Here is a 132009-nt window from a genome sequence, read left to right as displayed (position 1 = left end):
ATTCACTTTCTTCCATTTTTACTTAAATTTGGGGCTTTGCTTCTGACCTCTTTGGTTGACCGAAAACTAGAAGTCATCATGAACAAAAGTTTCCAACGGTAAAACCTTATCTTAGCCCTTGAAAACCAACTTGGTCCCCAAGATATGTTTAAGACCGTGGATTTACAGCAGAGAAGAACAAACAACATCTTTCCCATGTATCTCAGAATGGATAGGCAGAACGTTGAAGATGAAGAGAAGAAGATCTGATGCATGTAAAAAGAAAATAGGTTACCTTTAATCTTTTCTTAAGCTTGATTTGGTTTGAACTTGCTGATTTCACATTTGCCTTTCAAGCTTAATCTCTCTCTTTCTTGCTTCTTTGGTGATTAGCTTAGGGGAGAAGCTCTCTCTCTCACTTTTTCTGATTTTTGACCAAGGCACAAAAGTGAACGTTGCTTTTGGTAAGGCAAATGAAAGGGGTATGCTTGCTGAAATCAAATCGGGCTTGGATCGGGTTATGATTTGCTTGGCCCGTTTTGATTTCTCAGCTTTGTTTCCTTTTGAGCTTCGTTTGAGTTATCAACCCATCAGCCTTGTTTTATTTTCCATTCTATTTGGGCTGTTAAATTGAATTTTGGCCTGCAACATTTAATAAGTAATTAGCAATATACAATTATTAATAATCAACACTAATTATTTATTTGGCCCAAAAATAATGTTTGTCATCATTAATTAATTTAGTTAATTTCTTAACTCAACAATCTCTCCCTTGATGACAAACATAATTAAGCAATAACCAAAAGGAATTGAATTTTAGTAAAGTTAGAAAACTTCCCTTTGATTGATGTTTCTTGTTTTAGTGTTGCTCCCCCTTTCTTTTTCAAGAGTAGCTCCCTCTAGATTTATGCTCTCCTCTTTTGTTCCTGTTTTACATTGTACTTGTAGAGAACACAGTAAAGAGCTACACTCATTTATCTTGACTAAGGAAGCTTAGGCAAACAACACCACAATATAAGCCCAACATATCATGTCAACAGTAAAAACAAAGTGTCAAGATTAATCAAGGGTAAACTAATATCATATGAAAGCATGTTTCAATAGGCATGTCACTACATTTTCTGCAGCAGCTCAGTAGCAATGTATGTTCAAAACCATCAGCCGCATCAATAAAAAATTCACAATTAAGATTCAAAAATCAACATTTAGCATTCAAAAAATCAACATTCAGTAAGCCGCGATTACTCCGCCTTTTGTCATCAAGGGCGGATAATAAGCAAGATCAATAAAAACATCACCTTAAACCCTGCAAGAAAGAGTTAGTGCACAGTCTAAAATATGAAGTAAACTGAACTTAAGTGCAGTAGTATTTAGAGTATTACAGTCATCCAAAACAGCAAAAACTAGTTCAAAAGTAGCAAAATAAATAGAATTCATGAGACAAAATGACAGCAGCAGCTTCATGTGGCAATCCTAGGCAACTGAACCAGTTCCTTCCGAATCAGCTCCTTCTTCAACATCAGTGGCAGGATCTTCATCTTGGTTAAGATTATCAATGAATTTCATAAACACAGCCACTCGATCCCTTGACTTTCGGAGGAAGTTCTCATGTTTGCTGGCTAGCTTTCTTTGCTCTTTGCTCATAGCAATCATGTGATTAGATTGGGAGACAAACTCCTGAACAACATCCTTGATAACATTCAGCAGAGCAGATTTTTGGCCAGTAGAGATGGAAGTCCCCTCGATGGATGGAGGAGGAGATTAATCGGGAATGAACTCTTCATCATCATCATCTAGAACCACTCTCTCAGATCGAGTAGGTCCTTTTTGCTGTTTCACTGCACCACCTCCCTTTAGATATGAATGTCTATTTTCATAATCCCCATTGGTCAAGTCAACACCAAAATGCTCAAATATGCAAGTTAGAAACATGCCATAAGGAAGTGCTTTGTCTTTTTCACTCCTAACAAAGTCAAACATGTATCTAACCATCAAATATGCAAATAAAATTTCTGTTTTGGTGAGAAGGGCATATAAAACAAGAGTGTCAGTGTAGGAAACCCTTTGATATGAACCACTTTGAGGAAGTATGATGTGGTTGACAATACGGTGCAACTGAGCACGTTCATATTCTAGGGCTTTGTGAGTGGGTGTAATGCCATCAATCAAGGAGACATGTTCACAAATATTAGCCAAAGCATCATTGTAAGAAACACCAACTCCTTCATCCCACTTAACAGAAGCATAAGCACAAGGGCCAACATCAGTATACTTCAATGAATCACTGATGGTTTCATTATTTAGCACAATATCTCTCCCCTTTACATAGGAATGAACAGTGCCCTCATGATATGTCATGTTTGCATAAAACTCTTTGACCAACAGAGGATAAAGAGGTTTTTTGATATAAAAAATGTGATTTCAGTCTAAAAATTCTAAATTTTCAACAAAAAGAAAGCCTTTCTTTTTCAAAGTGGGTAAATCAGTAAGAAAAGAGGGATACAGGGTAGGGTACTTAATAACTCCATCATAAAAGTCATTGTTCATGGCAGACCTAAATCTAAAAGGATTATAGTTGGAGTGTGATGTCATGAAGTGGGATTTATGAGCAAAAGGGTCAATGTCAGGTTCTCTAACAGATTTAAGAGGAACTCAAGTTTTACCTTGCTGAGAACGTAATAGAACAGCCCTCGACTTGGGTTAATGGGGCTCAGAGGCAGGTTCAGGCGCTGCTGGTCTTTTCCCTTTCGAAGAACTCGGCTTTGATGATCCAGGCCTTGAAGGAGGTTCCTTTGGAGGAGGAGTTGGCTTGGCTGAAGATGGAACCCTAGATGGGTTTTTAGTGCGTGCCATAGGATCAGTCCGAGGAGGTGAGGTAGGAGGAGAAGAAGAAGGAGTGAAGGTTCGGTCTTGGGAGCGAGTTGAAGGTTTTGTGGGAAGCTTGTAAACTTTTTCACGAGGAGGCCTTTTAGCAATGGTTTTCTTCCTCATTTGGTTAGTTTCAGGCTTTTGAGGGAAGAGAAGCAGTAAAGATGGTGGAGTAAACTGAGGAGTTGTGGAGAAGTTAATGGAGGGAAGAGAGAGAGTGTTGGTAACCGTACCCAAAAGAAATTTTTCACAAACCATGCAACTGCATCACCTTTTGATATGACTTGAAAAGACACGACCTCATAAAAAGAAAGATTTTATTTGATTTTAAAATAAAACAGGAAACTAACTTTAAATTTTCAAAACCCTTTTTGAACAAAAAATTAAATCAACCTGAAAGCCTTTTTGGACAAAAATATGAAACACACAAGCTAACAAAAACAATTATTAAAAATATAACATTCATATTGGGCCCAGAGGTGGTTTGAATTAAGGAAACATGTAGGACCACCCATGATTTGATTTTTGAGGTTGGCCCAGATCAACTTTCACTTGCAACAAGCCCAGAACACGCTGATTAAAGGGAAAGTTCTTCACTTGCCCAGAATTGTCTCATACCTGTTTATGAGACAAAAACTCCAACAAATACATCAGTACCTTTCAAACAAAGAATCATAACTTAAAATACCTAGACTAGTCCTAAGCATGCAGAATCTGTCCCCATCCAATGATTTAATAAAAATATCAGCTAATTGTTCCTCAGATTTAACAAATTGAATGCTAATATCCCCTTTTTGTACATGCTCTATTATTGAGTGAAATTTCACCTCAATATGCTTAGTCCTATAGTGCAAAACTGGATTTTTAGAAATATTAATGGCACTCATGTTATCACACAACAAGGGAATATTTTCAGCATTTAATTTATAATCAGCAAGCTGTATTTTTAACCACATAAGCTGAGAACAACAAGAAGAAGCAGCTATATACTCAGCCTCTACAGTGGATAAAGCCACTGTTGGCTGCTTCTTACTTGACCAAACATTCATGGACCTTCCAAGGAAGCAACATAAGCCTGAGGTGCTTCATCTATCAACTCTATGACCGGCAAAATCTGCATCACAATAACCAACTGCAGAAAAATCATCAATCTTAGGATACCAAAGACTAAAATTGGATGTGCCATGAACATATCTAATGATTCTCTTAATTGCAGAAAGATGTGACTCTTTTGGTTTGGATTGGAACCTTGAACATAATCCAACACTTTGCACAATATCGGGTCTAGAGGAAGTTAAGTACATAAGAGAACCAATCATTCTTCTATACCTAGTCTCATCCACATCTTTCTCAGTTTCTCCCTTGTCCAATTTTGAATTAGGGTGCATGGGAGTTCCCATAGCTTTGGCATTTTTCATACCAAATTTCTTAACTAATTCCCTGGCATACTTCAAGACAACCCTTAAATTAGGCTTTCAATTAGCACTCCCAAACCAGTTGGCTTTAGGGTACTAGGTGTTGAAACACCCCTAAAAATTTACTTGCCCAGGTCTCTTCTTGACACATCTTCACCATAAGCATCTACTAGATTTTCTAACTCTTTTGAGCTAATTAGTGTTTCTTTTCATCCTAGTAGTTGGTGCTCAGAGCCTTGGGTCTTTATGGCTTACTACTTCTTGGTTCTATAGATATTCAAGGGACATCCCTTAGCATCTACTTGTCATACCTTCTAAGCCTAGTTGTTCTTCATGACTCATTTTCTTTCCAGTTCATTCAAGGTTCTACACTTAGTTCCTTATTTCTTAGTTTTGAACATTCCCACTTGGTCTTAGTCTCTTTTGCTCTTGTTTTTGTAACACTCACAACAACTCTTATGGAAATAAACTATGCTTTTATTGATATTGATGAAACTTGAACTTAACATTGCATTTTCTTTCTTGCACTTCAAAGGACTCACAAAAGACTTCAGGCATAAAAAAACTAAGCATTAAAACATAAACTATCCTAGCATTGCTATTTATTATAAAACAGAAATTAAACATAGAGAAAACTAAACAGAATTTTAGAAATTTGAGAGTGTCAACCATGGAACTCAACAACCTTGAGCAGCTTCAGTTCATTGGTCCTTTTCCTTTGTCTTTCTTTTTGGAAGGGGAGGAGTCATCATTATCCTTTTTGGAGGATCCCTCTTGTGCCTGTGTCTTTGGGCTTCTAGAATCCTAGCCTCCTCATATAATTTCTTTCATCCTCCTTGTGCTTGGCCAGAATTTCTTCTTGTCTTGCACTTAACTTCTCCATTCCTTGCATAAATGTTGGGTATCCAGGGTTTAAGGCAGCCACAACATTACACAAGTGATTCAGCTTCGCTTGTGTATTGATATCATATTGCCTCCTTGAGATAGTTCTGGCATCATAAAGATTCCTGAACTCAGCAAAGTTCCTCTACTGTTATTTATTCTGCTCTACTATCTTGTTGAGTGTGCTTTGCAACTCTCCCCAGTCGAACTGTTTTTGCTGCTCATTCCTCATGTGCTCCAAGCTCCCTTGGAGTTGTTGTATGTTCTCATTCACTTGGTTCCATTGTTGTTGTTGATTATCCTTGAGTTGGTTGATATCCTCTCTCAGATGGTGTATGTATCCCTTCATTTGGTGTATGTCTCCTTACAATTGTTCCCAGTTGAATCCTTCAGAAAATTGTTGGTATTGTTGGTATGGTAGTAGTTGAAGTGCTAAGTGGTATGGTTGCTCTTCTTCTTGTTGTGGCTGCCCTTGTGGCACATGAGCATGTCCTCTATGCTCCCTTCTCCTCTTAAGTGGGTTGACAGCCACCACTTTGGCCATCTTCTTGGCAGTTATGCACTTGTCTTATTCTACCAGCACCTCATCAATAATCTTCTCAACCCCTGCTTCATCACACAGCCTCTGAATAATGCTGGGGAAGACCAAACTTGTGCTATCCTTGGTGCTTTTCAGTACCCTGTTGATGTTATTGGCTATCATCTCCCCAATATTCACATTCTCACCTTTCATGATGCTGTATATGAGCACAACCCTTTCAAGTGTTACCTCAGATGTGTTGGATGTTGTGTTGAGAGATCTTCTCACAAAATCTAGCCACCCTCTAGCTTGGGGGCTCAAATCCCTTTTTCTCAGATGGTTGGGTCTCCCATCTTTATGTTGATCCATTGCACATTCAACACACAAATCTCATTGAGGATTTCATCAAATCCTGGATTTTCTTGCTTCATCCTTTCTTCATAGCTCCTAGTGGAGCTTGTTTGTCTTACCATGAGCATCCTATCTATGTTTGAAGGACTGTAGTCGATGGCCTTCCCTCTCACATAGTTAAGATAGCCATAGGGTTGCCCTGACTGAGGCACAGCATTGGTATAGAACTCTCTAACCAAGCTTTCCACCACTTTTTTTGGTGGGTTAACAAGAGTGCGCACCCTCTGTTGTTGATTTTTCTATTGATCTCAGTGTATTCATTCCTTCCTAATTGGAACCCAACTTCTGGAATAATTTACCTTTCACTCACCCAACCATAAAATTAGTTTTGGTTGAATGAAGAGAGGAACTTGTGTTCATTGTGGCTTGAGGACCCTGAGGTTGGTTCCTTGGTCTTTCTTTTATTTGTTGATGAAGCTCTTGGTGGTGCCATTGGAATGAAGAAGGGTGTTTGAAGGGTTAAAGAAGATTGAAGAAAGTTACAAGAGAGCAAGCAAAACACAGTTTTGCTCAAACACCAAACTTAGGACTTGATTATCCCTAATCAAGTAGAAGAAGAAGGGTAAAGAAAAGAGGAAAGAAATGAGAAGAAAGAAGGAATTGTGGGGTTCTTTTCGTATGTGAAGCTGGGGTTTGAAATGGGAGGAGAGGCGAGAAAAGTAGGGGTTTTTATGGGGATGGAAAGTGTGGTCTAAGTGGTAGAAAGTGAAAGCAATTGAATGTTTTCCCACTTGGGAGTGGCGCCTAGCGTGGGAAAAGGCACCAATCCTTATCCCTCTTTGCTTCCTGCGTGTGTTGAGTTCCAAAGTGCAAGTACACTTTGACTTCTTTGCTTTATGAGCTATCAATCATGTAGACCCCATTCTCTCTCCTTAAAAATGAAACCAAAACCCCATCAGTAATGACAAAAGAATCCTCCACATTCGTTTTAATATGAGTGAACGAGATTGCAATTGATGAGTGTCCCTTGGGACACCAATCTTAATCCCATTAATTCTAATAAATTGGGTTCATCATTGGGTTTTTAATGTGTTCATAAGGGTGAATTAACTTTAGTCCTTTCACATTCTTTTGCTTCTAACCCCTTCCGAACACATTTAAAACCAACTTTCATGCACTTACCAATTTATTAAATGCTTTCAACTTGGATGGTATTGGGCTTGCTGGGTGATCTTTGTGTGGTGGTGGCCACACCAAACTTAATCTTTGGGCTTACTTCTCAAAATTTAATTTGTTCAAATGGTTGTAAGCTTAGATTAAGTGGGTTGGTGGCCACACCAAACTTAGCTTTTTAACTAGTTCTCAGCCCAATTATCCATCATCAATAATTATATTCATCAGATTGCACTTTCAGAGGAAAAGAAAATAAATTGAAGATCTTCTAACTACCAAAATTGATATTCAACTTCCTAATCTACCTCCTACAACCTACCTTTAGAAAGCAATGAAACAACAATATTAAACTGAGATTTAAACTACCTAAGTTGACAAGTTTAAGCCACTTCTAAGAAAGCAGTAAATCAAAAGGATATAAAGTGTTGGGGTGCCTCCCAACTAGTGCTTCTTTAGCATCACTAGCTTGATGTTCTTCCTTCTTTATCTGAGATGGTAGCTCACCCTCTTCTCATCCAGTTAGTCCCCCAAGTAATGCTTGAGCCTATGGCCATTCACAGTGAATATTCTTTGTGTTGTATCCTTCCTGAGCTCTACATGACCATAAGGTGATACTTTGAGGATGGTGAAGGGTCCAGACCATCGAGACTTGAGCTTTCCTGGGAAGAACTTGAGTCTTGAATTGTACAGCAACACTTTCTGTCCTTCTTTGAACTCTCTCCTTGCTATCTTTTGATCATGCCACCTCTTTGTGTTTTCCTTGTAAATCTTTGCATTGTCATAGGCTTGATTTCTGAATTCCTTCAGCTCATTGAGTTGCATTAGCCTCCTTTCTCTAGCAGCTTGATCATCAAAATTCAGCATTTTAAGATCCCAGAATGCTCTATGTTCAAGCTTAACTCGTATGGAGACATCCCAATTGATATGGAGACATCCCAATGGGTGTTTTGAAGGTTGTCCTGTAGGCCCATACTGCATCATCCAACTTCTTAGACCAATCCTTTCTTGAGCTTCCAACAGTTTTTTCAAGAATTCTTTTGAGCTCCCTGTTTGAGATCTCAACTTGCCCGTTGGTCTGTGGATGGTATGGAGTTGCTACTTTATGTTTCACTCCATATTTAGAGAGGAGTGATTCAAGTTGCCTATTGTAGAAGTGTGATCCTCCATCACTAATGAGAGCTCTAGGAACTCCAAATCTGCTGAAGATATTCTTTCTCAAGAAGTTCATCACAACCTTGTTATCATTTGTTGCTGTGGCTATGGCTTCTACCCATTTTGAAACATAATCTACAGCCACCAATATATAATTGTTTGAGTATGAGGATGGGAAAGGTCCCATAAAATCAATTCCCCACTGAAGAACGAAACTCTCGCGCGATCTAGAATTTTCACAATAAGTTCGCGTTGTAAGTATAGCTTCTAGACCGACAAGAATTCCTTTCTTACAAAAGTTTTGGTTGTCACAAGTAACAAACCCCTTTAAAATTGATAACCGAAGTATTTAAACCTCGGATCGTCTTCTCAAGGAATTGCAGGGAGATGTTCTTATTATTGGTTATGAGTCTTGTAAATTGGGGGTTTTTAAGATAAGGAACAGGTAATTTAAATGAAAAGAAAAATAAATTAATAATAATAAAATCTCTTGGCAAGGTATGAAAATTAGAAGTCCTATCCTAGTTATCCTTATCAATTGTGATGAGAATTGGATTTTTCTCCCACTTTGTTAACCTCTAACTATGAAGGTAAGTTAAGTGGATGAATTAATTTTGATTCCTCAGGTCCTAGTCTTTCCTTGGGAAAGGCTAGAGTTATTGGAACTCAAATTAATTCTTGAAGAATTCTAATTTTCAGTCAACAATGAGTTTGATAACTCAAGTGTCTCCAATGACTCAACCAAAGCCAAAAGGGAAAAATCCAAATTATTTATATCATAAATAAAAGAGAGCAATCATAAATCTGAAATACCTCAAATTGCATTAAGTAAAGAAAATCAATCTAAACATAAAGAGTTCATAAATTAAATTGATAAAATAAATAAAAGGAACATTGAACCTGAGAAGAAGTTGAAATCCTAAATCCTTTAAGAGGAATCCTAATCCTAAATCCTAAGAGAGAGGAGAGAACCTCTTTCTCTAAAAACTACATCTAAATCCTCAAATTGTGTGTGTGAAAAGCATGATTATGAATGGATGCATTCTCCCACTTTATAGCCTCTAATCTGTGTGTTTTGGGCTAAAAACTGGGTCAAAAACAGCCCAGCGATTTCTGGTACGTTCAGGTCGCGGGAAAGTGATGCGGAAGCGTCATCCACGCGTTTGCATGGGTTGTGTTTTTGCCAGGTCACGCGTCCACGTGATCCATGCGTTCGCGTTGCCTGGATTCGGGGCAGCTATAAAAAATTATATATCAAATTGAAGCCCTGAACGTTAACTTTCCAACGCAACTGGAACCGCATCATTTGGACCTCTGTAGCTCAAGTTATGATCATTTGAGTGCCAGAAGGTCAGGCTGGACAGCTTTAGCAGTTCCTTCAGTTTCTTGTATTCCTTCCACTTTTGCATGCTTCCTTTCCATCCTCCAAGCCATTCCTGCCCTGTAATCTCTGAAAACACTTAACACACATATCAAGGCATCGAATGGTAATAAGAGAGGATTAATATTAGCAAATATAAGTCCAAAGAAGCATGTTTTCAATCATAGCACAAAATCAGGAAGGAGAATGTAAAGCATGCATTTTGTATGAACAAGTGTATGAAAGATTGATAAAATCCACTCAATTGAGCACAAGATAAACCATAAAATAGTGGTTTATCAACCTCCCCACACTTAAACAATAGCATGTCCTCATGCTAAGCTCAAGAGAAGCTATAAAAGGGTGAAGAGGAATGGTAAAATTTATGAAATGCAATCCTATCTATATGAATGCAACTACATGCAAAATGTTTCTACCTATTTGGTTAAAAGTAAATAAGTCTTTCAAGAAGAAATATGAACTGGATTTCACTAATTCAAATCATGAAAATGAAGTACAAATAGACTTGCAAGAAGAAAATAGCTCATGAAAGCAGGGAACAAGGGATTGAGCATCGAACCCTCACTGGTAGTGTATACACTCTAATCACTCAAGTGTTTAAGGTTCGATTCTCTCAATTCTCTACTAACCTTGATTTCTAAGGCTTGCTTTTCTTCTACCAATCAACAAAAATTTAATGCATAGATACACATTTCAAGAGGTCTTTTAAGGGTTGTAATGGGGTTAGGGTCAAGGTAGGATTGTATTTGGCCAAGTGGACTAAAATCTGAATCCTTAATTAACTTAAACTTTTTCCACCTAACTTAAGACAATCCATGTAATTACAATGCAAAATCTAACTACCCATTAACTATGTTTTCCACATATTCATGCATCCGATTTTGAGTACAGTACATATGCATTGCTTTCATCATTTACTTTGGGGCATTTTGTCCCTTTTTTCTTATTTGCTCTTTTTCTTTTCTTTTTCTCACTTTTTTTTCTTTTCTTTTATTTTTCTCAATGCATATGATTAAATTATTGGATGCATGAATCATGTCCTAAACATTTTTTTTTTACATTTTCAGAAAATTCTACCATACTCAATTCTCAAACCAAATGTTTCCAAATTCAACTTTTCCCATACTTAATTTATGAGCACTCTCACTAGTCTAAGCTAACCAAGGATTCAAATTAAGGACATTATTGTTTTTCGCTTAGAGTTAATGATGTGCTAAAGTAAAGAACAAAGGGGTATAATAGGCTCAACATTGGTTTACAAAGAATAATGAAAGGGTAAGGCCATATGGGTATGTAAGCTCAGAGAAACAAAGGCCTCAATCATATAAGTGTATGCATACATCAAACCATAGAAATATAGAATTAAGCAAGACAAAGATCACAATTTTAGAGAGAAAAACACACACCAAAAATAAAATATTGGTTGGTAAAATGCAACCAATTCAAATAGGCTCAAAAATCTCACAAGTTTTGTGTGTTCGAGCTCTAAACCATGTTCCAGTATAATATTTCTTCAAACAAGTGTAACATTAAATTTTATTCAAATTAGTGAAATGCTCTAAAAGGTTTCTTGAAAAAGAAAATATTACTTCAACCAAGTGGTAAAATATGCACAAAATCAAATAATCATGCAATCAAACATGCAAATGCAATAACTAACAAGGAAAATAAACCATTGGTGTTGAGATAGAAGAGTAACTAACCCATGGAGATCGGTATCGACCTCCTCACACTTAAAGATTGCACCATCCTCGGTGCATGCTAAGATGTACAAGTGGACGGGCTGCTCCAACTGATGTCTTTCTCTATAGATTGTGCAGATTGACTTGCCTGTCTCCCCAGTTAGAAGCTTTCCCTTTTCCTTCCTCGGTGGCCATCCTGAAAGAAGAGAAAAAGAAGGAAAGTAACCCAGAAATAAATATAAGAACATAAATAAAATATGGGTGTTAATGCCAAATAATAAAGGTCTCAATTACATGGTAGCTACAACATACAAGTGAGAAAATGGAAGCAAATGGCATACCAGTGGTGCAAAAGTTGCAATAAATGGGGGAGAAGTATGGGTAATGAAAGACAATATAAATTCATGTCAATGCAAAAGGAATACTAGTATTATAAAAATTAGCATTGACATATAATTGATAATACCTAATCAGAATAAAACAAGTCATGAAGCACCAGAATAATTCAAGAAAAGATGTAACAGTTGAATAAGAAAATTTAACACCAATAGAAAAATAATGAATTTAGAAAAGAAAAATAAAAATATGCACTAAATTAAAATGTAATGAATGAAAGTATAAAAATGAAATAAAATGAAAGATAAGAGGAATGAGAAGGGAAAGAAGGGAAGAAGAAGTAAGAAAGGAGGGAGGAAAAATTAGGATTGAGGAAGAAAAGATAAGATTTTTGGTTCTGATTTGGATAAGCTGTGCGGCGGAGGCGACGCGGACGCATGGGGTATGCGTTCGCGCGGATGGCGCCTATATGAGTCGACGCGGTCGCGTCGGTCACACGGACGCGTGACTCGTTCGGTGCTACTGGCGCGAGGGCAGCCTCGCGGTCGCGTAACTCTCTGTTTTAAATGCATTTTGCCAAAAATCTGGGTGACGCGGTCGCGTGGGTGACGCGATCACGTGAATGGCCTTTCTTTTAAAAATGACGCGGATGCATGGGGCACGCGTTCGCATGGTAGGGCTGGTGCTTCTAGCATCATTCCAGCCCAGCTCCATCATAACTCTCTGCCATACACCTCTTTACGTCGATTTTGCAGGGCCACGCGTTCGCGTGGGTGACGCGGACGCGTGGGAGGCATTTTTCCCACACGACGCAGACGCGTCAGCGACGCGGTCGAGTGGATCAATTTGTGCCAAAGGCATGCCTCCAGCCACGCTCTCGCGTGACTCTCTGTTCACTTTTCTTTTATTTCTAATGCACTTGTGACGCGGACGCGTCAGCGACGCTGCCGCGGTGTTCGTGCTTTCCCTCTTTTTTTTTAAATGCAAAATGCAGAATGCAGTATGCAGATGTTATGAAGAATTCCAGGTTCAATGAAATAAAATAAAATTCAAAAACAAACAAAACTAAATAAAATTATAGTTGAAAAAAAGGAACGATCATACCATGGTGGGTTGTTTCCCACCTAGCACTTTTAGTTAAAGTCCTTAAGTTGGACATTTGATGAGCTTCCTGTTATGGTGGCTTGTGCTTGAATTCATCCAGAAATCTCCACCAATATTTGGAATGCCAACAGCCTCCGGGATCCCAAACTAGGCGCAGAAAGCCTTCAAGTAAGTTAAAGCAAGTGATAAGGCCCCAAGAGTGTTGATTGCCAGAATGAATTTCGGGGTCCCAAATTTTGCTTTTGCACCCGTCTTCTTGTTGATCGTTATGATTCCATCCGGGTAGCAAGCAGTCTGAATTCTCACTAAAGCGGCCAAACAACTTCCTAGACCCATTCAATTGAGCTTTACACCAACCCTTGCATTTAAACTTGGAGCACATAACCATGTTGAATCTTACTTGACAACTCCAACCACTAACCATCTTTCTCTTACTCTTAATGCCATAAAGAGCTCTAAGTTGACCATCCGTCTCCAGTAGCCCATATTCAAGTGGAATTAGAAAGCTGAGGGATATGAATTTTACCCACTTGAATGTTGTGAAGGATGATGGCAACTTAGGGGGAGGGGTCTCCAACAACTTTGGCAAGGTGATTTCCAACTCCACTCTCTTGTGCTCTTCTTTGACAACTTCCACCTCTTTGCAAACTTCTTCAATTTTAACTTCTTTCTCTTGGTAGCTTTCTTCCAATTCAATCTCTTCTTCATTGTTCACCAAGGGCATGAGAGGTTGTGCTTCTTCTTATTTAATCTCTATGTCAAGTCCAATGGGAGAGGATTCAATTGTAGATAAGAATTCATCAATGATTGAATCCATCTCTTGATCATCCCCTTCAAAGTCTTCAACCATGATATGCCTTGGAGGTTGTACACCCTCCTCAACATCTATTTCAAACGTCTTTGAAGGAGGCTCTTTGACTGGATTATCCCATGGAAGTTTTGCATTTCCTAAGTCTTCAACCAATTCTTCTTCTTCGATAATTTTGGCTTCCTCCACTTGTTTCATTACAAAGTCATGCTCCTTATTGTCCACCGGAGTTTCTAGTATCTTCTTCATGCTACGTTCTTCATTAGATTGTCCACATGAAGCCATGGGGGTTCCTTGAGTATCCGAACGTTGAGAGAGTAATTGATTTATTGCTTGATTCAATTGGTGGAGGGTGGCATGAAATTTTTCCACTGTTTCCTTGAGACGATCCCTTGATTCTTGTCCAACTTGAATAACATGATTAGAATCATAGTGCTCTTGAATTGATGGATGTAGACATGGTGTATATTGAGGTGGTGGTTCTAAGTATGGTTCATAAGGTGGTTGGTATGGTGGATACAGGTTAGGGTCATATGGTGGTGTTTGATGGTAAGGGGCTTGTGAGTATGGTAGTTCAAAGTTGTGTTGAGGAGATGGTTCATTGGCATATGATGGAGCTTGCTGGTAACTACAAGGGGGTCCACCATATCTATTGTCTTGGCATGCATTGTAGGATGGTCGTTGTCCATGGTATCTTGGAAGGTGATGTTGCCGAAAGGGTTGATCAGATCCTCGTGGCTCCTTCCATCTCTGATTGTTTTGACCTTGATGCATGTTCCTGTAATAATTTTCATTCCTTGCAACAGCATTGGGACCAAACTCAAAGCGATGGGGGTGAGAACTCATAATAGCAAATAAAAATTAAAAACGAAAATAAAAACAAATTTAAATTAAAAGGTCATTGAAATTTAAATTTTGAAATTTAAATTTTTGAAATTTGAATTTTGAAATTTAAAATTTAAATATTGAATTTTGAAATTTGATTTTTTGAAATAAGATAAGATAAGATTTTGAAAAAGATATGATTTTTTATTTGAATTTTGAAAATTGAAATTTGAAATTTGAAATTTGAGTTTTAAATTTTGAATTTTTGAATTTAATGAGGAAAGAGAAAAACAATAAAATGACACCAAACTTAAAAATTTTTAGATCAAAACAAAGAAAACAACCAAGAACAACTTGAAGGTCAAGATGAACACGAAGAACAAATTTTTGAAAAAAAAATTTAATAACTAAATAAAAACCAATAACCTCTTAATTTATGAAAAAACAAAAAAAAAACAAAACAAAAATAAAAACAAATAAACAAGCAAAAAGCAAATATTTACAATAACCAATAATAAGGCACACGTTTGCAATTCCCTGGCAACAGCGCCATTTTGAAGAACGAAACTCTCGCGCGATCTAGAATTTTCACAATAAGTTCGCGTTGTAAGTATAGCTTCTAGACCGACAAGAATTCCTTTCTTACAAAATTTTTGGTTGTCACAAGTAACAAACCCCTTTAAAATTTATAACCGAAGTATTTAAACCTCGGGTCGTCTTCTCAAGGAATTGCAGGGAGATGTTCTTATTATTGGTTATGAGTCTTGTATGGGGTTTTTAAGATAAGGAACAGGTAATTTAAATGACAAGAAAAATAAATTAATAATAATAAAATCTCTTGGCAAGGTATGAAAATTATAAGTCCTATCCTAGTTATCCTTATCAATTGTGATGAGAATTGGATTTTTCTCCCACTTTGTTAACCTCTAACTATGAAGGTAAGTTAAGTGGATGAATTAATTTTGATTCCCCAGGTCCTAGTCTTTCCTTGGGAAGGGCTAGATTTATTGGAAATAGAATTAATTCTTGAAGCCCCAGACGTTAGCTTTCCAACGCAACTGGAACCGCGTCATTTGGACCTCTATAGCTCAAGTTATGATCGTTTGAGTGCCAGAAGGTCAGGCTGGACAGCTTTAGCAGTTCCTTCAGTTTCTTGTATTCCTTCCACTTTTGCATGCTTCCTTTCCATCCTCCAAGCCATTCCTGTCCTGTAATCTCTGAAAAAACTTAACACACATATCAAGGCATCGAAAGGTAATAAGAGAGGATTAATATTAGCAAATATAAGTCCAAAGAAGCATGTTTTCAATCATAGCACAAAATCAGGAAGGAGAATGTAAAGCATGCATTTTGTATGAACAAGTGTATGAAAGATTGATAAAATCCACTCAATTGAGCAGAAGATAAACCATAAAATAGTGGTTTATCACCCACACATCAAACAATTCTAACTCCATTATAAACCTCTGTGGTATCTCATTTTTCTTAGGTAGATTGCCAGCCCTTTGGCATTCATCACACCTTGATACCAATTCCTTTGCATCCTTGAACATGGTTGGCTAATAGAACCCACATTGTAGCACCTTGGCTGCAGTTCTTTTCCCAGTAAAATGGCCTCCATATGCAGAGCCATGACATTGCCAAAGTACTTCCTGACCTTTTTCATGGGAAATATACCTTCTCAAGATCCCATAAGCACACTTTTTAAACAAAAAGGGCTCATCCCAAATGTAGTGTTTATCATCTTTGATTAGCTTCCTCTTCATGTGTTTGTTGATGTTGGTTGGTAGTTTCCCAATAGCCTTGAAATTGGCTATGTCCGCAAACCAGGGAGCTTCTTGGATCATCATCAACTGCTCATCAGGGAAGCTCTTATTCACTGCAATTTGGGGTGCATCATTTTCTTTCTGTGGGATCCTTGAGAGGTGGTCAGCCACTTTGTTCTCTGCTCCACTCCTATCTTTAATTTCAATGTCAAACTCTTGGAGAAGCAGGATCCACCTTATTAGTCTGGGCTTGGACTCTTGTTTGGTAAGCAAGTATTTGAGTGCTGCATGATTAGTGAATATAATTACTTTGGAGCTAATAAGATATGATCTAAATTTATCAAAAGTAAAGACAATGGCAAGTAATTCCATCTCTGTAGTGGTATAGTTTCTTTGATTCTCATTAAGAACTTTGCTGGCATAGTAAATAACATGCACCAATTTGTCCCTCCTCTGTCCTAGGACAACACCAACAGCAAAGTCAGATGCATCACACATCAACTCAAAGGGTAGATCCCAGCTGGGTGGTGCTATGATAGGTGCATAGGGGAGCTTGTTCTTAAACTCTTCAAAGGCTAGCATGAATTCTTTATCAAAAACAAAAGGTACATTAGAGACAAGCAGGTTGCTCAAAGGTTTGACAACCTTGGAGAAGTCTCTAATAAACCTCCTATAGAAGCCAGCATGTCCTAGAAAACTTCTAACTGCTTTGACATTGTAAGGTGGGGGTAACTTTTCAATCACCTCCACCTTGGCCTTGTCCACCTCTATGCCTCTTTTTGAGATCTTGTGGCCAAGAACCACCCCCTCTGTAACCATAAAGTGGCATTTTTCCCAGTTCAAAACAAGGTTGGTTTCTTGGCATCTCTTTAGCACCAAGGCTAAGTGGTGTAAACAGTTAGAATATGAATCACCAAATACAGAAAAGTCATCCATAAATACCTCAATGAATCTTTCAATCATCTCTGAAAATATGGAGAGCATGCACCTTTGGAATGTTGCAGGTGCATTGCACAATCCAAAGGGCATTCTCCTATAAGCAAAAACACCATAGGGACAGGTAAAGGAGGTCTTTTCTTGGTCCTTAGGGTCTACAACTATTTGGTTGTAACCAGAGTAACCGTCCAAGAAGCAATAATACTCATGTCCCGCAAGTTTTTCCAGCATCTGATCCATGAAAGGTAGGGGGAAGTGATCCTTCCTGGTGGCCTCGTTAAGCTTCCTATAATCGATGCACATGCGCCAGCCGGTCACTGTTCTTGTAGGTATCAGCTCATTCTTCTCATTTGGTACAACAGTGATCCCTCCTTTCTTTGGGACTACTTGCACTGGGCTTATCCAAGGGCTGTCTAAGATTGGGTAGATTACCCCAGCTTGCCACAATTTTAATATCTCTTTTTGGACTACTTCATTCATGGTTGGGTTTAGCCTTCTTTGTTACTGTCTTGAGGGCTTGGCTCCTTCTTCAAGTAGGATTTTGTGCATGCACATTGAAGGACTAATTCCCTTCAAGTCCGCAAATGTCCATCCTATAGCATCTTTATGTTGTTTCAGCACTTGGAGAAGCTCCTCTTCTTGCTCCTCACTCAAGCTTGAATTAATGATCACTGGGTAAGTGTTGTTGTCACCCAAGTATGCATATATTTCAAGCTTGGAGGTAGGGTCTTTAGCTCTAGTTTTGGTGTCTCTACTTTCTTGTTGTCCATGTGGTTCATCATGATTGAATTCTCCATGATCTCTTGTGGTAACTCTCCACCTGATGCTTGTTGTTCCAGCTCTATAATCTCTTCACATTGTTCTTCCTCCAAAACTCCTTGAACTATCTTTTCTATGGTATCTACCATCATGCACTCTCTTATGAATTCTTTGGGGTAACTCATTGCTTTGAAGACATTAAAGACCACCTTCTCTTCATGTAATCTTAAGACTAGCTCCCCTTTTTGAACATCAATAATGGCTCCAGCAGTAGCCAGAAATGGCCTTCCTAGGATGATTGATGTGTTGGCTTCCTCTTCTATATCCAGCACGACAAAGTCAGCTGGGAAAATAAACTCTCCCATTTTCACCAACAAATCCTCCACTACCCCATGGGGGAATTTGAATGTTCTGTCAGCCAATTAGAGTGCTATCCTTGTTGGTTTGGCTTCCTCAATCTTCATCCTTCTCATCATGGCCAAGGACATGAGATTGATGCTAGCCCCCAGGTCACACAATGCTTTTTCAATGGTGATATCACCTATGATGCATGGAATTTGGAAACTCCCAGGGTCTTTCATCTTCTGAGGAAGCTTCTTTTGTATGATAGCACTGCATTCCTCAGTTAGTATTATGGTTTCTTTCTCTCCCCAGTTCCTCTTTTCTGTCATGAGCTCCTTTAAAAATTTGGCATAGAGGGGCATTTGCTCTAATGTCTCAGCAAAGGGTATGTTGATCTGGAGCTTCTTGAAGATTTCTAGGAACCTTGAGAACTGGCTGTCTTTTCCATCTTTCCTTAGCCTTTGTGGATAGGGTGCTTGTGGCACATAAGGCTTTAGGACTAGCTTTGATGAGGATGGTACAGGGGTCTCTTCTTCTTTCTTGTTTTCAGGCTCCTTTGCAGCTTCTTTTTCTTGATTGCTCTGATTTGGGGATGCATCTTCTACAACTTTTCCACTTTTAAGTGTGATTGCCTTGCATTCCCCTCTTGGATTGGCCATGGTATCACTGGAAAATGTATGTGTGGGCATTAGAATTTGCTTATATAAGCTTGCCAATTGTGCCTCCAATTTTGAAATTGCTGCACCTTGATTCCTTATGGTTGATCTGTATTCTTCTTGGTTGGCATCCATCTTCCTTTCAGCTTGTATTTGTCTTTCCAAAACATTGGAAATAGCTCCTGTCAGTTACGATGACATCTGCGCTATTGCAGCCTCCACTCATTCAAAATTGCTCTTGATTTCACATGGTTGCATGGTTGAGGTTGCTGTTTCTTAGTGGTGGTTGTTGTGTGTTTGCTGGGTGGAGTGATATGATGTATTTTGTGAGTTGTGGTAGGGTCTATTATTACCTGATTGATGGTTGGGGTTATGGTTGTTATATTGGTTGGATTGGTATGGTTTGTTGTGGTCTTGGTTGTGGCTTTGTTGGTTTTCCTACCCAAAGTTTGGGTAGTTCTTCCAACCTGGGTTATATGTGTTGGAGTTTGGGTCATATGGTGGTCTAGAAGAATTGTTCACATAATTTGCTTGCTCCCATTCATTTTCAACTTCTGAGGCATCTTCTTCCTGTGATGGTGCTTGAGCTTGGACAGCAAAAACTTGGCCAGTCTCCATCCTCTTTGTTAAGGCTGCTAGTTGTGCTACAATCATCTTGTTTTGTGTTAACAAGGCATCCATAGAATTTAGCTCCAGCACTCCTCTCTTTTGAGTCCTTTCTGAAGTATAGAAGTACTCATTTTCAGCTACAGTCTCTATAACATCTATGGCTTCTTCAATAGTTTTCTTCTTGTTGAGTGAACCCCCTGAAGAATGGTCCACAGCTTTCTTTGCTTTATATGATAACCCTTCATAGAAAATGTAAAGTTGAACCCATTCGTTGAACATGTCCGAAGGGCACTTTCTTGTCAAGTCTTTGAACCTTTCCCAGGCCTCATAAAGTGTTTCACCATCTTGCTGTCTGAAGGTCTGCACCTCAGCTCTCAATCTATTGACTCTCTGTGGAGGGTAGAATATGGCTAGAAATTTGTTTACAACTTCATCCCAAGTTGTTAGGCTCTCCTTGGGAAATGCTTCCAACCACTTTGCTGCCTTATCTCTGAGTGAAAAAGGGAACAAAAGTAGCTTGTAGGTGTCAGGGTATACACCATTGCACTTTACAGTGTCGCAAATCCTCAAGAATGTAGTGAGATGTTGGTTTGGGTCCTCATGGGCTCCCCCTCCATATGAACAATTATTCTGGACAAATGTGATGAGTTGAGGTTTCAACTCAAAGTTGTTAGCATGGATTATTGGTTTGAGAATGCTGCTGCCACAGTTTCCTGGATTTGGATTGATGTAGGAGCCTAAGACTCTCATCTCTTGCCCAATATGATTGCCAGCATCCACTCTAACATGGTCTTGTACCTCTCCTTCCATAGTAGCTCCTAGATCTTCCTCTACTACTTCCTCTCCAACTATGCTTTTGCCTCTTGCTTCCCTCCTTAATCTAAGGAGGGTCCTCTCAGGTTCACTATCGAAAGAGGATGAAGTTTCTCCCCTTCTACCTGTTATACATTCAACAAACAGCAAGCAGAGGGCAAGTGAAGGAATCACTCTTATTAAGATTAGTGGTTAGCTTGGTTGATGTAATTAATCAAACAATTAGAAGAATGGAAATATGAACAATGAATAACTAAAATCCAAAGTAAAAGCAAAATAAAATAGAACAGAAGGAGAATAATAAAAAAATATGGAAAAGAAATAACAAGGTAATTAAATACTTAATCTAGCGCTCCAATCAATTTAATCATTGTCAAATTCAAACCAATCCCCGGCAACGGCACCATAAAACTTGATGAGCCGAATTCACTCCCCATATAAAAATGATGAATCCGTTCTTTTGGCAAGCACACCAAAATTATCGTCAAGTAATAACCCACAGTGGAGTGGGATCGTATCCACAAAGATTGGTAGATTTGAGCAACTTTAATCAATTGGTGAATTAGTTAAGCTAAGCAAAATAGATTGTGATTGCAGAATTGTAAATGGGCAGAAACATAAATGGCTTAAAAGTAAAGAGAAGCAATAAAGTGCAGAAAAGAAAATGACAATAATGTAAAGTACATAAACATAAATGACTCAAAGTAAATAGGAAAGGGAATTTGCAGAATATAAAGAAAGCTATAAAGAATGTGGAAGATAAGAACAAAGGGGATTCATTGAGATCAGGAGATGTTGTTCTCTTTGGATTAAATCTAGTTCATCTCATCTTCAATCATGCAACTCATTGACCTCTTGGCAATCATGATTGATTGAGCCCCAATCCCTTGGTGACTCAATCTTTCAGATCTTGATCAATAGCCAATTCTTTGGTCTAATTGCTCATGAAGAGAGATATGCTTGGTCTCTGATTATACCACACATCATCATAGGTCCAAGTAGAGGGAGGATTATATGTCACCATATCCAAACACCAAAACCCAGATCCTACTCAAGTGTGAGAAGGGATTTCTAGCATGGTTTCATGTTTCCTTTTCCAAGGTTTCCATGAAACCCATTTTGCATTCAACCTCTTTTCCAAGATGATTGAACACTAAGCATGAAGAGCGAAATTCCTTCTAGCAAATCAAAGAGAAGATGAAGAGAAAAAGAAATTCATTATCATTATTCCATCAAGTACAATAGAGCTCCCTCTCTCAATGAGAGAGAATTTAGCTACTCATAGCTCAGAGAAAAGTACAAGAGATGGAAGAGATGATAAAGTGAAAAGTAAATCTAAAAACTCTCCTCCACAACTTAGCTTCCTAATTGCTTAACTCCTTTCTCAGTACTTTCAGGGGTTATTTATACTACTCCTAACACTAGAATAAAGAAAATACAAAAGAGAAAAAAAATACAATTTGGAGGGAAAAGAAACTCAATAAACGTGACCTTCCAGGCTGGCGTTTAAGTGGCGTTCAAGTGGCGTGCCACGCCTAGCCTCCAATTTGGCTTGGCGGGCCACGCCAAACTCTTCAAGTGTCACGCCCTATGTGTTGATGTCCCTGGCGTGCCCCGCATTCGAGCCCAAGTGGCGCGCCCAGGGTCTTCTTAAGTGTTGGTGTTGGCCTGGCGTGCCACGCCTTCGAACCCAAGTGGCACGCCCAGGCTTTTTTTCTTCTTCCTTTCTTCTCTGGAAAGTTGAACTAGCGTGGCACGCCCAGGGTCTGGCATGCCATGCCCATTGTGGGTGTTTGATCTTCTTCTTTGGCTAATTGAACTAGCATGGCACGCCCAGGGTCTAGCGTGCCACGCCCATTGTGGGTGCTTAATCTTCCTTTCTGGCCAATTGAACTAGCGTGGCACGCCTAGGGTCTGGCGTGCACCCCCATTGTGGGTTTTTGATCTTCTTCTCTGGCCAATTGAACTAGCGTGGCACGCCCAGGGTCTGGCGTGCCACACCCAGCATTCTTCTTTGATCCAGTAGCTGGCATGCCACGCCTGGGTCCTCAAGTGGCACACCTAAGTGAGAATATGGAGCTGGCGTGCCATGCCTTCGACACCAAGTGGCACTCCCAGCCTTTGCTTTGGCCCTTTTTATCATGGCGTGCCACGCCTGGATGCTCAAGTGACACGTTTAAGTAAGGATGAGAGCTTGGCATGCCACGCCTTCGATACCAAGTGGCACGCCCAGCTTTGCTTTGGTCTCCTTGAGTGTTGGCGTGCCATGCCTGGTTCTTCAAGTGGCACGCCCAAGTGACAATTGAGAACTGGCGTGCCATGCCTTCGACATCAAGTGGCATGCTCAGCCCTTTTGGCTTTCAACCTCTTCTCTGGAAACATGTACTGGCGTGCCACGCCTTGATGCTCAAGTGGCACGCCCACTTCAATGTGGCTCTTTCCAGCTTGGCGTGCCATGCCTGTCTCTTCAAGTGGCACGCCAAAGTGATAATTTGAAGCTGGCGTGCCACGCCTTCGATACCAAGTGGCACGCCCAGCCTTTTGGTTCTTTAATATTGCTCTCTGGAAACTTACATTGGCGTGCCACGCCCAACTCTTGGCGTGCCACGCCCATGTAAAGGTTTTGGGAGTCCTTTCTGGAAAGATGTGTTGGCGTGCCACCCCCAGCTCCTGGCGTGCCATGCCCATGCAATTTCTTCAATCACGCTCCTCTGAAAATCATAACTGGCGTGCCACGCCCAGTTCCTGGCGTGCCACGCCCATATAGAGGACTTGAGGATCCTTTCTGGAATTCAATACTGGCGTGCCACGCCCAGCTCCTGGCGTGCCACGCCAGTGCAATTTTGTGGCGTTTGTTTCAAGTGGCACGCCAGTTTCACACGCCCAGCTTTGTCTTGTTATTTTCTTCCCTTTTTGATGCCCTTTTCACCTAAAATTCAGCATAAACTCATTTCAAAGCAATGTACCAAAATGTTCATCAAATAGTTCATGAATTGCAATGATCAAATGAGATTATGCTCTTTTATGGCCCTTTTTATGTAAAGAAAAAGGGTAAATGATGCAAGTCATCAGTGTTGTAATGACTGCGCATCATGTTATATTTTTCTATGCTTTTTCATATTATAATTTAATTAATCATGCTAAATTATTGAGTGTTTTTGTGCTTAAATCGTATATTACTTTCATCCCTTTGATTTTTATCTATTTTGTAGAGAAGAGTGGAAAAAGAAGTAAAAAGCACAAAAACAAGCATGAAAGGAGCTTAAAGGCTGAAGCAGAGAAGAGAAGAATCAGGGGAGAGCGCCTTTGGTGCTACGTTTTTCTCAAAAGCGTTCTTCAGCATTAGAAGAGCGCCTTTGGCGCTACGCTTCCCTCAAGAATTCTTTGCATTACCGGAAGAGCGCCTTTGGCGCTACGCTTTTCTCAAAAGCGCCTGCGATAAATTGGAAAATTTTGCTGGTGACGCGTACGCGTGAGAGTGATATTTTAAGCCGGTGACGCGTAGGCGTGGGTAACGCGTACACGTGGAAGTGATATTTTTGAAGGCCACGCGCATGCATGGAGAAAGCGTATGCGTGGAAGAGCGCCTTTGACACTAACGCTACGCCTTTGACACCGACGCTGAGGGTCACGCGTATGCGTGGGTGACGCGTATGCGTGACAAGTGCCAAAAACGTCGATGACATGCACGCATGGGTGACGTGTACGCGTGGGTGCACGAGCACTATGCTTTCCTAAAAAACACTACGCTAGCCTGGGAGCAGCATTCTAGTTCAATTAATCTCATTCCAAGTCCACTCTAACTTCAGGCAAGCAAGCCTACAATTGTCAACCAGTCAAGGCCACAAGAATCATCTAGAATAGTTAATTTTCACTTGATTGTAATTTGCTTTCAATTTCATTTTAATTTGTAATTTAGGATAGCCTATATAAAGGACTTAGTTTCAGAGAATCTATCATCCCGGGGAAGGAGTGGGTCTTCGGACCTTCTTTCTACATTTCTCTTCTCTTCCATTTTTTTTCTTACTTGTAAATATTTTAGTTATGAGTTACTAACTCTTTCCATTGGGAAAGAGAGCTCTATTTCTATTTGATGGATTGCTTGTTTTTATTCTTCTTCTTCTTCTTCTTCTTCTTCTTCTTCTTCTATTCATCTCTCTTTGATTTACTAGAAAAAATTTCGTTCTTCATTCTAGTATTCAATCGTCTTAGAAAAGAAGTTGAATGAACTTGGGTTTTATGGGAACCTTGGAAGAGGAATCATAAAACCATGCTTGAAAATCCTTCTCACACTTGAATATATTTGGGTTTGGGTTGGATATTATGACATTTAATCTTTCTAGTACTTGGATTTAGGAAAGTGTGTGGTAAAATCAGGGACCAAGCTTCATCTCCTCTCATGAGCAACTAGACCAAGGAATTGGCTATTGATCAAGATTGGGGAGATTGAGTTACCAAGGAATTGGGACTTAATCACTCATGATTGCCAAGAGGTCAATGAATTGCATGATTGAAGATGAGATGAAATCAATTAATCCGGAGAATGCAATATCTCTTGATCCCAATATTTTTTTTATCTTTAGTTCTTGTTATTTACTTTATGGTTATTTACATTTTTTGCACTTTACATTTTCAGCACTTTACTTTCTTGTACTTTACATTTATGCCATTTACTTTCTTGCACTTTATTGTTCTCCTTTACTTTCATGTCATTTACGTTTTCTATTGCTCATCATCCAATTATGATAGTCTAACTAGAATAATCAATTAACCATTGATTGCTTAATCCTTTAATCCTTGTGGGATTGACCTCACTCATGTGAGTTATTACTTGACGACAATTCGGTATACTTGCCGAAGGAATTTTTGTAGTGATACATTAATTCTTAATCATCACAAGACAATCTGTCAGTTTATCTAAACTCGAACAATCCCCGGTAATGGTGCCAAAAACTTGGTGCACGAATTCCCACACTTTCGTATAGCTGTACCAGGAAGTGCACTAGGTCGTCCAAGTAATACCTTAGCGAGTCAGGGTCGATCCCACGAGGATTGTTGGCTTGAAGCAAGCTATGATTATCTTGCAGGTCTTAATTAGGTGAAATCAGAAGGTTGTTGGATTGATGTAAGGCAATTCATGAAAGGAATATATTGTATATATTAAAATCAATAATCAAAATAGGGTTAAGGATTGGAGTTGCTTTGTCTTTCTGAATTAACTCTAGTATCACTGTCTTCTCTACTTGCGAATGATTTCTTCTATGGCAGGCTATATGTGATCAATGCCATGGACCGTGGTCATTGATCTCCTCTGCTACAGATTGAATGCCATTGGCCGTGGTCATCCAATCTGACGAAGGGTGAAGCTCTAGCAGTTCATTCTCTTGGCGATCCTACTCAAAACGCCACAGACAAGGTCGAATCTTCTGGATCAGAGGATGCTGCTTATTTGGATTCTAGCCTATACCACAGAGACCCTAATCTTCCAAGAAATTAGCTGAATTGGTGTCTCGAGAAGTCCCCAACGAAGTCGTGGATTAACCGTCTGAGAGATGTATAAACATAGCTGTTGGCTCGTACTTTCCAGTCACGTATTCACACGAACCCAAGTAGACACGGGTGTTTGTCAGGCACGTTTGTCTTAGTATGATGAACAAAGCTGATTGTCTAATCATCCTATTCACCATGTTGAAGAGCGAGTATACATCTTAGAAATAAATCAAACACAGATCGGAGAAGAAATAGTAATACTTTTATTAATTTATAAGACTCAGCAGGGCTCCTCCCCTCAAACTAGGAGGTTTAGAAACTCATACTGAAAGGAAATAAAAAGCATAAAACGTGTAAAGTGGTAAAAGAGTGTGCGTCCCCCAATGGAGAATGTAAACTGCACTTTAAATACTAAATAGATGACTAGTAAGGGTAAAACAGTCTATTTAGTGCTAAAATTCACTTCTGGGGTCCACTTGGTGAGTGTTTGGGCTGAGCTTTGATGAGATCCATGTGCTATGAGGCTCCTAAGGCATTGAATGCTGGCTAGGGGTCCTCTCTGGGCGTTTGGACGCTGGGCTCTGCTCTTTGGGCGCTGGACGCCTGGAAGTAGGGGTGTTCAAATCCAAACCGATCCAAATTAAACCGCTTATCCAATCCGGTCCAAACCAAAAACCGATTAAAACCGCACTAATTCGGATTTAATTGGACTCTATTTTTTGCAAACCGCTGGATTGGATCGGATTTCGAATCTACTTTTCATAATCGATCCAATCCAATCCAAACCGCACAATGTGCTATAATATTATTATTTTATTATTATATTTACAATACTTAAAACATGTTCAATTTGTTATACATTTTTCTATTATTCATGTATTATTATTATTTAATAAATATTTTATGTTCAAAATGTTATTTATTTATTTATTTTAACTAACCTATAATTTTATTTCTATTGTTATGTTATCGTTAGCTTTTTAAGATATTGTTAAAACTTGTTATGTCATTATTGATTATTTAAAATTTAATGTTGAGACTTGTTATACATATTTAATTTTTTTTATTTAAAAAATTGCAAATCCAAACCTTTTGTAATCGGATCGGATCAGATCGGATTTCCAAAAAATTTCATCCAATCCAAACCGCACTGCACATAAATTAAGCGTTCGGATCGGATGACTTTTTCCCTTAAAATCGAACCAAACCGCACCGCGAACACCCCTACCTGGAAGGGGGCAGGTAGTTGGCATTGGACGCCAGTTTTAGGCCTTCTAATTTGAAGTAAAGTATGGACTATTATATATTGATGGAAAGCTCTGGAAGTCAGCTTTCTATAGCCGTTGAAATGGCTTTATTTCGACTTTTGTAACTCCAAAAAAGCTCTTCCGAATACAAGGAGGTCAGATCCAGACAGCATCTGCAGTGCTTTCTCTGTCTCTAAATAAGATTTTTGCTCCAACTCCTTAATTTCAGCTAGAAAATACCTGAAATTGCACAAAAATACAAAAACTGATAGTAGAATCCAAAAATGTGATTTTAACACTAAAACCTATAAAAACTTAATAAAAACTAAACAAAACATACTAAAAACTAAATGAAAATGATGCCAAAAAACGTATAAAATATTCGCCCATCCGTTAGGATTAGGGTTAGGGTTAGCATTAGAGTTAGGGTTAGAATTAGGGTTAGGGTTAGCATTTAGGGTTAGGGTTAGGGTTAGGGTTAGGGTTAAGGTTAGGATTAGCATTTAGGGTTAGGGTTAGAGTTAGGGTTAGGGTTAAGGTTAGGGTAACAGTTAGGGTTAGCATTTAGGATTAGGGTTAGGGTTATGGTTAAGGTTAGGATTAGAGTTAGAGTTAAGGTTAGGGTTAGGTTAGCATTTATGTTTAGGATTAGGGTTAAGGTTAGTATTTAGGGTTAGGGTTAGGGTTAGGGTTAGGATTACGGTTACGGTTACAGTTACGGTTAGGGTTTGGGTTAGGGTTAGGGTTAGTGTTAGGGTTAGTTTAGGGTTAGCATTTAGGGTTAAGGTTATGGTTAATGATAGGGTTAGGGTTAGAAATAGGGTTAGGGTTAAAGTTAGGGTTAGGGTTAGGGTTACGATCAGGGTTAGGGTTAATGTTAGGGTTAGGGATAGCATTTAGGGTTAGGATTAGGGTTAGGATTATCATTTAGGGTTAGGATTAGGGTTAGGGTTAGCATTTATGGCTAAGGTTTGGGTTAGGGTTAGGGTTAACATTAGGGTTTCGGAATAGGGTTAGGGTTAGCATTTAGGGTTAAGGTTATGGTTAAGGTTAAGGTTAGGGTTAGGGATAGGGTTAGGGTTAAGGTTAGGGTTAGGGTTAGGGTTAGGGTTAGGGTTAGGTTTAGGGTTTCGGATAAGGTTATGGTTAGTGTTTGGGGAAGGGATAGCATTTAGGGTTAGGGTTTCGGTTAGGGTTAGGGTTAGGATTAGGGTTAGGGTTAGCATTTAGGGTTAAGGATAGAGTTAAGGTTAGGGTTAGCATTTATGGTTAGGGTTAAGGTTTGGCTAAGGATTTGGATTAGGGTTAGGGTTAGCATTTAGGGTTACAGTTAGGGTTAGGATTAGGGTTAGCATTTAGGGTTAGTGTTAGGGTTACGGTTAGGGTTATGGTTAGGGTTAGGGTTAGGGTTAGCATTTAGGGTTAGGGTTAGCGTTTGGATTAGCATTTAAGGTTTAGCATTTAAGGTTAGGGTTAGGCTTAGGGTTAGGGTTAGCATTTAAGGTTAGGGTTAGGGTTAGGGTTAGTGTTAGGGTTAGGCTTAGGGTTAGGGTTAGCATTTAGGGTTAGGATTAAAGTTTGGGTTAGGGTTAGGGTTAGGATTTATAGTTAGGATTAGGGTTAGGGTTTGCATTTAGGGTTAGGGTTAGGGTTAGGTCTAGCGTTTGCATTTAGGGTTAATGTTAGGGTTAGGGTTAGGGTTGACATTTAGGATTAGGTTTAGGGTTAGGGTTAGAATTTAGGGTTTGGGTTAGTGTTAGGGTAACGGTTAGGGTTAAGGTTAGGATTAGGTTTAGGGTTAGTGTTAGGGTCAGGGTTAGGCTTAGAGTTAGCATTTAGGGTTTAGGGTTAGGGTTAGGGTTAGCATTTAGGGTTAGAGTTAGGGTTAGGGTTACATTTAGGGTTAGAGTTAGGGTTAGCATTAGGTTTAGGGTTAGGGTTTAGGGTTTAGGGTTATGGTAAATATTAGGGTTAGCAATTTGGGTTAGGTTTAGAGTTAGGGTTAGGTTTAGCATTTAGAGTTTATGGTTTAGAGTTAGGGTTAGGGTTAAGGTTGGCATTTAGTGTTAGGGTTAGGGTTAGGGTTAGATTGCATTTAGGGTTAGGGTTAGGGTTACGGTTAGGGTTAGGGTTAGGGATAGTGTTAGCATTTAGAGTTAGGGTTAGGGTTAGAGTTAAAGTTAGCATTTATTTAGGGTTAGGGTTAGGGTTAGTGTTAGAATTTAGGATTAAGGTTAGGGTTAGGGTTAGTATATAAGGTTAGGGATAGGGTTAGGATTAGTGTTAGGATTTCGGTTAGGGTTTTGGTTAGGATTAGGGTTAGGGTTAGCATTAAGGATTAGGGTTAGGGTTAGAGTTATGGATAGGGTTAGGGTTAGTATTAGGGTTAGGTTTAGGGTTAGGGATATGATTAGGATTAAGGTTAGGGTTAGCATTACGGTTAGGCTTAGGGTTAGGGTCAAGGTTAGGGTTAAGGTTAGGAATAGGGTTACGGTTACGGTTAGGATTACATTTAGGGTTAGGGTTACGGCTAGGGTTAGGGATAGCATTTAAGGTTAGGGTTAGGGTTAGGGTTAAGGTTAGGATTAAGGTTAGGGTTAGCATTTATGGTTAGGGTTAAGGTTTGGGTCAGGGTTTGGGTTATTGTTAGGGTTAGGGTTAGGGTTAGTGTTAGGGTTAGGGTTAGGGTTAAGGTTAGAGTTAGTGTTACGGTTATCATTTAGGGTTAGGGTTAGGGTTAGGGTTACGTTAGGGATAGGGTTAGGGTTAGCATTTGGGGTTAGGGTTAGTGTTAGGGTTAGCAACATGAAGAGAAAAGATATATGATGAAGCGTTAGCAAAGCTAAGTTCCCTGAAGAGTACCGATATTTACTCATATTGGCGGATGTTAAAGTCGATAATAATATTATTAACTAAACTCTATTTTAAATTAAAAATATCAATTACTCAAATTAAAATATACATATAATTTTTATTACTTATAAATTACTAGAATTATAGTTTTAATTATGTAAAATATTTCATCATAACAAAAATATATATAAGAATATGAATTTGATTGAATTCAAACAGTTCTAAAATTAATTCAATTACTTATAATATAATAATTTTTAAAAATAAGGAACTCTAATTTATAAAATAAATTATAACTTATTTATACTTATATTTTAAAAAATGTGGGTCGTTACAGGAAGGATAGTAAACAAAAGCAAAAACTGAGACAGATGTAGGCGCCTTAAACAGGCGTGGCTGAGGTAACTGCTGGATGCTACGTGTGATGATATTCCATATGAGAAACTTGTTGTTGTGGTAGTCGTTATTGAATGTGAGGCAGATATTGCTAAAATAGGAACCCCACAATTGTAAAATCATCACACTTTGCCAGCTCCGTTGGGAGGGACAACCTGGTAGCTAATTTGTTGAAGTATTAATAGTTAGAATTGCATTATTATTAGTTTTCCATTCGGGGAACGAAATATGCAGTATAAGTGTTTGTTTAGAGGGGCATAACTTAGGTGGTACTGCAATAGGAATTTATATTCCTTTAAAGCAGAACACCAAAATGTGTTCAGTGCCCTGCATCTGCAGATACAGGAAGGATCAGCCTTTCCAAATATGTAGAGGAGTACATCCTCTGGAAGACAATTAGAAGAAGAATCAGCGATTCCAGTTATACGCTCCATTTTTAAACTTGAGTTGAACACATGGTTTGTGTTGGAAAGGAAGGTAACACAAAAGCATAAAGAGACGTCAAAGGGAGGTCCTGCTCTTTGATGTACGATTTTAGCAAAGTATAAATAGACCATAGAGGGCCAAGTTGACTCCGTTAGATTTTTTTTAAACCCATTCACATGTGGAATTGTTTACAAGGTTTCCTATCACAGAGCAAAGTTGTGGAAGCTGTAAGTTGAACTAATTGACATCAAATCATAGGAAAAGTGATAATGTGCTGGCATAGCTTTTCAGGCTTCTATGCATAGTGTGCCAATTATACTGCTCTAATTTGGTATTTTAAGTGATGTGAACCGAATACAAAAATAATTCAAATTTCCTAGTTTAAATCCAACTTTGCTTCTTTAGGCACAACATCAACTTGTAACTATATATTTCTTTTTCATGCAGTTGGTAAGCAATAGTAGTTGAGAATAAACTTTATATTTAGTCATGCTACAGAAAGGCAAAAAAATCTATTTATGATCATCCTTTGGTTTCAAATTGAATCTAACTTTAAATGTGACAATTGTGCCATTTTAATTATGTATCAACTTAATGAACTAAAAATTATATTTTAATTTTTATTCCTACGATACGTTATAAAATTTTTGTTCAGATTAAAAATTTAAAATGACATTTTTGCTACAATATTGAATTATAAATTGAAAACGTTAGTCATGGCTAATCTGTAAGCCAAAGAATCAATTGAGAGTGGTGTCATGGCTAATCACTTATGACTTAAGACACAACTACGAAGAGTCAATTTTATCCACATGTCTGCATCTTATAATTTACTTGCTCTTATAAAAGTAAGTATGAAATGCTGATAAAGGAATAGACAAAGTTTTCTATGAGCCGTTCGGATACGTTTATTTTGTCTCTCAACACATAAATAAAGAACACAATTAATTCGATGTTAAACTACTTTAGCAATCAAATTCAATCTATTATCGCTATCATGCTTAATGTAATGAGTACCTCTTTAGAAGCACACATTTGAGGGCAATATTTGCACTAAGCCCTCTAGGCCTTGGTACTTTATCATCAATTAATGTATATCATTACACTTCATTCCCTGAAAAAATTATTTTATTCAATGTTAAAGTAAAACAATTGTGTTATGAAAATTTTAGGGACATAGGTCCAAGTACATTATGCAGGCATAAAGGCAAGGTCTAGAGGGCAATAAACCATGTCATGAGAAACTAACCAGAAAAAGGGATGCAATAAAATTATATCCTATTTGCCAGTAATCTATAAGAATCATAATATGTGAGACTAAGCTAACAACTTAGTGTGCCAGTTATACTACTCTGATTTGACATTTAAAGTGATGTGAACCAAATACAAAAGTAATGCAAATTTTCTAGTTTAAACCCAACTTTGCTTTTTTAGGTACAACATCAAGTTGTAACTATATATATCTTTCTCATGCAGTTGATAAGTAAGTAGTTGAGAATAAGGTTGATATTTAATCATGATACAGGAAAACAAAAAAAATTTATTCATGGCCATCCTTTGGTTTTAAATTGAGTATAACTTCAAATGTGACGATTGTGCTATTTTAATTATGTATCAACTTAATGAACTAAATATTATATTTTAATTTTTATTCTTACAACATGACACCAAATTTTAGTTCACAGGATTAAAAATTTTAAATGACATTTCTGATACAAAATTGAATTATAAATTGAAGACGTTAGTCATGGCTAATCTATAAGCCAAAGAATCAACTAAGACTGGTGTTATAGGTAATCACTTATGACTTAAGGGACTACTAAGAAGAGTCATTTTTTTCACATGTCTGTATTTTATCATTTACTTGCTCTTGTATAAGTAAGTATGAAATGCTGATCAAACAATAGACAAAGCTTGCTATGAGCAATTCAGATACGCACATTTAAGGGAAATATTTACACAAAAAATTATTTTATTAATGTATATCGTTACACCTTATTCCCTCAAAAAATTATTTTATTCAATGTTAAGGTAAAACAATTGTGTTATGAAAACTCGAGAGACATAGATCCAAGTACATTATGCAGGCATAAAGACAAGGTCTAGAAGGCAGTAATATATGGCATGAGAAACTGATCATAAAAAGGATGCAATAAAATTATATCCTATTTGCCAGTAAGCTATAAGAACCACAATATGTGCAACTAAGCTAACAACTTATGTAGAGTTACACTTTGTTTTAAACTATAGTCATTTCTCCTCAATTTCATATATAGCTTATGCATATGGAGCAGTATATGATCACGGGCTAAAAGCATAGATTCAGTTTATATGAGGCTTGTAAAATTGCTGTATAGCTTCCTTGATTATGATAGAGTATAATGAAATTTACCTCAACCAATAATCATTCATAGAGAAAAAAGAAAATCATGTTGGTACACATGTTCATGTTGCAAACATTAGTCCATTACATAAGTTATAACTACCAACGCATAAAAGTACATGATATTCTAGTAGATATGGCCTACCAGAGATGCATGACCTAAACACTGCATAATAAGGTTTAACATATATCTTTTTCCACTAAGGATAACAACATAGAAGATGGAATTAATCAGTAAAAGCAGGCTCCAAAAATAGGATACAAAACATGCACCATACTTAACCCTAAAACTAAGTTGATTACAAATAACAGAGGTAATTCAGACTTACCATACCATGTGGCTCCATATAACCTTCCTCAAACTGAATGCACTATCAGATCTTGACTTCAAATTGGGTATAATGTCTCATAATACACATGCAGTGACCTAATCCTTACTTTATCTTCATATTCTACCCAGTGAAAAGTTCTTCAAGTGTTGTCCATGGGAGTATATCGGCAGAAGTGAAAAGTGTGAATCATCTACGCCATCTTTTTCAAAATGCCTCTCCTTTATTTGTATTATATCTTCATCAACAAAGATGGTAGGAGTAAAGAGAGGGGCAACGCCATTATACATGAACAACCTTGTCCATGCTGGCTCCATCCTCCTCAGTAATAGTAACATACCAAATAGAAGTGTTGAATACTTTCTTGTCATGGGTAGATGAGGCAAGGAAAACCTTTTGGTTCAAGAGCATGAGCATGTAGCATTAAGCCAAAGCCTGTTGAGGAACGAATATTTGCTGAAAAGTGTTAGATAATAAGGAGAAGTACATGATATATAGGGATCTTCTTTCAACATCCTCAACTGAGCATGTTAACCAATAAATTGATCCATCAAGTGTAACATACACAGCATCTAAGATTACAACATATGGTGGACATGTTGTGATCACATTCCAGTTTCTTCTGAAGCTTGTATATATCAAAAGTGTGCATGATGGACTTTCTGAAATCTGTTTGAAAATATAAAGGATGGCATAATCCATAGTGTATGGAAAGTACACGAAAGCATATAAATACACCAAGTCAGGCTGAAAAATATAAACAGGATCCTGGAGAATTTTGGATTTTTGACTAACAGGGTTCCAATATAACAAGTAAGACTTCTTGCCCATGGAACTGTATCTTATGCCGAGGATCCCATTTTCAATGCCAATAATGTGGATCTAACCTTCATATGTCAGCAAAGAAAGAAAGTGAAATAGCATAGTGTAACCACTTGAAGCATCCATACTTATAACCCAATCTATTGAGTTCATCAAAGAGGATGGTGATGCGTGAGCATCTTTCCTATCTTTTCCTAATGAATTTGCAGTTAAATTATTGAGTTTAATCAAGAATTAATTATCTTTTAGCCACTATGGATGCTACTTTGAGTCTTGTGCAATTCTGTTTATTTTAGGTAGCATTTAGTTGGATTTGATGGAGATTCTGCAGAAAAAGAGAAGAAGGCTATATAGGGCAGAAATGCTTAGAGGGTGGAGAGGAAGCTTGCACAAATGGAAGGAGCACAAGAATTAAAGGAGATGACAGCGAGGAGCGACGCGTGCGCGTACCTGACCCGTGCGCGTGATTTGGAGCTTTCCATGGCAACGCGTGTGCGTACCTGACGCATACGCGTGACAAACGCAAAGTGCAGAAAACGCTGATTAATTAATTCTGATTTAAAACTTTATTTTTATTTTAAAATAGAAAAATATATTATTTTAGTTTTAGAAGATAGATTTTAAATTAATTAGGATTAGATATAAAAGGGGAAAGGAATTATTCCACAAAGGGGATTCGATTCCAACTACCAAAATACATTTTATCAGAATCCTTATTTTCTCTTTGCCATGAGCAACTAAACCTCCACTGTTAAGGTTAGGAGCTCTATCTATTGTATGGATTGATAATATTATTTTCTATTTTAATTCATGTATTGATTTTTATTTCAAGAATTATTTTCGTTCTTTATTTTATGAATTTGGGTGGAACGGAAGTATGACCCTCTTTCTAATTGAGTTCTTGTATAACTTGGAAAAGCTCTTTGCTTGAACAACAGCTTGAAAACATATTCTCCTAATTTCTAATTATCTGGACTTAACGGAATACGTGACATATAATTCTTTTATATTTGGGTAATTAGGAATTTTGTGGCATAATAAACTAGAATTAAACTTCACCCCCTAATTGGAATTAATTGACCAAGGAATTGGCTGTTGATGAATTTTAGAGGAGACTAGAAAGGTCTAAAGAATTAGGGTCTAGTCACATATAGTTTGCCATGAATTAAATCTTGCATGATTAAAATAAATTAATAAGAAAAGTCAATCCGAAAAATTGATAACTCTGAAGCCTTAACTATTTCTCCATACTTTATTCCCAACTTATTTACTTGCCTTTCCTTAATATTCTTTCTATTGTTTAATGTCTTTGAACTCTCAAACATTATTTTCTGTTTGCCTAACTAAGTAAATTAATCAACCATTGTTGCTTAGTCCATCAATCCTCATGGGATCGACCCTCACTCACCTGAGGTATTACTTGGTACGACTCGGTGCGCTTGCCGGTTAGTTTGTGGTTATAAATTCCGCATCAGATGCATAGAAAAAATGCATCATCAGTGAGCAGCCATGATGTTTCCACCTTTGAGAAACTCTTGACATAAAGTCATAGCTGCTTAGTTTGGCTCTCCAGTAGCTACAAGTGCTGTGAGCCTTTAAAATGGTTGAGGCATCAATAGGGTGGAAAATGTCAAGCAAAATGTTATTCGGGAGCTTGAGCAGGGGAATAGAGGCAGGAAAAATATCACTCATTGTGTCTGAAATGTGAGGATTACAAAAGTTAGATATATGGGAGGGGAAAGATATGGGGGTTAGGGATAGGTGTTTTTTCAGTGTATGACTTGTGTTCATATGCTCTGAGGACTCCTCTTCATTTATAAAGGTGTAGAGAGGAGTATATCATTAATGAGACAATAACTATTTTTATTTGTATTTACACCTCCGTACTAAATAGAAATTGAAGGAGAAGTATATTGCTTAGTCTTTTATAAGTAATATTCAAGGTTCACAAATTCAGAAGATCTCATAGTTGAAAGGGGAACAGCTTCAACGGACACTTTTGGCAAGGAAGTCAGAATTTCTCAAGCCAAAGATGGTGGGCCAATAACTCCCTTAGTCACCTTCTAATGATCAATAAGTAAATAGTATTTTGGCATCTTCAAAATGAAGTGATCAATTGACTTTGCATATATAGGTGACAAATGTTTTTTCTGCTGAAGCTCACCTTGAGGCTCGCAATGGCGAAATCCCTGGAGAGTAAGTTAAGGTCAATTAGATACAATAATAAGAAGCTCATATGTTAGCATATGGAAGGCATCTTTCGGTGCAATAAAAGCAAGTATTAAATCAAGCTACAAAGTAGGGGAAACATAATCCTGGTGAAGATTCACTATTATGCTGACATGACTAATAAATCAAGTTTACCCAGGTGTGTGTATTCTCCATTCTAGTCCCCTCCTTGATTTGTTTAACTCATGAAAACTCCTAGTTTGCAATGATTTAAGTCTAACTTTTAAAATAATTTGCCTTTGCCATTTGGTTCCTTTAATATAACGAAGCAAGCTCACCATTAGTAATGCGATGGCAGACTTCCAAATTAAATTGCTGAAGAGACTTGCTAAAAATGACAACAGATAATGATATTGAATTTTCCAAATATGATTGCAGGATATTCACATCATGATCTCTATAATTATCATGCTACAAAGGAAGCTAACAAAATGGGATCTAATCTCCCTCGATTGAGTTGCCTCAGTGATTAATTGAGCCAGCATGCTGCAAAATGCAAGTAGGCTAGCTTTGCAATGTGTTAAATCTAAATTAAAATTTAAACCACAGTGATTAAATGTATTGTAAAATCTTGAGATTATGGGTTACACTATGCCGATGGACTTAGTTAAGGATCTCTAACCATATGCAAACTTGGTAGCTTTTCACCACAATAGATGTCACTCCATAATTTCGAAGATGCTCCATGAGGCACCACACAACAACATAAACTATCCAAAGAAAGGAAGATATTGTTTTATGTTAGCTCCTAAATAGATTTTTATTTGACAGCTTGTGTAGAAGATTTTGCATCTGTTCATAGATGCTTGTATGCATATCATGAAATTACGATGGTTCCTAACATAGAAATATATGTCAAACAGTCCACCATAGCTTTACTAATATGATTAATGTGGCTTAATTATGATACATACCACTCGTTATTATAATGACGATGCTGCGTTGTGTAACTTGTTATTCCTAGAAGGAAAATGGACTTTTATACTTGTATAATTCAAGAACCATAGTGGAGTTTCTACGAATTTGATTTAAATTTATGCACTTAAAATTGAGTTAATTGTATTATTCTACTACAAGTAATTTATGCATTTATTTATACCAAACTTAATTTTTCCTGTGAGCCAACTTAGTCTTAATTTCAAGTTAGAGTTCTACATATGCAAGCCTCTGCTTAGTCTTCATGATGATATTCCAAATATTTTATTTGTTGACAATAAAAATACCTTCAACATGCTAGACTATTGCTGGGCAACCAAGAAATAATTTTAGCTCCATTCACTTTTTTGCTTTTCCTGATACCCGTTTTCACCAAATTGTTAAGATATCTTAAAGTTATTTAACTTGGCAAACACTCTTCAGTGTAAAACATGATATTAACTTACTTCTTATGGAAACCTAACTTGAGATGTGGCACTTGTGATCCACAATGGAAGGGGTTCCCTCATCTATTTTTAGTAACTGAAACAACTTGAGAAAAACCATGTGGAGTAATTCCTAACTTAATCTAAATGTTGCACGTTCTTGTGGGGTTATCATTCGGAACTCTACTCATCCAGAACAACGATTTTTTTCCCTTAATTACCATAACACTTGGTCAAAATATAAGCTATGCTCCCATTAAAGAATTTACTGAGTATAAATGATATTGTTAGAATACTCAAACAATGTGTAAAGATGAAACAATTTGGCTTTCTTTGGTCAATAATATCTCATTCCTTTTATGTAAGCAAATACAATCTGAGTAAGAAATGAAATAAGTGATTAAGACTATTCCTAGTTATCCTTATAATAGAGTTTTAATATCTAAATTGAGTTTCCATATATACAATCAATAGGAAAATATTTGTTGCATGACCTGACAAATTTATAAGGGTTTAATAAGTATACTTTTCAATGGAAGATTGGAGAATGATGTGAATGTGCGATAAGGGGAAAGAGTTTTTTGGCAAATAACTTAATAAATAAGATAACTTGTAAGGCTTAAAAGCTCAGACAACATTACCAGATGCAGCAAGGTGCAGATAATGCACCTAAGAACCTAATTAACAAAGCAACTAAATTGAGGAGACATGACACATCACAAAAGGAGGACCATTGCAACAACACATGTAACACCCTGATTAACCTAAGCTTTACCTTGCACCGTAAAGCAAAGGTTAACCAGAGATTACAACAGTTCTAAGCTCATACATATAATATATAGAAAGAATAGTATAATCTAGAAGCCCGGTGAAGGATATAGCTCTAAAATAGGATTTTAAAAAGCGCAAAACGTACTAACGAAGCTACTACTTAAAGCACAAGAAATAGATACAATTATATCAAAATATAATAGTATAGTATCATAAGAATCTAGCCACGGCTCGCAGAGTTTAAGCCGGCTAGCTATATATAGATATATGAAACCAGATAGTAAAAACAGCTTATACAAGTTTTGTTCTCTCAAATACAAGCCTCTAGGCTAAAACAAAATACAAAGGTGAGGGATGTACAGCAAAATAAATAAAAAAGACTCAAAAGGTATCCGGATCCTCCGCTTCTGTCACCATCCAAGCAACTCACCGGGGTGGGTTGCGACCTGCATCTGAAAAACACAACAGAAATATGGTATGAGAATTAGAGGTTCTCACTATGGTAACAGTGCCCAGTGATGTAGGATATAAGACCCCGGGATGCCAAAGGCAATCCTAAACTTCATATCCATCACATGAATTCAACTTAGGCATACCAAAACAATAAAACAATAAATCATTCCAAGGATATAGTGCCTGGCACACTTTCCACATCTAGCAAGCGCATTCACCTCAAATTATCACCAGACATCACCATTTCTTATCTTAATTCCACTTTCAATTATAAATTCTCAACATTCCAAGGATATAGTTTCTGGCACACTTTCATTCAACATCCAACTAGCTTGTAATAACCATCATCAGTTTCTCTTTTTATATATCTTTTTCCCTTCTCATTCCACCAGACCCATCCTTAGTACACTAGAAACCTAAGCCTCCATTCTCTAATTTTCATAATAATATCAGCTAAAACTCTCAGGTTATATCCCACGTTCTCATACTCAAAATCAAGCCCAAAAGTATTAAGATGGTGTCTTAGAAGCTTAAAATCTTGTTGGGAAGGTGAAATAGTTGAAAACAAACTTAAAATTGAGGAACAGGGTGTGTGCGTCCGCACAGAGGTGTGCGTGCGCACGCCCAAGAGAGGTTTTGAAACGTGTGCGTATGCACAGGTACCAAATTATACAATTATGTTCACTCGCACAATCCATGCTAGCGCCCCCAACAGACTGACCTTCCCAACATGTGCGTGCGCACAGGGCTGTGTGATGAGCGAATAATTTATACGCTTTTTGACATTGTTTTTAGTATATTTTAGTTATTTTTATTATGTTTTTATTAGTTTTTAAATAAAAATCATATTTCTAGAATTTACTATGAGTTTGTGTGTTTTTCTGTGATTTTAGGTATTTTCTGGCTGAAATTGAGGGACCTGAGCAAAAATCTGATTCAGAGGCTAAAAAAGGACTGCAGATGCTGTTGGATTCTGACCTCCCTGCACTCGAAGTGGATTTTATAGAGCTACAGAAGCCCAATTAGCGCGCTCTCAATTGCGTTAGAAAGTAGACATCCTGGGCTTTCCAGCAATATATAGTAGTTTATACTTTGCCCGAGATTTGATGGCCCAAACTGGCGTTCCAAGTCAGCATAGAAATTCTGGTGTCAAAACGCTAGAACTGGCATAAAAGCTGGAGTTAAACGCCTAAACTGGCACAAAAGCTGGCGTTTAACTCCAAGAAAAGTCTCTACACGTGAAAGTATCAATGCTCAGCCCAAGCACACACCAAGTGGGCCCGGAAGAAGATTTCTGCATCATTTACTCATTTCTGTAAACCCTAGGTTACTAGTTTTCTGTAAATAGAACCTTTTGCAATTGTATTTTCATCAATCTTTGGACGTTTAGTCCTTAGACCTTTGAAGCTGGCCATTCGGCCATGCTTAGACTATTATCACTTTTGTATTTTCAACGGTGGAGTTTCTACACACCATAGATTAAGGTGTGGAGCTCTGCTGTTCCTCATGAATTAATGCAAAGTACTATTGTTTTTCTATTCAACTCAAGCCTATTTCTGTTCTAAGATATTCATTCGTTCTTCAACATGATGAATGTGATGATCCGTGACACTCATCACCATTCTCACCTATGAACGCATGCCTGACAACCACTTCCGTTCTACATGCAATCAAGCTTGAATGTGTATCTCTTGGGTTTCTAATCTAAGATTAGAACCTTCGTGGTATAGGCTAGAATTATTGGCGGCCATTCCTAAGATCTGGAAAGTCTAAACCTTGTCTATGGTATTCCGAGTAGGATCTGGGAAGGGATGACTGTGACGAGCTTCAAACTCGCGAGTGTTGGGCGTGTGACAGACGCAAAAGGATCAATGGATCCTATTCCAACATGATCGAGAACCGACAGATGATTAGCCGTGCAGTGACAGCGTATTTGGAACATTTTCACTGAGAGAACGGGAAGTAGCCATTGACAACAGTGATGCCCAACATAAAGCTTGCCATGGAAAGGAGTATGAATGATTGGAAGAAGGCAATAAGAAAGCAGAGGTTCAGAAGGAACAAAGCATCTTCATACAGTTATATGAAATTCCTACCAATGAATTACATAAGTATCTCTATCTTTATTTTATGTTTTATTCATATTTTAATTATCAATTTTCCATAACCATTTGAATCCACCTGATTGAGATTTACAAGGTGACCATAGCTTGCTTCAAGCCGACAGTCTCCGTGGGATCGACCCTTACACACGTAAGGTTTATTACTTGGACGACCCAGTGCACTTGCTGGTTAGTTGTGCGGAGTTGTGACAAAGAGCTGAGATTACAATTGTGTGTAGTAAGTTGTTGGCTGTAAGACCCATAATTTTCGGAAAAAATATTATTATGAGTTAATTTTAATTTATTTATTCATTAAATATTTTATTTTTAGAAAATTATTTTATTAGAAGTAATTAAATCAAGTTTTGACAATTAAATTAGAAATTTTACTTAATTTTATAATTATTGAATAATTTTCTATATTTAAATTATAGAGCTTAACAGTTGTAAAAGAATAAGAATTTTATACGATTTAGTTAAATAATTGAGATTTTAGAATTTAATACTTTAATTTTATAAACAAAGAAAACTAATTATCTTTAATTTTAAATTAGAATACTTAATTAAAATCCAATTAGCAAATTGAAAAATAAATAATATTTTTTTAAAATAATTTTAAAGAATTAAATTAGATTTTAAATTTATACATTATATCATAATTTTTATTAGAAATCATGTGTAGCTTTCGAAACGGACTTCATTAATAACCTTCTTGCACCATTGACTTAATCATTATTATTATTATTATTATTATTATTATTATTATTATTATTATTATTATTATTATTATTATTATTATTATTCCATCCAGCCACATACATACAGACATACCCATACCTCCCATGTTTCCTTCAGCAGCCGCCATTACCCCCTCACCCTCCTAATCCCTTCACATTTGTAACACACACAAACCCACACATACTGAGACAGAGAGAAAAGAAAGGAAAGAGAGAAAAGAGGGCTGAACGGAGAAGAAGGAAGGGAGGGAGACGACCGCCGCTGACGCGTCTTGCCATAGCCACCGCCACCGAGCTGCCGGACCGAGCTAAGAAGGAGAAGAGGCCGCTGTTGTCATCGAGCTTGCTGTCGTCTATAGCCGCTGCCGTTGTGCTCCAGCTCGTCGCCACCATCGCGAACCGCCGCTGCCACCGCGCCACTCATCGCCGTCGCAAGGAAGACCAGGACCGAGGAGTCGCCGTCGCCGCCGTTCACGAGAGAGAGAGAAAGAGAGAGAGAGAGAGACGCTGCGCGGGAGTTTCCGTCGTGGGGTGTGTTGCCGTTGAGAAGCCGTCGCCGCCAGATCTGCCGCTGCCGGAGCTTCTGTCCGAGTCCTGCCGTCGGAGAACACCTCTGCCACCACTGAGATCTGCTGCCAGTAAGGTTTTAAGTTGGTTTTCGTTTCCTTTGAATTTTCGGGAGCTTAATCATCGCTGTATGTTTGTTTCAATCGCCGTTGCTGGAGTTCTGGTCGTCGCTGCCGTTCGAGGTGGCTGCCGGAGCTACCGCCAAACTGGTTCAGCGACCGCCGCTGTTTCTTTTTATTAGTTCGGTAAGTATTTATGTTTTGGAAACCCGTGTTAGTATTCTGTTATATTTGGTTATAAACTGTGAGGTTTTGGTAACGTAGGGTCGTGTTTTGAGCGTCGCATGTCGCTCTTAAGTTGCTGTGAGTGCTGCGAAAGTGATCAGGGACTGAGTTTGTGGTTGCTGTTGGTTTCGGGTTAAGAGAAATGGTTTCGTTGACGCGTTTTAAGTTATGGTTTCGAACGAGTCAAGGTAGGGATTTTTCTTAAAATCTAATTTATATTACAGAGTTGTGATAAATAGATATTAGTGTGAGAGAACATATGCCTGTGATTATAATTGTCTTCTAAATGTGGTTGTTTGCTGGACTGAATGACTGATTGCTTGAGTAGTTTGGGATTGCTGAAAAGAAATTAGTTTGAAAGGTTATTTAGTTGACTATTATGAAAAATGGCTTTTCTTGGTTTTGAAGCTATTTTGATGATGTAAAGGAATTGGCTTTGGAAATGGTTTAATTTTGAGTTAGTGACTTTATAAATGATTTAGTATTTGAGCTGGTTCGATTTTAAAAAGAGATTTATTATGGGCACTGATTCGCTTTGAAAATAATTTGATATTGGAACTAGCTGAATCTTGGAAAATGATTGAGGTTTGGAAAAGGTTTGAGAAATATTTGGATGGGACCCGAAAAGGGTGGCAGAATCCGAGTTAGAGGAGATGCTGCCGAAATTTTATAAAATTAGAAGTTTCATTTGAAGTAGTTATTTTAAAAGGTTTAATTTTAAGCATTATATGATTTAAGATTACTTCACTTATCAAAGAAAAAAGTTATGTTTTGGATTGAGAATTGTTAGTGAACGAAACGGAAAGAAGGATGATGAGGATTGATTTTGAAATATGATTTTTGAATGAATTTGGAAATGGGATATGGATTGACGAATGATTATGATATTGAAAATGGCTTAGATATTGATGAATGATGAATGAATTATTTATATGGCTTATGAATTTGAAATATATGAGATACGAGGTTCCCTGGATTAAGTGCCGTGGCTTGCCACCATGTGTACCAGGTTGAAAACTCGATACTCTGTTGACCCTACGACGTAAGTGTGACCGGGCACTATATAAATTCCCGGGAATGTTACCCCCATTGAGAAATATTGATTATTTGAGAAAAAGCTATGCATAGACTCTTGGGGATGCACGTCGGGGGACGGTCTAAGGACAATTCAGACTTGTCGGGTTGGCTGGATAACCGACAGATGAGCCTCATCAGCCATAGGACAGGCATGCATCATATGCATTTGTATGTTTTGCTTGGGTTTGAACTTGTTTTAGTTTGCCTAATTGCTAAACTGTTCTTAACTGTTACTTGAACTATTTGCTGTAACTGCTACCTACTTGTGCTTTCCTTGTCTGTCTTGCTTGTGTTTGTCCTGGCGTGCTACATTTGAGAATAAACTTTGGTGCTGAATTGATGACTGTGTTGTTTGATTGCGTGGTTGGTTTCTGATTGAGATTTTCTTATAAGAAAGAAAATGTTTTGAATTTCTGAAGATCAAACATTATTTCTTTGAAAAAGTTTTTGAACGATTTCCTATGGGTTTTAAAAGATTCATAAAGCAATGATAATCACTGAGCTTGAGAACAGTTTTCTTATTAAATATCTTCTTATGACAACTTTGAAATTCCATGGTGAGACCGTGTGGTTAGGTTCTCACCCCCTACAGCTTTACCTTTTCAGGAACTGGATGAAGAAGTATTAAGAAGAGTTATACTGCGTTTGGTTTATATGCTGTTGTGTTATTTAGATTATTTTCTTACCTCGTCTTTGTTATTACAAGTTGTAAGAGGGATAGGAACTGTATGTTTTATATGTATAATATATTGAGTTATTATGTAAAGAGTCTTGTATATGAATCTATGCCTGCTTGTTTGTTTTTTTTAAGATAAAGCATTTACTTCCGATGTTCAAAGAAATTAGCGATACAGTGTCGAGTCTTAGGCTCCTATTTTAGTATTTAATATGTAAAGTAGTCGTAATACTTCTTGCTATCAGAGTAGCGCAGCCGGAAGCGTGACTTCTGATAGTGAGGGTGTTACATTGGCGCCATTGATGATCACAATTTCGTGCACCAAGTTTTTGGCGCCATTGCCGGGGATTATTCGAATTTGGACAACTGACGGTTCATCTTGTTGCTTAGATTAGGTAATTTTATTTTATGTTTAAGCTTTTTACTTTTTAATTTCGAAAAAAATTTTCAAAAATACAAAAAAAAAATTTTCTATTCTGTTCTTCAGAGTTTTTAAGAATGAATTCTAGAGTTTCATGATGATCTGTTGAAGTCTGGCTGGCTGTGAAGCCATGTCTAATCTTTTGGACCGAGGTTTCAACTTATCATCACAAAAGCTTGTTGATTTCTATCAATTTTGCTGTTGAAAGTAATGATCTGCTAAAGCTTGGCTGGCCATTGGCCATGTCTAGTGTTTTGGACCGAAGCTTTCACTGAAAGCTTGGCTGGCTAGTAAGCCATGTCTAATTCCTGGACCGGAGTTTTAGACTAACATTGCAATGATTTCTGGAATTCTCATTAAAAATTTTGAATCTCTTTATTTTCTTTTCCATATAATTTTTGAAAAAAAATACAAAAAAAAATTTATAAAATCATAAAAACCAAAAAACTTTTGTGTTTCTTGTTTGAGTTTAGTGTTTATTTTAAGTTTGGTGTCAATTGCATGTCTTTCTTCTTCTTGCATTTTTTCGAATATATGTAATATGTTCTTCATTGATCTTCAAGCTGTTCTTGATAATTCCATAGCTCTGATCTTTAATTTCTCTTATTTTGTGTCTTTTGTTGTTTCTCATATGCATTTTCAATTTGTTATGGTCCTTAGTATACAAACTTCTAAGTTTGGTGTCTTTCATGCATTGTTTATTTGATCTTAGTTGCATCCTTTCTATTATTGTGTCTCATCATTAAAACTTCAAAAAAAATTTTCAAAATTGTGTATTTTCAAGTCAATAACACAGAGAATTGAAGATTCAAAACATTCAGCAGAGGAATCACACAGAAAAAGCTGGGCGTTCAAAACGCCCAGTGAAGAAGGAAAACTGGCGTTTAAACGCTAGCCAGGGTACCTGGCTGGGCGTTAAACGCCCAAAATGTAGCATTTTGGGCATTAAACGCCAGAATGGATGCCATTCTAGGCGTTTAACGCCAGGAGGACACTAGAGGGAAGATTTTGTTTTTAATTCAAATCTTTTTCAAATTTTCATAATTTTTCAAAATCAAATTTTTTTTCAAATCATATCTTTTCAAAAACAATTTCTTTCCATTTTTTTAATTATTATTATTTTCGAAAATCCTTGCTACAATTAGTAATTTGATTCAAAATTTTCAAGTTATTACTTGCCTATTAAGAAAGGATCAAAAGTTTTAATTCTAGAATCATATCTTTTAATTTCTTGTTGGTCAAGTAATCAACTTTAATTTTAAAAAAACTTTCTCTTTTTAATTTGATTCTCAATCATATCTTCTCAATCATATCTTTTCAATCACATCTTTTTCAAAATTAATTTTCAGTCATATCTTTTTTATTTCTAATTTCAAAATCTTTTTCAAAAATCACTTAATTTCTTTCCCAATCTTAGTTTTCGAAAATTATTTACCAAATTTTAAAAATTTCTTTTAAGTATTTCAAAATCTTTTTACTTTATTTTCGAAAATTCTTCCCCTCTTCTCACATCTTTCTATTTATGGACTAACATTGCTCCTCAATGTACAATTCGAACTCTATTCCTCTTGATAAGTTTGAATTCTCTCTTTTCTACCTTCTCCTTCTATTCTTCTTTTCCTCTGACACCTCAAGGAATCTCTATACTGTGACATAGAGGATTCCATATTTTCTTCTCCTCTATTTTCATATGAGCAGGAGCAAGGACAAGGGCATTCTTGTTGAAGCTGATCCTGAACCTGAAAGGACGTTGAAGAGAAAGCTAAGAAAAGCTAAAGTACAACTCTCTATAGAGGACCTAACAGAACTTTTCAAACAAGAAGAAGACATGGCAGCAAAAAACAACAACAATGCCAACAATGCAAGGAAGGTGCTTGGTGACTTTACTGCACCTACTCCTGACTTCTATGGGAGAAGCATCTCAATCCCTGCCATTGGAGCAAACAACTTTGAGCTTAAGCCTCAAGTAGTTTCTCTGATGCAACAGAATTACAAGTTTCATGGACTTCCATTGGAAGATCCTCATCAGTTCTTAGCTGAATTCTTGCAAATCTGTGACACTGTCAAGACCAATGGGGTTGATCCCGAAGTCTACAAGCTTATGCTTTTTCCCTTTGCTATAAGAGACAGAGCTAGAATATGGTTGGATTCACAACCTAAAGAAAGCCTGAACTCTTGGGAAAAGCTAGTCAATTCCTTCTTGGAAAAATTCTTCCCACCTCAAAAATTGAGCAAGCTTAGAGTGGAAGTCCAAATCTTCAGACAGAAGGAAGGTGAATCCCTTTATGAAGCTTGGGAAAGATACAAACAATTGATCAGAAGGTGTCCTTCTAACATGCTTTCAGAATGGAGCATCATAGGTATCTTCTATGATGGTCTATCTGAACTGTCCAAGATGTCATTGGATAGCTCTGCTGGAGGATCTCTTCATCTGAAGAAGACGTATGCAGAAGCTCAAGAACTCATTGAAATGGTTGCAAATAACCAATTCATGTACACTTCTGAAAGGAATCCTATGAATAATGGGACAAATCAGAAGAAAGGAGTTATTGAGATTGATACTCTGAATGCCATATTGGCTCAGAACAAAATATTGACTCAACAAGTCAATATGATTTCTCAAAGTCTATCTGGAATGCAAGCAACAACAGGCAATACCAAAGAAGCTTCATCTGAAGAAGAAGCTTATGATCCTGAGAACCCAACAATGGAAGAGGTAAATTACATGGGAGAACCCTATGGAAATACCTATAATCCTTCATGGAGAAATCATCCAAATCTCTCATGGAAGGATCAACAGAGGCCTCAACAAGGCTTCAACAACAATAATGGTGGAAGAAATAGGTTTAGCAATAGCAAGCCTTTTCCATCATCTTCTCAGCAACAGACAGAGAATTCTAAGCAGAGCCACTCTGACTTAGCAATTGTAGTCTCTGATCTAATTAAAACCACTCAAAGTTTCATGACTGAAACAATATCCTCCATTAGAAATTTGGAGGCACAAGTGGGTCAGTTGAGCAAGAAAGTTACTAAACTCCCTCCTAGTACTCTTCCAAGCAATACAAAAGAGAATCCAAAATGAGAGTGCAAGGCCATCAACATGACCCACACGGCCGAACCTGGAGAGGAGGAAGAGGCGGTGATCTCCACTGAGGAAGACCTCAATGGACGTCCACTGACCTCCAAGGAGTTCCCTAATGAGGAACCATGGGAATCTGAGGCTCACACTGAGACCATAGAGATTCCATTGAATTTACTTTTGCCATTCATGAGCTCTGATGAATATTCTTCCTCTGAAGAGGATGAAGTTGTTACTGAAGAACAAGTTGTTAAGTACCTTGGAGCAATCATGAAGCTAAATGCCAAGCTATTTGGTAATGAGACCTGGGAGGATGAACCCCCCTTTCTCACCAAAGAACTGGATGACTTGACTAGGCAGAAATTACCTCTGAAGAGACAAGATCCTGAAAAGTTCTCAATACCTTGTACCATAGGCATCATGACCTTTGAGAAGGCTCTGTGTGACCTAGGGTCAAGCATAAACCTCATGCCTCTCTCTGTAATGGAGAAGCTAGGAATCCTTGAGGTACAAGCTGCAAGAATCTTACTAGAGATGTCAGACAATTCAAGAAAATAAGCTTATGGACTTTGTAGAGGATGTATTGGTAAAGGTTGAAGACCACTACATCCCTATAATTTCATAATCCTAGATACTAGGAAGTGTATGGATGAATCCATAATCCTTGGCAGACCCTTCCTAGCCACAGTAAGAGTTGTGATTGATGTTGATAGAGGAGAATTGGTCCTTCAAGTGAATGAGGACTCCCTTGTGTTTAAAGCTCAAGGATCTCCCTCTGTAACAATGGAGAGGAAGCACGAAAAGCTTCTCTCAATACAGAGTCAAACAAAACCCCCACATTCAAACTCTAAGTTTGGTGATGGGAGGCCACAACCAAACTCTAAGTTTGGTGTTAAGAGGCCATCATCATGCTCTGAGTATCTGTGAGGCTCCATGAGAGCCCACTGTCAAGCTACTGACATCAAAGAAGCGCTTGTTGGGAGGCACCCAATTTTACTTATCTATGTTAAATTTCTATTTTCCATTGTTATTTTATGTTTTCTATAGGTAGATGATCATGTGAAGTCACAAAAATAATTGAAAAAGCAAAAACAAACTGAAAAACAGAATAAAAAATAGCACACCTTGGAGGAGAAGCCTACTGGCATTTAAACGCCAGTAAAGGCAGCAGAATGGGCGTTAAACGCCCAGTCTGGCACCATTCTGGGCGTTTAACACCAGAAATGGGCACTAGACTGGCGTTTAACGCTAGAAAAAGGGCAAGAAGCTGGCGTTAAACGCCAGAAATGGGCAGCAACCTGGCGTTTAACACCAGAATTGGCAGCAAGGGGCGTTTTGCATGCCTAATTGGTGCAGGGATGAGAAATCCTTGACACCTCAGGATCTGTGGACCCCACAGGATCCCCACCAACCTCAACACACTCTCTCTCTTCTTCACACCTTTTCATAATACTCTTTCCCAAATACCCTTCACCAATCACCTCAATACCTCTTCCCCAAAAATCCCTCACCTATCAAATCCTCCCCTCTTCTCCATAAACCCTTCACCAATCCACATCCATCCATCATAAACCCCACCTACCTCACCATTCAAATTCAAACCACTTTCCCTCCCAAACCCACCCATACATGGCCGAACCCAAACCCTCTCCCCACTCCTATATAAACCCATCTTCACTCCTTCATTTTCACACATCTTAAAACACTACTTCTCCCCCTTGGCCGAAACACTAACCCCGCTCCATCTCCTCTATTTCTTCTTCCTCTACTGTCTTATTTCTTCTTTTTCTCGAGGACGAGCAAACCTTCTAAGTTTGGTATGGTAAAAGCGTTGCTTTTTATTTTTCCATAACCATTTATGGCACCTAAGGCCGGAGAAACCTCTAGAAAGAGAAAAGGGAAGGCAAAAGCTTCCACCTCCGAGTCATGGGAGATGGAGAGATTCATCTCAAAAGTGCATCAAGACCACTTCTATGAAGTTGTGGCCAAGAAGAAAGTGATCCCCGAGGTCCCTTTCAAGCTCAAAAAGGGTGAATATCCGAAGATCCGATATGAGATTCGAAGAAGAGGTTGGGAAATTCTCACCAACCCCATTCAACAAGTCGGGATCTTAATGGTTCAAGAGTTCTATGCCAATGCATGGATCACCAAGAACCATGATCAAAGTGTGAACCCGGACCCAAAGAATTGGCTTACAATGGTTCGGGGAAAATACTTAGATTTCAGTCCGAAAAATGTAAGGTTGGCATTCAACTTGCCAATGATGCAAGGAGATGCACACCCCTACATTAGAAAGGTCAACTTTGATCAAAGGTTGGACCAAGTCCTCATAGACATTTGTGAAGAGGGTGCTTAATGGAAGAAAGATTCAAGAGGAAAGCCGGTTCAACTAAGAAGGCATGACCTCAAGCCCGTGGCTAGGGGATGGTTGGAGTTCATCCAACACTCAATCATTCCCACTAGCAACCGGTCTGAAGTTACTATAGACTGGGCTATCATGATCCATAGCATCATGATTGGAGAGGAAATAGAAGTTCATGAGGTTATATCCCTAGAACTCTACAAGGTGGCGGACAAGTCCTCTACTTTGTCAAGGTTAGCCTTCCCTCATCTTATTTGTCACCTTTGCAATTCAGCTGGAATTGACATAGAGGAAGACATCCTCATTGATGAGGGCAAGCCCATCACTAAAAAAAGGATAGAGCAAACAAGAGATCCCACTCATGGATAAAAGCATAAGAAAATTCCTCATCATGAAATTCCTGAGATACCTCAAGGGATGCATTTTCCTCCATAAAACTATTGGGAGCAAATCAACACCTCCGTGGGAGAATTAAGTTCCAACATGGGACAACTAAGGATGGAGCACCAAGAGCATTCTATCCTCCTCCATGAAATTAGAGAAGACCAAAGAGTTATGAGAGAGGAGCAACAAAGGCAAGAAAGAAATATTGAGGAGCTCAAGCACTCCATAAGATCTTCAAGAGGAAGAACAAGCCACCATCACTAAGGTGGACCTGTTCTTTAATTTCCTTGTTCTTTATTTTTTGTTTTTCAAATTTTTATGCTTTATGTTTATTTATATTTGTGTCTTTATTACATGATCACTAGTGTCTAAGTGTCTATGCCTTAAAGCTATGAATATGAATCCATCACCTTTCTTAAATGAAAAATGTTTTTAATTGAAAAAGAAAAAGAAGTGCATGAATTTCGAATTTTAAAACAGTTTAGTTATTTTAATGTGGTGGCAATACTTTTATCTTTCTGAATGAATGCTTGAATAGTGCATATTTTTTAATTTGTTGTTCATGAATGTTAAAATTGTTGGCTCTTGAAAGAATGATGAAAAAGGAGAAATGTTATTTGATAATCTGAAAAATCATAAAAATGATTCTTGAAGCAAGAAAAAGCAGTGAAAAGCTTGCAGAAAAAAATTAAAAAAAAGAGAGAAATAAAGAAAAAGAAAAAGCAAGCAGAAAAAGCCAATAGCCCTTTAAACCAAAAGGCAAGGGTAAAATAAAAAGGATCCAAGGCTTTGAGCATCAGTGGATAGGAGGGCCCACAGGAATAAAATCTTGGCCTAAGTGGCTAAACCAAGCTGTCCCTAACCATGTGCTTGTGGCGTGAAGGTGTCAAGTGAAAACTTGAGACTGAGCGGTTAAAGTCGTGGTCCAAAGCAAAAAGAGTGTGCTTAAGAGCTCTGGACACCTCTAATTGGGGACTCTAGCAAAGCTGAGTCACAATCTGAAAAGGTTCACCCAGTTATGTGTCTGTGGCATTTATGTATCCGGTGGTAATACTGGAAAACAAAATGCTTAGGGTCACGGCCAAGACTCATAAAGTAGCTGTGTTCAAGAATCAACATACTGAACTAGGAGAATCAATAACACTATCTGAATTCTGAGTTCCTATAGATGCCAATCATTCTGAACTTCAAGGGATAAAAGTGAGATGCCAAAACTGTTCAGAAGCAAAAAGCTAAAAGCCCCGCTCATCTAATTAAGACTGATCTTCATAGATGTTTTTGAAATTCATTGTATATTCTCTTCTTTTTTTTATCCTATTTGATTTTCAGTTGCTTGGGGATAAGCAACAATTTAGGTTTGGTGTTGTGATGAGCGGATAATTTATACGCTTTTTGGCATTGTTTTTAGTATATTTTAGTTAGTTTTTATTATGTTTTTATTAGTTTTTAAATAAAAATCATATTTCTAGACTTTACTATGAGTTTGTGTGTTTTTCTATGATTCCAGGTATTTTCTGGCTGAAATTGAGGGATTTGAGCAAAAATCTGATTCAGAGGCTGAAAAAGGACTGCAGATGTTGTTGGATTCTGACCTCTATGCACTCGAAGTGGATTTTCTGGAGATACAGAAGTCCAATTGGCGCTCTCTCAATTGCGTTGGAAATTAGACATCTTGGGCTTTCCAACAATATATAATAGTTTATAATTTGCTCGAGATTTGATGGCCCAAACTGGCGTTCCAAGTCAGCATAGAAATTCTGGTGTCAAAACGCCAGAACTGGCATAAAAGCTGGAGTTAAACGCCCAAACTGGCACAAAAGCTGGCGTTTAACTCCAAGAAAAGTCTCTACACATGAAAGCTTCAATGCTCAGCCCAAGCACACACCAAGTGGGCCCGGAAGAAGATTTCTGCATCATTTACTCATTTTTGTAAACCCTAGGTTACTAGTTTTCTATAAATAGGACCTTTTGCTATTGTATTTTCATCAATCTTTGGACGTTTCGTCCTTAGACCTTTGAGGCTGGCCATTCGGCCATGCTTAGACTATTATCACTTTTGTATTTTCAACGGTGGAGTTTCTACACACCATAGATTAAGGTGTGGAGCTCTGCTGTTCCTCATGAATTAATGCAAAGTACTATTGTTTTTCTATTCAACTCAAGCCTATTTCTGTTCTAAGATATCCATTCATTCTTTAACATGATGAATGTGATGATCCGTGACACTCATCACCATTCTCACCTATGAACGCGTGCCTGACAACCACTTCCGTTCTACATGCAATCAAGCTTGAATGTGTATCTCTTGGGTTTCTAATCTAAGATTAGAACCTTCGTGGTATAGGCTAGAATTATTGGCGGCCATTCCTGAGATCCGGAAAGTCTAAACCTTGTCTATGGTATTCCGAGTAGGATTTGGGAAGGGATGACTGTGACGAGCTTCAAACTCGCGAGTGTTGGGCGTGTGACAGACGCAAAAGGATCAATGGATCCTATTCCAACATGATCGAGAACCGACAGATGATTAGCCGTGCGGTGACAGCGCATTTGGAACATTTTCACTGAGAGAACGGGAAGTAGCCATTGACAATGGTGATGCCCAACATAAAGCTTGCAATGGAAAGGAGTATGAATGATTGGAAGAAGGCAATAGGAAAGCAGAGGTTCAGAAGGAACAAAGCATCTTCATACACTTATCTGAAATTCCTACCAATGAATTATATAAGTATCTCTATCTTTATTTTATGTTTTATTCATATTTTAATTATCAATTCTCCATAACCATTTGAATTCGCCTGACTGAGATTTACAAGGTGACCATAGCTTGCTTCAAGTCGACAGTCTCCGTGGGATCGACCCTTACTCACGTAAGGTTTATTACTTGGACGACCCAGTGCACTTGCTGGTTAGTTGTGCGGAGTTGTGATAAAGAGTTGAGATTACAATTGTGCGTATCAAGTTGTTGGCACCATTGATGATCACAATTTCGTGCACCACTGTGCGTACGCACAGGTTGCAAATCCTCATTGGTGTGTGCGCGCACAAGCTGTGCTAACGCTGCAAACAGCACGCCTTTCCTTGCCTGTGCGTACGCACAGGTCTGTGCTTGCGCACAGGTTTAAAATTTTGCAGGGGTGTGACTATGCACAGGGCTGTGCGTGCGCACATACCAGAAATTACAAAATTCTATAACTTTGCAGAATTTCAGATTTTTACACCAATCTTTGAATGATCATAACTTCCTCTACAAAATTCCAAATTTTACAAACTTTATATCAATTCAAAGAGTTTTCAATAAAATTTAATTCTAAACAACTTTCAATCAATTTTGAAAATTGAGGCAAAAGTTATGATCAGACAAATTTCACCAAAATTTCCTTTTTTACCAAAATTCACAATTTCCACAATTGCTTGTGAAACATAACCAAAACCATACCAAACTATTTCAGACTCCATTTTCATCAAAATCTACCCTTTGGATCATATTACACCTATCTTACTACATTTTTCTCCATATTTCATCATCCTCAACCTCAATACCAACATATCACATTATAATCAATCCTCATTAACATTTTCCCAATTACATTACCAACCATCAACATCAATATCACATATATCAACATAATTCACTTTTCAACTTCACAAACTATTCATCCTCATCACAACCATTTAAATCCAAACCTATCCTATGAGTCACTAGCCTAAGTGTCCATGAATATTATATACTACATAGAGAAAATTGAAACCATACCTTGGCCAATTTCTAATATGAACCACAACCCCAAAAGAGCACAAGTTGAGCTTCCAACCACAAGCAGGCCTCTTATCTGACTCCAATAAGCACCAATAAGCTCCAAACTCACAATAAACAAGCTATATACACACAAATCATCACTAAACAATCTAGGGCTCAACATAATCATAAAATCACAAGGGTTTCAAGAGCTCTTACCTTGCCCAACAGTTTTGGAAGCCAAAACCATAAGCAATCAAGTGCTGGAGTGTACCTAAACACCCAAAACACAAGATTTCACTCAAAGCCAAATCCTAAAACTTGAAACTCACAAGGGCATGAAAAATGGGCACGGAAACTCAAGAGACTTACCACAAAACTTAAATAAAAATGACGGGCTCGGCAAGAGCTTCGCGTACTCGTTGACGGCACGCGAATCGGAGCACCGTAGCTCGAGATATCGCGGATTGAAGTGAGAAGTGAATAATGCTCTTTTCTCTTCTCCTTCCTTTCTTTCTCAGCTGGTGTGTGTGAGTTAGGAGAGTGGTGTGTTGAATGGGTTCATTTAATGAACCCTTATATATGTTGGTCTTGAGCCCAACTTGGGCCTGGTCCAACCCGTTAGCGTGTTTTAGCCCGTTCGGCCCAACTTTGGGCCAGACCTTTAACACTAATGTCCGGTTTTCCATTTCTAATATTTTTCTAAGGTTTTCGACTATTTTCACTTTTTCTCGCACAGTACCGGACAGACTTAAACCGGTTCAATCGGTTCAACTGCCGGTTCGTGGTTTTTCACGATTTTTTTTTGCAAAAAACGCATTTTCTGACTCGGAAAGACCTATTAAGTCCAAAAATCATATTTAAATCTCCAAATTCTCATTCTAACTTTCTGGAACCTAATTTGGGCATTTACATTATTTTATTCGTGAAAACTCCGGTTCTTACATCCTCCCCTCCTTAAAAAGATTTTTGCCCTCGAAAATGCTATTCGGCACACTTTCACTGCGTCACTCTAATCGTTCGTCATCACAAATCCGAAATCCTCGACTACTGCCACTAGAATCCTCGTAATCCATGGTTTACTTCAAACAAAACCATAAGCTCTTGTAATCATAACGACAGCTTTGCAAAAGATAGAACCAAGCTATCCTCAAGCCCAGGCAATATAATACTCAAAGCATACGCTTACCTCTCGTCAGAGGATCCAACCCTGTCGCATCACGTGTATCCAAGGTAAGCGCACGGCCGGACTGTTGATTCTGACCCATGATCTGGCTTCGCTTACAACGGCAGTTCTTGGCTAGGTGCCCAGGTAGTCCACAAGCATAACACAGGCGTCTCCCCCTCATATGGTGAAACTGGGAATTGTTGTCTCTTCTGAAGTTCCCTTGACCTAGCAGATGCTGAGGAGTATGTACATCTCTCTTGAAGTTTTGTCCCCTTTGTCCAAGGTAATCGTCACGTTCTCTACTAGTGTTTCCTCCATGAGTGTCCCTTGACGAGGCTACTGTCTTTGCGTATTCCTCAATCACTCTTGCCTTGTTCACCAGATCGGAGAAAATCCGAATCTCTATAGGAGCCACAGCAGTCATGATGTCGTCCTTCAAGCCCCTTTGATACTTGATACACTTCCAACTTTCATAGGTCTCCAAGGCACCCTGACACGCCCTAGAGAACCTACAGAGCTCCTCAAATCGGCTGGTGTAGTCCACCATAGATAATGAACCTTGCTTCAGCTGCATAAGTTCCATCTCCTTCGCTTCCCTTACAGACTCAGGAAAGTACTTCTTGTAGAAGGCCGTTTGGATACATCCCAAGGAACATCGGCGTTCTGAAGCTGTAGTAAGCGAAATTCTGCTTACCACCAACACTGTGCCTCTTCCCGAAGTTGATAAGCAGCAAACTCCACGTAGTGGTTATTCGGGACATGCTGTGCTTGCAGCGCGCGCTCCATAGCCTGGAACCAGTTATCCGCTTCCGTGGGATTGGTCGATCCTCTGAAACTTGGCGGATGAACCTTGAGAAACGTCACCAAGGTTATCGGAGCACCTCCCACACTATCGTCGTTCCCTTCAGCATTGTCATTTGCATCTCCTTCACCATTCCTGTTTCCATTTCCTGCCGGTTGACCTAACCTCTGCACAGCTTGTAGAGTCGCAGCAGCGGTAGCCCCCATGGTGTTCTCAAGATTAGCCATGGCCGCCATGAATTCGGCATGATTGTCGGCCGGTTGCTCGTTTCTACTCTCTCGTGAACGTGTACGACCTCGTCCGCGAGGGGCCATTAGGGTTCCTGTCTACACCAAACAATCGATATTAAGGTGATCAGTCTCAATATCAAAAGCCTAGTGCTTCAATTATCCCAAATAGGCACTCACAAACAAGAATGCTATGCAATATCAAGCAGATAACCTAATAGAATCAAAGAAAATGACACCCAGAGTATGCAATGAAACACAATCGGTCCATCCCTCAGGCTCACGAGGACAAACCGCTCTGATACCACTAAATGTAACACCCTAATTAGCCTAAGCTTTACCTCGCACCGTAAAGCAGAGGTTAACCAGAGATTACGACAGTTCTAAACTCATACATATAATATATAGAAAGAATAGTATAATCTAGAAGCTCGATGAAGGATATAGCTCTAAAACATGATTTAAAAAAGCGCAAAATATACTAACGAAACTACTACTTAAAGCACAAGAAATAGATATAATTATATTAAAATATAATAGTATATAGTATCATAAGAATCTAGCCACAGCTCACAGAGTTTAAGCCGGCTAGCCATATACAGATATACGGAACCAGATAGTAAAAACAGCTTATACAAGTTTTGTTCTCTCAAATACAAGCCTCTAGGCTAGAACAAAATACAAAGGTGAGGGATGTACAACAAAATAAATAAAAAATACTAAAAAGGTATCCGGATCCTCCGCTTCTGTCACCATCCAAGCAGCTCACTGGGGTGGGCTGCGACCTGCATCAGAAAAACACAACAGAAATATGGTATGAGAACCGAAAGTTCTCAGTATGGTAACAGTGCGCAGTGATGTAGGATATAAGACCCCGGGATGCCAAAGGCAATCCTAAACTTCATATCCATCACATGAATTCAACTTAGGCATACCAAAACAATAGAGCATATATATAATTCTCGTTATAAATGAATAGGGTACTCTATCTTAGGGGGTTTCTATTCTAACCAAACACCGCTGTCCCACAGCCTTCTCCAACGTATCCTCCATGCGATCCCATCACCACCGCCTTCCGAACCTCCTCAAAAACCAGACAAACACAGATAATACAAGCAAGGAAAACACAGGTAATATTCAAATATATAACAATTAATTCAAGAAGCAAGTAGGCATATTATACAATTAGGCAAACTCAAATAATCAAAGCAAACAAGCACATAAAAGATGCATATGATGAATGTCTATTCTATTGGCTCGTGATATCACTTGTCGGTCTATGAATGCCAACCCGACACATCCTTTCAGATGTCACCTTTTCTGCCACTTTCGAGGATATAGCGCCTGGCACGCTTTCGTTCCGAGGATATAGTGCCTGGCACACTCTTGCGGCAGATAAGAAAATCAACAACAACATATACTTCATCATAAATCATTCCAAGGATATAGTGCCTAGCACACTTTCCATATCTAGCAAGCCCATTCACCTCAAATTATCACCAAACATCACCATTTCTTATCTCAATTCCACTTTCAGTTATAAATTCTCAACATTCCAAGGATATAGTGCCTGGCACACTTTCATTCAACATCCAACTAGCTTGTAATAACCATCATCAGTTTCTCTTTTCATATATCTTTCTCCCTTCTCATTCCACCAGACCCATCCTCAGTACACCAGAAACCTAAGTCTTTGTTCTCTAATTTTCATAATAATATCAGCTAAAACTCTCAGGTTATATCCCACGTTCTCATACTCAAAATTAAGCCCAAAAGTCTTAAGATGGTGTCTTAGAAGCTTAAAATCTTGTAGGGAAGGTGAAATAGTTGAAAACAAACTTAAAATTGAGGAACAGGGCGTGTGCGTCCGCACAGAGGTGTGCGTGCGCACGCCCAAGAGAAGTTTTAAAACGTGTGCATACGCACAGGGGTGTGCGTACGCACAGGTACCAAATTTTACAATTCTGTTCACTCGCACAATGCGTGCTAGCGCCCCCAACAGACTGACCTTCCCAACGTGTGCGTGCGCACAGGGTGCAAATCCTCATTGGTGTGTGCACGCACAAGCTGTGCTAACACTGCAAACAGCACGCCTTTCCCTGCCTGTGCGTGTGCACAGGTCTGTACGTGCGCACAGGTCTAAAATTTTGCATGGGTTTGCCTACGCACAGGGCTGTGCGTGCGCACATACCAGAAATCACAAAATTCTACAACTTTGCAAAATTTCAGATTTTTACACCAATCTTTGAATGATCATAACTTCCTCTACAAAATTCCAAATTTTTTACAAACTTTATATCGATTCGAAAAGTTTTCAATAAACTTTAATTCTAAATAACTTTCAATCAATTTTGAAAATCGAGGCAAAAGTTATGATTAGACAAATTTCACCAAATTTCCTTTTTACCAAAATTCACAATTTCCACAATTGCTTGTGAAACACAACCAAAACCATACCAAACCATTTCAAACTCCATTTTCATCAAAATCTACCCTTTGGATCATATTACACCAATCTTACTACATTTTCCTCCACATTTCATCATCCTCAACCTCAACACCAACATATCACATTATAATCAATCCTCATTAATATTTTTCCAACTACATTACCAATCATCAACATCAATATCACATATATCAACATAATTCACTTCTCAACTTCACAAATTATTCATCCTCGTCATATCATTATCAATCATTATAATCAAACTCAACAATCATTAATTCATCATAAATTATCACATACCATCATTTAACAACTCAACAACCATTTAAATCCAAACCTATCCTATGAGTCACTAGCCTTAGTGTCCATGAATATTATATACTACATAGAGAAAACCGAAACCCCTTGGCCGATTTCCAATATGAACCACAACCCCAAAAGAGCACAAGTTGAGATTCCAACCACAAGCAAGCCTCCTATATGGCTCCAACAAGCGCTAACAAGCTCCAAACTCACAATAAACAAGCTATATACACACAAATCATCACTAAACAATCTAGGGCTCAACATAATCATAAAATCACAAGGGTTTCAAGAGCTCTTATCTTGCCCAACAGTTTTGGAAGCCAAAACCACAAGCAATCAAGTGCTAGAGTGTACCTAAATACCCAAAACACAAGATTTTACTCAAAGCCAAACCTAAAACTCAAAACTCACAAGGGCATGAAAACTCGAGAGACTTACCATAAAACTTAAATAGAAACAACGGGCTCGACGAGAGCTTCGCGTAGCCACTGACGGCATGCGAATCGGAGCACCGTAGCTCAAGATATCGCGGATTGAAGTGAGAAGTGAAGAGTGCTCTTCTCTCTTCTCCTTCCTTTCTTTCTTAGCTGGTGTGTGTGAGTTATGAGAGTGGTATGTTGAATGGGTTCATTTAATGAACCCTTATATATGTTGGGATTGGGCTCGGTCCAACCCATTAGCGTTTTTTAGCCCGTTCAGCCCAACTTTGGGCCAGACCTTTAACACTAACGTCCGATTTTTCATTTCTAATATTTTTCTAAGGTTTTCGACTGTTTTCACTTTTTCTCACATAGTACCGGGTAGACTTAAACCGGTTCGACCGGTTCAACTGCCTGTTCGCAGTTTTTCACAAAAAACACATTTTCTAACTCGGAAAGACCTACTGAGTCCAAAAATCATATTTAAATCCCCAAATTCTCATTCTAACTTTCCGGAACCTAATTTGGGTGTTTACATTATTTTATTCATGAAAATTCCGGTTCTTACAACACACAATGTGTCAACAACAACTAGATTGAAAGGCTAAGAAAACATAAGCTGTAATGCTAACAAAAGATTTGTCTTAGGACGAACTTAAACAAACCAACACTGTAACTTCCATACAAATTTTTCAATCAATCTTTTTTCTTTCGTAGTTACTGTTAAATGTTTTGTTAGCTGATGACTGAACATCTGGAGACAGGGATGCTTATGCCGTGGAGTCAGTAGCTGCATCAGGAGAGGTTCTCTTGGCTGGAGTTTGATAGGAGCTATCGTCATTGCTCTCAAAAGTGGAATCCTAAGTTTCACACAAACTCCATAATTAGAAACTATCTGCTCAGCAGCCTTTTCGTTATATATAGTTATCTCTGTTTATCGTAGCTAACAATATTATGTGACACGCATAAACTCTTTACATTGGATAGAGAAACTGCAGCATGTCCGTTGTTATCTTCTTCTGTTTTTGCTATAGGGGTATTAGCTAGCATCTGTGAACATTGCAGGAAGCAAGATGAATTTAAGAAATAATATTAGATTCAACAATACATTGAACAGCAGAGCAGAGTTTTAGCTCTTCGTATAACATCTTGCACTTACAGAAGCATCACAAGAAGAGTTGGCCACACCGTAACTGGACATGAGGGACTCGTCGCCTGAAAGTTTTATGATGTTGTACACCCCCTCCACGGCATTGATATTCTTGTATGTGATGTTAAGCTTGAATAAGAACGTTTTGTCAATCATATTCTCCAGGTATTTAGGGTATGACTCTCCTTTCTCCCATTTTTTATATGGAAATTAGAATTTTTTACTCAGCCGCGTAAACATATTTGACATGACAAAATTTTTTTTAGCTCAAATCAATTTGACTTACAGATAATTCCTAACTTTCTCAGCAGCCTTTCCTACCAGTTGCTCTGCTTCTTTGTTCCACACAAAGAGGTTGAGACAACCACTTCCATCAGTCACAATTGCTTGGAGCCTATACTTGCATCAATATCTCAGCAACATATTACCCCTAACCCTAAAAGATAACTACATGCAATTATACTATATTTGCACATTTAATATGTAAAGCACGCATTAAGAAAAGATGGGAAATTTGCTGATCTAATAACTAACCTTAGCATAACCTTGAACCCTACACACCTACAATTATCACACTAATACCTATATTTGCTCTGCACAACCTTTTTGGGACATGTCTTACACGACGTATAGGACTAATCATCTTTACCAACCTCTAGAGAAACAATGGTCCCAACAATACAGCACGAGGTTTCCTAACAAAAAATGGTCTAAGTCAGTAACAAAATACTTACGGCCTAAGTTATCAGGTTGCAATCTCACCTCAGTCATATTAAGAACCTCTTCTATAGTGTGCACAGGTACAATGCCGGCGTTGATCTCATCTATGACTGAGTATTGAGCTTGAGTTTTCAGCTGACTTATTCATTGTGAACACGGAACAAAATCCGTTGACAATCTGTGCATATGGCAAAAAGTTAACATACATTAATATCATATTCAAAATCTATTATCTAAATGCAGAATTGACCAAGTATTAGTGCACTAAAGACACACCTTTTCTTGAAGTCAATAACCTCAGGAAGGTTTGGATTGAAGTAACATTTGGATATATAGTAGGTGCTTTGAATATTGACAAAACTCAAGTATATGTTGGACTTAAAGAGCTGAACCACCATTATGAAAGGCTCCCCATCATCTCGTTAGAGGTGTGGAAGAACTTCATCAACCAATTTCCCAAACAATGTACATTTAATTTTGCGCTTTCTAGAATGAGAAACATAACACCATACCTTAACTAATTTGTCCATTGTTAATTACTAATCATATAAAGTAGTGCATCAGACTTAAATATTGTTTGCCCCTATAATATAATAAGTACAATGTGTTAAAATAATTTAACAACTTCTCCTGAGTCATGATCTATTTAAAATATCCAATAATTTAGAGACATTGTCTCAAAACAAAAATTACTTCCCCTGCATTCTGTTTCTATTTTGTAACAACAGAACCATATATGACCTGAGGCTTGTCTACCCAAATCCAATGGCGCCAATAATGATTGCATTTTTTCTTTTTCTTTTGTGTATGACCACAGTTAATACCCAAGATAAGCCTAAGTTAAATGATTGGAAACTCATTCTAAATTCACAGCTAACACACATTCAAAGCAATAAACATTGCTCTAGATCTTCCAATTGAAATGTAATACGCTTGGTTTCATCACCAATGCGTGTAATCAGCCCCTTGATCTCATCCTTTCCAACAACATCTCCTATGTAATCTTCATTGCACAATACATAGATTTAAATCTAAAGGTATAAAAACCTTCACGATCATAGGAAGACACAAAAAACTATTTTAATTAAACTTACCAAATAATAGATTTCCGTCGGTTGAACCATTTTTCTCAAGTTCATGAAATGGACGAAACTCAAATGGGTTAAAAGAAAAAGTCTCAATGGGTAGGACTGCCACTACAGTCTTTGTATAAAAGTTAAGCTTGTACTTGTGAGGAGTTGTCTTAACCTTCCCATTGTTAAGCTTGACAATAAAATTTTGTATACTATAAACAACATGCTCTTTTATCTTGTTCCTGAACAATTCTAGCCTAGGCTTGCAAACGGTTGCATGAATTCTATCACCCTGTAAGTTGGATAAAAACAACATGAACATAACTTATTAGTACGCATTTAAGAAGAAGCTAAAAGGTATAAGTATCAACCATGCAAATACCTTCTCATCCTGCAAAACCAACTCCAAGCTAAACACCTCATTATTGTTCCACTTACTGGGAAACTCATACAATCGAGCAACCCCCACAACCAATGACCAAGCAAGCTTGGTTGGATTGATATCTGGTGCACGAAATTGGAAATCACAATTCTTCACAAATTCGCATAACTAACCAGCAAGTGCACTGGGTCGTCCAAGTAATACCTTACGTGAGTAAGGGTCGATCCCACGGAGATTGTTGGCTTGAAGCAATCTATGGTTATCTTGTAACTCTTAGTCAGGAAAACAATAAAATAATTCACTTATCAAATTTGATTGCAAGGAATAAAAGGACATAACACAAATTATACTTGTATGCAATGATGGAGAATATGTTGGAGTATTGGAGATGCTTTGTCTTCTAAAATTCTGCTTTCCTCTGTTTCTGATTCACGCACGCATGTCCTCCTATGGCAAGCTGTGTGTTGGTGGATCACCGTTGTCAATGGCTACCATCCATCCTTCCAGTGAAAAGGGTCCAAATGCGCTGTCATCGCACGGCTAATCATCTGCAGGTTCTCAATCGTACCGGAATAGGATTTACTATCCTTTTGCGTCTGTCACTACGCCCAACACTCTTGAGTTTGAAGCTCGTCACAGTCATTCAATCCCTGAATCCTACTCGGAATACCACAGACAAGGTTTAGACTTTCCGGATTCTCTTGAATGCTGCCATCAATCTAGCTTATACCACGAGGATTCTGATTAAGAGATCCAAGAGATATTCATTCATTCTACGGTGGAACGGAAGTAGTTGTCAGGCACGCGTTCGTGGGGGGAATGATGATGATTGTCACGTTCATCACATTCACATTGAAGTGCGAATGGATATCTTAGATAGGAACACACATGTTTGAATGGAAAACAGAAATACTTGCATTAATTCATCGAGACACAGCAGAGCTCCTCACCCCCAACAATGGAGTTTAGAGACTCATGCCGTCAAAAGGTACAAAGTTCAGATCTAAAATATCATGAGATAGCAAAATAAGTCTCTAAAAGTTGTTTAAATACTAGACTAGTAAACTAGGTTTACAGAAAATGAGTAAACTAAGATGGATAGTGCAGAAATCTACTTCTGGGGCCCACTTGGTATGTGTTGGGGCTGAGACTTAAGCTAATCACGTACATAGGGCTGTTTTGGGCGTTCAACACCAGCTTTGGATCCTTTTCTGGCGTTGAACTCCAACTTGCAACTTGTTTCTGGCGCTGGACGCCAGACTGCAACATGGAACTGGTGTTGAACGCCAGTTTACGTCATCTATCCTTGAGAAAAGTATGGACTATTATATATTTCTTAAAAGCCCTGGATGTCTACTTTCTAACGCAATTGGAAGTGCGTCATTTGGACTCTTGTAGCTCCAGAAATTCCATTCTGAGTGCAGAGAGGTCAGAATCCAACAGCATCAGCAGTCCTTTTTCAGCCTGAATCAGATTTTTGCTCAGCTCCCTCAATTTCAGCCAGAAAATACCTGAAATTATAGAAAAACACACAAACTCATAGTAAAGTCCAGAAATATGAATTTTGCCTAGAAACTAATGAAAATAAACTAAAAACTAACTAAAACATACTAAAAACTATATGAAATTAACCCCAAAAAGCGTATAAAATATCCGCTCATCACAACACCAAACTTAAACTGTTGCTTGTCCCCAAGCAACTAGATAAATAAAATAGAATATTAATAAGTCAAGAAGCAATAATGTCTCAGAGTTTTTGAGTGAAGCTCAGATTCTAATTAGATGAGTGGGACTAGTAGCTTTTTGCTTCCGAACAGTTTTGGCACCTCACTTTATCCATTGAAGCTCAGAGTGATTGGCATCTATAGGAACTTAGAATTCAGACAGTGTTATTGATTCTCCTATTTCAGTATGATGATTCTTGAACACAGCTACTTTATGAGTCTTGGCCGTGGCCCTAAGCACTTTGTTTTCCAGTATTACCACCGGATACATAAATGCCACAGACACATAATTGGGTGAACCTTTTTAGATTGTGACTCAGCTTTGCTAAAGTCCCCAATTAGAGGTGTCCAGAGTTCTTAAGCACACTCTTCTTTTTGCTTTGGACCTTGACTTTAACCGCTCAGTCTCAAGTTTTCACTTGACACCTTCACGCCACAAGCACATGGTTAGGGACAGCTTGGTTTAGCCGCTTAGGCCATGATTTTATTCCTCTAGGCCCTCCTATCCACTGATGCTCAAAGCCTTGGATCCTTTTCATTACCCTTGCCTTTTGGTTTTAAGGGCTATTGGCTTTTTGCTCTTGCCTTTTGTTTTTAAGAGCTTTGGCTTTTTCTGCTTGCTTTCTCTTTTTCTTTCTCTATTTTTTTTCTGCAAGCTTTGTTCTTTGCTGCTTTTTCTTGCTTCAAGAATCATTTTTATGATTTTTCAGATTATCAATAACATGTCTCATGTTCATCATTCTTTCAAGAGCCAACATATTTAACAGTCTTAAACATCAAATTCAAAAGACATATGCACTATTCAAGCATTCATTTAGAAGACAGAAAGCATTGCCACCACATGTAAATAATTAGAATTTTTCTTGTTAAAAACTCGAAATTTATTGCCTCTTATTCTAAAGATCTATTATTTTATTCATATTTGCTGATGATGAGAAAAATAAATTATAACTTAATTGAAATTAAGATCAAAATAGGTATGCTAATTACTACTACTTATATCTACTTTCTAAGGTAAACTCCTATAATGACAACTATCACAGAGTTAAGCAAAAATTAGAATTTAACAACCTTTGTTCTGGAAAGTGGATGTTCCTCTAATCTGCGGAGTGCTTGGTCCTTCAAGAGATAATTTCAGTGACCAATAAGGAGTTTTCCTTTGAGGAACCAAAGGAATATGAGGCTCATCTAGAGACCATAGAGATTCCATTGAACCTCTTTCTGCCCTTCATGAGCTCTGATGAGTATTCTTCTTCTGAAGAGAATGAAGACGCTACTGAAGAGCAAGTTGCTAAGTACCTTGGTGTAATCATGAAGCTGAATGCCAAATTATTTGGTAATGAGACTTGGGAAGCTGAACATCCCTTGCTCACCAATGAACTAAATGTATTGAATAGGTAGAAATTACCTCAAAAGAAAAAGGATCCTGGTAAAATCCTAATTTCCTATAACATAGGCACCATGACCTTTGAGAAGGCTCTGTGTGACCTGGGATTAAGAATAAACTTAATGCCACTCTCTGTAATGGAGAAACTTGGGATATTTGAGGTGCAAGCTGCCAGAATCTCATTAGAGATGGCAGACAACTCAAGAAAACAGGCTTATGGACAAGTAGAGGACGTGTTAGTAAAGGTTGAAGGCCTTTACATCCCTGCTAATTTCATAATCCTAGACACTGGGAAGGATGAGGATGAATCCATCATCCTTAGAAGACCCTTCCTAGCCACAGCAAGAGCTGTGATTGATGTGGACAGAGGAGAATTGATCCTTCAACTGAATGAGGACAACCTTGTGTTTAAAACTCAAGGATCTCCTTCTGTAACCATAGAGAGGAAGCATAAAAAGCTTCTCTCACTACAGAGTCAACTAAAGTCCCCACAGTCAAACTTTAAGTTTGGTGTTGGGAAGCCACAGCCAAACTCTAAGTTTGGTGTTGAACCCCTACATTCAAACACTAAGTTTGGTGTTGGGAGGTTCCAACAATGCTCTGAACATCTGTGAGGCTCCATGAGAGCTCACTGTCAAGCTATTGACATTAAAGAAGCGCTTGTTAGGAGGCAACCCAATGTTATTTATATCTATTTTATTTTATTTTGTGTTTTATTAGGTTGATGATCATGTGGAGTCACAAAAACTATTGAAAAATCAAAAACAGAATAAAAAACAGCATTAAAAATAGCACACCCTGGAGGAGGAGCATACTGGCGTTTAAACGCCAGAAACAAGCATCTGTCTGGCGTTTAACGCCAGAAACAAGCATCTACCTGGCATTAAACGCCAGAAACAGGCTATATTTGGGCGTTTAACGCCAGAAACAAGCAGTAGTCTGGCGTTAAACGCCAGGATTACACAGCAAGAGCATTTTACACGCCTAATTGGAGATGTTAAGTCCTTGGCCCCACTGGATCTGTGGACCCCACAGGATCCCCACCTACCTTCTTCTCTCCTCTTCACACATTTTCATAACTCTCTTCCCCAAATAACCTCCACCAATCACCTCCAATTCCCCTCCAAAACCATCATACACCCACCTACACCCACCCACTCAAATTCAAACCATTACTCCTTCCTTTTCACACATCATAACCACCTTAAAACCCCCAGTGGCCGAACCACTCACCTCCCTCCATCTCCTCTATCTTCTTCTTCTTCTACTACCTTCTTCCTTCTTTTGCTCGAGGACGAGCAAACCTTTTAAGTTTGGTGTGGTAAAAGCATTGCTTTTTGTTTTTTCATAACCATTTATGGCACCTAAGGCCGGAGAAACCTCTAGAAAGAGGAAAGGGAAGACAAAATCTTCCACCTCCGAGTCATGGTAGATGGAGAGATTCATCTCAAGGGTCCATAGCTCAGTGGTAGAGCATTTGACTGCACAACAAGAGAGCCCACTCATGGACCTCAACAAGAGCATGAGGAATTCCCTCACCAAGAAATCCCTGAGATACCTCAAGGGATACATTTTTCTCCACACAACTATTGGGAGCAACTAAGGATAGGAGCACCAAAATCACTAGGGATGGAGCAACAAAGACAAGAAAGAGACATAGAGGAGCTCAAGAGCACCATTGGTTCTTCAAAAAGAGGAAGACGTCACCCTCACTAAGGTGGACCCGTTCCTTAATCTCCTTGTTCTAATTTTCTGTTTTTCATTTACTATGCTTCATGTTTATTTATGTTTGTGTCTTTATTATATGATCATTAGTGTCTAAGTGTCTATGTCTTAAAGCTATGAATGTCCTATGAATCCATCACCTCTCTTAATTGAAAACTGTTCTAAAAACAAAAGAACAAGAAGTACAGGTGGTTTCGAATTCATCCTTGAAACTAGTTTAATTATTTTGATGTGGTGACAATACTTTTTGTTTTCTGAATGAATGCTTGAACAGTGCATATGTCTTTTGATATTGTGGTTTATGAATATTAAATATGTTGGCTCTTGAAGAATAAGGAAAAAGGAGAAATGTTATTTGATGATCTAAAAAATCATAAAAATGATTCTTGAAGCAAGAAAAAGCAGTGAATACAAAAGCTTGCGAAAAAAAAGAGAGAAAGAAAAAGAAAAAAAAAGCAAGCAGAAAAGCCAAAAGCTCTTTAAACCAAAAGGCAAGAGCAAAAAGCCAATAGCCCTTAAAACCAAAAGGCAAGGGTAAATAAAAAGGATCCAAGGCTTTGAGCATCAGTGAACAGGAGGGCCTAAAGGAATAAAATCCTGGCCTAAGCGGCTAAACCAAGCTGTCCCTAACCATGTGCTTGTGGCGTGAAGGTGTCAAGTGAAAACTTGAGACTGAGCGGTTAAAGTTAAGGTCCAAAGCAAAAAAAGAGTGTGCTTAAGAACCCTGGACACCTCTAATTGGGGACTTTAGCAAAGCTGAGTCACAATCTGAAAAGGTTCACCCAGTTATGTGTCTGTGGCATTTATGTATCCGGTGGTAATACTGGAAAATAGAGTGCTTAGGGCCACGGCCAAGACTCATAAAGTAGCTGTGTTCAAGAATCAACATACTGAACTAGGACAATCAATAACACTATCTAAATTCTAAGTTCCTATAGATGCCAATCATTCTGAACTTCAATGGATAAAGTGAGATGCCAAAACTATTCAAGAGGCAAAAAGCTACAAGTCCCGCTCATCTGATTGGAGCTAAGTTTCATTGATATTTTGGAATTTATAGTATATTCTCTTCTTTTTATCCTATTTGATTTTCAGTTGCTTGGGGACAAGCAATAATTTAAGTTTGGTGTTGTGATGAGCGGATAATTTATACGCTTTTTGGCATTGTTTTTACATAGTTTTTAGTATGATTTAGTTAGTTTTTAGTATAATTTTATTAGTTTTTAAATAAAAATCACATTTCTGGACTTTACTATGAGTTTGTGTGTTTTTCTATGATTTCAGGTATTTTCTGGCTGAAATTGAGGGACTTGAGCAAAAATCAGAATCAGAGGTTGAAGAAGGACTGCAAATGCTGTTGGATTCTGACCTCCCTACACTCAAAGTGGATTTTCTGGAGCTACAGAACTCCAAATGGCGCGCTCTCAATTGCGTTGGAAAGTAGACATCCAGGGCTTTCCAACAATATATAATAGTTTATACTTTACCCAAGTTTAGATGACACAAACTGGCGTTCAACTCCAGTTTCATGTTGCATTCTGGAGTTAAACGCCAGAAACAGGTTGCAAAGTGGAGTTAAAAGCCAGAAACAGGTTACAAACTGGCTTTCAACTCCAAAAGAAGCCTCTACACATGTAAAGCTCAATGCTCAGCCCAAGCACACACCAAGTGGGCCCCAGAAGTAGATTTCTGCATTATTTACTCATTTCTTTAAAACCCTAGTAACTAGTCTGATATAAATAGGACCCTTTACTATTGTATTAGACATCTTTTGATCATTTTTAGATCTCTAGACCTCCATGGGAGGCTGGCCACTCGGCCATGTCTACCCTATTATCACTTATGTATTTTCAACGGTAGAGTTTCTACACACCATAGATTAAGGTGTGGAGCTCTGCTGTTCCTCATGAATTAATGCAAAGTACTATTATTTTTCTATTCAATTCAAGCTTATTCCTCTTCTAAGATATTCATTCGCACCCAAGAACATGATGAATGTGATGATTATGTGACGCTCATCACCATTGTCACCTATGAACGCGTGCCTGACAACCACTTCCGTTCTACATGAAGATGAGATAGAATGAGTATCTCTTAGATATCTAATACAGGGGACCGAGTCCGAGATATTAGAGTCTTCGTGGTATAAGTTAGAACCTATGGACGGCCATTCCTGAGATCCGGAAAGTCTAAACCTTGTCTGTGGTATTCCGAGTAGGATTTGGGAAGGGATGGCTGTGACGAGCTTCAAACTCGCGAGTGCTGGGCGTAGTGACAGACGCAAAAGGATAGTAAATCTTATTCCAGCATGATCGAGAACCGACAGATGATTAGCCATGCAGTGACAGCGCATTGGACCATTTTCACTGAGAGGACAGGATGTAGCCATTGACAACGGTGATGCCTAACATACAGCTTGCCATGGAAAGGAGTAGGAATGATTGGATGAAGACAGTAGGAAAGCAGATGTTCAGGAGGAACGAAAGCATCTCTATACGCTTATCTGAAATTCTCACCAATGAATTACATAAGTATCTCTATCCTAGTTTATCTTTTAATTATGTTAATTATCAATTCCCTATAACCATTTGAATCTGCCTGACTGAGATTTACAAGGTGACCATATCTTGCTTCAAGCCGACAATCTCCGTGGGATCGACCCTTACTCACGTAAGGTTTATTACTTGGAGGACCCAGTGCACTTCCTGGTTAGTTGTGCGAAGTTGTGACAAAGTGTGATTCACGTTTGAGAGCACCAAGTCTTTGGCGCCATTGTTGATGATCGCAATTTCGTGCACCAGCCTCCAGAACCCAATCCAACTCGTTTTCTGAGCAATTTCAACCCTAATTCAAGAGGAAACAATGGGGAGCAATTAGGGTTTAGGTTTTTACATGTTGTAGGTCATTTTCTAGAGAGAGAAGCTCCCCTTCTCTCTAGATATTAGCATTATTAGTTTAACTTCTCCTTTTAATTCTTGTTTTTGTCTAATTTCTTTTACATTTCTTTGTTCTATTGCCTTAATTTTCTTAGTCTATCTTATTAATTTCTCATTTTGGTTACTTTTCATGTTGATGAACCCTTGTTAATTTCTATTTCATTTAATGCAATTTATGTTTTCATGTTATTATTGCTCTCTTTAATTGTTGGTTATTAATTTCTTGCATTTGGTAGCTTTAGAATTTATTTTTATTGCAATTTAATGATATTTTCTTTTCATGCACACCAAGTGTTTGATAAAATTCTTGGGTTAGTTTTAGTATAGTTTTCCACACTCTTGGCTTGGAATTGAGGACTTTGGTGACCTTGAGTCATTGATGTCCATTCTTGATTGATATATTAGGGTATTGACGCTAGTCTTTCACTAAGTTAATTAGTGAGTTAACTAGGACTTATGGATTGAGATTAATTATGCCTATTTGACTTATCCTCGATGTTAGGGTTGACTAAGTAGGATTAAATCTTCATAATCATCATATGTTTGTGGTCAATGGCTAGGATAGGTAACCTTGCCTCTCAATCCTTGCCAAGAGGTTCCTTAGCATTTGAATTTCCATTCTTTTTTATTAATTACTTGAGTTTAGTTGCTTTTGATATTTAGTTATTGTTTGCTTATTTAATTTCTTGTCATTTACATTTCTTGCCTCTTGTCATCAATCCCTATTCTCTCATAGCCAATAATTGAGCACTTCATTTGCAACTCCTAGGAAAGACGACCCGGGAATTAAAACTCCTGGTTATTTTGTGTTGATTGTGACAATTATTTGTTTAAACTTTGATTGAGAAGATCAATTGTCGATTCGGACTATGCTATCAATGGAATTCACTACAAAAAATGTTTTATTTTACCGTAGTTATTTAACAGGACTTTTTATAAACCCCTGCAAAATTACTAAGAGAAATCCTTTTTCTCTTTTCATTTTTCGGAAATCAATTTACATGATTTTTTATTTTTAATCTACGGGAGTTTTATAAACCCCATTAAAAAATTTTTAATCTTGTGTAAATAGCCGCTTCTTTCATTTTTCCCAAAATTTGGCGCAAAATGGAAACCTAAACCCGCCCAAACCAAAACCTTCTTCTCAATCCTTCCCTAAATCCATCGTCTATGATTCTCACCAGAAGCTCTGTTTTGCTGAGCCTTTGTTTCCTAAACCCATCTTCTCGTCAGAAACTCTGTTCGTTGGCTGCTACTGCTACTGGTTGCGTTGCTGATGCTCTTGCCTGCTGTTTTCCTGTTGCCATACTTCCGTCCCTCTTCCTTTCTCTTTATTTATCCTTGATCACTGAGCCACGACCCACCACACCCCTCCTTAACTGCCACTGCTTCCTCTGCATCAACCCTCCTTGCACAGCCACTGCCTGCGTCATTCTGGCAATCTCTATTGCGCCACCCATTCATCCCCTCTGCTCATTGTAACTACTAGCTGCTCCATTTTTGAGTTCAACTAGCATCCCCCCTCTCCCTATAAGCATTTTGTCAATTTACCAGGTTTCATTTTCTTTTTTCTGATCTTGTAGTTGATGAAGTTTCTAGGTTAATTTTGATTTTGTTGTTGGGATTTAGTTTGCATTTAATTGAATCTGAATTTTTAGGTGTAGCTTAGTTTGAATTAAGATTTTCAAATTAGAATTAGCTTTAGTTAGTGAACTTTGAACATGTTATTTTAGTTCTTGAGTTTGGTATTGTTGACGATTTGGATGATAATTCTTGATTGATTTTAGACTGCTGTACCCAAAATTGAAGAATTTGTAAATTTGATTTGTATACTCCCTAATTCACAAATATGTGCACTGATCTGGTTAAAAACACAATATGTGCCCTGATCTGATTATGTGCGAGTGTAGCTGCTTTTCCAGAGCCTGTGAGGCTAAATTTGCACAGGCTTTTAGGATGCTGGCATAGGTAGCTGCATCTGCAGTCTTTTCAGCTCTTTGCATCTCAATGAATAGCTTTATACCTTCTTCAGGGTGTCCCTTCTGAAAATTACTTGGGATCAGCGCTATCCAAGGAACTGAACTTTGAAGAGCCAAATTTGCAAAAATCCTATTTGCTTTCCCGAATCTGTCACATTTAGCATACATGTCAACCAAAGAATTAACTTGGTCAAACTTTATTTGAATATTCCCTAATTCTCTCTTAGTTACTCATATTGGGTTTTTTTACTTTTCCTTATTAGCTTGTGTTCTTATTTTTTTTTAATATTAATGCCTTTAATATTGTATTAAGTTAAGAACTTAATGAGTTACTTTGGCCTCATAGCTTGTGGATTGATTTTTTCAGATTTGTCTTATCCTTTCCATTAATAGGCATGCTTTGTAAATAGTTAGTGAACTTTAAATATGTTTTTTTAGTTCTTGAGTTTGGTATTGTTGATGATTTGGCTAATAATTCTTGATTAATTTTAGTTTGCTGTGCTTAAAATTAAAGAATTTGTTCATTTGATTTGCTTGGATTGTGATAATTATTGTTGTTTAAATTCATGCACGCCAAGAGTTCAGTGATATAACTCTATAACACTTTAGATTCTAAATTGCATGTTTGCATGTATATTATTCACTACAAGAAAGTATTAGAATAGCGACCGATTTTAGTGATCAAAAAAATTGGTTTCTAATAGCGACTGATATAGAATTTCTAGGACAAAAAAAATATTGGTCGCTAAATCGGTCCCTAATAGCAACCAAATTAGCGACCGATAAGGTTTTAATACAACCAGAATAAAGTTGGTCACTAAAATCGGTCGTTATTTTTTCATTTAGCCACCGAATTAGCAACCAAAACAAAAAGTAATGTCTTTGGTACTGTTGGTCACAAAATCGGTCGCTATTTTTTATTTTAGCGACCGATTTTGCAACTGATAGTGAAAAGGTGAACAACTGTATGGTTGCTAATTCGATCGCTAATGTACTGGTCGCTAAATCGGTTGCTAATTGTTAAGTTAGCGACTGATTTTAGTGACTAACAGAATCAGTCACTAATAACCACCGAATTAGCAACCGATTAGTTTTATACAACTAGAATAAAAATGATCGTTAAAATCGATCGTTATTTTTTAGTTTAGCGACCAAATTAGCAACGAAAACAAAGGAAGAAATGTTCTTAGATTTTTTAGTCACAAAATCAGTCGCTATTTTTTAATTTAGTGACAGATTTTGCAACCGATCAATAGATAAATAGAATAAAACTTAGTTAGTTGCTAATTTGGTGGCTAAATTAAAACCTACAATCCTTAACCTTAATTTCAAAATCACCCACGTACCTCCCACCTGATTGTTCCTCCGTGAGCCACGCTCACTTTCTCTTCACCCCCCACCGCCAACCCCTCTCCCTTGTATACACACAACACACAGTTCAGCAAACTAAAAAGGAAATAAACAAAAAGAAAATGGGGAAAAAGGGAGAAAGAGAGATCTGCGAGAGAGCAGAGGAGATCGGAGAACAAGGAAGGGGAGGGGGCTTTGCCGCCACCATCGCGCACCACCACCGACGTCATGACGCCGAGCCACCACGCAAGGAGAGAAGGAGACGTCGCTGCTGCTGCCGCCGTCGAGCAGAACCATTTCCGGCGAGGGAGAGCGCGCGTTGCGAGCCAGAAACGCCGCGAGGAGGAAGAGGAGCCATCGCGCTCCGCCGCTGTCCAGTCACCGTCGAGCTGGGTTCACCGTCGCGCCTCACTACGCGTCACCATTGAGCTTCGAAGAGAGAGGGAAGACAAACGCGACAGTGGGAGCTCCATTGAAGCTGGTCACCGTCGTTGCTGCCGTCCGAGCCGCCGCCAGGGGAAGCCCTTGCCGCCGTTGCCACGGGTGGAGTCTTCCATCGAGCTGTGCACTGTTGGTGGAGCTATACCTTGCCGGAGTTACTTTTCACCACTGTCAGTTCAGTTTCACCGCAATCCTACTCCACTTGTGCGTTCTATTTTGCTCTCATCTTATTTATCTGCTTGTTCTGATTTTTAATTCCATTTTAGTTTCTGGCTTGTCCTGAATTTTTAAAACTATTTACATCTTCAATTTTTAACAAATTTGAATTCCTTGTTTTGCGTTAATGTGTATGGTGTTAATGCGTTAGAATTTTGGCAAATGTCTAAAGAGATTGCACCCTAGTAGTAGTAGTAGTTGTGTTTGGGGATTTCAATGTTGTTGAAGCCGTAAGCGAGGAGTAAATTGTCTTTCTAATCCACCTCATATGAGAGCTAGAGCATTTGATAGGTAGTTTTCCCACCACCTGTTCGATAGAATGTTTCTTTAACTTCTTCTCAATGGATATCCACCTGTTCGATAGCTTTTTTGTGAACATTTGAGCTTAGTGTATTTGTGTTCTTAATATTACAAAATGATATGAAATAATTGACATTTGACACCTTTAAACAGACTGGTGGAGTGGCTTTGACAAATGGTTTAGTTTCCGCATTAGAAGAAAGGTTTGTCTTAATTTTGTTTGATCCTGTAGCATATTTAAATGCTTTGTTACCAAATGATTGGCAGCAATACTGAAATTTGGGATGATAATTACTGTATTCTTCATAAATGTGCTTTTTAAATATGCTAACAACACATGGAAACCCATTATAACTTATAAGCACGTTATCATATTAACAATGTTGGCCTAAAAGTCATATGATTAGTGCATGTGATTTTTCATTGATAGGTCATATGCAAGTAGAATCTTAGAAGAAAAATGCATTCGCATTGATTTAATGACCTCTAACATCAATTTGTTTCTTTTGATTGTAACCAATTTTTTAGATTTGAGCAGTATTGGCATCTCTATAGGATATTTCTATTTTTTTTTTTTTTAACTCGTCCTGCTTAGCCTTTTTATATTTCGATAAATCATGTCAATCAGAAAATGCTAGTGTCTTGAAAGATCTTGTTATTATTATTATTATTATTATTATTGTTATTATTATTATTTTGGTAAATATTATGCTAATGGATCAATGTTGTCTTCCTTTATGCAGAGTCTTACATGCCATTCCTCCAAATGAAGCTATTGATACTGTGGAGGTTAGTTTCTTTAACTGCTTTAACTTCTTTACCACCTAATAAACGTATAATAATGTATGTGCCTAATAATCCAGCATAGTAGGTGTGAAACTTAGCTCAATGAACATTCATAATAACAAATTTGCACCTAACTACTATTTGATATGTTTATCTGTAATTAGTAATTATTTCTGACAACCTAGCTTATTATAATTTCTGAACTATATCTTGGTAATCTTGGTATTCTGATTGGCTTAGGCTTAAGTTTAAAATGACAGCTCCAACAATTAAGTGTTTCTTAAGGTAGTGATTAAAGTGATTGCTATCATTTTCTAATCATTTGAAGTTCTATGGTTTCTTAATGGCCTAATTCACTTGTCTTGTCTTGTGTTATGTTAGGTGGAAGCAATCTTCGCAAAGGAGACCTTCTTGTTATTGCTGGTGCTACCTTGTATGCAATCAGTAATGCCAGTGACGTAAGTTCATTGTATTTCTTGTCTGCTCAATGCATGTCTCAACATTGTGCCACACCATAATAAATACATGCGCTACTTACCATTGATTATTATTATACAAGGGTTTTTCGATTGTCCTTTCTGTTGCAGGAATTTCTGGTGAAAAATGTTGATAGAGTTGAGCTCATGGCAATGTTAGGTCTCTTTGGTGGCATTATCAGTGCCATTCAAATGTATCCTTGAAGAAAATGATTATATCAGCATCGCTCTGTTTTGAATACTTCTCATTAGCTTTGTTCTGTCGCATAGCTCAAAACTCCAACTCCAACTCCAATCTTCATTAAAAATTTAACTATTCATCTGTTCAATGATATAACAAGTGATATAGCTCTGGAATTAATTAGGATATGTTCTACTGATCAAGTAGTTTCTACAGGTGAAAGAATAAAATTCATTCTTAGTTTCCTTTTCCTTCTTTTTTTGGTATTATTAGTTTCCTTTTCTCTGTTGCTGCCTTAATGACTACAACAGAAATATCCTTGAGCGCAATGAACTCAGATCAATTCATTGGTCAATTGGGACAGTAAGCTCTCTCTCTCTTTCCTTCAGTTATTATGAATGTGCCTTCTTAATTAGGATGCCTGTGTGAAGGCTGTGTTTGTTGAACATTTTACCTTTTGCTGAATTCTTTTCTAGGCTTAAATGAAGTGTTAAATGCTATTACAAAGGCTAATTAAATAGTGTGATACAAGTTCTATAAACATTGTTATTCAAATTAATTTCTTGTGATGTTGGTTTCAGGAACTCCCATTTATTGGATTTGCAGTGGCTATGTTTATGTTTTACTCTTTAGTCCCTGTTCTACTTAAGGTTTGTATTCAAATCGCAGTAACCCTGTTGATAAACATAAACATCTTTGCTTCTTGAGTGGGTGCTGCTATGATTTGTTGTTCCCTTGTCTAATATTTTCCTCTTAACTCATAGATATGTTGAATTTGTGTTTTCAGTACAAAAATGTGGCTAAGAAGTATTGCCCTCCCTCAGTACCTTCAGAATATTTTCAGAATTGAGGAAAGATACATTTGAATTGCCGGTTCTCAAGAGAGAAGGCCACTCTTCTCTTATCATTGTATATGTAGTTGCCATTTTTCCCACCTTGATTAGAAGAGTTCTTGTTGTATCTGCTTTTCATTTGATGTGGCATGTTGTTTCTGCCTTCATTTTTTTTCAATACATATATGTAGTATACATAAATATAAATCTATTTGTATTAGAATCTATTTTCCATTTCATCTTTATATGATATTCAATAATTATTGACATTCGATTTTAATAAATAGTTATCTATCTTTGATTATTCATATATTTTATTGAATTAGAACTATATTTAAAAATTAAATTTTAATAGTGATATATGTGAAATTTAGTTAAAATTTATAATTAGAAAGCAGCAGTAGCGACTGATTTAGCAACCGATTTTAGAATTTTGAAGTTATATGTTAGTGACTGAAAAATTAGCGACCGATTTAGTAACTGAAATATCAGTTGCCATCTAGCGACCGAATACCTCAGCGACTGATTTAGTGACTGAAATATTGGTTGCTATTTAGCGAGCGATCTTATTAGCGACCGATTTAGTGATCAAAATTATTTTGTATGGTTAGGTGGCCTTGTTTGAAAATCGGTCGCTAAAATCGGTCACTAAATATTAGTAACCAACATCGGTCGCTATTTTGAATTTAGCGACCAAGGTTTTAGTGACTATCAAAATCGGTCACTAGATCGGTCGCTATTCCGATAATTTCTTGTAGTGATTGTTGTTTTGGATTCTAAATTGATATACCTCTATAACACTTTCACAGTGGCTCTGTTCTCCAACTGCTCTTCAGGTTAGTGGTTTTGTTCGTCTCTTCCTTCAATTATTGTTGCTATTCACTTCTCCATTTGTATCACTGCTATTGTTTGCTTTCACTTGATGTTCATGCTTCGTTGTTTGCTGTTCGCTATTGCTGCTGTTCACGGATTTCCCTTTATCAATCAAGGAACATAATCGTCATTTTCTTTGGTATATGCTATCTTAATTAGATTGTTATAGTTCTTTTACCATGTTTGATGTGTATTTTTACCATTCAACTAATAAATTATTGTGGTTTGGAATATTGAATTAGAGCAGTGTTATGTTCTTCATGAATCAGAGAAGAATTGTTCATCCTAATAATCAGGTTATGTATATAGTTTTTGGCTAATGGTAAAGGGTTTGATTTAATGCTATGCATTTTTTTCTCGCAGGGATCGATAATTTGCATGTCTTATTTAGCTATGATTCCAAACTTGATATCTTTCAAGCAAGGTAATTAGTGAAAAATTGTGTTCTTATTTTTTTTTATTTTCAATTTTAATGCCTTTAATAGTGTATGTAGCAACATTCAGGCCACTCATTTGTTATTGCTATTTCCATGGGAGCTGTGTTCGTTGGTGATACTTTGTACGTTGGAAGGTACCACTTGTTCAATTTTGACATGGAGAAACAAGTATACCAATGCATATGAATAAGGAAATTGCTTTATGATTTTTTTTTGGTATAAATAATTCTTGAGTCTTATTGATGGAAAAATAAAAAGGGGAAAAAATAGGTTTGGAAGAGATTTATCTCGTAGCAAGTTGTACCTCAAATCAAATTAGCTAAAATCAAGTTGACTCTTACACCAAACTAAAGAAGAATCAATAAATTGTGCATGAAAACATACATGGTTCAATGCTGGTATTTTTCTAATTAATTTGCATACTTAGCCTTTTGAAGCCATATTGTGAATTTCTTGAAAATGTTTTTGTGAATTTTCATACTCATGCCATACTTAGCCTTCATGGTTTCAAACTAGCAGTTTATTGTTTTCATTTTTTTGTGGAGTATACATGTAAATCATATAAATTGTAGTATAATGTCAATTTATTCCTTATTTGTCAAGTTTATGATAAAAAAAAGGAAAAGAACTTTGGATGGAGCATTCTTTCAATTGGGTTCTTTTTCGATTTTATCCATGGCAAAATCTGGAATGAATTGTAAATGTCCCTTCACAGCATAGCATGATCTTGGGTATGTATTCCAACTCTATTGCTAATTACAACTTAGTTTTTGTTAAATAAGTTTCTAATATGTTTTGGTTAGTGTATGTAATGACCTTTCAATTACAAATTAGTTTTTACTGATTACAACTCTTATATTAATGACTTTCTATTCTAATCTTTTTGTGCAGGAACTCTTATTGACAACTAAATTGGCAATCATATACTATGTTTGATTAAATGGATTTCATTTTTTTTATCAATATTTTGATCTTAATGTAAATTTCACAAATTTTGTGAGAATGACAAAGTAAAAGATTATTTTGAAATGGTTGTATTTGATTAGCTTGTTTGATATAATGTATGCTTGAATTTGTTATGTTTTTCTTTTAATATTGGGTCACTGATTTATGGGGGTTTTAAACTCCCGCAATTTTTTTTTAAATTTGGCTTACCAAATTGCGGCGGTTTTACACTGCCGCAAAATTGGAAAACTGCCGCTGATTGCAGGGGTAAAAAACTGCCACAATTTATCCTAGGTAACGGGATTTTTTAAAAAACCACCGCAATTAAATATCAGGACACATAACTCAGTCAATTTTTCAAATTGACGCAACACTTTTTGCGGGGGTCAAAAACCCCCGCAAAACCGAAAAAAAATCCCGCAATTTAGCGTCTTTTTTGTAGTGATTGTTTTGTCTAAATTCCAAATTGGCATAATCTTCTCTATCAAGCTTTTGGTGCCGTTGCCAGGGAGTTGCAATGGTGTTATGTTATTGGCTATTGTGCATATGTGAATATTGTGAATAGCTTGTTTTTGGTTGATTAGTTGCTTGCTTTTGTTAGTTGTTAGGAGTTTGTTTTAGTTTCTCTTATTAGCTTTTATTTTTATTTCCTCTTTGCTCTATGAATTCTCACCCCTTTGGCTTGGAGTTTGGTTGTTATGATGTTGTAGGAAGTGAGAACCTAAATGATGGAATGCATCATGAATTGTGGGATCAATTGAGTGAGGAGCCATATGCTTCTAGGTAACCCTCTTGGCAAGAACTTCCTCTATATTCTTATAGCTACTATCCACCTCTTGATGCACACCAATACAACCTAAACCCTCAACATTATGATCAACCTTACTCACAAGCCACATCAAAATATCTCCAAATACCTCCATATGAGCCTAACCTATACCCACCATACCATCAACCTTATGTGCCTCATGAACAACCTTATGAACCACACTTAGAGCCACCACAATTCCAACAATAATACCCCACACAACATATAAGGACCTTCTTCCACATGAAGAACCTTCTTTTGCCCCACAACATTCAATGGAGGAAGCATTCCAATTCTTCCTTCAAGATCAAGAAGAGGACCAAAAGAGGCAAGACAACATCATGGCTACCTTAGTCGGAGTCCTATCTCACTTAGCCTCACTACACTCTTCCAATCATTCAAGCACCTCCATGAATGAAAGTGAAGAACCAACTCCAATTGAAGCATGTGGAGTGGAGGAGAGCTTGGAACCATAAGGGAAAGAAGATGAATTAAAGCATGAGTTGCAAGTGGAAGAGGTTGAAACCAAGGAATTAGAAGTGGTTGAAGAATTTGAAGAACTTGAACAAGGAAACAAGCTTGAGGAAGCTTGTCAAGAGGTGGAGATCATACAAGAAATACTATCACCTCCTTCATTTAAGTGGGTAACATCCTTAACCTTAAGCTTCATTATTCCACTTGAATATAGTTTGATTGAAAATGATAGTCAACATAGGAATATTTGTGGATTGGACAATAAAGGAAAATTAGGTAGTGGTTGGAAATATGATCCTAGATTCATAGAAGTTGAATCTTTAAAATTTTGTTTTAATGGTTGGTGTAATTCTAAATTGGATGGATCTTGGAGAATGTTTGGATGCTTGAGTGAGAACTTTGAATGCTTGCCACCCGGATGGAATCACATGAGTCAACAAGAAGATCGGGTGCACAAGATTTGGGATTCCAGAGGACATTGAAAATGCAAACATTGGTGGGGATTCAAGGAAAAATTCAAGCACAAGCCACTGTAGCAAGGGCTCTCCCAATTGTCTAACTTAAAGACAATAAATGAAAGTGCTAGGTGGGAGACACCCTACCATGGTAACACCTTTCTAACCCTCTTCTTGTATATAGTTTTAATCATTGCATTTTGTTTCTTGTAGATAGCTTATGTTTAGTTTAATTTCAAGCTTAGTAGGTTGAATTTAAGTTTGCATCATGTGGTTGTACAATGTTAGATGTTTTGCGGTTGAAACCCTTTTGTTGAGCTCAAGTTTGATGCCTTAGAGCTCTAAAAATTTTTTGAAAAAAACAGAGAATGCGTGTGCACAACCCTGTACGTATGCACACTCCCCCAAAATCTGCATTCTGTGTGTACGCACCCAGCTGTGCATATGCACACTCCTTGACACCCCTTCTATTGGGAGTGCTCGCACACACTTGTGCGTTCGCGTCCCCCTCTTTTTGCCTTGCGTGTGTACGCACGGACCTGTGTGCGTACGCACAGATGGCGAATTGCGCGTTAATTTTTGACATTTCATATTCTTAAAAAAAAAGAGCTTTTTCAGGGTGCTCGCACCAGCTTGTGCGTGTGCACCTGGTGCACGAAAATTACTTCACACTATGTAATTCCGCACAACTAACCAGCAAGTGCACTGGGTCGTCCAAGTAATACCTTACGTGAGTAAGGGTCGATCCCACGGAGATTGTTGGCTTGAAGAAGGCTATGGTTATCTTGCAACTCTCAGTCAGGATATTAATTAGTGGCTATCAATTGACTTGCAAATGAACAAGAGAGCATGAATTAAAGGTTACTTGTTATGCAGTAAATGAGAATATGTTGGAGTTTTGGAGATGCTTTGCCTTTTGAATCTCTGCTTTCTCTCTATCTTCTTCTTCACGCACGCACGTCCCTCCTATGGCAAGCTGTGTGTTGGAGGATCACCGTTGTCAATGGCTACTATCCTTCCTTTCAGTGAAAATGGTTCAGGTGCGCTGTCACCGCACGGCTAATCATCTGTAGGTTCTCGATCATGCCGGAATAGGATTCGCTATCCTTTTGCGTCTGTCACTACGCCCAGCACTCGCGAATTTGAAGCTCGTCACAGTCATCCAATCCCAGAATCCTACTAGGAATACCACAGACAAGGTTTAGACATTCCGAATTCTCAAGGATGCTGCCAATGGATTCTAGCTTATACCACAGAGATTCCAATTAAGGAATCTAAGAGATACGCATTCAATCTAATGTAGAACGGAGGTGGTTGTCAGGCACACGTTCATAGGTTAAGAATGGTGATGAGTGTCACGGATCATCACATTCATCATAATAAAGCGCAAATGAATATCTTAGATAGGAACAAACATGATTGAATAGAAAACAGAAATACTGGCATTAACTCATCGAGGCACAGCAGAGCTCCTCACCCCCAACAATGGAGTTTAGAGACTCATGCCGTCAAAAGGTACAAAGTTCTGATCTAAAATATCATGAGATACAAAATAAATCTCTAAAAGTTGTTTAAATACTAAACTAGTAACCTAGGTTTACAGAAAATGAGTAAACTATGATAGATGGTGCAGAAATCCACTTCTGGGGCCACTTAGTGTGTGCTGGGGCTGAGACTAAAGCTTCTCATGTGCATAGGGCTGTTTTGGGCGTTCAATGCCAGCTTTGGATCCAATTCTGGCGTTGAACTCCAACTCCTAACTTGTTTCTGGCGCTGGACGCCAGACAGCAGCATGGAACTGGCGTTGAACGCCAGTTTACGTCATATATCCTTGAGAAAAGTATAGACTATTATATATTTCTGGAAAGCCCTGGATGTCTACTTTCCAACGCAATTGGAAGCACGCCATTTGGAGTTCTGTAGCTCCATAAAATCCACTTTGAGTTCAGGGAGGTCAGAATCCAACAGCATCAGCAGTCCTTTTTCAGCCTGAATCAGATTTTTGCTCAGCTCCCTCGATTTCAGCCAGAAAATACCTGAAATCACAAAAAAAATACACAAACTCATAGTAAAGTCCAGAAATATGAATTTTGCCTAAAAGCTACTGAAAATAAACTAAAAACTAACTAAAACACACTAAAAACTATATGAAATTAACCCCAAAAAGCGTATAAAATATCCGCTCATCACAACACCAAACTTAAACTGTTGCTTGTCCTCAAGTAACTAGATAAATAAAATAGAATACAAATAATTTAAGAAGTAATAATATCTCAGAGTTTTTGAGTGAAGCTCAGATTCTAATTAGATGAGCGGGACTAGTAGCTTTTGGCTTCTGAACAGTTTTGGCATCTCACTTTATCCATTGAAGCTCAGAGTGATTGGCATCTATAGGAACTCAGAATTCAGATAGTGATATTGATTTTCCTAGTTTAGTATGTTGATTCTTGAACATAGCTACTTTATGAGTCTTGGCCGTGGCCCTAAGCACTTTGTTTTCCAATATTACCACCGGATACATAAATGCCACAAACACATGATTGGGTGAACCTTTTCAGATTGTGACTCAGCTTTGCTAAAGTCCCCAATTAGAGGTGTCCAGGGTTCTTAAGCACACTCTTCTTTTTGCTTTGGACCTTGACTTTAACCGCTCAGTCTCAAGTTTTCACTTGACACCTTTACGCTACAAGCACATGGTTAGGGACAGCTTAGTTTAGCCGCTTAGGCCGGGATTTTATTCCTTTAGGCCCTCCTATCCACTGATGCTCAAAGCCTTGGGATCCTTTTTATTTACCCTTGCCTTTTGGTTTTAAGGGTTATTGGCTTTTTCTGCTTGCTTTTTCTTTTTCTTTCTATTTTTTTTCCTGCAAGCTTTGTTCTTTGCTGCTTTTTCTTGCTTCAAGAATCATTCTTATAATTTTTCAGATTATCAATAACATGTCTCATGTTTATCATTCTTTCAAGAACCAACATATTTAACAGTCTTAAACATCAAATTCAAAAGACATATGCACTGTTCAAGCATTCATTCAGAAGACAGAAAGCATTGCCACCACATGTAAATAATTAGAATGTTCTTATTAAAAACTCGAAAATTATTGCCTCTTATTCTAAAGAAATTCTTCTATTTTATTCATGTTTGATGATGATGAGAAAATTAAATTATAGCTTAATTGGAGATAAAATCAAAAATATAGATACTAATTACTACTATATGACTCCTAAGGTAAAACTAGAATAAGAACAGTTATCACAGAGTTAAGGCTAAGATTGGAATTTAACAACCTTTGTTCTAGGGAGTGGATGTTCCTCTAATCTGCGGGGTGCTTGGTCCTTCAAGAGATAATTTCTGGCGCTTCAATTCCCTTAAGTCGCGCCCTTGCTCCTCCTGTTCTTTAATCAAATAGAAAAGAATGCTACTTTGTTCCCTCTGTTCTTTCATTATTTGTTCCATAGCTTCTTGCATCTTGGTAACTGATGTTTCAAGATACTCCCAGTATTCAGATTGAGGGATTTCTGGGAGAAATTCCTGTGTTTTCTTCTTGATGGGTCATCCTGTGCTTGTTGTTTTTCCATTGATGCTTTGGTGATTGGTCGCTCAATTGAGATATACTCAGTTATTCCCATCCTTACTCCAGCGTCCTTGCAGAGCATAGAAATCAAGCTTGGATAAGCCAACCTAGCATCTTTGGAATTTTTGTTTGCAATTTTGTAAAATTCAGTTGAAATCAGTTGATGAACTTCCACTTCTTTTCCCATCATGATGCAATGGATCATCACTGCTCTTCTAATAGTGACTTCAGAATGGTTGCTAGTGGGCAGCAGAGAATGCCCAATGAAATCCAGCCATCCTCTGGCGACTGGTTTGAGATCTTCTCTTTTGAGTTGATTTGGAACACCCTTCGTGCTGGTGGTCCACCTGGCTCCAGGGATACATATATCCTCTAGAATCTTATCCAGGCCCTTGTCTGTTCTCATCATTCTCCTATTGAAGGAGTCTGGATCATCTTTCAGCTGAGGTAGCTTTAAGATCTCCCTGATCTTGTCAGGGTGGGTATGAACAATCTTTCCTCTGACCACGATCTGATAGTCATAGATAGCAGATCCAGATAGTCTTTGCCTGTCTGTATGCCACATATTAGCATAGAACTCCTGGACCATATTCCTTCCCACTTTCGTTTCAGGATTGGCTAGGATCTCCAAGTTCCTGATTCGAATTTGCTCCTGGATCTCCGGATATTCGTCTTCTTTTAGATCGAATCTGACTTCCGGGATCACTGATCTTAGACCCATTATTTTGTAATAATGGTCTGAATGTTCTTTAGTTAAGAACTTCCCTTGATTCCAAAGCGGTTTTGGAACACTCTCTTTCTTGCCTCTTGGAGTGGGTTGTTTTCCTTTAGGAGCCATGATCTTAGTGATCACGGATAAGCACACCAAACTTAGAGGTTTGCTTGTCCTCAAGCAAAAGAAAAGAAAGGAGAGGGAGAGAAGGAGAGCTAGGTGCAGTGGTGGATGGGAGGGGAGGGAGGCCGAACCCATATTTAAAGGGAGAGGGGGGTGGGTTTTCGAAAAATAGGGAGAAAGATAAGATAGAAGATATGATTTTTAGAAAAAAATATGACAAGAAAAGATATGATTTAAAATTGGAAAGATATGAAAGATATTTGAAAAAGATAGATTTGAAATTTTGAAAAAGATAGTATGGAGATTTGAAAAAGATATTGCTTAGTTGAAAAGATTTTTGAATGAAAAGAGAGAGATTTGTTTTGAACATTTTGAAAAAGAGTTGAGTTGGATTGAAAAAAAGGATTTGTGCTTATGGATTAAGATACATTTAATATTTTTAAAGAAGGGTTTTTTTAGAAATTAGGGATTTTAGAAATCAGGGTTCTTAACATGTTTATGCAAGAAATCATGAATTGGAACATGAAAATTAGGATTAAAATGAAAAATATGAAGAAAAAACGAATTTGCCTCCTCCCCACCATCCTGGCGTTTGAACGCCCAAACGCTACATGTTTTGGGTGTTCAACACCCAAATGCTACTTCTCCTGGGCGTTCAACGCCCAGCTGCTGCTTATTTCTGGCGTTGAACGCCAGGAAGTCCTTTGTTACTGGGCGTTTTTCTGAACGCCCAGAACGTTGTAAATCTGGCGTTAAACGCCCAGAAAGAGCTTCTTTCTGGCGTTCAACGCCCAGATGGCTATCCTTACTGGCGTTCAACGCCCAATGGATGCTTCTGTTGGGCGTTGAACGCCCAAAATAGACTTTTACTGGCGTTTTCTTGCCAGTGAGCTCTTTTTCTCTGTTTTGCGTGCAGAATCCTTCTGTAACCCTGTGAACTTATACAATTGACTCTTTACCTTAGCATCAATGAACTTTATATAAACAAATAAAATCAAGAATAGGTCAAAATGCTTAGAGGAAGTGATGCCCCATGGCTGGGTTGCCTCCCAGCAAGCGCTTCTTTATTGTCTTTAGCTGGACCTTGCTGAGCTTTTAATCTAGCTTCAGCCTTGAGCACTCTTGCTCAACATTGCCTTCAAGATAGTGCTTGATTCTCTGTCCATTAACAATAAACTTCTTATCAGAATCAATATCTTGAAGCTCCACATAACCATATGGTGATACACTTGTAATCACATATGGTCCCCTCCACCGGGACTTCAGTTTCCCGGGGAATAGCCTGAACCTAGAGTTAAACAACATAACCTTTTGTCCTGGTTCAAAGATTCTAGATGACAGCTTCCTGTCATGCCATTTTTTTTATTTTTCTTTATAAAGCTTGGCATTTTCGAAAGCAGTGCATCTGAATTCCTCTAGTTCATTTAGCTGGAGCAATCTTTTTTCTCTAGCTAATTTGGCATCAAAGTTTAGGAATCTGGTTGCCCAATAGGCTTTATGTTCCAGTTCCACGGGCAGGTGACATGCCTTACCATACACAAGTTGGTATGGAGAGGTCCCTATAGGAGTCTTGAATGTTGTTCTGTATGCCCACAGAGCATCATCCAAGCTTCTTACCCAATCCTTTCTACGGGTACTTACAGTCCGTTCTAGGATTCTTTTTAGCTCTCTGTTAGAGACTTCAGCTTGTCCATTAGTCTGTGGATGATATGGAGTCACCACCTTGTGGCGAATCCCATACCGGACCATGGCAGAGTAAAGCTGTTTGTTGCAGAAGTGAGTGCCCCCATCACTGATTAGTACTCTAGGGACCCCAAACCTGCTGAAGATATATTTCTGGAGGAAATTCAGCACTGTTTTAGTATCATTGGTGGGTGTGGCAATGGCCTCTACCCATTTTGATACGTAGTCAACGGCCACCAGAATATAAGTGTTTGAGTATGATGGTGGAAAAGGTCCCATGAAGTCAATTCCCCATACGTCAAACAACTCAATCTCCAAGATTCCTTGTTAAGGCATGGCGTAACCATGAGGTAGATTACCAGCTCTTTGGCAACTGTCACAGTTACGTACGAACTCTCGGGAATCTTTATAGAGTGTGGGCCAATAGAAGCCACATTGGAGGACCTTGGTGGCTGTTCGCTCACCTTCGAAATGGCCTCCATATTGTGATCCATGGCAATGCCATAGGATCTTCTGTGCTTCTTCTCTAGGAACACATCTCCGGATTATTCCATCTGCACATCTCTTAAAGAGATAGGGTTCATCCCACAAGTAGTACTTTGCATCAGTAACTAATTTTTTCTTTTGTTGCCTGTTGTACTCTTTGGGTATGAATCTTGCAGCTTTATAGTTTACAATGTCTGCAAACCATGGTGTTTCCTGAATGGCAAATAAATGCTCATCCGGAAAAGTCTCAGAGATCTCAGGAGAGGGGAGGGACGTCCCTTCTTCTGGCTCTATCCGGGACAGATGATCAGCCACTTGGTTCTCTGTCCCTTTTCTGTCTCTTATTTCTATATCAAACTCTTGCAGAAGCAACACCCATCTTATGAGCCTGGGTTTTGAATCCTGCTTTGTGAGTAGATATTTGAGAGCAGCATGGTCAGTATACACAATCACCTTTGATCCTACCAAGTATGATCTAAACTTGTCAATGGCATAAACCACTGTAAGTAATTCTTTTTCTGTGGTTGTGTAGTTCTTCTGGGCATCATTTAAAATGCGGCTAGCATAATAAATGACGTGCAGAAGCTTGTCATGCCTCTGCCCCAGCACTGCACCAATGGCGTGATCACTGGCATCACACATTAGCTCAAATGGTAATGTCCAGTCTGGTGCAGAAATAACTGGTGCTGTGACCAGCTTGGCTTTCAGCATTTCAAACACCTGCAGACACTCTGTGTCAAACACAAATGGCGTGTCAGCAGCTAGCAGATTGCTCAGAGGTTTTGCGATTTTTGAAAAATCCTTTATAAACCTCCTATAGAATCCTGCATGCCCTAGAAAGCTTCTGATTGCCTTAACATTGGCAGGTGGTGGTAATTTTTCAATTACCTCTATTTTTGCTTGATCCACCTCTATTCCCTTGTTTGAAATTTTATGCCCAAGGACAATCCCTTCAGTCACCATAAAGTGACATTTTTCCCAGTTTAAAACCAGGTTGGTCTCTTGGCATCTTTTCAGAACTAGTTTCAGGTGATCAAGACAGGAGCTGAATGAGTCTCTATATACTGAGAAGTCATCCATGAAGACTTCCAGAAATTTTTCCACCATATCAGAGAAAATAGAGAGCATGCATCTCTGGAAGGTTGCAGACGCATTACACAGCCCAAATGGCATCCTTCTATAAGCAAACACTCCAGATGGACATGTGAATGCTGTTTTCTCTTGATCCTAGGGATCTACTGCAATCTGGTTATAGCCTGAGTAGCCATCCAAAAAGCAGTAATAATCATGACCTGCCAGTCTTTCTAGCATCTGGTCTATGAATTGTAAAGGAAAATGATCCTTTCTGGTGGCTGTGTTGAGCCTTCTGTAGTCAATACACATGCGCCACCCTGTAACTTTTCTTGTAGGAACCAGTTCATTCTTTTCATTATGAACCACTGTCATGTCTCCCTTTTTGGGGACAACATGGACAGGGCTTACCCAGGGGCTGTCAGAAATAGGATAAATAATCCCAGCCTCCAGTAATTTGGTGACCTCTTTCTGCACCACTTCCTTCATGGCTGGATTTAGCCGCCTCTGTGGTTGAACCACTGGTTTAGCATTATCCTCCAATAAGATTTTGTGCATGCATCTGGCTGGGCTTATGCCTTTAAGGTCACCTATGGACCACCCAAGAGCTGTCTTGTGTGTCCTTAGCACTTGAATAAGTGCTTCCTCTTCCTGTGGATTTAAAGCAGAGCTTATGATCACTGGAAAAGTGTCACCTTCTCCCAGAAATGCATATTTCAGGGATGGTGGTAATGGTTTGAGCTCGGGTTTAGGAGGTTTTTCCTCCTCCAGAGGAAATTTCAGAGGCTCTTTCATTTCCTCTGAATCCTCCAAATCAGGCTGAACATCTTTAAAGATGTCTTCCAACTCTGATTCGAGACTCTCAGCCATGTTGATCTCTTCTACCAAAGAGTCAATAAGATCAACTTTCATGCAGTCTTTTGATGTGTCTGGATGCTGCATGGCTTTGACAGCATTCAACTTAAACTCATCCTCATTGACTCTCAGGGTTATTTCTCCCTGTTGGACATCAATGAGAGTTCGTCCAGTTGCTAGGAAGGGTCTTCCTAGAATGAGAGTGGCACTCTTGTGCTCCTCCATTTCCAGCACTACAAAGTCAGTGGCAAAGGCGAATGGCCCAACCCTGACAATCATGTCTTCAATCATACCTGATGGGTATTTAATGGAACCATCAGCAAGTTGGAGACATATCCGGGTTGGTTTAACTTCTTCAGTTAAACCAAGCTTTCTAATAGTGGATGCAGGTATTAGGTTGATGCTTGTCCCAAGATCACATAAAGCTGTCTTGGTGCAATTACCGTCTAATGTGCATGGTATCAGAAAACTCTCAGGGTCTTTAAGCTTTTCAGGAAAGCTTTTTAGAATGACTGCACTGCATTCTTCAGTGAGGAGAACTCTTTCAGTTTCTCTCTAATCCTTCTTATGACTCAAGATCTCTTTTATGAACTTGGCATAAGAAGGTATTTGCTCAAATGCCTCTGCAAATGGAATCTTTATTTCAAGAGTCCTGAGATAATCTGCAAAGCGAGCAAATTGCTTATCCTGCTCCTCTTGGCGGAGTTTTTGAGGATAAGGTATCTTGGCTTTATATTCCTCAACCTTAGTTGCTGTAAGTTTATTTCCTACAGAAGTGGTTGAAGAAGCCTTTTTAGATGGGTTGTTATCAGCACTTGTGTGTGTCTGATCCCTCACTGGCGATTGAGTGCCAGAGTTAGAAGCTGGAGTGACATTAGACGCCAACTCCTCATCTGTTCCTGGCGTTTGAACGCCAGAACTGAGCTTCTTTTGGGCGTTCAACGCCAGATCCTTGCTTGTTTCTGGCGTTGAACGCCAGTCCTGAGCATGGTCTGGGCGTTCAGTGCCAGCCTTCCACCCAACTTCTGGCATTTTAGTGCCAGAATTATTTTTCCCTAGGCTCTTACTATCCTCAGATGGATTTTGGGTGGTTTGCTCATTTCTTGGTTTCCTGCTGCTTTGAAGTGGGGTATTTAGTGCTTTCCCACTTCTTAACTGAACTGCTTGGCATTCTTCTGTTATTTGTTTTGACAGCTGCTGCTTTGTTTGCTTTAATTGTACTTCCATGTTTATATTAGCCATCTTTGTCTCTTGTAGTTTATCCTTGAATTCAGCTAACTGTTTTGTTAGAAAATCCAATTGCTGATTGAATTCAGCAGCTTGCTCTGCAGGACTGAGTTTAGCAGTTACTGTTTTAGCCTCTTCTTTCATGGAAGAGTCACTGCTTAGGTACAGATGCTGATTTCTAGCAACTGTATCAATGAGCTCTTGAGCTTCTTCAATTGTCTTTCTCATGTGGATAGATCCACCAGCTGAGCAATCTAGAGAGATCTGAGCTCTTTCTGTAAGCCCATAATAGAAGATGTCTAACTGAACCCACTCTGAAAACATTTCAGAGGGGCATTTTCGTAGCATCTCTTTGTATCTCTCCCAGGCATCATAAAGAGATTCATTATCTCCTTGTTTAAAGCCTTGGATGTCCAGCCTTAGCTGTGTCATCCGTTTTGGAGGAAAGTATTGATTCAGGAATTTTTCTGTCAGCTGTTTCCATGTTCTTATGCTAGCCTTAGGTTGGTTGTTTAACCACCTTTTGGCTTGGTCTTTTACAGCAAATGGAAATAGTAATAATCTGTAGACATCCTGATCTACTTCTTTATCATGTACTATGTCAGCAATTTGTAAAAACTGTGTCAGAAACTCTGTAGGTTCTTCCTGTGGAAGACCGGGATACTGGCAGCTTTGCTGCACCATGATAATGAGCTGAGGATTCAACTCAAAGCTACTGACTTCAATGGAGGGTATGCAGATACTACTCCCATATGAAGCAGTAGAGGGGTTAGCATATGACCCCAGAGTCCTCCTGGACTGTTCATTTCCACTTAGATCCATGATGGAGAAAGGGAGATGATGTAAAAAAAATTTATTTTTATTTATTTATTTATTTATTTATTTCGAAAATGAAATAAATTAAAATAAAATAAATAAAAATGATTGAAAATTTTCGAAAAAAAATTGAGGGGAGAGAAAGTGGTTAGGAAGTTTTGAAAAGGATATGATGATTTTGGAAAAAGGTTTTAAATTTTGAAATAAAAATCTGAATTTTAAAGGTAAATTTCGAAAAATTGCTTTAAAATAGAGAGAAAAGATATTTTTGAATTTAGAGAGGAGAGAGAAAAATAATAAGATAGCACAAGATTTAAAATTTTTAGATCTAATGCTCCTTGTTTTTGAAAATTTTGGAGGGAAACACCAAGGAACACCAAACTTAAAAATTTTAAGATCAAGACACAAGGAAAACTCAAGAACACTTTGAAGACTCACAAGAACACCAAACTTAAAATTTTTAGAAAACCAAACTAAAATTTTCGAAAACCAAAGGAGAATCAACAAGAAAACACCAAACTTAAAGTTTGGCACAAAATTTAATAGAGAAATTATTATTTTTGAAAAATTTTTGAAAAGAAAATAAAAGACTCTGATTCAAAAGATAAAAATTTCCTAATCTAAGCAACAAGATTCACCGTCAGTTGTTCAAACTCGAACAATCCCCGACAACGGCGCTAAAAACTTGGTGCACGAAAATTACTTCACACTATGTAATTCCGCACAACTAACCAGCAAGTGCACTGGGTCGTCCAAGTAATACCTTACGTGAGTAAAGGTCGATCCCACGGAGATTGTTGGCTTGAAGCAAGCTATGGTTATCTTGCAACTCTTAGTCAGGATATTAATTAGTGGCTATCAATTGGCTTGCAAATGAACAAGAGACCATGAATTAAAGGTTACTTGTTATGCAGTAAATGAGAATATGTTGGAGTTTTGGAGATGCTTTGCCTTTTGAATCTCTGCTTTCTCTCTATCTTCTTCTTCACGTACGCACGTCCCTCCTATGGCAAGCTGTGCGTTGGAGGATCACCGTTGTCAATGGCTACCATCCTTCCTTTCAGTGAAAATGGTCCAGGTGCGCTGTCACCGCACGGCTAATCATCTGTAGGTTCTCGATCATGCCGGAATAGGATTCACTATCCTTTTGCGTCTGTCACTACGCCCAGCACTCGCGAGTTTGAAGCTTGTCACAGTCATCCAATCCCAGAATCCTACTAGGAATACCACAGACAAGGTTTAGACTTTCCGGATTCTCAAGGATGCTGCCAATGGATTCTAGCTTATACCACGGAGATTCCGATTAAGGAATCTAAGAGATACTCATTCAAACTAATGTAGAACGGAGGTGGTTGTCAGGCACACGTTCATAGGTTGAGAATGGTGATGAGTGTCACGGATCATCACATTCATCATAATAAGGCACAAATGAATATCTTAGATAGGAACAAACATGATTGAATAGAAAACAGAAATACTGGCATTAACTCATCGAGGCACAGCAGAGCTCCTCACCCCGAACAATGGAGTTTAGAGACTCATGCCGTCAAAAGGTACAAAGTTCTTATCTAAAATGTCATGAGATACAAAATAAATCTCTAAAAGTTGTTTAAATACTAAACTAGTAACCTAGGTTTACAGAAAATGAGTAAACTATGATAGATGGTGCAGAAATCCACTTCTGGGGCCCACTTGGTGTGTGCTGGGGCTGAGACTAAAGCTTCTCACATGCATAGGGCTGTTTTGGGCGTTCAACGCCAGCTTTGGATCCAATTCTGGCGTTGAACTCTGATGAGCGGATAATTTATACGCTTTTTGGCATTATTTTTAGTATGTTTTCAGTAGAATCTAGTTACTTTTAGGGACGTTTTCATTAGTTTTTATGTTAAATTCACATTTTTGGACTTTACTATGAGTTTGTGTGTTTTTCTATGATTTCAGGTATTTTCTGGCTGAAATTGAGGGACTTGAGCAAAAATCAGATTCAGAGGTTGAAGAAGGACTGCTGATGCTGTTGGATTCTGACCTCCCTGCACTCAAAACAGATTTTCTGGAGCTACAGAACTCGAAATGGCGCGCTTCCAATTGCGTTGGAACGTAGACATCCAGGGCTTTCCAGAAATATATAATATTCTATACTTTGGCCAAGAATAGATGATGTAAACTGGCGTTCAACGCTAGCTTTCTGCCCAAATCTGGCGTCCAGCGCCAGAAAAGGATTCAAAACCAGAGTTGAACGCCCAAATTGGCACAAAAACTGGCGTTCAACTCCAAGAAGGACCTCTACACGTGTAACACTCAAGCTCAGCCCAAGCACACACCAAGTGGGTCCCAGAAGTGGATTTATGCACCAATTACTTACTCATGTAAACCCTAGTAGCTAGTTTATTATAAATAGGACCTTTTACTATTGTATTAGACGTCTTTTTGACCATCTTTGGATGCCTGGTTCTTAGATCAGAGGGGCTGGCCATTCGGCCATGCCTGGACCTTCACTTATGTATTTTTAACGGTAGAGTTTCTACACTCCATAGATTAAGGTGTGGAGCTCTGCTGTTCCTCAAAGATTAATGCAAAGTACTACTATTTTCTATTCAATTCATCTTGTTTCGCTTCTAAGATATTCATTCGTACTTCAATCTGAATGTGATGAACGTGACAATCATCATCATTCCCTATGAACGCGTGCCTGACAACCACTTCCGTTCTACCTTAGACTGAATGAGTATCTCTTAGATCTCCTAACCAGAATCTTCGTGGTGTAAGCTAGAATGATGGCGGCATTCAAGAGAATCCAGAATGTCTAAACCTTGTCTGTGGTATTCCGAGTAGGATTCAATGATTGAATGACTGTGACGAGCTTCAAACTCGCGATTGCCGGGCGTAGTGACAGACGCAAAAGGATAGTAAATCCTATTCCAGCATGATCGAGAACCGACAAATGAATAGTCGTGCCGTGACAGGGTGCGTTGATCATTTTCACTGAGAGGATAAGATGAAGCCATTGACAAGGGTGATGCCTCCAGACGATTAGCCGTGCCGTGACAGGGCATTGGATCATTTTCCCGAGAGATGACCGAAAGTAGCCGTTGACAATGGTGATGTATCACATAAAGCCAGCCATGGAAAGAAGCAAGACTGATTGGATGAAGATAGCAGGAAAGCAGAGGTTCAGAGGAACGAAAAGCATCTCCATTCGCTTATCTGAATTTCCTACCAATGATTTACATAAGTACCTCTATCCCTATTCTATTATTTATTTTCGAAAACCTATTACTGTCTTATATCCACCTGACTGAGATTTACAAGGTGACCATAGCTTGCTTCATACCGACAATCTCCGTGGGATTCGACCCTTACTCACGTAAGGTATTACTTGGACGACCCAGTGCACTTGCTGGTTAGTTATGCGAAGTTGTGAAGATATGTTTAGACCATGGTCCTGTGCATCCGTTTTTGGTGCCATTGCCAGGGAATCAATTTCGAACAACAATTCACAACCCGAGTAGCAATTTTGCATACCAAGTTTTTGGCGCCGTTGTCGGGGATTGTTCGAGTTTGGACAACTGACGGTTCATCCTTTTGCTCAGATTAGGTAATTTTCTTTTTGTTTTGTTTTCAAAAATCTTTCAAAAATTTTTCCTTTGTTTTCGAGAAAAAAAAATTTATTCAAAATTTTTAAGAATGAATTCTAGTGTTTCATGAAGCTTGTGAAGCCTGGCTGGCTGCAAAGCCATGTCTAAATTCTTTTGGACTGAGGCTTCCAAACCATCAGCATAGAGGCAAGTTACATATTTGATAAGTAATGAGCAGTATATTCTGATATCTTGCTGAAGCTTGGCTGGCCATTGGCCATGTCTAGTGTTTTGGACCGGAGCTTTCATTGAAAGCTTGGCTGGCTAGTGAGCCATGTCTAATTCCTGGACTGAAGCTTTAAAGAAGCGCTTGTTGGGAGGTAACCCAATGTTTATTTATCTAATTTTGTTTTTGTTTTTCATGTTTTATTAGGTTCATGATCATGTGGAGTCAAAAAATAAATATAAAAATTGAAAACGGAATCAAAAACAGCAGAAGAAAAATCACACCCTGGAGGAGCATCTTCCTGGCATTCAACGCCAGAACAGAGCATGGTTCTGGCGCTGAACGCCCAAAATGGACAGCATTCTGGCGCTGAACGCCCAGAACAAGCATGGTTCTGGCGTTCAACGCCAGAAATGGCTAGTAAATGGGCGTTGAACGCCCAAAATGGGCACCAACCTGGCGCTGAACGCCTAGAGTTATGTGCAAAGGCATTTTGCATGCCTAATTGGTGCAGGGATGCAAATCCTTGACACCCCAGGATCTGTGGACCTCACAGGATCATCTCAGGATCTGTGGACCCCACAGGATCACCTCAGGATCTATGGACCCCACAGGATCCCCACCTACCTCCACTCACTTCTTCTCACCTCTCTCTTTCACACAACCCCATAAACACTCTTCCCCAAACACCCTTCACCAATCACCTCAATCTCTCTTCCCCATCACCTCTTCACCATTCACATCCATCCACTCTTCCCCATAAACCTACCTCATAAACCCCACCTACCTTCAAAATTGAAAACCAATTTCCCACCCAAACCCACCCATATGGCCGAAACCTTCCCCCCCTCCCTTCCCTATATAAAGCCCTCCACTTTTCATCAAATTCACACAACACACCCCTCTACACCCTTCTTGGCCGAAACACTTCCCACTCTCCCTCTCCTCCATTTCTTCTTCTTCTTCATCTATTCTTTCTTTTATTGCTCGAGGGCGAGCAAAATTCTAAGTTTGGTGTGGTAAAAGCATAAGCTTTTTGTTTTTCCATTACCATTGATGGCACCTAAGACCGGAGAATCCTCTAGAAAGGGGAAAGGGAAGACAAAAGCTTCCACATCCGAGTCATGGGAGATGGAAAGCTTCATCTCCAAAGCCCATCAAGACCACTTCTATGATGTTGTGGCCAAGAAGAAGGTGATCCCTGAGGTCCCTTTCAAACTCAAAAGAAATGAGTATCCGGAGATCCGACATGAAATTCAAAGAAGAGGTTGGGAAGTTCTAACAAATCCCATCCAACAAGTCGGCATCCTAATGGTTCAAGAGTTCTATGCTAATGCACGGATCACCAAGAACCATGATCAAAGTAAGAACCTGGATCCAAAGAACTATGTTACAATGGTTCGGGGGAAATACTTGGATTTTAGTCCGGAAAATGTGAGGTTGGCGTTCAACTTGCCAAACATGGAAGAGAACGCACGCCCCTACACAAGGAGAGTCAACTTTGATCAAAGGTTGGACCAAGTCCTTGTGGACATATTTGTAGAAGGAGCTCAATGGAAGATTGACTCCAAAGGCAAGCCGGTTCAACTAAGAAGATTGGACCTCAAGCCTGTAGCTAGAGGATGGTTGGAGTTCATTCAATGCTCAATCATTCCCACTAGCAACCGGTCTGAAGTTATTATAGACCGGGCCATCATGATCCATAGCATCATGATTGGAGAAGAGGTGGAAGTTCATGAGATTATACCTCAAGAACTCTACAAGGTGGCTGACAAGTCCTCCACTATGGCAAGGTTAGCCTTTCTTTACCTCATTTGCCACCTATGCAATTCAGCTGGGATTGACATAGAGGGAGATATCCTCATTAAAGAGGACAAGCCCATCACTAAGAAAAAGATGGAGCAAGCAAGAGGGCCCATTCATGGAGCTCAAGAGGCGTATGAAGATCATCACCATGAGATCCCGGAGATGCCTCAAATGCACTTTCCTCCACAAAACTATTGGGAGGAAATCAACACCTCCCTAGGAGAATTGAGTTCCAATATGGGACAACTAAGGGTGGAACATCAAGAGCACTCCATCATGCTTCATGAAATAAGAGAAAATCAAAAAGCAATGAGGGAGGAGCAACAAAGACAAGGAAGAGACATAGAAGAGCTCAAGGACATCATTGGTTCCTCAAGAAGGAAACGCCACCATCACTAAGGTGGATTCATTTCTTGTTCTTATTTCTTCTGTTTTTCATTTTCTATGTTATGTGCTTATCTATGTTTGTGTCTTCATTACATGATCATTAGTAGTTAGTAACTCTGTCTTAAAGTTATGAATGTCCTATGAATCCATCACCTCTCTTAAATGAAAAATATTTTAATTCAAAAGAACAAGAAGTACATGAGTTTCGAATTTATCCTTGAACTTAGTTTAATTATATTGACGTGGTGACAATGCTTCTTGTTTTCTGAATGAATGCTTGAACAGTGCATATGTCTTTTGAAGTTGTTGTTTAAGAATGTTAAATATGTTGGCTCTTGAAAGAATAATGACTAGGAGACATGTTATTTGATAATCTGAAAAATCATGAAAATGATTCTTGAAGCAAGAAAAAGCAGCAAAGAACAAAGCTTGCAGAAAAAAAAATAGGCGAAAAAAAAATAGAAAGAAAAAGAAAAAGCAAGCAGAAAAAGCCAAAAGCTCTTAAAACCAAAAGGCAAGGGCAAATAAAAAGGATCCCAAGGCTTTGAGCATCAGTGGATAGGAGGGTCTAAAGGAATAAAATCCTGGTCTCAGCGGCTAAACCAAGCTGTCCCTAACCATGTGCTTGTGGCGTGTAGGTGTCAAGTGAAAACTTGAGACTGAGCAGTTAAAGTCAAGGTCCAAAGCCAAAAAAAAAAAGAGTGTGCTTAAGAACCCTGGACACCTCTAATTGGGTACTTTAGCAAAGCTGAGTCACAATCTGAAAAGGTTTATCCAATTATGTGTCTGTGGCATTTATGTATCCGGTGGTAATACTGGAAAACAAAGTGCTTAGGGCCACGGCCAAGACTTATAAAGAAGCTGTGTTCAAGAATCATCATACTGAACTAGGAGAATCAATAACACTATCTGAACTCTGAGTTCCTATAGATGCCAATCATTCTGAACCTCAATGGATAAAGTGAGATGCCAAAACTATTCAAGAGGCAAAAAGCTATAAGTCCCGCTCATTTGATTGAAGCTATGTTTCATTAATAGTTTGGAATTTATAGTATATTCTCTTCTTTTTATCATATTTGATTTTTAGTTGCTTGGGGACAAGCAACAATTTAAGTTTGGTGTTGTGATGAGCGGATAATTTATACGCTTTTTGGCATTGTTTTTAGTATGTTTTCAGTAGAATCTAGTTACTTTTAGGGACGTTTTTATTAGTTTTTATGTTAAATTCATATTTCTGGACTTTACTATGAGTTTGTGTGTTTTTCTGTGATTTCAGGTATTTTCTGGCTGAAATTGAGGGACTTGAGCAAAAATCAGATTCAGAGGTTGAAGAAGGACTACTGATGCTGTTGGATTCTGACCTCCCTGCACTCAAAATGGATTTTTCTGGAGCTACAGAACTCGAAATGGCGCGCTTCTAATTGCGTTGGAAAGTAGACATCCAGGGCTTTCCAGCAATATATAATAGTCCATAGTTTGGCCAAGAATAGACGACGTAAACTGGCGTTCAACGCCAGCTTTCTGCCCAAATCTGGCGTCCAGCGCCAGAAAAGGATTCAAAACCAGAGTTGAACGCCCAAACTGGCACAAAAACTGGCGTTCAACTCCAAGAAGGACCTCTACACGTGCAACACTCAAGCTCAGCCCAAGCACACACAAAGTGGGCCCCGGAAGTGGATTTATGCACCAATTACTTACTCATGTAAACCCTAGTAGCTAGTTTATTATAAATAGGACCTTTTACTATTGTATTAGACGTCTTTTTGACCATCTTTGGACGCCTGGTTCTTAGATCAGAGGGGCTGGCCATTCGGCCATGCCTGGACCTTCACTTATGTATTTTTAACGGTAGAGTTTCTACACTCCATAGATTAAGGTGTGGAGCTCTGCTGTTCCTCAAAGATTAATGCAAAGTACTACTGTTTTCTATTCAATTCATCTTGTTTCGCTTCTAAGATATTCATTCGTACTTCAATCTGAATGTGATGAACGTGACAATCATCATCATTCCCTATGAACGCGTGCCTGACAATCACTTCCGTTCTACCTTAGACTAAATGAGTATCTCTTAGATCTCCTAACCAGAATCTTCATGGTGTAAGCTAGAATGATGGCGGCATTCAAGAGAATCCGGAAGGTCTAAACCTTGTCTGTGGTATTCCGAGTAGGATTCAATGATTGAATGACTGTGACGAGCTTCAAACTCGCGATTGCTGGGCGTAGTGACAGACGCAAAAGGATAGTAAATCCTATTCCAGCATGATAGAGAACCGACAGATGAATAGCCGTGCCGTGACAGGGTGCGTTGATCATTTTCACTGAGAGGATAAGATGAAGCCATTAACAAGGGTGATGCCTCCAGACGATTAGCCGTGCCGTGACAGGGCATTGGATCATTTTCCCGAGAGATGACCAAAGTAGTCGTTGACAATGGTGATGTATCACATAAAGCCAGCCATGGAAAGAAGCAAGACTGATTGGATGAAGATAGCAGGAAAGCAGAGGTTCAGAGGAACGAAAAGCATCTCCATTCGCTTATCTGAATTTCCTACCAATGATTTACATAAGTACCTCTATCCCTATTCTATTATTTATTTTCGAAAACCTATTACTGTTTTATATCCGCCTGACTGAGATTTACAAGGTGACCATAGCTTGCTTCATACTGACAATCTCCGTGGGATTCGACCCTTACTCACGTAAGGTATTACTTGGACGACCCAGTGCACTTGCTGGTTAGTTATGCGAACTTGTGAAGATATGTTTAGACCATGGTCCTGTGCATCCGTTTTTGGTGCCATTGCCAGGGAATCAATTTCGAACAACAATTCACAACCCGAGTAGCAATTTCGCATACCAAGTTTTTGGCGCCGTTGCCGGGGATTGTTCGAGTTTGGACAACTGACGGTTCATCCTGTTGCTCAGATTAGGTAATTTTCTTTTTGTTTTGTTTTCAAAAATCTTTCAAAAATTTTTCCTTTGTTTTCGAGAAAAAAAAATTTATTCAAAATTTTTATGAATTCTAGTGTTTCATGAAGCATGTGAAGCCTGGCTGGCTGCAAAGCCATGTCTAAATTCTTTTGGACTGAGGCTTCCAAACCATCAGCATAGAGGCAAGTTACATATTTGATAAGTAATGAGCAGTATATTCTAATATCTTACTGAAGCTTGGCTGGCCATTGGCCATGTCTAGTGTTTTGGACCGGAGCTTTCATTGAAAGCTTGGCTGGCTAGTGAGCCATGTCTAATTCCTGGGCTGAAGCTTTAGACTAACAATGCAAGATTCCTGGAATTCATATTAAAAATTTTGAAATCCTTATTTTTTTTCAATTAATTTTTCGAAAAAAAATCCAAAAAAATTAGAAAATCATAAAAATCAAAAATATTTCTCTGTTTCTTGTTTGAGTCTTGAGTCATGTTATAAGTTTGGTGTCAATTGCATGTGCATCTTGCATTTTTCGAAAATTTCATGCATTCATAGTGTTCTTCATGATCTTCAAGTTGTTCTTGGTGAGTCTTCTTGTTTGATCTTGATGATTTTTTGTTTTGTGTTGAATGTTGTTTTTCTTATGCATTCTTGAATTCTTAGTGTCTAAGCATTAAAGAATTCTAAGTTTGGTGTCTTGCATGTTTTCTTTGCATTAAAAATTTTTCAAAAATATGTTCTTGATGTTCTTCATGATCTTCATAGTATTCTTGGTGTTCATCTTGACATTCATAGCATTCTTGCATGCATCACATGTTTTGATCTGAAATTCTCATGCATTGCATAATTTTCATGTTTTTCTCCCTCATCATAAAAATTCAAAAATAAAAATAAAAAATTCAAAAAAATATCTTTCCCTTTTTTTCTCATCAAATTCGAAAATTTGAGTTGACTTTTTCAAAAAAATTTTAAAATCAAGTTGTTTCTTATGAGTCAAATCAAATTTTCAATTTGAAAATCTTATCTTTTTCAAAATCTTTTTCAAAAATCAAATCTTTTTCATTTTTCTTAGTTATTTTCGAAAATTCCAAAAATATTTTTCAAAAATCTTTTTCTTATTTTTATATCAAATTTTCGAAAATAACATAATCAATTAATGTTTTGATTCAAAAATTTCAAGTTTGTTACTTACTTGTTAAGAAAGATTCAAACTTTAAGTTCTAGAATCATATCTTGTGATTTCTTGTGAACCAAGTCATTAATTGAGATTTTAAAAATCAAATCTTTTTCAAAAACTAATTTCAATCATATCTTTTCAAAATATCTTCTTATCATATCTTTTTCAAAAATTTGATTTCAAAATATCTTTTCTAACTTCCTAACTTCTTATCTTTTCAAAATTTGTTTCAACTAACTAACTAACTTTTTATTTGTTTTCTAACTTTTTCAAAACTACCTAACTAACTCTCTCTCTCTCTAATTTTCGAAAATATCTTCCCTCTTTTTCAAAAATTTCTTTTTAATTAACTAATTATTTTTATTTTTTATTTTAAAATTTTTTGAAAATTACTAACCTTTTTCAAAAACTATTTTCGAAAATCACTAACCCTTTTTCAAAAATTATTTTCGAAAATTCTCCCTCTCCCATCTTATTCTATTTATTTATTCATCTACTAACATCTCATCTCACATCTCAACCCTCCTCACAGTTGTGTTTCTTCCATTACATCACATTCTTTGTCTCCCTCTTTTCTTCCACTCACAAAGGAACCTCTTTACTGTGGTATAAAGGATCCATATTATTATTTTTTCTGTGCCCTCTTCTTTGTCATATGAGCAGGAGCAAGGACAAGAACATTCTTGTTGAAGCAGATCCAGAACCTGAAAGGACTCTGAAGAGAAAATTAAGAGAAGCTAAATTACAACAATCCAGAGATAACCTTTCAGAAATTTTCGAACAGGAAGAGGAGATGGCAACCGAAAATAATAATAATGCAAGGAGAATGCTTGGTGACTTTACTGCACCTAATACCAATTTACATGGAAGAAGCATCTCCATTCCTGCCATTGGAGCAAACAACTTTGAGCTGAAACCTCAATTAGTTTCTCTGATGCAGCAGAACTGCAAGTTTCATGGACTTCCATCTGAAGATCCTTTTCAGTTCTTAACTGAATTCTTGCAGATATGTGATACTGTTAAGACTAATGGAGTAGATCCTGAAGTCTACAGGCTCATGCTTTTCCCTTTTGTTGTAAGAGACAGAGCTAGAGTGTGGTTGGATTCTCAACCCAAGGATAGCCTGAACTCTTGGGATAAGCTGGTTAAGGCTTTCTTAGCCAAGTTCTTTCCTCCTCAAAAGCTGAGCAAGCTTAGAGTGGATGTTCAAACCTTCAGACAAAAAGAAGGTGAATCCCTCTATGAAGCTTGGGAGAGATACAAAGGACTGACCAAAAAGTGTCCCTCTGACATGCTTTCAGAATGGACCATCCTGGATATATTCTATGATGGTTTATCTGAGTTATCAAAGATGTCATTGGATACTTCCGCAGGTGGATCCATTCACCTAAAGAAAATGCCTGCAGAAGCTCAAGAACTCATTGACATGGTTGTAAATAACCAATTCATGTACACTTCTGAAAGGAATCCTGTGAATAATGGGACGCCTATGAAGAAGGAAGTTCTTGAGATTGACACTCTGAATGCCATATTGGCTCAGAACAAAATATTGACTCAGCAAGTCAATATGATTTCTCAGAGTCTGAATGGAATGCAAGCTGCATCCAACAGTACTCAAGAGGCTTCTTATGCAGAAGAAGCTTATGATCCTGAAAACCCTGCAATAGCAGAGGTGAATTATTTAGGTGAACCTTATGGAAACACCTATAACTCATCATGGAGAAATCACCCAAATTTCTTATGGAAGGATCAAAAGCCTCAACAAGGATTTAATAATGGTGGAAGAAACAGGTTTAACAATAATAAACCTTTTCCATCATCCACTCAGCAACAGACAGAGAACTCTGAACAAAATACTTCTAATTTAGCAAACTTAGTCTCTGATCTGTCTAAGGCCACTGTGAGTTTCATGAATGAAACAAGGTCTTCCATTAGAAATTTGGAATCACAAGTGGGCCAGCTGAGTAAAAGAATCACTGAAATCCCTCCTAGTACTCTCCCAAGCAATACAGAAGAGAATCCAAAAGGAGAGTGCAAGGCCATTGACATAAGCACCATGGCCGAACCTGTAAGGGAAGGAGAGGACGTGAATCCCAAGGAGGAAGACCTCCTGGGACGTCCAGTGATCAATAAGGAGCTTCCCTCTGAGGAACCAAAGGAATCTGAGGCTCATCTAGAGACCATAGAGATTTCATTGAACCTCCTTATGCCCTTCATGAGCTCTGATGAGTATTCCTCTTCTAAAGAGAATGAGGATGTTACTAAAGAGCAAACTGCCAAGTTTCTTGGTGCAATCATGAAGCTAAATGCCAAATTATTTGGCATTGATACTTGGGAAGTTGAACCTCCCTTGTTCATCAATGAACTAAGTGATCTGGATCAACTGACATTGCCTCAGAAGAGACAGGATCCTGGAAAGTTCATAATACCTTGTACCATAGGCACCATGATCTTTAAGGCTCTGTGTGACCTTGGTTCAGGGATAAACCTCATGCCCCTCTCTGTAATAGAGAAACTAGGAATCTATGGGGTGCAAGCTGCTAAAATCTCATTAGAGATGGCAGATAGTTCAAGAAAACAGGCTTATGGACAAGTAGAGGACGTGTTAGTAAAGGTTGAAGGCCTTTACATCCCTGCTGATTTCATAGTCCTGGATACTGGAAAGGAAGAGGATGAATCCATCATCCTAGGAAGACCTTTCCTGGCCACAGCAAGAGCTGTGATTGATGTTGACAGAGGTGAACTAGTCCTTCAATGGAATGAGGACTCCCTTGTATTTAAAAGGCAAGGATCTCCCTCTGCAACCATGAAGAGGAAGCATGAAAAGCTTCTCTCAAAGCAGAGTCAACCCAAGCCCCCACAGTCAAACTCTAAGTTTGGTGTTGAACTTCCATATCCAAACTCTAAGTTTGGTGTTGGAGAGTTTCAACAATGCTCTGAACATCTGTGAGGCTCCATGAGAGCCCACTGTCAAGCTATTGACATTAAAGAAGCGCTTGTTGGGAGGCAACCCAATGTTTATTTATCTAATTTTGTTTTTGTTTTTCATGTTTTATTAGGTTCATGATCATGTGGAGTCACAAAATAAATATAAAAATTGAGAACAGAATCAAAAACAGCAGAAGAAAAATCACACCCTGGAGGAGCATCTGCCTGGCGTTCAACGCCAGAACAGAGCATGGTTCTGGCACTGAACGCCCAAAATGGGCAGCATTCTGGTGCTGAACGCCCAGAACAAGCATGGTTCTGGCGTTCAACGCCAGAAATGGCTAGTAAATGGGCGTTGAACGCCCAAAATGGGCACCAACCTGGCGCTGAACGCCCAAAGTTGTGTGCAAAGGCATTTTGCATGCCTAATTGGTGCAGGGATGCAAATCCTTGACACCCCAGGATCTGTGGACCCCACAGGATCATCTCAGGATCTGTGGACCCCACAGGATCACCTCAGGATCTATGGACCCCACAGGATCCCCACCTACCTCCACTCACTTCTTCTCACCTCTCTCTTTCACACAACCCCATAAACACTCTTCCCCAAACACCCTTCACCAATCACCTCAATCTCTCTTCCCCATCACCTCTTTACTATTCACATCCATCCACTCTTCCCCATAAACCTACCTCATAAACCCCACCTACCTTCAAAATTCAAAACCAATTTTCCACCCAAACCCACCCATATGGCCGAAACCTTCCCCCCCTCCCTTCCCTATATAAAGCCCTCCACTCTTCATCAAATTCACACAACACACCCCTCTACACCCTTCTTGGCCGAAACACTTCCCACTCTCCCTCTCCTCCATTTCTTCTTCTTCTTCATCTATTCTTTCTTTTATTGCTCGAGGGCGAGCAAAATTCTAAGTTTGGTGTGGTAAAAGCATAAGCTTTTTGTTTTTCCATTACCATTGATGGCACCTAAGACCGGAGAATCCTCTAGAAAGGGGAAAGGGAAGACAAAAGCTTCCACATCCGAGTCATGGGAGATGGAAAGCTTCATCTCCAAAGCCCATCAAGACCACTTCTATGATGTTGTGGCCAAGAAGAAGGTGATCCCTGAGGTCCCTTTCAAACTCAAAAGAAATGAGTATCCGGAGATCCGACATGAAATTCAAAGAAGAGGTTGGGAAGTTCTAACAAATCCCATCCAACAAGTCGGCATCCTAATGGTTCAAAAGTTCTATGCTAATGCATGGATCACCAAGAACCATGATCAAAGTAAGAACCCGGATCCAAAGAACTATGTTAAAATGGTTCGGGGGAAATACTTGGATTTTAGTCCGGAAAATGTGAGGTTGGCGTTCAACTTGCCAAACATGGAAGAGAACGCACGCCCCTACACAAGGAGAGTCAACTTTGATCAAAGGTTGGACCAAGTCCTTATGGACATATGTGTAGAAGGAGCTCAATGGAAGATTGACTCCAAAGGCAAGCCGGTTCAACTAAGAAGATAGGACCTCAAGCCTGTAGCTAGAGGATGGTTGGAGTTCATTCAATGCTCAATCATTCCCACTAGCAACCGGTCTGAAGTTACTATAGACCGGGTCATCATGATCCATAGCATCATGATTGGAGAAGAGGTGGAAGTTCATGAGATTATACCTCAAGAACTCTACAAGGTGGCTGACAAGTCCTCCACTATGGCAAGGTTAGCCTTTCCTCACCTCATTTGCCACCTATGCAATTCAGCTGGGATTGACATAGAGGGAGATATCCTCATTAAAGAGGACAAGCCCATCACTAAGAAAAAGATGGAGCAAACAAGAGAGCCCATTCATGGAGCTCAAGAGGCGTATGAAGATCATCACCATGAGATCCCGGAGATGCCTCAAATGCACTTTCCTCTACAAAACTATTGGGAGCAAATCAACACCTCCCTAGGAGAATTGAGTTCCAATATGGGACAACTAAGGGTGGAACATCAAGAGCACTCCATCATGCTTCATGAAATAAGAGAAGATCAAAAAGCAATGAGGGAGAAGCAACAAAGACAAGGAAGAGACATAGAAGAGCTCAAGGACATCATTGGTTCCTCAAGAAGGAAACGCCACCATCACTAAGGTGGATTCATTCCTTGTTCTTATTTCTTCTGTTTTTCGTTTTCTATGTTATGTGCTTATCTATGTTTGTGTCTTCATTACATGATCATTAGTAGTTAGTAACTCTGTCTTAAAGTTATGAATGTCCTATGAATCCATCACCTCTCTTAAATGAAAAATGTTTTAATTCAAAAGAACAAGAAGTACATGAGTTTCAAATTTATCCTTGAACTTAGTTTAATTATATTGATGTGGTGACAATGCCTCTTCTTTTCTGAATGAATGCTTGAACAGTGCATATGTCTTTTGAAGTTGTTGTTTAAGAATGTTAAATATGTTGGCTCTTGAAAGAATGATGACTAGGAGACATGTTATTTGATAATCTGAAAAATCATAAAAATGCTTCTTGAAGCAAGAAAAAGCAGCAAAGAACAAAGCTTGCAGAAAAAAAAAATAGGCGAAAAAAAAATAGAAAGAAAAAGAAAAAGCAAGCAAAAAAAGCCAAAAGCTCTTAAAACCAAAAGGCAAGGGCAAATAAAAAGGATCCCAAGGCTTTGAGCATCAGTGGATAGGAGGGCCTAAAGGAATAAAATCCTGGTCTAAGCGGCTAAACCAAGCTGTCCCTAACCATGTGCTTGTGGCGTGTAGGTGTCAAGTGAAAACTTGAGACTGAGCGGTTAAAGTCAAGGTCCAAAGCCAAAAAAAAAAAAGAGTGTGCTTAAGAACCCTGGACACCTCTAATTGGGGACTTTAGCAAAGCTGAGTCACAATCTGAAAAGGTTCACCCAATTATGTGTCTGTGGCATTTATGTATCCGGTGGTAATACTGGAAAACAAAATGCTTAGGGCCACGGCCAAGACTCATAAAGAAGCTGTGTTCAAGAATCATCATACTGAACTAGGAGAATCAATAACACTATCTGAACTCTGAGTTCTTATAGATGCCAATCATTCTGAACCTCAATGGATAAAGTGAGATGCCAAAACTATTCAAGAGGCAAAAAGCTATAAGTCCCGCTCATTTGATTGAAGCTATGTTTCATTAATAGTTTGGAATTTATAGTATATTCTCTTCTTTTTATCATATTTGATTTTCAGTTGCTTGGGGACAAGCAACAATTTAAGTTTGGTGTTGTGATGAGCGGATAATTTATACGCTTTTTGGCATTATTTTTAGTATGTTTTCAGTAGAATCTAGTTACTTTTAGGGACGTTCTTATTAGTTTTTATGTTAAATTCACATTTTTGGACTTTACTATGAGTTTGTGTGTTTTTCTGTGATTTCAGGTATTTTCTGGCTGAAATTGAGGGACTTGAGCAAAAATCAGATTCAGAGGTTGAAGAAGGACTGCTGATGCTGTTGGATTCTGACCTCCCTGCACTCAAAATGGATTTTCTGGAGCTACAGAACTCAAAATGGTGCGCTTCCAATTGCGTTGGAAAGTAGACATCCAGGGCTTTCCAGAAATATATAATAGTCTATACTTTGGCCAAGAATAGATGACGTAAACTGGCGTTCAACGCCAGCTTTCTGCCCAAATCTGGCGTCCAGCGCCAGAAAAGGATTCAAAACCAGAGTTGAACGCCCAAACTGGCACAAAAACTGGCGTTCAACTCCAAGAAGGACCTCTACACGTGCAACACTCAAGTTCAGCCCAAGCACACACCAAGTGGGCCGCGGAAGTGGATTTATGCACCAATTACTTACTCATGTAAACCCTAGTAGCTAGTTTATTATAAATAGGACCTTTTACTATTGTATTAGACGTCTTTTTGACCATCTTTGGACGCCTGGTTCTTAGATCAGAGGGGCTGGCCATTCGGCCATGCCTGGACCTTCACTTATGTATTTTTAACGGTAGAGTTTCTACACTCCATAGATTAAGGTGTGGAGCTCTGCTGTTCCTCAAAGATTAATGCAAAGTACTACTGTTTTCTATTCAATTCATCTTGTTTTGCTTCTAAGATATTCATTCGTACTTCAATCTGAATGTGATGAACGTGACAATCATCATCATTCCCTATGAACGCGTGCCTGACAACCACTTCCGTTCTACCTTAGACTGAATGAGTATCTCTTAGATCTCCTAACCAGAATCTTCGTGGTGTAAGCTAGAATGATGGCGGCATTCAAGAGAATCCGGAAGGTCTAAACCTTGTCTGTGGTATTCCGAGTAGGATTCAATGATTGAATGACTGTGACGAGCTTCAAACTCGCGATTGCCGGGCGTAGTGACAGACGCAAAAGGATAGTAAATCCTATTCCAGCATGATCGAGAACCGACAGATGAATAGCCGTGCCGTGACAGGGTACGTTGATCATTTTCACTGAGAGGATAAGATGAAGCCATTGACAAGGGTGATGCCTCCAGACGATTAGCCGTGCCGTGACAGGGCATTGGATCATTTTCCTGAGAGATGACCGAAAGTAGCCGTTGACAATGGTGATGTATCACATAAAGCCAGCCATGGAAAGGAGCAAGACTGATTGGATGAAGATAGCAGGAAAGCAGAGGTTCAGAGGAACGAAAAGCATCTCCATTCGCTTATCTGAAATTCCTACCAATGATTTACATAAGTACCTCCATCCCTATTCTATTATTTATTTTCAAAAACCCATTACTGTTTTATATCCGCCTGACTGAGATTTACAAGGTGACCATAGCTTGCTTCATACCGACAATCTCCGTGGGATTCGACCCTTACTCACGTAAGGTATTACTTGGACGACCCAGTGCACTTGCTGGTTAGTTATGCGAAGTTGTGAAGATATGTTTAGACCATGGTCCTGTGCATCCGTTTTTGGTGCCATTGCCAGGAAATCAATTTCAAACAACAATTCACAACCCGAGTAGCAATTTCGCATACCAAACTCCAACTCTTAACTTGTTTCTGGTGCTGGACGCCAGACAGCAGCATGGAACTTGCGTTGAACGCCAGTTTACATCATCTATCCTTGAGCAAAGTATGGACTATTATATATTGCTGGAAAGCCCTGGATGTCTACTTTCCAACGCAATTGAAAGATCGCCATTTGGAGTTCTGTAGCTCCAGAAAATCTACTTTGAGTGCAGGGAGGTCAGAATCCAACAGCATCAGCAGTCCTTTTTCAGCCTGAATCAGATTTTTGCTCAGCTCCCTCGATTTTAGCCAGAAAATACCTGAAATTACAGAAAAACACACAAACTCATAGTAAAGTCTAGAAATATAAATTTTGCCTAAAAGCTACTGAAAATAAACTAAAAATAACTAAAACACACTAAAAACTATATGAAATTAACCCCAAAAAGCGTATAAAATATCCGCTCATCAGCACCTTACCCCTTTTTTCCTTTTGTGCGTACGCACCATCGTGTGTGCACGCACACCTCACCTTTTTGCAAAAAAAAAAAATCCTAATGTGCATACGCACAACCCAATTTTCACCCACTGCCTGGAGCACTCGCACATACTTGTGCATGCGCACAACCCCCATTTTACACTTTTTTTGCATACGCACGGCCCTGTGTGCATATGCACGACTCTGTTCTCACACCACCCTACTTCTTTTCTTCTAATCTCTCTATTTCTTCTCTTCTTTTCTCTTCTCCTCTCTTCTTTCCCTCCTCCAACCACCTACCATACTCTCCTTTAGTTAGTTATTTGTTTAGTTAGTTAGTTATTTGTTTAGTTAGTTAGTTTAATTTTCTGTTTTGGTGCTAAGTGTTAGATTATTGCTTTGATTTGCTGATTCTATTGAGATATTGCTGCTGATTACTGATTGGATGCTATTTTAGCTAGCATCATTGTTATAAATATTTATTGTTGGAATTCTTTGTTGAGGTTGTACATTTTTGCTTGGTATTGAGTTCTTCATGTTTAATTTTGTGCATACCAAGTACTCATAACATTGCCTTTGAGAATATTTTTGGATTTCTAAATTGTATATTTTGGCCATCATGTGATTTGATTTTATTATCTATCATTAGGCAATTTGTTTTTAGTTGTTGTATTTTTTGTTAGGTGATGCTTGCTATGATTGATTTTTATTTAAGTCACCTACTTGATGCATTGAAATTAAGGAATTGTGAAATTGGATCATAAGCTTACCTAGTGCCATTTTTTTATCTGTTTAAGCTTTGTGGACTATGCTTGCCATGTTTCTCACTTCATGTCATCTAGGTGTTGCAAACAAACTTTCCTCTATCATCCATTTCACAATTCCTTGATTCTTGCTTGAATACTTTTATGCTCCTTTATTACTTGTTTGCTTATCTTAACCAACAAGTTTTCTTTTTAAAGTATTTCAATTACAATAGAATGAGTGAAGTGCATGTTTATTTTGTGTAATTGTGACATAGCTTTCCATGCTAGTGTGTGTGTTCTAAACCGCACGCAACATAGAATTCACACACTTGTTTCCTTCATGTCACAAACTAATTCACTCACTTCATTTTAGTTATTTTTACCTCATTCGAACAATCTATGCTTTCTTACTTTTACATTTACTTGTATTGCCATCCTGTTTTCTATTTTTTATGGATGATGCACCATTAGCAACAAGGGAAGTGGGAGAAAGAGCACGCAGCAGCCGCTGGACCCACCAGCTGAAGGTGGTAACTCGTGAAGTCGCCATACCCCCTTACTCACCTTTGAATGCATGGAGGACCATGCAAACCTTTAAGTGTGAGGAGGTCATCACCGATCGGCAATCTTGGGTAAAAAGTTCTAATCCCAAACACTTTCACATTCTTTTTGAATTTTTAGTTGCATTTTTCTTCTTGGTTTGTATATATTTTGAGACCTATTTGAATTTTTTCTTAGTTTATTGCATTTCTTTACATATATATAATAAGCTTAGTTAAAATAATAAAATTTTCCAAGAAAAACATTCTTAATAGGGCATTGACATCCTAATTAATTTGAGTTGATATTTGTTTCATTGAAACTTGCTTGAAAGGTATTGTGGAACATGTTTTTAAGCTAAGAACACATAAGCATGTGAGTTTTGAGCCTAATTGTGTGGTTACATCATATAACCACTATTTTCATTCTTCTGTGTGTTATTCTCTTTCTATGATTGTAATCTTTGATTTGTTTGATTCTTTATGTCCATTGTTTGATGTATATATGCATTTATATGATTGAGGCCATCATTTCATTTAGCTCACTTATCCAAATAGCCTACCCTTTTATCTTCCTTTGTTAATCAATTTTGAGCCTATTTTAATCCCCTTTTGTTCTTAATTTTAGCACATCACTACCCCTAAGTGAAAAATAATAAATGCCCTTAATTTGGATCTTTGATTAGTTTAGGCTAGTGAGAGTGTGTATCATTCAAGTGTGGGAAAGCTTGGGAGCATTGGTTGATATAAAGGTGTATTTTTGTATTTTTATTGAAGATCTTGGGAATTGGGTACATACTCATGCATTAAATGTTTAAACCATATGAATTGATGCTCTTGTACATATTTTAGTTTGAATAAAAAAAGAAGAAAAAAATAATAAAAAGAAGAAAAAGAAAAGAAAAGAAAGAGAGAAATTGAAACCAATAAAAAGGGGACAAATGTTAGCCCCAAAGAAAAGTAATAACAATGCATATAGGATGTGATTGAAAAGAATGCATGAGTGTGTGAAAAAAAGTGAATAATTGGTAGTTAGGTTTGCATTTGAATTGTATAGGTTGTTATGTAGGTTAGGTGAGAGATTAAGTTAGTCAAAGATTTAAATTTCAAGCTCACTTGACCATATGCATTCTTACCTTTACCCTAGCCCCATTACAACCATGAAAAGTCCTCATGATACTTGTATGCATACATTGAATAATTGTTAATTGTTAGATGAAAAACAAATCTTAGAAAGCTTGAATAGAGGAGGATTGAGTGAATTGACCCTAAACACTTGAGCGAATAGAGTGTATACACATCTAGTGAGGGGTTCAATTGCTCAATTACATGTTTCTGCCTTTGATTATCTCCTTTCTTGCAAGTTGTTAAACTTTTTTCAATAGCTCAATTCAATTGTGGACTTGATTTGATTGAAATTGCTTTAGCTCTTATGTTTATATATGTATTCTTGGAAATTGATTTATTTTGACTAAGTAATTGCATTCATTTAGATAGATTGCATGTAGGTAATTTCCTTACTTTGAATAAATATAATATCCCTCTCTTGTTTCTTTCTTGAGTATAGTATAAGGACATGCTATTGTTTAAGTGTGGGGTTGTGATGAATCCACATTTCATGGTATTTATTTGCTCTAATTGGGTGGATTTCATCAACTTTCCTTGCATTTATTCAATGAAATAGCATGGTTTTGTAAATTCTTCCTAAATTGTGCTTAAGCTGAAAACATACTTTTTAGGCCCTTAATTGCTAAATTTTATTTACTTTAATTCCATTTGATACCTTGATGTATTTGTTGAGTGATTTCAGGCTTGTAAGGTAAAGATTGGATTGAAGGAATGAAGAAAAAGCATGTAAAAGTGGAGAATTCATGAAGAAATAGAATTTGGAGCTTTTCAGCAAGTGTGCGTACGCACAGCTGTGTGTGCGTATGTACAGGTGGAAGCATGCAGTCATGCGTACGCACAACCCTTTGTGCGTACACACAAGTGGAAAAATCAGTAAGTGTGCGTACGCACAGGTCCCAGCACGTGACCTCATTAAATGCAAAACGCTGGCAGCGATTTTTGGGCCTCCAGAACCCAATTCAACTAGTTTTCTGAGCTATTTCAACCCTAATTCAAGAGAAAACAAGGGTGGAGCAATTAGGTTTTAGGTTTTTACATGTGGTAGGTCATTTTCTAGAGAGAGAAGCTCCCACTTCTCTCTAGAAATTAGGATTATTAGTTTAATTTCTCTTTAATTTCTCTTTTTAATTCTTGTTTTCGTCTAGTTTCTTTTACCTTTCTTTATTCTATTGCCTTAATTTTCTTAGTCTATATTGTTAATTTCTCATTTTGGTTACCTTTCATGTTGATGAACCCTTGTTAATGTCTATTTCATTTAATGCAATTTATGTTTTCATGTTATTATTGCTCTCTTTAATTGTTGGTAATTAATTTCTTGCATTTGGTAGCTTTAGAATTTATTTTTATTTCAATTTAATGTGATTTTCTTTTCATGCACACCATGTGTTTGATAAAATGCTTGGGTTAGTTTTAGTGTAGTTTTCCACACTCTTGGCTTGGAATTGAGGACTTTGGTGACCTTGAGTCATTGATGTCCATTCTTGATTGATATATTAGGGTAGTTAGTTAATTTGGTTTCCATTGACACCAGTCTTTCACTAAGTTAATTAGTGAGTTGACTAGGACTTATGGATTGAGATTAATTATGCCTATTTGACTTATCCTCGATGTTAGGGTTGACTAAGTAGGATTAACTCTTCATAATCATCATATGTTTGTGGTCAATGGCTAGGATAGGTAACCTTGACTCTCAATCTTTGCCAAGAGGTTCCTTAGCATTTGAATTTCCATTCCTTTTGATTAATTGCTTGAGTTTAGTTGCTTTTGATATTTAGTTATTGTTTGCTTATTTAATTTCTTATTATTTATATTTCTTGCCTCATGTCATCAATCCCTATTCCCTCATAGCCAATAATTGAGTATTTCATTTGCAACTCCTACGGAAGACGACCTAGGAATTAAAACTCTCGGTTATTTTGTGTTGATTGTGACAATCTTTTGTTTAAACTTTGATTGAGAAGATCGATTGTTGGTTCAGACTATGCTATCAACGGAATTGTTTTATCTAAATTTTAAATTGGCATAATCTTCTCTATCAACAATGTATATTTGATTTAATGAGGAATGATAAATTTGTTGGTTTTATGGCATGAATGTAGTTGATGAGGTAAAATAGTTTGTTGAATGATGATTTTCATGGTGATGAATGAGAAAAATGAATAAGAGTACATGAATATTGGTAAATTGAGAATTGTCTGTGTATAATTAAGATTTTTTTGGGATAAGTATGATTAATTTGTGGTATGGATGGTTGTGATAGGATATGGGCTGTGTTGAATGTGGTTGGTGTCATTTGAGTGGTAAATGTTTGAGTTTGGTAAAAGAAATTGGTAAAGATAGAGGTTTGAGATTTGTCGTGAAAAACTGATTTTTGGCCAAAATTTGGCGAGCCATAACTCGGCTTCCAAACCTCCAAATTGTTTCAAACTTATTTCATATGAAAATTGGGTCCGTAAAGTTTACGCCGTTAGAAGAACGGATGAAAAATGTTTTAAAACGAAAAAGTTATGTGTATCAGAAGTTTGGAGTGCAAAATTAAAAATTCTGCAGCATTCAACACTTTTGCTATTTTGCATAGCTTGCGTACGCGACGACCTGCACGCGACACGACCAAAGTGCTTGCGTATGCGAGGAAGGAAAAATTCATGCCCATGCGTACGCGTGACCCCGGTTTTTCAGGAAAAATGCACGCCCACGCATACACATGACTCCTGTTTTCAGCAAAATGACTTTTGTATTTTAAACCTAATTTCGAACCTCTAAACCTCTATTTTTACTCTTTTAGCCCCTAGACCTTAGTGGTATGCTTAGTAATGAGATGAAGTTAGGAAGGGGAAGTAACTTGGAGAAGAAGAAAGATTTTTAAAAGGTAATATTTGGTTGAAAAAGATGGTATTTGATTCGATAAGGATGATGAAAGTGGTATATGAGGCAATTAAGAGAGTAATGTAATATTGAAAATGATGTATGAGACAATTGATGATGTTAATTAATTGAGAACAATGAGATGAGCTATGAATTATTATTGAGATGAAAATGATATTTATGAGATATAATTGATTATTATTGAGACATTCGTTGGCCCCCTGTACGTAAGATGTGACTGGACACTTTAACTCTCCAGGTTCCCCAATGGGCATGCATATATGAATATTATTGAGTTTGGGGTGTTGTCTCCCTCATGTCAGTTTGGAATTCTTCCCATGAATATTATTGAGTTTCGGGTGTTGTCTCCCCCATGTTAGCTTGGGATTCTTCCCATGGTTAATTTTTGAGGTTGGGGATGCGCGTACAGATGGACTGTTCATGGTTAGCTACCAGGACATGTCGGACTGGATATGTAACCGACAGTTGATATCAACAGCCATAGGACAGGCATACATCATATGCATATGTTTGATTTGTTTCTTGTACATTAATTGGGCTTGCCTTTGTGAATTACCATGTTTAAGTGCTATACTTGCTATCTGTAGTAATTGCATTATACTGGTGCTTATCTTTGTCTGCTTGTTTGTCTGTGTGGTTTCACCGGTGTTGGAGGATTGGAGGAAAGGAGGAGGATTTGAGGGTTTTAGTACAGTTTTGGTTAGGTTTAGAACCTTAGAAGACCACCTGGTTTATGGTTTCTGTTTTAACTTCTTTAAATTTTATAATCTGAGTGTCGGAGTTCTAGGATTACCTCTACCTTTTCCGGGACCTTATATCTTATGTATGCAGCACCATTACCATGCTGAGAACCTCCCGTTCTCATTCCATATGGATGTTTGTATTTTTCATATGCAGGTCGAGAGGCACCTCGCTAGGCGTCTAGAGTTCTATAGCGAAGTGGATCTTTGGAACTTTATTTTGTATACTGTTTATATATGATCATATGTATAGAACTTTCCTAATGAATTGTTCTACTTTTGTATCTCTTAGAGATGTATGGAGAGCTAGAGTTTCATGTATGTATTTTGGGTTGTGGGATTATATATATATGTATGTAAATATTTTCCGATCAGCTTTAGCTTCGCAGGCTGCGTCCAAATAACAATACATATATCTTCTGTATAAGCTATAGGGACCTCATATTTATACACAACTATTCTTCTCACAATGACTATGGTGAGCGAAAAAATCCGTAATTTTTGAACACCCGAGGAAGTGTGCCTAAGTGGGAGGTACCAAGTCGAGTGCTTTATTAACTGCATCAAGTCACTCATCATGCGTTGCAGAAGATTTTACTCCTATATTATCACCAATGCTTCATACTACCACTATCATTACAATTGCTTTTTATATATATATTACACCATATACAATACATGTTTTTCAATTTTTGTTTTCCTTTCTAATGCTATCTAAAAATAATAAAATAATAAAATTTCTAATTATATTTTTATAATTTTTCATGTTTGTTTATTATATACATGTGATAATATAATAGAAGTAAATTGCAATTTATCCCGGAAAAAGGATAGAAATGAGATACTGGATTTATTCTCAAGAAACAATGAAATATTGAAATTTGACCAAGTAGATTCTAAATCTAACCTAGATGAATTCTTATCGTCAAATAATAATTCGCATGCTAAAAGCCAATTAAAAAAAAACATAAACAAACATATTTTCTTATTGTTAAGGATGTTAAAATCTAAACTAATTTAAATTAAATTGTTCATTCGATTTAATACAAATTAAAAATTGATTAAATTTACATTAATTTAGATTCTATTTTTGACAAATCGCTTCGATTGAATTGAATTCTGAATCTATTTTTTAAAACCAATCCAATTTAATCCAAACCACACAATATGTTATAATATTATTATTTTATTATTATATTTAAAATTTTACTTATAATATATTCAATTTGTTATATATTTTTGTCTTATACGTGTGTTATTATTATTTAGTAAACATTTTATGAATTTAAAAAGAGATTTATTTATTAATTTTAACCAATATATAATTTTATTTCTACTGTTATGTTATTATTAATTTTTTAAGATATTATACTGTTTAGACTTATTATGTCACAGTTAGTTATTTAAGATTTGATATTAAAATTTGATATGTATATTTATTTTTTATTTATAAAATTGCATATCTAATTAAATTCAAACTGTTTGAAATTAAATTGGATTGGATCAAATTATCGAAAAAAAATAATCTAATTCAAATTGCACAGCAAACAAAAGTAATAATTAAATCAGATAGTTTTACTCAAAACCAATTCAAACTGCACTACAAACACTTCTATTTTCTGTATAGTTTTTGTTTAAAATATTATTCATGATGAAGAATTGCAACCACATATTTTGTTATAATTTTTTATATATATGATAAACATGAGAGATCTGGCATTATATAATTGTTCGTGAGTTATCAATATTCGTTTGTTGGTTGCCACCACCAAACTTACCTTTTCATCATTGATATATTCCCTTGCAACGTTTTGTATTTCGTCCGTGGTCAATACAGGTTTTGTAGTGAGTGCTTATGAAAGTCTTCATTCGTCAACCTGTTAGTCAAGTATAAACTAGCGATGGAGTCTGTGAGCCCGTCAATCTCTAGGCATTCGTTGTTGAACCGATCTAAGTATTTTCTCATAGACTCATCCAATCATTATGTTATGCCCAACAAGTTTATAGGGTGTTTGGCCTTGGATATTCGAGTAGTGAATTGAGTGATGAACTTTTGGGAGATATTCACAAAGGTTGTGATAGACCCCCGAGGTAAAGAATTGAATCACTTAATAGCTAGTCCTGCTAGAGTTGCTTGCGACACCGAATTGCATCCGCCACTCCTTATAGGTTCATCCTGGCTTCAGAAGCTGATAGATGTTTCTAGGGATCCTTGGTTTGGTCATATTGCATGTCCGTTGGTTTGTCAAAGTTTTTTCGGGAGTCGGACTTTAAGGATTCTTTGTTGAAGAGGGTAGCCCCATGATTATAGGTCCGTCTCAGCGTCTTCTTTTTCCTTCTGGCAAGTTGCCACCTCTTCTTCAGTTGTGCCCCTGTAATTCACGACTTAAGGACCTTCCATCGCCTCCGTTATGGTGGTTTTAGTGGTCGTGGTCATCAATTTGCTCACGGCGACGGCCTGTTTGCCATGTGTGTGACCAACTGCGGCCGCTGCTGCAGGGCTAGACTCTAGAGTTGCCTTCATAACTTGGGGACAGATGGTAACGATCTCTTACTGCTATCTTCTTTTACAAGTTTTGGAGTCGGTGTCTTAGTTCTAGAATTATGCGTGTGCTGTTGGATCCAATTCCTCCAAAAGGTATGGATTCCGAGTTGGGATGTGAATTTCTGCTGTGCCTTGGTTGGTGACTGGGTGTCACCTCTGCATGTACTATACTCTGCATCCTTCCAACATTCACCTGCAGATTCCCGTGGGGAGCATACTCTCCTTTGGCTTCTGGCAAGTTATGTAATTGAGAATGATTAGAGGCCATCGACTTTTGTCAACCTTCCCCACAGACGGTCCCAATATTCGCGAGTTACCAATGTCAATAATTGTAAGGAGGGGGAAAGTGTTTTGATGGAATCCTTGAGTCTCCGATCCAACTAATGTATGAAAGCGAGGAGTGACCTGCAAAAATACTCTAACGGTCAAGTTAGATAGTATCTTTTAAGTAGGTTCAGGCTTTAATGTTTTTCATACCTGATGGGATCTGTTGGGTTCCCTATTTATAACGAAACTTGAATAACTTAGCTGATTTCAGATTGCTAGAGTTAGTTAAAGATGGAAAGAACATTTCAAATCTTAAATTTTGAAATGTCATTAAGTTGAACCGGGCTTATGATATGTATTAAGGAGGGCAATTTCATCATTTTGAGACAAGGTGCAGACTCCTGAACACGTATCCGCTTATCTCAATCCGTTTTGGATTTTGGTAAGTGAACTTCCTCGTTAGTCATTGGGCCTTGACCTGCATGTTTGGTCTAATGGTGTTTTGATTCCCATGATGGTTTGCCGAGTCTAGAATAATAATTAAAATGAAGAGTGAAACCTCACCCCGACCCCTAATAATTTCATGAAATCCTTTTTCGTTAGGGGTGTACATAGATCGAGTTTGTCTTGACCCGAACCCAACCCTAAATAATGACCGGGTCTATTTTTTAGACTCTTACTCGATCCTAAACCTGATGAAATCATACTACTTTCGGGTCACACTAAAACCGGGTCTAAATCGGTGAAGTTCGGACCTTGATAAACTTTATGTCAAAAAATTATGATGCATTTATTTATAAAAAAGAAAAAAATATACTTGTTATCGAGAAGTTGATATCCATATTTGAACTTGAATTTTTCTATAAATTCTAATTTCGTACTTCTTTGATCTATTTTCTAATTCAACTAAGTGTGATTAAAAATAAAACAATAAGCTTTTAATTAATATAACATAATATTGGAATTAATTTAAATCATATATACCTTTTTTAGTCCCTTAAGGTGCACATGGGGCCGGGTGAAGCCGGGTTTGCCTTGATTCGGACCCAACCCTAAATAATGACGGAGTCTATTTTTGAGACCCTTATCTGGACCCAATGAAATCACACTGAATTAGCCCCTAAAGTATTCGGGTCCGAGCCGGGCTGAGCCATGTACACCCCTACTTTTCGCCCCTTAATGAAAGCATAATCCCATCGCGACCTTTGACGATTAACTCTGTGAGACTTACTGTCCCCTCCATTAATGTCTCCATCTAGAGTTAACAGATCTTGTCCACATGGACCGTTAAGTCAAAAATTTAATGGACAAATTGTCCTTTCTTCTTTTCTTTTCTCCTCTCCTCCTCTATGCGAACCAGAACACCACCAGGCTAACTCTCCTCTCTCCTTCTCCTCAACATCATTTTTGGCCACTATCATCACCAACATCCACCACCATTCTCTGTTCTCGTTGCACCAACTCACTGTCACCTTCTTCTTCTTTTTCGCTGCACTAACCCATTGCCACCTCCTTTCAATTGAGTAATTTTATCTGTTTAAATATTTGAATTTGGTTTGGGATATGATCTTATGAGTTGTCCTTTTCTAGATTTTGATGAATGAGTATAGATATTTACTTAAAGTGTCGATTTTTATGTGAAAGAGTGAGTTGGTGATTATGGGGTGCATCGGTATGAAACCAAATAGAGACAAAGTTCTCTGTTTGGAATGCAGACTTGGAATTTAGTATGAAACTAAATAAAGACAGGGACAATCTAATGAGAGAGGGATTGTGAGAATAAGGAGAAGAAAAAAGGGAGAGAGGGTAATCGTGGCGGCACGGGATTGTCAATAGTGAATAGAGAAGTAGGGAGAGAGATATGGGTTTGTGATTTTGGTTCGATCAAAAAGAAGAAGAATGATGGCAGTGGAGTGGTGTAGCGAAAATAGAGAATAGTGGTGGATGTTGGTGATGATGGTAGCCAAAAATGGTGGAGAGAAAAAAAAAAAGAGTGCAGAGCATGGTGGTAGATGTTAGTGATGATTAGGGGTCAGGTTGTCATTATACTATTGTTGATAGAAACTTTGACAGAAGAGGCAGAATGTCTGATGAAAATAATGAATAGGAGTCGCGATAGGATTATACTTTCGTTTAAGGGGCGAAAAAAATTTGTAAAATTGTTAGAGATCGAAGTGAAATTTTACTCTAAAATTAATTTTAATATATGAATAATATAAATGAATTTTATATGTACATATAATTATATATTATTCTGTTAGCTAAAATAACTATTTTTAAAAATTAACGCGTGAATAATTATCTAAACGAACAGATATAATTGAATGACAGTCCCTATATCAAAATTAAAGTGTATAATTAAATTAAATGTTGTGCGTACCTAATTAAAGTATCATCATAACCTAATTAGTAAGAGAACAACTAGGGAATCAAAATATCAGCCAAAAATCAGTCAAAATGTGTTTGGGTTTTATGAAAAATTGGATTTTAGTTTGTGCTCCGTGATCTCAGAAACGATTTTTAAATATATTATTCAAAAAGTGATTTTAATTAAACGGTTTTCTTTGCTTGTTGGCTGGTCACATTTTGTCTCCATATACTTTTCCAATTAGTAATGATTCGGTAGAGTCATTAGCGAAGAAACGTGGAGACATCTCTGTTTTGCCACGTCAGCAAACCATTTGGCAACCACACATTTTGTGAAAGAAAAGAAAAAGGAAGGAAAAGGAGAAAGGGGAGAGAAGAAATTGGTGGTTGTTGTGGATAGGTAGGGGCCCCAGGTTAGTGCAGCGAAGTGCAGTGCGTATGTTTTTGTGTGAAAGCGCACACATACTCTCTGCTGCTACCGCAACACCAACACCATAAACTACATTCCTTCCTCCTTTCTCTCTCTTTCTCAATCAACTTCAATTATTCACTCTCCTTCACTCCAGGTTTTGTTCCTCCTCATTTCTCTTATTGTCTTCTTATTATTATGTTTTTAATTTTGGTTATTTCCTTTACCTGTTCGTTCTTTTTTTTACTTTCTTGTGCATGCTAATCGGACGGGTAGACTAGAGGGAAATTCATGCACTAATTGGATTATTATTGGTTGGTTGGTTGGTTGGTTATGTTATCCTTTCTTGCTTGCTTTCTATCGTTGAATGAATGATCTTCTGGATATGGAGTAAGACACCAGCTGTGATTTTTGTTACCGGTCTTACACTCTTACCTGCAAATTTAAAATTTCTGTTTGACCTGACCTCTTCTTGTTTCAACTTGTGTACAGAACCTTAGGGTATCCAGTTGTCCTGTTCTCTCTGTTTCTTGTTTTGAATTGGGGTTTTAGAATTGTGTCCTGATTCATCATTATTAGGGTCAAACTTATCATTAGCAAGAATGTCCACTTGATGTTAATATGTAGCTGAACCTGCCACTAAAATACTCTGGAATTGAAGCATTTTCCTCTTCCTTGTTGTGTTTACGAAATGTGGATGGATTTGTATTAAACATGTTGGAATCAGCTTTCTCGACTCTCTTGATTTTGAAATTGATCAAGAGTCAAGAGATTGATTGATCCATGACAATAAATTGGATGTTTTACTATCTTTGACTCCCTTTCAAAAATTTCTCAAGATATATGGTAACTTGTAATGTCTCATTTAGATTTTATTTAATTTTTATGTTTAGGGTTTAGGATTTTATTTCAAGCACCTGTGGTTTTTGTTTGTATGGGATGTAGCTGCAATAAGCCTGAATTTGGTTAACAATGACTGTTCTTTTTTCCAGATTTGGGCACGTTTGAGGGTGATTAGGAAATCATGACCTCTGCTAATGACATCACTGGTATTACATATGTATATTCTTTGATTCATATTATTATTTTATTGTTCCTTTTTCATTCATAATAATAAGTAGATTGCATTCTTGTCCCAAGTTTTAGTTAACAAAAAATGAAAAAAGAAAAAAAAAAATTTCTTGCTATTTCTTGAGTCTGCTCTAATGGAGTTGATAGAGGAAAATTTTCCTGTTCGACAGAAATGGGTAAACTTGGTGGTCGGAAAGATGCATAACTGCTGTTGTGAATGCTATAGAGACTGCTTTAGTGTTGTTTTTTTGTATAATCAAAGTATTATATTTCTTAATACCAAGAAATGGTCGAAGGTACAGGATGTGGTTTGGTAATAACATATTTTCAGATGGTATGGGATGAAAATATCAGTATGCACTTGGGGTTGTCTCTTTGTGGACATCCAATAGAATCATTTGTGTTAATAAAAATGTAACTGGTAAAAGATTAGGAACCAACTTTCTTTTCAGCCAACAATTAGCCATCATTCCTCTTTTCTTTTAAATTTCCCTTTTCCTCCTTTTAATCTTTTCTTATTCATTATTTTGTTGGTTCATTGTTGGCTGAAAAAAATTTGGTTTTCTAGCAAAAATGAAATTATTTCTTTTTGTCTATTGCTTGAGGACATATAATGACACATATTCCACTTCCCTATAATTTAATTGGTACTATGCTTCACAGAAAAGCTTATCTGTTTCTCAGCTTCTTCTACTTTTTCTAGGTTGATTGTTAAGTTATTCTGTTAATTTTAAATTGAGTCTCCTTTTCTATACTATCCGAAATTTTGCGTTATTTGTTACTTGTTCTTACTGGTATCCTGAGGACAAAAAGTATCTTATCATCGTATTGAAATGTTTATCCAGATAATGAAGCTGATGGGAAGCAACAGTCTGAATCAGAGATGCAGTCTTCCTCTGCAAATGGAACTTCTGATCCAGACACGGGTTCCCAGAATGTTCAGTTTGAAAAACCTGCACAGCTTGGAGATGTTCTGGCTATGGTATGAGCTTTAAGTTTCTTTCTGGTCTGCAATGTGCTTTCTTATTATATCTTAAAAGACAAAATATGTTTCTTCAGTGATTTGACAATCTCGGTCCTTATTGATTTGGCATCGTATTACTTAATTAATTTGAGAAATCCTAAAGAATATTTTGTTTTCCATAGGCCATAGCCATTGGACACCATCCAATGAGTCTTGCTTCTCTTGTAGGTATAACAAATAGACATACATGGCAATTTTTTGTCATTGAAGCAAATTGACTCTGAATGTTATCAAGTCATGATGACATTTTCTCCAAGGTTTATTCTTCCTCTAAACCACAAATAAATTGGCTCTTTTCACTCTCATTTTTTCTTCTGAAGGTGGGAAATTCTGCATGTCTTGTAACAAGCTAACTTTAAAGGATTGTAATATGAAAGTATTTCTAGGTGCCAGAAAATTGCAATCTTATAATAATTTGCAGCTGTTTTTATTGTCAGTACTTAATATCCCTTTAAGGCTTTAAGCCTTTTCATTGTGATCTGAAGCTTATCTATGTAGATGAGTAATTAAGAAGTTGTGTTTGGTTAGTTGAGTTGATTTATGAAACCAGGATGTTTTCGTTTTTGGTGTGTGGTTCTGGGAGTTGATGATCCTAAACAGGAAATTGTATCAGTTATTTAGGTGTGAAATGAAAGAAGTAAGAAGCTCGTTCAGAATCACGTAATTTGCACTTTTGAAGTAGCAAGTATGCCTTGGTTATTCAGGCAATTGAATTATCATCTCCTCCCCCACCCAATCCCACCCCACCCCACCCAAAAAAACCTTCCACCTAAAAAAGTGTGTGTGGGGACATTTTTCCCCATTTAAAACTTTGACGCATTTTACTGATTTTTTTTTCTCTTTCTGGTTTAACTGAAGGCACCACCTGGTTACCCATATCCAGATCCTTACTATAGAAGCATCTTTGCTCCCTATGATACACAAGCTTATGCCCCACAGCCTTATGGATATGGTGGACAACCGATGGTTTTCTCTCTCTCTCTTAGACTCTTATATTTATTGTTGATTCTTGCAATCATGTGGTGCTTGATGTGAGTGTCTTTTCCTGATAATCCACTTACCAAAATTTGTCAGGTCCATTTTCAGTTAATGGGAATTCAGCAAGCTGGTGTTCCTCTGCCAAGTGATGCTTTTGAGGAGCCTGTGTTTGTAAATGCGAAACAATATCATGGTATATTAAGACGAAGGCAATCCCGTGCCAAAGCTGAATCAGAGCATAAAGCTATTAGGAATAGGAAGGTATCTCATTCTCTGAATCTGTCGATTAGAGGAAAAAGCAAAGACAAATTTTGGAGATTGCATTGTCTTCTAGCTTATTGATGCTAATGTTGATTTTGTACCTTCATGAAAAAAATTACTCTGATATTTCCATGTATGCTGGAATTCCTACCTCGATTGAGGTACTCACTCATTCTTCGAACAAATCTTGCAGCCATACTTGCATGAATCTCGGCATTTGCATGCGCTGAAAAGAGCAAGAGGATGTGGAGGCCGATTCCTAAATGCAAAGGAAAATGAGAACGGACATAATGATGCGGCATCAACTGACAAATCACAGTGCAATATCAACCCCAATTCTGATAAAAGTGATATCACTTCATCAGATAGGACAGTCTAAAACGGTGAAACTGACGTTACCTTAGACAATTGGGGACCTGTTGTATATCGCAATATCAAAATAACACCAGCGCGGATATCTGTGTTGCTTCATTCTGGCTCTATAGGTATATCTTTTGTGTAGTAGTACCTTAGGATTTCACATTCATCCTGGTAAAATGTAAATTTAAGTGATTTTATCAGATATTATTGGCCTTTTAAGCCGTTGGTAGGGGATATTTTTATGGTGATGAGTATTTCTTTGTATCTGGTATTTTGGAGAGGTTAGAGATTATCCTAAGCCATGATGAAAGTTTGGTTGAATCATGTTTATTTAGACAGACTATTGTTGTACTTGTATGTCCTTTGATCCATTCTTGTCAGAGGGGAGGACACGTTAAAAGGAGTTTTAAGGTGGAACCTAAACTGATTTGCTAAAATGTTGTCGACAACTGCAGAATGGTACTTCAATCTTGCAATTATTGTAAATGACTTTCTTCTCTCCTTTTGGTTTATGTTTTCTTTTCAAGCATATAGAGTTTAACGATTATGCATGATAAAGTACAAGGATATCTAACTAATCATCATCATCTTTTTTCTCCCTGGAAGATGATGTTTGTAAAACCTTTTAAATAATAGATAGTTGATGTAATGAAACAGATTGAATGTTTGGTTGATGGTGCATATAAATTAAATGAGCAAAAAGATAATGCTAAAATTTTCATTAAATACAATACAAATAATAATTATTTTGGGTGCACTTTTGAAAACCAGAAGGGCCATAATTTATTTATTAACTATGGTCTTTGGTAAACAGATTACTTGTCAGTGACAAAATTCGAGAGCTACATCGGCTAAAATATGAGTATTATTTACTTAATTTATTGCCAAACATTCTGATATTCTGATAAAAGCTTAGGATAATTTAGAGGATGAGGAAAGTAGGAGCTACTATTGACCTTTCAATTCAGATGAGGAATGAGAGGGAGAAATTGGGAACACGTAGTGCTGGGAAAAAAAAAAAGAAAAAACAAGAGCATGATATGATGACAAAACTACCATAAGAAATCCCATCCACCACGTTATCCTTTCTCTAACACTAGCAAACATACATGCAGCAGGTTCTACACTTTCCGGTGACAATTCCAATGAAAAAACTAGCCGCTAAAAACTAAATATTTTTGGTCTATTAGTTACGTTTTAGTATTGTCAACTACTAAAGCTAAAGTTTGATTAAAATAAAGTAGTTCCTCGAGCCAAATATAAAGAATTGACTTTTGAAGGACTTTTTCATCTGTAAATCACTTTTATTCTCGTAAAATATATACTTAGTAGAAACTAGAAAAAGAGATATTTATCTCAGTCAAAATCAAACTAAATTTTTTTAAGCAAAGTACTCATGTTTCTTATAATCTAGTAATATAAAGTTAAACCATGTTGGCTTTATTTCTAGCAGACATGTACGGTTACTGAATTAGAGATTTAGAGCTCGGAGCAGTTTGGACACATATGGAAAGAAAGAAAGAAGCGTTGATTATTGAGAGGAATAAGGCTCTCCAACTTATCTTCTTTCCTAAGGTAAAAAAAAAAAATGTGACTCATTTACTCCGTAACTGTTATACTACTGTACCATTATTTGGATATACAATTTTTATATACTACTGAGATATAACTCAATCTAATACATTTTGCACTAAACACACTACAAAAATTTCTCAATCTTAATCTCTCTTGCATGCACTGTTTAAAAATTGTAAATACATATACATTATAAATACAAATACATGATCCTTTTAATTTACTAAACATAAAATAAAAAATTTATATTTTTAAAAAGCATAAACATCACTTCAAAAAATCTTATTAAACTAAGCCTTACTATAATATCCAAAACGAAACAAATTCTGTCCGAATAATGGTTTATTAGAAGGAATCTTCAATAGGATAAAATCGGGACATTTGAATTTTGAAGGCAGTATGCTTGCATGAAATGAAGGAAGTGTGTGTTTGGTCCCGTTTGCATCAAATTGATTTTTTTAAATTTGATTTTAATAAAAAATAAATTTATATAATGTAATTTATGTTTGACAATTTTTATATCAATATAAATTATATTAAATAAATATAATTTGAATTGTACTCTTTAAAATTATTTTTAAATAAAAAATTATTAAAATAGACATAAATTTAGATAATATTTTTATATTATTCTATCATTTTATTTTAAATATTTGAACATATCTTATTAACCAATTTTATATAAACATTAATATTTACTTATTAAATAAAAAATAACATATAAGGTAAGTAAAAATACAATAAAAGGCAAGTAAAAATCATATGAATAAAGCTAAATAAAAAAAGATTTATACAAAACACAAATATAGTGTAATAAAAAAATAGAAAAATAGGATTTATATGAATAAAACATAATAAGCACACTATAAAAAATCAATAACATACTTAATAGATCAGAACACTAAAAATAATAGAAAAAAGAGTTAACAATATTTATTATATAAATAAAAAATATAAAAAAATAAATAAAAAATCATACTAACAAATTCAAATAAAAATAAAAAAGACTTCATAAAAAAAATAATATAATAAATGATAAAAAAATTTCATATGAACTAAGAAATAATAAGAACTCTAAACAATAATAACATGTATGAGAAATTAAAATACTAAAGAAAAATAATATGAAAAAGCTAATATTTATCATATAAATAAAAAATATAATAAAAATGAAGTAAAAAACTCAAAATATAAAAGAGAGTATTAAATATGATAAAAAATTAAAATATTTATTTTGGTAGTGACTAAAATAATTTTAAAAATTCTTGATGAAAAAACTATTGGGACCAAAGATTATAGCAAACTAGATATACAGGTAGATTGTTTTTTGTGCTATTTTTAAAGAAGAAAATAAGAAACCGAGTTGGTAAGATGAAAATAAAATTTTCAATTAATTACCCAATAATAACAAGTGAATGCATAAACTACAACTTTAACTTAGGTGAAAGTATAAATTTTGGTAAAGTACTAAATTGGTCCCTAGGTTTGGGCGTAATTCTGTTCTGGTCTTTAAGGTTTAAAGTGTTCTATTTGAATCTAAAAAAGTTTCATTTAGTATTAATTTAGTCCCACAGGAGGTCAAAATTAAATAATTAACAAAATGTCCTACATAACAACAGTTCAAGAACAAAATCGATAATCTAGAGAACAAGTACAAACTCCAGAGGCACAAAATCAACCATTGATGTATCAATACATTTATTTATCATTTTCTTTAGTTTTATAGAAAATATTTTATTTATATTATAAAAAAAATAATAAATAAATGTATTGATGTATCAATGGTTGATTTTATGCCTCTGGAGCTTGTACTTATTCTCCAGATTATCGATTTTGTTCTTGTACTGTTGTTATGTAGGACATTTTGTTAATTATTTAATTTTGACCTCACTGTGGACTAAATTGATGCTAAATGAAACTTTTTTGGATTCAAATAGAACACTTTAAACCTTAAGGACCAAAATAGAATTACGCCCAAACTTAGGAGACCAATTTAATACTTTACTTTTTTTTTTTCAATTAATTGTTCAAGATCACTTCCATGTTCAGAACAAAAAAAATTATTTAATACACTTGAAGGTTTTTTTCCGTTTCCAAAACTAAATCAAACACGGCCGAAATTAGTTTGCTCATTCCAAAAAAAATAAATCACACTTACTAACACACACAATAATTATATGATATTTGCAAAGGCACTAAATATATAAAAAATGTCACCATATAATTTGTGTGTCCAAACAACTTCATATTTTTAAATAAAAAAATCCCTTACATTAAACATGAAAATATAAAACCAAACTCATCAAATTTATTGTTTTTAATTACTGAATAACAATACAATTTATAAATTATAAAAAGAGAAATATTAGGACTATTAAAATTTATTATTTTTAGTTATTATTTAATTATTAATTTAATTTTTTTAGTTTAATAATTTAATAATATATTTTATTCTATACTTTTAAATATTAATAATTAAATAATAATAAGTTTTGATGATTTTTTAGCATTTTTCCAATAAATATCTCTGGAAAAGAAAAATAAAAAATCTGAAGGGGTTGCTGGTTTTAGTACGAAAGTGGGAAACGGTATGTATCTGGGTCTAATCTTCATTCACTGCACTGTGATTGGGCAATTGATTCCTAAAAAGATATGATATAATTAGTAGCAACAGCAGCAACAGCAAAAGCCTATTTCCATTTTCTAATTTCTAAAACCCCTTCCTCTTCTTCTTCGCCCACTTCCCAAACCCAAAAAACCTTATCCCTTTCTTTCCACAAAACCTATCTCTTCTTTCTCTTCTTCCATGGACTCCACTGACCCTTCTCTTCCCCAAGCTTCTCCCTCTCTCCCTGTCTCTGACTCTCTTTCTCCGCCTCCTCCCTCCTCTTCTTCTTCCCTCGAAAGATCCGCTACTGACCGCAAGCTCCAAAACGGCGTTAATGGGCCTGCTTTGGGCTCAGATGACGATGAAGGCTTTCTCAGCGGCGAAGACGCCGAGGACTTCGACACGGAGCCCACCAGGCCCATTCTGGTCTATCCCGATGGCAGAACCCCGAAATTGGAAGATGAACCCGCTGATGCCGATGAACCTTCTTCGCAATTTTCAACCCCCGACGGCGACAGACCTATTGCCAAGGTAACGCTCGACGATGACGAGCATGCTCATGCTCATGATGATGATGACAAAGATAACGATAACGGGGTTGTTTCTGATGAGGGTTCAGGCGGCGGCGGCGGCGGCGGTGAGAAATTGGGCGAGGTGAAGGAGGGCGATTCCGGTGATGTGGTTATGGAGTCTTCTGGTGGTGATGTCGGTGTTGAAGAGGTGCAAGAATTGAAGGAGAAGGAGAAACAAGGGGAGAGGGTTGTTCTTGCTACTGAAGAGGAAGAAAAGAATGATGAGTCGCTGATTGATGCACAGAAAGGCGATGATTCTTTGGTTGTGGAATCTGAACATGATGGTAAGTCTAAGTCTTTTGCTGGTGAAAATGGCGGCGATGGTAATGTTGAGATTACTAGTGGTGGAGACGCCCTTGTTGACTCTGTGGAAGTTAACCTTTTGAGGTCTAATGTGGCTGTTGTTGGAGATAATGTGGAACAAGTTGAGGAGTCTGAGATTAAGGGGCTGGAGCCTCCTGCTCCTGTGAGCCTCGATAATGGCTTTGATCCGATTCAGCAGGGTGGCGAGAATGTTGTTGATAAGGTTGCAGGTGGAGATGATGCTGAGTCTGCTCAGAATGTTAACAGTGCTGTTCTGAATAGGGAACACTCGGAAGTTGCAACTTGCAATCTTGAGGCTGTGCAAGATGGCATTGATGCAGAGGCTTGTGCCATTGAGGGGGACATTGGGGATAGAGAAATAGATGTTTCGGTGTCTGATGAGAAGGGTGAAGAAGGAATATTTTTTGGCGGCTCTGATGAAGCCTCCAAGAAGGAGCTGGAGGATTTGGAGCAACAAGCAGGTGCTGGAGAGATTTCACATGATGAAAGAATTGATGGCCAGATTGTCACTGACTCGGAGGAAGAAGAGGCGGAAACTGATGATGAAGGAGATGGGAAGGAGCTGTTCGATACTGCTACCTTGGCAGCTCTTCTGAAAGCAGCATCCGGTGGGGGACAAGATGGTGGTAGCATCACAATAACCTCTCAGGACGGGTCGAGGCTTTTCTCTGTCGATCGCCCGGCTGGCCTGGGTTCGTCACTTCAGTCTGGTAAGCCTGCTATGCGACCAAATCGTCCTAATATTTTTACTCCTTCCATTAATAGAGCCAGTACGGAATCTGATGATAATTTGAGTAAAGAAGAGAAAAAGAAACTGGAGAAATTACAAGAAATCAGAATTAAGTACCTTAGACTGGTTCAGAGAATGGGGTTCACCACAGAGGAATCAATAGTGGCACAGGTGCTGTACCGGTTGACACTTGTTGCAGGGAGGCATACTGGCCAAATATTTAGCCTAGATGCTGCAAAGGAGACTGCTTCCAAGCTTGAAGCTGAGGGAAGAGATGATTTAAATTATTCTATAAATATACTGGTTCTTGGGAAAGCG

General features: G+C 37.7%; 5 protein-coding genes and 2 non-coding genes across 11 annotated transcripts in view; 3 read left to right on the top strand and 4 right to left on the bottom strand.

Moving 5' to 3' along the window:
* Positions 1 to 7707: 7707 nt before the first annotated feature.
* LOC107633650 (uncharacterized) lies at positions 7708 to 8052 on the bottom strand. The gene has a single exon (XM_016337257.1). It carries the CDS (start codon positions 8050 to 8052, stop codon positions 7708 to 7710), a length of 345 nt encoding a protein of 114 aa, XP_016192743.1.
* A 39162-nt stretch (positions 8053 to 47214) lies between these two features.
* Positions 47215 to 47322, bottom strand: LOC148572467 (small nucleolar RNA R71). Its single transcript, XR_015908547.1, has one exon. It is a non-coding gene; the product is annotated as a small nucleolar RNA R71 (small nucleolar RNA).
* A 15345-nt stretch (positions 47323 to 62667) lies between these two features.
* Positions 62668 to 72474, bottom strand: LOC148572466 (uncharacterized). Its single transcript, XM_088507520.1, has 4 exons — positions 72375 to 72474; positions 63239 to 63360; positions 62878 to 63148; positions 62668 to 62786 (listed from the first exon to the last, which is right to left on the bottom strand). Exons 1-4 carry the CDS (start codon positions 72472 to 72474, stop codon positions 62668 to 62670), a joined length of 612 nt encoding a protein of 203 aa, XP_088363646.1.
* A 2093-nt stretch (positions 72475 to 74567) lies between these two features.
* On the top strand, positions 74568 to 79818 carry LOC107631080 (uncharacterized). Its single transcript, XM_088507519.1, has 11 exons — positions 74568 to 74984; positions 75450 to 75499; positions 76040 to 76085; positions 76464 to 76540; positions 77051 to 77102; positions 77321 to 77389; positions 78382 to 78408; positions 78688 to 78741; positions 78809 to 78869; positions 78950 to 79050; positions 79774 to 79818. Exons 1-11 carry the CDS (start codon positions 74568 to 74570, stop codon positions 79816 to 79818), a joined length of 999 nt encoding a protein of 332 aa, XP_088363645.1.
* A 23577-nt stretch (positions 79819 to 103395) lies between these two features.
* On the bottom strand, positions 103396 to 103503 carry LOC148572465 (small nucleolar RNA R71). The gene has a single exon (XR_015907903.1). It is a non-coding gene; the product is annotated as a small nucleolar RNA R71 (small nucleolar RNA).
* An 18515-nt stretch (positions 103504 to 122018) lies between these two features.
* LOC107631082 (nuclear transcription factor Y subunit A-7) lies at positions 122019 to 126383 on the top strand. Of its 5 annotated transcripts, none has more exons than XM_016334403.2 (6): positions 122019 to 122345; positions 123181 to 123237; positions 124105 to 124241; positions 125142 to 125249; positions 125358 to 125522; positions 125716 to 126383. In XM_016334403.2, the coding sequence occupies exons 2-6, from the start codon at positions 123213 to 123215 to the stop codon at positions 125899 to 125901; spliced, it is 621 nt and encodes a 206-aa protein (XP_016189889.1). In that variant the 5' UTR covers positions 122019 to 122345; positions 123181 to 123212; the 3' UTR covers positions 125902 to 126383. The 5 variants fall into 5 exon arrangements, with proteins under 5 accessions (XP_016189889.1, XP_016189893.1, XP_016189891.1 ...); XM_016334405.3 differs by having other exon boundaries at positions 122162 to 122345; positions 125370 to 125522; XM_016334404.3 differs by lacking the exon at positions 122019 to 122345 and adding an exon at positions 122470 to 122578.
* Positions 126384 to 130014: 3631 nt separating this feature from the next.
* Positions 130015 to 132009, top strand: part of TOC159 (translocon at the outer envelope membrane of chloroplasts 159) — a 4175-nt gene continuing 2180 nt past the window's right edge. Inside the window, exon 1 of the mRNA XM_016334409.3 lies at positions 130015 to 132009. This exon is cut by the window's right edge and continues 2180 nt beyond it. Coding sequence (XP_016189895.1) covers positions 130264 to 132009 — 1746 coding nt within the window. The 5' untranslated portion in view covers positions 130015 to 130263.

Source organism: Arachis ipaensis, chromosome B3 (genome assembly GCF_059453495.1).
Source record: "Arachis ipaensis isolate K30076 ecotype BB chromosome B3, ASM5945349v1, whole genome shotgun sequence".
NCBI classification, from domain to species: domain Eukaryota; kingdom Viridiplantae; phylum Streptophyta; class Magnoliopsida; order Fabales; family Fabaceae; genus Arachis; species Arachis ipaensis.
This window is presented reverse-complemented; position numbering and strand designations above follow the sequence as displayed.

Coding starts and splice junctions, on each gene's coding strand:
- LOC107633650 (XM_016337257.1), bottom strand. CDS start 8,052: ATGCTGAATTTTGATGATCAAGCTGCTAGAGAAAGGAGGCTAATGCAA.
- LOC148572466 (XM_088507520.1), bottom strand. CDS start 72,474: ATGAATGGGTGGCGCAATAGAGATTGCCAGAATGACGCAGGCAGTGGC. Junction 63,361..72,374: donor GGCAGTTAAGGAGGGGTGTG/GTGGGTCGTGGC, acceptor TTCGTGCACCAG/ATATCAATCCAACCAAGCTT. Junction 63,149..63,238: donor TGGTTTTGCAGGATGAGAAG/GTATTTGCATGG, acceptor TCCAACTTACAG/GGTGATAGAATTCATGCAAC.
- LOC107631082 (XM_016334403.2), top strand. CDS start 123,213: ATGACCTCTGCTAATGACATCACTG. Junction 123,238..124,104: donor CTCTGCTAATGACATCACTG/GTATTACATATG, acceptor ATGTTTATCCAG/ATAATGAAGCTGATGGGAAG. Junction 125,250..125,357: donor GATATGGTGGACAACCGATG/GTTTTCTCTCTC, acceptor AAAATTTGTCAG/GTCCATTTTCAGTTAATGGG.
- LOC107631080 (XM_088507519.1), top strand. CDS start 74,568: ATGACGCCGAGCCACCACGCAAGGAGAGAAGGAGACGTCGCTGCTGCT. Junction 78,742..78,808: donor TTGTTCATCCTAATAATCAG/GTTATGTATATA, acceptor TTTTTCTCGCAG/GGATCGATAATTTGCATGTC. Junction 79,051..79,773: donor ATTTTGACATGGAGAAACAA/GTATACCAATGC, acceptor CTTTTTGTGCAG/GAACTCTTATTGACAACTAA.